Source organism: Oryzias latipes, chromosome 2, assembly GCF_002234675.1.
Source record: "Oryzias latipes chromosome 2, ASM223467v1".
NCBI classification, from domain to species: Eukaryota; Metazoa; Chordata; class Actinopteri; order Beloniformes; family Adrianichthyidae; genus Oryzias; species Oryzias latipes.
In genome coordinates, this window is record NC_019860.2 from 24,312,684 (window position 1) to 24,432,172 (window position 119,489).

Here is a 119,489-nt window from a genome sequence, read left to right on the forward strand (position 1 = left end):
ACAGATGCTCATTGGGTGGCGCTGTTGTCCGAACCGAGGTGTAGAAGCAGGAAGAAGAAAAGCCTCCTGTAGAAGTGCAACCAGGACTAAAGTCCTACTTCTCTACTTCCTGGTGCAGATCTGTTTCCTCCATCACCCATAAATGTTTAACCGGACTTCCTGAATCCCGACTTTGACCCAAAGCCAGCAGAAGAAAAGAAGAAGTAATGATGAACAACAGAACACGGAAGGCGTCTTTAGTGCGGCATGAACATAGATGGACGGGGTTTTGACCTTACACCAAAAGAGGATAACTAGATGTAAACCAGTACAACCAGAGGGAGACGCCAAACACATCATTTGATGACAGAACCTTTGCAGAAACCTCTTAGATTTAGGGTTCTGTTGAGTTCTGATGCCCTCATAGATCACATCTGAGTCCAAAACCAATCCTCAACAAACATAAAGTATAATTACGTTTTCCTTTTCCACTAAAGTAACTTGTACGCAACCGCCGTACCAGATGCTACTGGACCATTATGAGCTTCTTGCTCAAGGACACTTCTTCAAGTAGACATGCATCTGAGACCGCTCTACCTCAGCGCCACAGCTGCCCCATTGGTCCCTCACAGTCATGGTGTTCAGCTATTGGAAACCATTGTGGACTTCTGCTGTCGGAGGAGCTCAGACATCCAGGAGGAACACAGTTGATGTCCTGGAACGAAGCAGCACAGCAGAAGGACACCTGGACACTGTACTGGTGAGGAGGTTGTGGGCGTGTCCAACCAAGAGGAGGCGGGGCATGAGCCCCAGGACAAGATGAGGAAGTCATCTCCTGCAGAGCCCCAAGATCTCCAAACAGTCAATGGAGCAACAGATGTATGGATGAATGGATGGTTGGATGGATGATGGATGGATGGATGATGGATGGATGGATGGATGATGGATGGATGATGGATGGATGAATGGATGATGGATGGATGGATGGATGATGGATGGATGAATGGCTGATGGATGGATGGATGATGGATGGATGGATGATGGATGGATGATGGATGGATGATGGATGGATGGATGATGGATGGATGATGGATGGATGGATGGATGGATGGATGATGGATGGATGGATGGATGATGGATGGATGATGGATGATGGATGGATGATGGATGATGGATGGATGATGGATGATGGATGGATGATGGATGGATGGATGGATGATGGATGATGGATGGATGATGGATGGATGAATGGATGATGGATGGATGGATGGATGATGGATGGATGGATGATGGATGATGGATGATGGATGGATGAATGGATGATGGATGATGGATGGATGGATGATGGATGAATGGATGATGGATGGATGGATGGATGGATGAATGGATGATGGATGGATGGATGGATGGATGGATGATGGATGGATGAATGGATGATGGATGGATGGATGGATGGATGGATGGATGATGGATGGATGGATGGATGATGGATGGATGGATGATGGATGGATGAATGATGGATGATGGATGATGGATGGATGGATGGATGGATGATGGATGGATGATGGATGGATGGATGGATGGATGAATGGATGATGGATGGATGGATGGATGATGGATGGATGAATGGATGATGGATGGATGGATGGATGGATGGATGAATGGATGATGGATGGATGGATGGATGATGGATGGATGAATGGATGATGGATGGATGGATGGATGATGGATGGATGGATGATGGATGGATGAATGATGGATGATGGATGATGGATGGATGATGGATGATGGATGGATGATGGATGGATGGATGGATGATGGATGGATGATGGATGGATGAATGGATGATGGATGGATGGATGGATGATGGATGGATGGATGGATGATGGATGGATGGATGATGGATGGATGGATGGATGATGGATGGATGGATGATGGATGGATGAATGATGGATGATGGATGATGGATGGATGATGGATGGATGAATGGATGATGGATGGATGGATGGATGGATGGATGGATGGATGGATGGATGGATGGATTAAAGTTCCTGAAATGACCGCAGTATAAATAAGTGACATAAAAAAGACTAAAAGCAGAACCAAACAGTGGAACAGTAGAACCCAGCAGCAGAGCAGAACCTCAAAGACATGAAAATGGTTTGAAGTCGTTTTTTTAAACGTGTACAGAGACGATGCTGCTGCTAACTGGCAGCTTTCCTGAATATCTGGTCAGTCTGTGGAATGTTCCACACGTCGTGTCTCTGGATTAAGTTGCATTCTTTCATCTTCAGAACTTCTGAAGAAACCGAGCCGCCTCCTCTCAGAACCCTCTCTGCTGGTGAGCAGAACCTCCTTCTGAAACCACAGAGCTGCAGCTCTGATTTGTGGATGAAAGACTGACGACAAACTCTGAGGAATTCCTGGAATGACGGAGGAAGAGCGGGTCACGAGGCCCGTCACTTCTTCAGAACCTGCATTCAGTGGCTTGCCCATCAAAAGCTGCTCATGAAACCAGCCCCTCTCTGCCCCGCTCTGGGGCATCTGAACCCTGGGGGGGCAGGTCAGGATCCCTTCATTCCCCCTCGGGCTTTGAACTATCATCTTTGCCCCTCAGAGGAAGACGCTCCCTCTCACCTCCTCGCCTTCAGCTCTCATTTCACAAGGAGGAACATAAAAGGAAGAAAAACACACAATGTGTTTCAGGAAGTGGCAGCCAACAGGAAGTTGGCGAGCGGAACTGCAGTCCGGCGCTGAGCTTTGCTGTTCTGAGAACAATCCTGAAAGCGTCTGTGCATGACTGAAACCAACGCTCCGTCTCTGCTTCCATCTGGAACCGCTGATGCAAATGAGGAGAAGTGGATTCCCGCGCTCAGGAACCACTTCAGAACCGTGCTTACAGGAAACGAGGCCTCTGGGAGCACGGCGGCCTCCTTCCACCTGCATCCAACGCCCCCCACCCACACGGGCGGTGCAGGCGGGGTCGTCTCAGGTCCCTGAATGCAGCACTCACACTATCCCCAAGCAGTCTGGACTGAGAACTGCAGCAGCTGCTGCCAGGGGTTGAAAAGGGGGGGGACTTCACGTCCACGTGGTGCGAAGGGTCCCAGTCTGGCTGCCATGACGGTTACGTAACGGCAAAAACATGAGAGAGGAGGAGGAGGAGGAGGAGGAGGAGGAGGAGGAGGAAATGGGGAGAAGAAAACAAATGATGTCAGGCGTTTGACAGTCAGAGGCGAGGATGGAGTCAGAAAACAAAACGCCGGACAAAAGCCGGGGACGCTGCACCAACAGCTGCAGCAGCACCAGCAGCTGCAGCAGCAGCAGCAGCTGATGCAGCGTCCCCCTGCAGCAGCAGCAGCCTCTCATTCGGCTCAAACGGGTGGGGATCCCATGGGGAGGACGGGCCGGAGCTGCAGCCCCACAAACGTTCAGACAGAACAGCCAACAGGAAGCCCCGCAGACCCCCCCCCCCCGCTGCATCGAGTCCGGGTCACACTTCCTGCCTTTCTGTGTCAGCATCGGGGGTTCTGGGTAAAGACCAAAGACACGCCCCCTGCCGCTCGCTGCCTTCCTGCCGTCTCCGCCCACTCGCCTTAAGCAGCAGGAAGTGAACCGAGCCACTTCCTCCTCGCTGAAAGCAAATGCAGAAGTGAGGAAGACTCAAGGAGAGGAGGTCCACTCTCAGTTCTCCATCTGAGCCTCTTCATCGTCCTCTTCCTCTCAGCACAGAACAAGCCACTGTTCCGCATTCAGTGAAGCTCCTGAGATTTGGAGTTTGGGCTCAAGTTATAGGAAAAAAATGTCTCCTGAAAGAAACCTGAACGTAGATCTGACAGATTTAACTGCAGATGTGATAAAACATCCTAAAAAAACAGGAAGTGTTCTGTTCTACCCCCAGAGTAGAGGATCCTCAGAGAACTGTGAGGGAACTCTTTCAGGTTAAAGGTTCTAGACTGCTGGAGATCCCCGACATCCTGCAGTTCCAGCTGCTGCTCAATTGGAGGCGCTGTTGTCTGAAATGAGCGCTGATGCGATGAGAAGGAGGCCGGAAGAAGAACCGCGGCTCTGAGCGCCGTGAGTAGAGAAGCAGGAGGAACTCAGGAGAACAACGAGGAACCTCCTCCTGATGAGAACAGGACTCTCTGCTACGGTTCTCCTCTGACGTTCTGCCTCAGTGATGTCATGAGTTTCACCTTTGACCTTTTCTTCTGCTCCACGTGACGCTCTGATGCTTTTCTACCCAACTACAGCATTTTGGGGAGAACCATCCCGACCGCAGAACCGCACTGAAGGCGTTTTTCAGAAAACACGCCGTAGCTCCTCCCACATGCCTTTGAACAATGGCTGCCCTCTGCACCAACGGCAGAGAAAGCAGCAGAAAAGTCCCACCAGGGGGGCCACATTGTCCTTGAGCGGGCTGTCGGGGGAGTTTGGGCGGGGGAGACGGCCCACATTCTTCAGCGATGACCTCGGGTTTGGGAAAAAAGAAAGAAGGAACCCAGAAACCTGCTTCAAACGCCGCCTGCTGCCCCAACCAGAGTTTCTTACAGCCAGCAAAAGAGGCAGAACGGAGAAAATGGGGTCTTTGTTGCCCCCCTGCCCCTCCCCTGGGATGGGGGCATATCTTATCTCACCCTCCATTACCACTGATAAGAGGCCAGATGAAGAAATTCCTGCATGTTTGTCCAAATATGGCGGCCGGCAGGCGTTCAGCACAAATGATCGATTGACGGAAGGTTTCCTGGAGCGCCTCCTGCAGGAGAACCTGAGGACTGTTAATGAGCAGCAGTCAGTGCAACAGCAGCGGGGGGGGGGCGTGTAACTGTAACAGGTGTTCCAAACAGGAAGTACCTGCTGGTTCCGAGACGCCAAATTCCTAACCGACCAATCAGATGCTTAAAAAAAAGTAGGAGGAGTCTGCTGGCCCCCACGTCCAACGGTGAACATGTTTAACAGATTTTGTGTCGCCAACTTTCTAATGGTAGGGGGTGTGGCCTTCAACGAGCTCGCTCCTGATTGGCCATGAGTGGTTGCCATGGAAACTCATCAATGACAGCATCTGACTCCAACGCGGCGGCATCCCGTGTTAGGAGGGAATGGCGACAGAATGAACTTGATGACATCACGCTCACTCAATCCAAATCTGTGGCACAGTCACATGCCAATCAATAGACCACGCCCCCAATACTAGTCTAAATCGCTAAACATTGAGGATAAAAACTGTCCCTTTGTACATAAAAAACATCTTCTGTAAATTTCCTCTGTCCACCGACTGTCACTCATTGTAAGCTCCGCCTTTCCAGCATCACCTTTAAGCTACGTTCACACCAGGCGTGTGACGTGCGATCCATATGGCGCTAAACCGGGGTTCTAGAGCATTCCCAGCAGGGAGGGGCTTCTTCTTCTTCTACAGTTTACTAGCGTCTGAGAGGTCAGAGTTCACCTGGTCCGAGGACTTAAAACACGTGAACACTGGCGTGTTGAAGCCCAAAGCGTGAGCATATGCGCCATGACGCAGACTCTCTGGAGGACGTGGTCGCTTGAACGCGCGTCTCTGCACCCGGCGTGAACGCAGCTTGACGGGCCGCTTGTCTGTCCCGCATGGACCGGAGCAGTCCAGACCAAACGGCTCACTGTGAAAGTCTGAAGCTGATTTCTGCGGGTCGGTTTGACCCTGAGAGCGCGGCGTGAGGACGCGCTCCTCGTGCACGGTGACGGCTCAGAAGGCAGGACGACAAATGTCTGTGAGACGCACACGGTTCCTGGTGTGAACGCACACAGCATCACACAGCCGGAAGCTTTGAGTTCTGTGCTCCACAGGAATCCTTTAAGCCGTTTCGGCGCCATAATAGGCGCCGTTTGACAGAGGCAGAGTGCAGGACAAACAAAGAGCCGGTCATCATGAAGGAGTCCACAGACGGGTGCGTCATGTTTCAGACACACGGGGGGGGGGGCAATCAGTGGAGCAGCAGTGGTTTGCTGCAGCGGCTCGGTCTAACGCCTGGAATGCAGCGGCGCAGCAGCAACGTCTGCTCTGCACGTGTGCAGCAGGAGGCGTTCAGGTGCGTTTGAGTCCACACTCCAGATGGAAACAGGATTACATAAGGTCAGCTCTGATTGGCTTCTTCCAAGCATTGTCACTGGACAGCGCAGCATGCAAGCACTGCAGGGGATTATGGGTAATATGGGACGGTTGAGGGCAGACTGTCTGTCTGGTGGATTGTATTGATATTATCATTGCTCATTGCAGTGAAAGGCAGATGCAGGAAATAAAAGATAAGATTTTCACGGCCTTTTCACAATAAAAGCTCAGCTGTGGTTCACGGCAAAAGCCTGCAGAGGCGATGAGATCACATGACGTGGTTACATAAGAGCAGGATCTGTCTGTTTTCTGCCATTTCAGCAAAACATTAGCTGACTTTTAGGTTCAGACTGTGATCTAAAGAAACTAGGTATGGTTTAACATTTAATTTCCTTTTAAATTTAATTTTTTAACTTAATTTTATGGTTAATTGTTTACATTGAATTCCTTTTTGTTATACCATCATACTACCACCACCATGTTTGGAAACTGTTTTGACCTCTGACTACCAGAGAGAAGTTAAAAAAACTACATTTCCCAGAGCCCCGCCCCTTCACGTTTGCTATCATTGGAGAGCTCCAAATGTCCTCTGCAGAAGAACAGCAGGGGTCCTCTCTCCCCCTGGGGGAGTCCTCTCTCCCCCTGGGGGAGTCATCTCTCCTCCTGTCAAGCTTCTCCTCATTCTCTTTCTTGGAGTTTGCAGATGCTCCACTTTGTTTACAGGATTTTTGGCTTGAAATTGTCGTCTTGTCCTCAGAAAACCGAATCTGTTGGTTTGTTTCTCCCTGAAGTTCTCCTCTTGGCGTCCCGGCGACACTGAAAACGTCTCGGCTCGTTTTCTGGCCTCCAGGCGATCCATGGATTCACGCCTCTGTGCGGAATGTCTGACATGTCGGTGCAGAGGACGCCGAGCCTCCGTGGCCCGTGGCAGCAGCAGGATGGTGCACGCTCGACCTGGTGTCACCCCGCAGACGCACGCCCCCGCCCTGCCGCTGGAGCCCCTCGCTCTTCTCCTGGGGTCTGCGGCAAAGCAGCGGCGGATCGGCCCGCTCGAGTCCAGGCCATCGATCTGCTCGAGCCATCTGTTCGCTTATGGCCCGGCGCACGTTTCCATGACAACACAGCGTTGATGAATGCGGTCTCATTGGGTTCTGCAGGCTGTTGGTGTGCGGGATGCTTTTCTGTCTCGGGTTAAACATTTGCTTTAGCGGCTTGAGCCGGGACATTTCTGGATCTGCCTTTCTGATTTCTGACCCAAACTCGGCCGGGCCGTAGAGACTGGAAGCAGCTTCATCAGTTTGTAGCATCTCCCATCGAGAAACATTGATGCAGAAAATACAGACGTGAAAACAGTCCATGACGGTGAAACACGTGAGGTTAAAGGAGAACAAAAACCTCCGTTCAGAACACGCTACGGTTCCAGAACACCAGAACCTGCAGAACATGGTGCAGGACAGTGAAGAAGACAGACAATGGTCGTGAGGACGTCTGCGATGGTCAGACGTCCAACACGCCATCATGTCTGCAGATGATCACGCATCAGGAAGGAGCTGCACTTTCAAAACATCGTCTTATCAAAGTGTCTCCTCATCAGGATGAAGCTCGTTTTGGCCCAGATAAGGGACATAGGTTCTGCAGAACGGCATCAGAAAGTCACCGGGACTGTTGGTGAAGAGCAACCCCGCCCCCCTTCCCCTCCCCGTAGGAGCAGGGAGCTTGTGACCCACACGGCGTATCTTCTACGTGGAGAATACGATCTTTCTCAAATGTTATATATTTTGACACCATCATTGTCGCTGTGAGTCCCACCAATAAGGTTATAAAAAGCACACAAAGAGACCCCCCCCCCCCCCCCCCCCCCCGTCCTGCTCTGACATCTCTGGTTCTAAAGAGGTTTCAGTTCCTTAGAGGTTTGTCCAGTTACGCTTCAACACACACACACACACACACTCTGGTATGTGAACACTTGCTAGATCTGGAAAAAAAGCCTGAATCTTCACATCAGCTGGGACTCATGTCCGTGACCTCCTGACCTCAGCTTGTTGGACCGGTTCTCTGGTTCAGAACAGCTGATGCTAACCCGTTCATCAGCTTCTTCTCTGCAGGCTGAGCGACTGTCAGACAGGATTTTGTGCAGCTGGGTTGCTGGTTCCATGCCTGCTGCTGTCTGCAGCTTCATTTAAATGAGCAGACTTAAGGTCAATTCTGGAATTCTGTTTTCTACATTCAGTTGGGATGAAAGGTCAGCATCCTGCAGCAGGAGCAGCAGGAGGAGCAGCAGCAGGAGGAGGAGCAGCAGCAGGAGCAGGAGCAGGAGGAGGAGGAGGAGGAGGAGGAGTTCAGGCTGACAGTGCTTTCCCTCTCTGTGTCCGGCAGCACCAGTCGTTCTGTTTTCATCTCTGGACTCTCGGTCCATCTGAGGCGTTTCTGCCTCCTGAAAAGCGCCACAGATGTGTTCACGTTGGAGCTGCTGCAGACTCGGTCTGTGACCCGAGTCGTCCTCGTCAGACCTGTGCAGGACGGCGAGGGTCCGGAATGCAGAGGAACCGCCCCGCCCTGGGCTGCTCTGCTACCCATGATGCTCTGGGGGTGTATGCTCTCCTGGTCTCGACCTTAGAAGTGACCTTTCACACACGGTTTACACAAAAACAATGAAGGGGAGGGGCTATGCAAGGAGTCTGGCCTGCAGGCCGAAGCGGTTCTGGGGAACAGACTCCAGAACCGTAACGGCAGCACACGGATGTGGAGAGAATGTTGAGGGATGAAGTTCTGCATCATGAGGGATGACGGCGGGATGACGGCGGGATGACTGAAGGCCTCCATCGTTGGAGGTTTGGTCAAAGGGAAACTTTTGTTCTGGTGGACAACAGGAAGCTGCTGTGCAGAATCCCAGCAGTTCACTCTGTCAGCATGCAGAGGAGCGGACAACAGAAGAGGAGTGGCCATCCCAACAGAAGAGGAGCGGCCATCCCAACAGAAGAGGAGCGGCCATCCCAACAGAAGAGGAGTGGCCATCCCAACAGAACCCGCCCAAACTTGCTGCCGGCTTCATGTTTGGTCTACAGGACAAGAACACATTCCTGGTATTGTCACATCCTCATGGCGGGTCGGCCCGGTTTGTCAGAAGAACTGGAGGAATTGGGATCGTCCTGGATCCTCCTGGATCCTCCTGGATCCTTCTGGATCCTCCTGGATCCTCCTGTTTGGGGGGGCATTGTCTGAGTTTCCCGCCTCCTGCTGCAGCGTCCGGCTCATTTACGGTGTGAGTGATGATCTGAGCGCTGCAGCAGAGTAAATGTTTACATTCTGCAGAGATGAGGCTCCCTTCTCTGAAGGAGGGGTTGGACCACATTCACAGAAGCAGCTGCTTATCTTCGTAGACGCCGCCGTGGCGTCCTGCCACGACCACGAGCGGCTTTGAGAGCCGCGCTCGATGGCGAAACTGCTGCTTTTCCCAGAATCTGCTGGTCTCTGCAGCTCTGAACAGGCCTCTGAGCTGCTCACACAGTGAACGCCGCGGCCTTCAGAATGTCTGCTGGGGGGGCCAAATGCCCCAGCGCCACATCCCATCACGGCGTGTTGTTGTTCTGGTTTTGGCGCCGGGCCAGAAGAAGGCACGAGGGAACAATGGCGGCGTGGGCGGCGTTTGGCCGTCACGTGGCAGATCGGCAGACAGAGGCCAGTTGCTGCGGGTCTGGGAGGGAGTCCAGATAGACTCTGGATGGTAGCGCACTAGGGGGGTAACGTCTGACCACAGCTCCCTGTTAGAGGACAAAGACAGACTCAGGAGGGGTTCGCCTTCATCCGACGGCTCCCAGGTCATTTTAGAAACGTGAAACCTTTCTGCTCAAACCGTCAAAGTTCATCGATCCAGAAGGAGGAACTCCTCCCAGGAGGAGAAACCGCCTCCTTCACCTCCTTCTGTTCCCTAAACTCTGCAGCCTTGTCTTCACTGATGATCACAATCTCTGCAGAGAGCCACAGTCTCAGCTCAAAGTCCAGCGCCGCCGCCGTTTCAGCCCCTCCCTTGGTTGAGGGGGCGGTCCGCGGCGTTTCTTTCATCTGACAGTAAACGGCGTCTGCAGAAGCTCCTCCCACCCGGTGAATGAGTCACAGAGCTGACCTGACACTGAAGCGTGTCGTCACCTTCCTGCAGAACGCCGCGCTCTCCTAAAAACACAGACGCCAAAGTTTCTACATCTGACAGAAACGTTTTAGGTTTCATGTCAAACCAACAGCTGGACTTTAAAAACCTCTGGAATCAGTTTGTCTCCAGCTTCCACACATCCATCAGCTGAACACGGGGCTCTCTGCAGGAGAAACGCTCCTCAGAGCTCCTCCCAGGCGTCCTGCAGACGTTCTGTTCAGATCTCTGAGGGACGCCTCCATGTGGTTCTGGTGTTTGGATCCTATAGGATGAACTCTGAGCAGAAGGAACCTTAGCTGCAAAGCTGAATGAGAATGCAGCAATGCATTGTGGGAAACACGTGACATCAGGTGGGGTCTTTGGGGTCTTGTTTCCAGGGTGAGGCTGCTGGTCCGTTGCCATGGAGACAGCACATGGACCGGTCTGACTGATGAACATTTAGGAGTTCAAGTTGTTTTCTGACGGTTCTGCAGAGAACATTGTTGTGTTTGGAACTTCCTGCTCCTCACAAAGGTCACATTTCAGGCCAAGTTTGGCTTTGGAAGAGTCGGTCCGGCCGATTCGGAGAGTTTCTGCCAAAAACAGCAGATTTTGGAGAGGAAGTTCCTGACTTCTCCTTTTGAAATGACAGAGTGGAACAAAAGGTCTTTTCACAAACACACACACCCGGGGGAGGGGGGCTTTCAGCAAAATCAGCCCAAATCCATCAATGATGTGTTTGATGGAAGTCTGAAAAGGTCAAAGGTGAGCCAAAGAACGTCCTGTTTTCTGTGTTCAGGCTGCAGCGTTCTCGCTCTAATCTGCTTTAGCGTTTCTATTCATTTGTAGAAAAGCAGAAAACAGATTCTGTTCATGCAGCAGAAATGCCACAGCAGCAGCGTTTCCCCTCGCAGCGTCCCGTGTTTGTCTCAGACTGGCCTCCTTCACACCAAACATGTGGTGCAGAATTCCTGCCATGCCGGAGCGGGACGGCTAAATGCAGCTTTTGTCCTCCGTCCTCGCAGGTCCGTTCCTCTGCGCCGGAGCCAGAAGAAACTCACAATGAGGAACAGGTGTGGAGCTCGTAAAAGCCGCGCTCTTCCTCCTGGATGCTGATGCGGCGAACAGAGAACGAGCGCCGGGGTCCTGGTATGCGCAGAGCACGGCCTCCCGCTGGAGCTGGGATGGAAACGCTTCCATGAAACCCAAGGCGGGGCCAAACTTTCCGCTAACGAGGGCAAACGCAGCATTTCTGCCCGCTAACATCACCTCAGCGGGGCGATGCTGTCAGCGGCGCGATGATGTCAGCGGCGTGATGCTGTCAGCGGCGTGATGCTGTCAGCGGCGCGATGATGTCAGCGGCGCAATGCTGTCAGCAGCGTGATGCTGTCAGCGGCGCAATGCTGTCAGCAGCGTGATGATGTCAGCGGCGTGATGATGTCAGCGGCGCAATGCTGTCAGCAGCGTGATGCTGTCAGCGGCGCGATGCTGTCAGCAGCGTGATGATGTCAGCGGCGCGATGCTGTCAACGGCGTGATGATGTCAGCGGCGTGATGATGTCAGCGGCGCGATGCTGTCAGCGGCGCGATGCTGTCAACGGCGTGATGATGTCAGCGGCGTGATGATGTCAGCGGCGCGATGCTGTCAGCGGCGCGATGATGTCAGCGGCGCGATGATGTCAGCGGCGCGATGATGTCAGCGGTGCGATGCTGTCAGCGGCGCGATGCTGTCAGCGGCGTGATGCTGTCAGCGGCGCGATGATGTCAGCGGCGCGATGCTGTCAGCGGCGTGATGCTGTCAGCGGCGTGATGATGTCAGCGGCGCGATGATGTCAGCGGCGCGATGCTGTCAGCAGCGTGATGCTGTCAGCAGCGTGATGCTGTCAGCGGCGCAATGCTGTCAGCAGCGTGATGCTGTCAGCGGCGTGATGATGTCAGCGGCGCAATGCTGTCAGCAGCGTGATGCTGTCAGCGGCGCAATGATGTCAGCAGCGTGATGATGTCAGCGGCGCAATGATGTCAGCAGCGCGATGCTGTCAGCGGCGCGATGCTGTCAGCGGCGCGATGATGTCAGCGGCGCGATGATGTCAGCGGCGCGATGATGTCAGCGGCGCGATGATGTCAGCGGCGCGATGATGTCAGCGGTGCGATGCTGTCAGCGGCGCGATGCTGTCAGCGGCGCGATGCTGTCAGCGGCGCGATGATGTCAGCGGCGCAATGCTGTCAGCAGCGTGATGCTGTCAGCGGCGTGATGATGTCAGCAGCGCGATGCTGTCAGCGGCGTGATGATGTCAGCGGCGCAATGCTGTCAGCAGCGTGATGCTGTCAGCGGCGTGATGATGTCAGCAGCGCGATGCTGTCAGCGGCGCGATGATGTCAGCGGCGCAATGCTGTCAGCAGCGTGATGCTGTCAGCGGCGTGATGATGTCAGCAGCGCGATGCTGTCAGCAGCGTGATGCTGTCAGCGGCGCGATGATGTCAGCGGCGCAATGCTGTCAGCAGCGTGATGCTGTCAGCGGCGTGATGCTGTCAGCGGCGTGATGCTGTCAGCGGCGCAATGCTGTCAGCAGCGTGATGATGTGAGGGGCGCGCAGATGTCAGCGGCGCAATGATGTCAGCGGCGCAATGATGTCAGCAGCGCGATGCTGTCAGCGGCGCGATGCTGTCAGCGGCGTGATGATGTCAGCGGCGTGATGATGTCAGCGGCGCGATGATGTCAGCGGCGCGATGATGTCAGCGGCGCGATGCTGTCAGCGGCGCGATGCTGTCAGCGGCGCGATGCTGTCAGTGGCGTGATGCTGTCAGCGGCGCGATGCGTGATGCTGTCAGCGGGGCAATGATGTCAGCGGCGCGGCATGCTCTGACTCCCAGACCTTCTGTTTGTCTGCGTACACCTCATCCTGGCAACCGCCTCTAGACAACAGCCACTTTAGTTTGTTGGAACGCTTTTAGGGGAATATACTTTTTGTTTAAATGTGTAATGACAAATATAGACAACTAGCTAACCAGCAGGTAACCAGCAGGTAACCAGCAGGTAACCAGCAGGTAACCAGTGGATAGTAGAAGACCGCAATAGTTGTGTCCAAATTCCCCTCCCTCCCCCGTAACCCCTCACGCCTCCCAGTGCCGGACCGCCGTTCTCTGGATTTGAAGGCCGTTCAGAGACTCGTTTATCTTAAACATCTCTTCTCCACAAACCAGTCAAACACTATGCATTGTGGTCTATATTCGTCCGTCTAGGGACATCGATGCAGACTGGGTTTTTGCAGAGACTTCTGGGAAATTTGTAAGAAGTGTTTCTCCATGTCAGCGCTTTAGCATCAGCTCTGTGATGCTGCTGGTTTACTGTTCAACGTGTTCAGCACCATGTTGGTGATGGAAGGTGCTTCATCAGTAAATGATGATGATGAGGATGAGGATGATGATGATGAGGATGAGGATGATGATGATGATGATGATGATGATCCATTAGAGCGAACTCACTGGCAGATGGATCAGTTACTGTGATCAAACAGGTCATTTCACTAACAAACCCGTTTCTCTGTCGCAGAAACCAGCAGCAGTGACACGTCAGGACGGACTCCAGGAAGCTTTTGGGTCAGGTGACCGGGTCAGGTGCCTGGGTCAGGTGACTGGGGCAGGTGACTGAGGCAGGTGACCGGGTCAGGTGACCGGGTCAGGTGACTGGGTCAGGTGACCGGGTCAGGTGTGACCTTCAGCCATCAGGATGGATGGCAGTGGAGGTTTCCTCCGCCGCCGTGACTCGGCCGCTCCTCCAGAAGGCGTGAAAATGAGCGTCTGACTTCATTCTCTGCATTTCCTGTTTGGACTTCAGATAAGAGAAGCAGGTTTGACCTCCAATGCCGGCAGACGCCACGAGAGCGTGACCTCACGGGTCAGACATGCAGAGCCTCTGGATACGAGGCAGAACCAGAACCAGCCGAGGCAAAGAAAACTGGGGTCAAAGCAGCATTGTTGGGTCAGGGTTTCTCTCCTCTGGGGAGTTTCTCTACGTTTACACAAACGTGTGTTTGTCTGTTTTTGCTCTCAGAGCTTCGGCTCAAACACAAAAATGCGCCGTCAACCATTTCCATCTGCGAGCCGACACACAACATCATTATCACGGCGTGGAACCGACAACAATGAGAACAATCACTGGAGGAATCTGGACTACAGTCCCAGCAGAACCACTGAGGGGGGGGGGGGTATCTGAGAAACTGCCACGCTGACCAAGCGTCACGCCGACACCATCAGGTGGAGGGTCTGCAGCCTTCCTGTGGTTCCTGACCTCGGCCTGACTCACCGCTCAGGAAGGGGGCGTGGCCTCCTGAAGCACAGAGCCTCCATTCTTCAGGCTCCATTGAGCAGGAGGCATCACAACGTGTGCAGATGTTGTGCATCTCATTGTGTAACGATGCCTTTGGGCAACAGCGTTGAGCAAGTCTGGAGTCATCCTCTCCTCACGCTGCAACAGCGTGGAGAGGAAGGAGGGGAAGGAACCTGCCTCAACCTCAGGACCTCCCAGCAGGAGAACCGCCGTCAGCCTGTCTGAGGTTCAGACGGGGAGACGCATCGTTCTGCTGAAGAGGGGCGCTCAGGCCCCCCCAGGAACCTCAGCTGAACGTAGACGGGCAGATCTGTAGGGAGGTGGCACTCTGAGGAGGTGCAGTTGCAGGAGAACCCAGAGAGGAGGTGCAGCTGCAGGAGAACCCAGAGAGGAGATGCAGCTGCAGGAGAACCCAGAGAGGAGGTGCAGCTGCAGGAGAACCCAGAGAGGAGGTGCAGCTGCAGGAGAACCCAGAGAGGAGGTGCAGCTGCAGGAGAACCCTGTGAGGAGGTGCAGCTGCAGGAGAACCCACAGAGGAGGTGCAGCTGCAGGAGAACCCACAGAGGAGGTGCAGCTGCAGGAGAACCCACAGAGGAGGTGCAGGTGCAGGAGAACCCTGTGAGGAGGTGCAGCTGCAGGAGAACCCAGAGAGGAGGTGCAGCTGCAGGAGAACCCTTTGAGGAGTTGGAGGGTCTCCAGTCTGAGCTGCAGACGTCCACATGAAGAAACAGAACCTTCAGACTCTTTACTACGTTGAATTGGATCAGAACCGACTCAAATGTCAAATTATTAAAGTTTGTTCTTTGATCATTTTTAGTGGAATTGCAGTTTTTGTTTTGTATTTTCATCTCAAAGTCTTATAGCACACATTATGTAATTTTTTAAATCTGCGTTGTAATACCCGCCGTTGCTGCCCCTGTTTACCCCCTTTTGCCCCGCCACTGCAGGGCCTTCACTGTCCCCCTCTGCCCCTGGTGAGAGCTGGAAGAAATGCTTTTTTTTTTTTTAAATGGCAGCTTTTTTTTTGTTTTGTCAATAGAAAAGGAGGCAGGCCCGGTTCTGTTCTGAGTGGTGTGTTTGGTGGTGGGAGGATGATGGTATGGGGCTGATTGTAGCTTAGTCAGAAGGGTCCGGGTTCTTCAGCAGACCCGTCCAACGGTTCTTCTCGAGGTTTGGTTCCGTTTCCAGCATCAGGTCCACAGAGACTCGGATGACCCGGTTTGGTCTGGGAGAACCGGACCGTCCTGACCAGACAGCAGACCTTTGATGGAGGAGGCCCGCATCACAGATCTGTCTTTGAGGGCGGGGCATGGGAGCGCCTGTTGCCCCCGAGGGGCAGTAATTAGGCAGGTCTCTGTGGGGATTAGTGGGGTAATTAACCTTCCTTCTCCAGCAGGAGTCTGGAGGCCGCCTGCTCACACCTCCAAACGCCGCTGTGAAGCCTGGCGTGAGCCGCCATCTTGGACTGTGTCATCGTCACGTGACAAAGATGCGTCAGCCAGGAAAAAGGCTGAAACGCTTTGACCTCCACTGTGTTTTGGTCTGAAGACACGGATCCTTCCTGCTGCAGATCCACCAACACAACCGCCGGCCGCCTTTAGGCAGCCCACAGGAAGTGACGTCAGCAGCTGTCTCCACTTCCTGTTCTCATGCGTCTCTGGTTCTCCACTTCCTGCAGACTCTGGATGGGAAACGTGCGGCAGCTTTTACCAGAGAGACGATGTTTGTGTTTGTAGACCCCGTTACCATGGAGACAAACCAGCATCTAGAACCCAGAACTGTCAGAATCAACCAGACCCGGCTCTCTGAGGGTCACCGTGGTTCTGCCCATAAAATCTCCTCATTCTCCTCGTCCGCCTGAGGTTATGCAGCGCTTTAGAACCTCCTTCAGCATCGAAGTCCCCAGAGAGACACGAGCAGAGAACCAGGAGGAGGTGGCGGTTGGACGCTCCACAGGATGCAAAACAAACGACCAGAACCGCTCTCTGCAGCCGGGCCCATGCCGGCAGCGTCTGCACCTTCTGTTGCCATGGCGATCAGAGTTTGTCCACCTGTAGATGGAAACCAGGCCGTGGATCCGTCTGAACCCGGGAATGCGGGTGAGGGAGCCAGAACCACGACCCGCCATCTTCTCCGGTTCCAGAGGGCCGCCCCCCTCCTCCATGTGCGTACCTGTCAGGTGTTTGGAAAGGCTGCAGGGCCGTGGAGAGGGAGAACCAACCAGCATGCTAGCATCAAGCTAGCAGCAGGAGCAGAGCCGGGTTCCTCTGCTCCTGCATCAGAACCCTTTTGGCCGGACTGTCAGTGAAGTAAACACGCTCTCAGCATGGGGGGGCCCCCACACACAGCTCACCTTCTGGGGTCGGGCCTCACTGGCGCCGGGTCCTTTAGGCATGTGGAGTCCATGTGGTGCCACCAAACCTCCACCTGCTGCTCCTGCAGAAACTCTGCTGCTCCTCCAGAGAGCAGGAGGAGCAGCAGGAGCAGCAGGAGCAGCAGGAGCAGAAGGAGCAGCAGGAGGAGCAGCAGGAGGAGCAGGAGCAGAAGGAGCAGCAGGAGCAGAAGGAGCAGCAGGAGCAGAAGGAGCAGCAGGAGGAGCAGCAGAAGGAGCAGCAGGAGCAGAAGGAGCAGCAGGAGCAGAAGGAGCAGCAGGAGGAGCAGCAGGAGCAGCAGGAGCAGAAGGAGCAGCAGGAGCAGAAGGAGCAGCAGGAGCAGAAGGAGCAGCAGGAGGAGCAGCAGAAGGAGCAGCAGGAGCAGAAGGAGCAGCAGGAGCAGGAGGAGCAGCAGGAGCAGGAGGAGCAGCAGGAGGAGCAGGAGGAGCAGCAGGAGCAGCAGGAGCAGCAGGAGCAGAAGGAGCAGCAGGAGGAGCAGCAGGAGGAGCAGGAGGAGCAGCTTTACACCCAAAAATCAACTTTGGTTTTTCAGATGTTTGTCATAATTTAGTGGTGATGACCATCCTCCTTTTTCCTAGTTTGTGGATTTTAGGGGCGGGGTTTATGATTGACAGCTGGGTTCACAGAGCTTCAGACACCTTGCTGAGGTTGGCCCCTCCCACTCCAGGCCTTGTTTCCCCCAGAATCCCACATCTAGATTATTAATAAACACAGTAGATGAAACGAGACTAAAAGGGTTGAAGAGAAATCTTGCCTTTTTTCAGCCCCTGATGATCTGCATGTTTCTGTTGTCACACATTCACATTATATTCTGCTCCTTTGCATAATGGGACATTTTTGTATTTATTGATCCATCAGTGACTTTTTGTAGTTTGTTTAAACCTTCATCCAGTCCGTTTCATGAATCCACACCACAAATAGAAAATGGTCTTTTTTGTTTTAAAGCTCTGCTTTTTGATGATCAGCTGATTTCTAAACTGGTAAACCCGTCTCTGTCTTTGAACAGTTTACTGGAAGGAAGTTATTTCTGTCTCCATACATGAGGACAGCTGTTTTCAGTCACTAGTTCCCATCATTTCAATGAACCCGACTTTAGAAACATTTGTCTGTAATCTGTAACATAATCCACATGAACTATTCCAACAGCTGTTTTAATAAGATATACAAACACTGTAGTATTTCCCCAAACGTCAACGATGTACTGTAAATGTGGTAGTACTAACGATGAATACACGAGTATTCTGGATGAATACATGAGTATTCTGGATGAAAACATGAGTATTCTGGATGAAAACATGAGTATTCTGGATAAATAAATGAGTATTCTGGATGAACATGTTAGTATTCTGGATAAATAAATGAGTATTCTGGATGAATACATGAGTACTCTGGATGAATACATGAGTATTCTGGATGAATATGTTAGTATTCTGGATGAATACACAAGTATTCTAGATAAATATATGAGTATTCTGGATGAACATGTTAGTATTCTGGATAAATAAATGAGTATTCTGGATGAATACATGAGTACTCTGGATGAATACATGAGTATTCTGGATGAATACACGAGTATTCTGGATAAATAAATGAGTATTCTGGATGAATACATGAGTATTCTGGATGAATACACGAGTATTCTGGATAAATAAATGAGTATTCTGGATGAATACACAAGTATTCTAGATAAATATATGAGTATTCTGGATGAACATGTTAGTATTCTGGATAAATAAATGAGTATTCTGGATGAATACATGAGTACTCTGGATGAATACATGAGTATTCTGGATGAATACACGAGTATTCTGGATAAATAAATGAGTATTCTGGATGAATACATGAGTATTCTGGATGAATACACGAGTATTCTGGATAAATAAATTAGTATTCTGGATGAACATGTTAGTATTCTGGATGAAAACATGAGTATTCTGGATGAATATGTTAGTATTCTGGATGAATACACAAGTATTCTAGATAAATATATGAGTATTCTGGATGAACACATGAGTATTCTGGATGAACATGTTAGTATTCTGGATGAATACACAAGTATTCTAGATAAATATATGAGTATTCTGGATGAAAACATGAGTATTCTGGATGAATATGTTAGTATTCTGGATGAATACACAAGTATTCTAGATAAATATATGAGTATTCTGGATGAACACATGAGTATTCTGGATGAACATGTTAGTATTCTGGATGAATACACAAGTATTCTAGATAAATATATGAGTATTCTGGATGAACACATGAGTATTCTGGATGAACATGTTAGTATTCTGGATGAATACATGAGTATTCTGGATGAATATGTTAGTATTCTGGATGAATACACAAGTATTCTAGATAAATATATGAGTATTCTGGATGAATATATGAGTGTTCTTGATGAATACATGTTAGTATTCTGGATGAATACACGAGTATTCTGGTTAAATTTATGAGTATTCTGGATGAATACATTAGCAGACGTGCTTTTAGTTCATGTATGGCGTTTTTCTCACACTGCAGGTTCAGCTCTGATGTTCTTGTAGCTTCCAGGTCGTCTTTTCTCAGGATCTGGATCTCAGTCCGTCTTTCCAGATCATTTCATGTCCAAACCTGCAGGAATGTGTGATGTCTATTCTAGGGGGATGTTAGCGTGAACGTCTGCAGCGTTGGACTCAAAGATTTCCTGATGTTCCACACATCCATAGAACCAAAAAGATGCCTTTGAGAACCCGCCTTCAGAGACGCCCCATGTGGAACCACAAGGTTCTCCTGCGGCTGGGTTCTACAGAACATCAGGCTCTGATGACTCCTGAATGTACTCTGTCCTCTTCCTGGTTCATTTCTCTTTGCCCTGTAAGCCACCTCGGAAGCACAAAGCCCCCCAGGGGGAACCATCAGAACCTCTCCCCCCAGAGCAGCAGACCAATGAGGATCCTAGATGATCGATGTGGTTTGGGCTGAACTGAAGCTGCAGTGACTCAGCAGCAGCTGTTGTCATGGTTACCAGGCAGGACACCCTGGAGGGAGGGGGGGGCTTATAAGTGACACACCAACCCCTCCCCAGCACTTTCTGCTAACAGAGCCACCACCCCCCCATAAGCCTCATTAGCAGCAGCTGTTAACAGAAATCCACTTAGATCAGGATTAGCAGGTTTCCCTGCAGTGGAACCAGGAACTCCAGAACCCGGACCAGGTCTTTAGAGTCCACATCAGACCCCCCCCTTAAAGGTGACCCAGACAGAACCACAGGTTCTGAAGTCACACTAGTGCCCCTCAATGCCCCCCTTACAGACAGAGCTGCAGGTCAGCCGGTTCTGCCCCATCAGAACATCCTGGGCGGGTCAGAACATGCAGGGCGGAGAACCCTCACGCTCCATCTGAAGAACCACACGGCAGAACTCTGCTTAGTAACAAATTCTTTTATTACAACATCTGACGGTTTTTCAGCGTCTGGTGACGGTTTGTGGCAGCTGCTGGGGGAGGAGGGTGAATTTACAGAACATGATTTACAGTTTGAATCAGAACACAGAACCCATCAGGATGTTCCTCATTTCAGAACCAACCCCCCCACCACCAGATCAGTGACGGCAGGGGGCGGGGCCACAGGAAGTGACAAGCCCAGCAGAGGTCCGGTGGGATCTCCTAGATCCAGATGGAATCCAGACTCAGATTCTAGATTTACATTTGGGCCACCAACGGATCCACAGATCAGAAAAACAGACAAAGCTCGGCGCCGCGGCGCCACAGAAGCAGCCACAGGAAGCTGGAGTGAAGGTTTTTGGTGAGACGGGCTTCCTGGGTCGTAGGTCAGGCCCCGCCCCTCAGACGGTGCTGACAGTCCGGTTGGAGACGTCCAGGTGGGAGGGGGCGGGGCCGACCGCCCCTGGCGAAGGCATCAGGCTGTGCATTGGTTTGAGGGGTTATACGCTGAGGGGAAGTGACTGAAGACGAGGCGGTGCGGGGGAGGGGGGGGTACAGTGCATGGCGGCAGGGGAGGGGCTTCATGATGAGGCCTTCTCCTGTTCGATGGCTGTGGAGGAGCAGAGGAAGGGTCAGCCGTGTGTGGGGTGCATGTGGTGGGTCTGTGTATGTGGGGGGGCATGTGTGGGGGGGGGGGTGACTCACTCTCTTTCGTGGGCAGCGGGTTCTTCTCCTGCGTCTCCGTCTTCTTCAGCTTGGACTTGTCGAATGACTCCACCTCAGAGATGTCGGGCTTGTCGCTCATGGTTGCAGGTTTTCCTGCAGGACAGGGATTCAAACCTTCAGCGGGGTGGGCGTGGCCTAAACATATGTCATTAGGCAACCCCCCCCCCCCCTCCTCCAAAAAAAGAAAAGAAACTTCCGACAAAAAGAAAGGAGAAAAACTCCTCCCTTTGTCCCCCCCTCCAGTCTGCTTCCAGCCCCCCCCCCCGTCGGGAACGGCCGCGGCCCAAACCCGCATTTCCATAACAAAGAGCGGCGGCAGGTGCTGCCTTCAGAAATGCTCGGAAATCAGAACTAACCGTCTAGATGCTCATTTTCTTAACTGTCCCACAACATCCGCATATTTGCTTATCACCCACAGCCCCCCCTCCCCTCCCGCCCCAAGGGCGGAACCCCCGCCCAGACCGACATTCAGCTTTTCCGCCATGGCAAACCTAAAATCTCGATCTTCTGAAGAAAAGAGCGAAGGAGAGAAAACCCGCCATTTTCAGAGGCGTTTTCAAACACGGACGGCAGTGCAGCGCGTGCTGCTCACGCGGGAACAACAAAGGAAGCTAGCATTAATGTGAGCGCGTGAGACAAAGAGCACGCTAATGTGCCCACAACATTAACACATTTTTACCGCCCCCCCCCCCTTCCCTTTTCAAATGCAAATATAAAAGATTTTAAATGAAAGCAAAAATCCTAACTTAATCACGTGACCCTGAATCTCCCTAAACACCGAGAAAGCCTCAGAGGAAAGTGAAGCGTCAGAATCAAAGACTCACAGGTGATCTCGGAGATGCGTGAGAAGTTCTGCTCGGTGGGGCTCGACTGTGGCTGCTTCGGCGCACACCGCTTTATAGGCTGAAATGCTAATGAGCGTGACGTCACAGCGCTGCCAACACGGGCTTCGAGCTCCCCCTGCTGGACAGGCGGGAACCCTGCAGCTGAACACGGAACAACGCGACTCACTGAAGCCTAAAACACAATGACATGTTTTCATTTTTACTAATACTTTTATGTTTTATTGCTTGGTTAAAGTTTAACGACGCTTTTGTATAAATCTATACATTTGGTGATTAAAAGAAAAACTCTTTAGTAATGGTCAGGACGGACTCCTGTACACTGGCGACCCCTTGTGGACAGATGTATTCACTGCTCTTCCCTGATTTTCATACGTAAAAAAAGTTCAGATTGAAAAAGGTTCATTTGAGAAAAAAAGATTATTTTGATATTTTAGGAAGTGTTTGAATGAATGAACTTTATTAATCCCAACAAGGGGAAACTCTGTGTTTTCATTAGATGTCTAAACTCACCTGAACCCTACAGGTGTTTGGAATTAAGTCACAAGGTGGAATCAATTAAGATCCAACAAAGTGGAAGTTCATCACATCAAAATCCTACTTTGTTCAAGTTTACGGATAACTTTATAAAAAATATATGTTATATTATGGGTGACGATAAATTGGTTCCTGGATTTATGAGCATGTTGCAAATAAGTGACGTGTGGCGTGAAAAGCTTAAAGCTAAAGCGTTTTTACACAACTGCAGCTGTAAGCAGGACTTAAAGGAACAAATTTACTTCCGTTTCTACATACTGAAGCTTTATTTAGTTTCCTCTGAATTCTGCAGCAACACAACAGCTTCAAGGTTTTATTCTTCTGTCAGAAACAGGCAAAGACGCTGATGATGTTCAGACCTTTATTATTAAAGAAGCAGCTCGTCTTCAATTACCTGTAAAAAAAAAATCTTTTCCATCCATTTTCAGGCAATCGGTGACGATTTTCTTCTTTTTAACAAATCAACGCTGGAATCTCTAACAAAAGCTTTTTGGCTTTTTCAGGATTATCTAAATCTGTTAGTAAGGAGTCAGAAGGTAAAATAGGAGAAAAAAATCCTCTGAGAAAATGACAGAGGCTGAAATGTTCTGGGTTTGTGGCATCAGACTGTTAGTGAGTTAGACGCTGATGTTCAGTCTTCATTTAGAAACAGGAAAGAGTCTGGAAGGTTCTTAAGACATGCCAGAGCGGGTTAAAAGAAGGAAAAACAAGACACGATAAAAATGGACCCTTTGGTAAAAGTCAGAAAAAACTCATAAATAAAACTTCAAGGAGAAAAAAAATTGAAATGGTGTTTGGCTCCATCTGCTGGCGGAAAAATGTCACTGCACCGCGTGGGCGTGACCCTTCAGAAGGTCACAGGTACTTGGCTGAAGCCCATCAGGTCCTTTTTGGAGGCTTGTTAAAGGAGGTGTGGGGGTGAAGGGGTCAGTCCAGGTGCCTGATGGGAAAACTATGAAGGCAGGGAGGGAGGTAGGTTTGGGGGGGGCGGCGTCTCCCCCTCACAGCGGCACGTGGCTGAAAAGATACGACACGGACTCGCCGTTGTGGGTTCTCCTGATCGCCTCCGCCAGGATCATGGAGATGTCGATGACCTGTAAAGGAGGGGGGGAGGGGGGGAGGAAATATTCACGTTGGTTTGAACTTTGGTGTCTGAAAATAACCCGAGTCTTTGTTTTTCCCTCTGAAAGTGACCCCCGCCCCCCCACGGCAGTCACAGTGAGCCCTCACACCAGACCAGGAGGATGTTCCATCCTTCCTTTGAGAAGCAGAAGTCAGTACTTGATCTGATTTTCATCCTAAATGACGTTTTCCTGCTTTTTAAATGCGGAAAAAAAAAGTTAAATAGATGTAATGACACCCTGCAGCCACTAGATGGCAGCAAACTCCTCAGGTCCAGCGATTGGGTCACTGAGCTGACATGACCACTCTGACTTGTGGAGGTTCAGTCTCCAGGAATCCAAACCCTTTCTCAGAGGTTCTGGAGAACCTGGCCCCCCATACCTGTATTTTGGGGCACGCCTTCATCTTCTCCTCCTGTGGGATGGTGTTGGTCACCACCACGGCCTCAAAGGGGGCGTTGTTGATGCGGGAGATGGCGGGACCCGAGAAGATGCCGTGTGTGAGGATGGCGTAGACCTTCAGGGCGCCGGCCTCAATCAACCTGGTCGACACACAGAGCAGAGTTTGGGTTGAAACCTGGCGGCCCAACGGACCTGGGCGGTTCCGAAGTGCTCTGAGGTGCCGACTTGTCTGCGGCGAAGCAGATGGTGCCGCAGGTGTCGGCCATGTCGTCCACCAGGATGGCCACGCGGTCCTTGACGTCCCCGACCAGCACCATGCGGTCCACCTCGTTGGCCTTCTTCCTCTCTTTGTGGATGAGAGCGAAGTCCACGTTCAGGCGGTCTGCGATGGAGGTCACGCTGAGGGGTAGGAGCAGAGAACCAGCCTTCAACCACCTTTAAAAACGCTCTGGATGCCAGGAGGTTCTGGTTCCGGTGCAGCTTCAGGCCCAGCTGGGAAACTCTGAATCTTGGCTCACCGCTTGGCTCCGCCGGCGTCTGGAGACACGATGATGCAGTTCTTCCACTCGGGGATGTTCTCCTTGATCCACTGCAGCACGGCGGGTTCTGCGTACAGGTTGTCCACGGCGATGTCGAAGAACCCCTATAAGAGACACAGGCTTGCTCAGGAGGGGGAGGGGCTTGCAGGAGGACCTACCGCGCTCCTCCCGGCGCTGACCTGGATCTGCGAGGCGTGCAGGTCCATGGTGATGATGTGGTCGGCGCCGGCCACCGACAGCATGTTGGCCACCAGCTTGGCCGAGATGGGGGCCCGGCTCTGAAAGGAGGAGAACCGGCTTCAGGGCGGACACCGTCATCAGAACAGAACCCTCCGCTTTTGGGTGGAGTCGCACGTCGCCATGACTACCAGGCATCTTTAAAAGCCTTTTCTGACCTTGAAACTGAAACCTGCGACCACAAACGCCAAACGGACCAGCGTCAAGCACCCCCCCCCCCCAGTCACATGACCCCTTATCAGCTGAATGTAAACGTCCCTGAGAAGCGGATCAATAAAGATGGAAGCAGCAGGAGAGAAACGCTAAAGCAGAACCTCAGCTGGACTCTAAAAACTCCAATGTTGTTTCAAAAACTCGTTTCACTGTAAAAAACAGAAATTTAAAGACGGAAAAAGCAACAATTTTAGGGATTTTTTTACTAAAAGTCCCATTGAAGACCTGGTCTGTCCTCAAACCCAAACGGTTTTCTCAGCAATAATCTGACTGGATTCTTTAGAACTCTGCTCCTGCAGCCGCCGCCCCCCAGGCAGCGACATCACGACGCCGCAGCCTCTGGCCCCGCCCCTTACCTTGTCCTTCTTGTCCTGCCGGGCGTACGGGAAGCAGGGGATGACGGCGGTGACCCGGGACGACGAGGCGATCTTGCAGGCGTTGATCATGATCAGCAGCTCCATCAGGTTGTCGTTGATCTCACCGCAGCCGCTCTGCACGATGTACACGTCCTCGCCGCGCACGCTCTCGCCGATCTCCACGCTGCCGACACAGAGGGGAACACGGCCTTCCCGTCAGGGAACCAGCAGAACCAGCAGAACCTTCAGATCCAGACTGAGAAACCCGGGTTCTCTGTTCAGTTCTAAACTGTTGGTCACTGGAAAGACGTTTGTTCCAGAGCGCCGGCAGACTGTCCAGATGTGTTCACGCGTGCAGCGTTCCCACCATTAGGAGGGCGGTGGTTTGAATCCCACTAAACCCTGGCTGGCATCCCTGACCTCTGAGAACCGTCTGGTCCAAACAACATTTCACCGTCTCTGTAATCGCCGGATGATAATCCTTGTTTTGTGTTTCTGTGGCGTAAACATTTCCTGGAAGGGAAAACCTGCAGCGGTGGAGTCTGTGAGAGAGAATCCACAAACCCATCCACAAAAGAACACGTTCAAAAAAGACAATTATGGATCAGAACATCCAGAAGGACTGAATAACCTTCATGCTCATCAGAATTCAGAGTAAATCCTGCAGAGAGATGGACTTTTCCTGATTTAAATGGTTCTCAAAGCTCCAGCAGAAGAACCCTGAAGCTCCAAGTCTCTGCTCAAAGGTTGTGTCACTAACCAGGTTAGCTGTGCATTAGTTACCTGCCTTAACCTTCATGGCAACAGAGCAGGCAGCTGTGTTTACACGTGTCGTCTGTAGCCAGCCATTTCCATGCAATGGAGTGGCAACACGGGGAGCATCCATTATCGGACAACACCGTGGTTCGGTTTGGTTAAAGTGGAAGATTTAATTTAAAGCAAAACAACAAACTTACACTTAATAAATGTTTACACAACCAGAATTTAAACTTCAACGCGGATATTTACATTTTATTTTTTTCCAAAAATGAGCATTTTAAGAAAATGCTAACAGCGCAACACGGGATCAAACCGTGACCTCACCGCGGGTTTACCCCGCAGCAGCGCCACGCAACGCTGCGGGGGTCTGCCCCGCTTCAGGCGGACCCAGTGCAGACAATCATCCGCTGCGCAGAGCGCCGCAGGCCGCGTCCAGCAGCACAAACCGCCGTTAGCCTCCTAGCTTCGTGTGTTTACATGTGGCGGAAGGATCACGTGCACAAGTCTACGAGCTAGCTTAAAGCTAACTCGTCCACGTGACGCCGATGACACCCGCGAGCCGCGCAGACGAGCGCTTTTCTGAACAAAGTGTGTAGCGCGAGCGGCCGCCGCGCGCTCACCACGTCTCCTGGTTGCTGAACTTCTTCGTGGTCACCTTCCCCAGGTCCAAGCCCAGCCGGTCGGCCACCTTCTGGGACAGGTCGTGGTGGGAGCTCCCGCTGAAGAGCACGATGTTCGGCATGTCGAAGCCCGAAGCCCCGCCGCTCCGCTGCGGCCGCTGAGAACGAGAGGAGGAGGAGGAGGAGCGACGAAGAGGACGCGGCTACAGCAGCAGCAGCTCTGGCATGGCGCTGCCGAAGGTCCGACTCTGCACGGAGGAGGAAGGACTGCGCGCTGATTGGACGGAGGGCCTGTGACGTAGGCTTTTTGTTTACAAAGCGCGCGCGCGCACTCCGACTTTTTCTTAAGTAAACAGCTTCAAATGTCTTAATTACTCATGTTTGTAATCATTAAAGTTCACATTATTATTACTTTATTCATTTTTACACATTAGGTATAATATAGTTTACAAAAAAGTTTAAAAATTATTGCAGTTTATTCAAAAATGGTGTAATTATCAAATATGTTTTAAAGAAACGTGTATAAGTCATTTACGGACATCTTTAAAGGCCATAAAAGACGTCAGAAACCTTCTGCTGGGAGTTAACAACTGTTCCCTCAACCCCCCAGTTTTTGTTAACTCTGCCCCCCCCCCTAATCTGTTCTGTATTTGTTCAGTTAGTTTTAAAAACAGCAGTTGGTTCTGATCCAAACAGCTTTTTACATCAATGTCAAAGATCCTCAGAACTTTACTCTCCACCCAATTTCACGTCCACGTTACCCAGAATTCTCTACTCACCATTTAAGTCTGGTTTCCGTCACAGGTCACTCAGCTTTCCTCTGTTCCAATTACCTCAGGGGTCCCCCAGGGCTCTTTCTTGGGGCCCTTCCTTTATTATTGGGTATCTATTTGGACACTCATCCACTTCTACGCTGATGACACCCAACTCTATCAGTCAACCCAACCAGTCGTCTGTCAGAAGTTAGATTCAGATAAGTTCATCAAACAGAACTTCTCCATGTTGGTTCTGACTCCATCATCTGCAAAGGAAACTACGTTTCTCTATTTTATTAATGACTATTGTTGCCCGCACCCCCACCCCCCCATGTAAAATGTGACATTATATGATCATTCAGTACTGATGTGTACATTTAAATTCGTGTATCATCAATTGTCCCAAACATTAGAAATCACTAACCCCCCCACCCTTCAAAAAGACTGTTTTTTTTGGGGGGGGGGGGGGTCTTTCAACAAAAACATTTCAGAGTAAAGTTGAGATTCATGAAACGTCTGCACACTAGACCCCTCCCTCAGTTTTTCTGAAAAAACTTGGATAACTTTTGATAAAAATCCTGTCAAATTAAAATGAACTGATAAAACCGTGTGACGTGTGGGTTAGACTCCGCCTCCAAACGACCACATAAAAAGTGCTCAAAGACCTGCAGACTGAAGGCCAGCAGTGGTTCTTTCCCTTCGGGGACACAGACGCCGTGGATCAGCTGAGCGCGTGGATGTTGATGCGTGTCACGCTGCTGCATCACTTTAGTGCAGAAGACGCAGGTTTTTATCTGCAGCAGCTCTGTGCACACGCGTGACCCCCGCTTGTGTAATCCAGTTTTCTACTTAGGAGTCACCTGAGTCTTCATGGGTCACATCCTGCAGCAGCAAAAGCAGCAGCAGCAGCAGCAGCAGCAGAAACAGCAGCAGCAAAAGCAGCAGCAGCAGCAGCAGCAGCAGCTACAGAACAGCAGCAGCGTCACACGCCGCTCTTCCACTGAATACTAAACACGATGTGGTTGTGACTCCTAAAGAGTTTGTCGTCGTGTTTGATGCCGTTTCCAATGAAAAATGTTTAAAACAGCTGTTTTAAATATAAACAATGTGTTTCAGCCACAACAAGAAAACAAGTCTAGTTTCAAGGGGGGGGGGGTCATTTCTGCACCAAAACCCACTGGAGAACAGGATGATGGGGGACCCAAACATTTATGATAAACAATTAAACCAAAGACATTTCCTTTAAAGTAATTTATCCACTGATCCATTCATGCATTAAAACAATCGACCCAAACAAAGAAAAACCAGAAACAATGAACCGTCTTTGTAGGAAAGTGTTTAGAATTCATCAGAGAACATTTTCCCTCCAACTTCACTCTGAGATGTGAACTTAGCATTTTTGGCTTTCATAGTAAACATGTGAATCGAAAAATCAAAGTCATAATTCATCTTGTTATAATATTCAACCATTTGAATGTTTATAAATGTAAATTCTCATCATTGTTTCCTCCTGTCAATCAAATTGAAAAGCATCAGTTCTGTCTGTAAAAGCCTGAATCAGAAAGCTGTGAATGTTTTTGTGTGAAATGAATGTTATGTCTTCTCCAAAACTCATTTGTTCTGCTTTACTTCAACTTAGTAGCTAAAAAATAAAAAGAAAGTCCTGCACTGCTCTTTACATCCCAAAAAGGTCAAAGAAAAAACTTTTTTTCCATCATTTTAAACCTAAATCCTGTTTTTTTCCTGACTCTGAGTCCGGATTTTTCCAGGATAAAACTCTCAAATAGCCAGAAAGAGCCGATAAACGGACAGTGAAGCGGCGAATCCAGAGACACTTCCTGCTTTATTGACGGCTGGGACGGTTTTTCCGCTGGACTTTGGGTCGTTGCTCGGCAACCGGAGCCCAAACCTCCACAGCATCAGAGAATTGATGGATTCCTGAAGGGAGCAAAAGACGACAGGAGGCCTTTGTCTGTTTGAGAAATATATTCTATAGATGATGAAATGTTCAAAGCGTAGGTCCCAAAGAAAGAACAGTTTCATCAACACGGACAAACGACAACCAAAAATAGTTTTAGCATTTACATGTAAACCAGGTTTGCTCTGGAGCCACAGTGGTTATATCTATAGAGAACTGGCCCGGGTGGGCGTGGCCACCCATGCCCTCCCCCCCTGCCGTCTGTGGACGCAGAAAGGATCCGTGAACAGGAACATTCTTTGGAGTCTCTGTCCTCAGGGCGCCGGCTCGTCTCTCTCAAAGCGTCCCGGCGCGTCCCAAGTGCAGCAAAACCCAGAAATGCTTCCCGTCGTTTGGACCCGAGTGTCTCTCAGAGGATGGAGACCTGATCGCTGGGCTGCAGAGTCCTCCAGTGTTCTTCTTCTGTTGTGCAAATACATTTCAGTTACGTAGACAAGCAGGCATGCGGACTCACAAACCATGCAGAGTAAAAGTCGGCGCCAGCAGACGGCGAACGCAGGAAAGAACGTCCACAAAGCAAGCCGGGCTCCACCGGGAAAAATGGAAACTCAAACGAAGGGAAGGAGTGGAATGTTTCTGATGATGTGGAGACGCTCTGCTGAACGCTGGAGAGACGCTCACCTGCAGGTTACAAACTAAGCTCCAGAGCAGGAGGTCCATCTACGGAAGGCCAAAAGGGACAAAAACACTTTATCTACAAACCAGATCAAAAGAACCAAAATCCTGTTAAATGACTTTGATTTAAACTGAACACACATTCATGCTAAACCTTTTTAACGTGTTTAGTTCTGATTTATGTTCATTTGTTTAAATACTGAATTTGTTTTCATTTCATAAACTATTTCAAGTATGAATGTTTTATTTTGACATGTTTTGGTCAATTTAAAGGACACTTTTTAATTTTTAAAATGTCCCTTTTTGCCTTCCGTACTCGCTGGCTGCAGAGTGACGCTACTGGACTTGTGGGTGGATGAAGCAGACGGCTCCTCCTCTTCCTCACGCCAAAGTGACGCCGGCCGGCCGCATTGAACGGCCTCCTCTCAGGACTTACAAAAGTGAGCGCGCCCCCAAAAGCGATGGCGGTGACGCTCTGCCCTCGCAGGGCGACTGGAAAACAACAGAGTCTGAGGAGGAGGAGCCTCCAGCAGGCCGCCTCCCACAAGATCACAGCTGTCATCAGTTAGGAAATGTCCAAGTACAAAGTATAATAAATACGACGCTGATAAACGCGGCTGACGCAGCCGCAGAAAGAAAGAAAGAAAGAAAGAAAGAAAGAAAGGGCGTCGCTCCTGCTTTTGGATCAATGCAGTGAAGGAGGCGTCGGCGTGTGGACGGCGCCCCTGCAGCGCCGCAGAAACCGGATCAAAACACGACAGACGCATGACAGAAGTTAGAAAAATAATCTCACGCAGTAAAAAACAAAGAGCGGACAAACGGGCCGTCTGACGTCGACGCGTGGGAATCGAACGTGCTGCCCGTCATACTAGAAGCGCGCCGACCGCTGTCAGCTCACGGCGGCCGGATCCGCCTGGAAACGGGTCGTAAACATCCAGACGCCAGAGTCCTGGCCAGGTGGGCGGCGCCAGGGTGCAGACGCATGCTTTGGCCTTGAACATTCAGGAGCGTGGCGTGCTCGGAGCGTGGCGTGCCCGGACGCATGCTCTTCCGTGGAGAAGGAGGCCACGCCTTAAAGGGAAGCTACATGAGAGGCTGGACCTTCAGCCAGAGCCGGCCGTCGTCTTTTCTTCACGCCGCCGTCTCCGTTATAGTTTTGTACAGAAAAATAGATCCATCCAAAAGTAAAGGAACTCTTCGCCGCCGTCTTCGTCACCAGTAAACATGCTGAAGGACTGCTGGCTTCCCGCCCCGCCGCCGGTTTCCACGGCGACAAAAATCTTTAAGGCAATCTCATCCTGAATGATCCAGACACGGAGCGGATCCTCACCAAGGCACTCCTCCCGCCCGCCAAGCCGCCCGCAGGCGGCGGCGCTTCGCCAAAGCCTTCTCAAGCCAAGAATCCACAGTGAGCGCGGCTCAAGTCGCCGTGGCGCCCGCCCCCCCCTCTGTTCTGCAGGGAAAGAAGTTAAGAAAAGAGGACCCCGCCCCCCCGACTGCAGAGGGGCGGCTGTCTCTGAATGTCAGACGGCGTGAAGCACCGCAGTGTTGCCACGCCTTTCCACGGCGCTCCCGCTCCAGACGCGCTCCACGCCGCCGCCGCGGGCTCACGTGGGGGGGCGCGCGGAGACTGGGAGCAAAAAAACGGAAGTCTCTGAGCGAGTGCCGCCAAGCAACGCCGTCGTGTTGAAGGCTTCAGTCTTCTGGCTTCTGATTGGCTCCCTACTCTGAGGCCGAGCCCACCCCCCTCTCCCTGGTTTTAGGCCGAGGGGCCGCCAATCAAGGTGACTGACGGGGTGAGTGGGGGTTTAAGGGGGGAGTAAATGAAAGGATCGGTCGCCACTTTTCTCTGGAGAGGTCGAAGGTTACGCTGCGACACCTTCGCCGCCGTTACAGCGGCGCCTCCTCCTCCATAGGCTCCTCCTCCTCCGGCCTGCAGGGGGGAGAGCAGAGCGGGACACTTTAAAACGGGAAACGCCCCCCTCCCTTCAATATTTCTGATTCCTAAGAGGAGAAACATCAAAGTAAGCAAAAGAACGGCAGCAGAACCGTTCTGGTTCTGACCGGCGTCAGAACCATAAGTGAGAGTATTGATCGTTTCCAGCGGCCGCTCTTCTGAGTTTGGTCCAGAAAAAACAGAGAACGTTCTGACTAGAAACACTGAAGTGAAGTAACGGGTCACGTTCTGTTCTTTCTTGGTGTCATTTGGGCTTTCTTTGTGGTGAAAACTGTTTCTCTCCTTTCAACAAAAGCAAGTTCCTAAACGGACCACCAGAGGGCAGAAATATGCCTCCAAATGAAGAAGCTGGTTCTCTGGATAGAAACACCTTTAGCAGGCTTTTATTGTGAAAGGGTTGCTGAACAGGAAGTCTGGAGCTGCATCCCTGCAGGATGACGTCAGGTTACAACGATAAAAGCTGATCAAACTGATTATTTTCCTGCAGGCAAAATGTCTTCTGCTGTGGTCTGCTTTGGCCCCGCCCCTTCTTTACTCTATTGGTTGAATGCTATAAAGTATTGAACCACTGTTTTCCTGCAGCTCCTTCCAGTTACATCTACGTTCTAATGATCTCATTAAAATGCATAAAGAGTCTCAGTAAAAACCTATAGAAAGGTGTAGTGAAGCCCCGCCCCCTCACCTCTGGTCCATGGTGCTGGTGTTGGCCACAGACAGGGACGCCATGGCGCTGACGGCCTCGGCCTCCTCCGAATCCGCTCGCTTGGCCTCCAGGAGTGACAGTCCCAGCCGTGGCGAGAAGCGATGCACGGAGCGCCAGTATTTACCTGTGGGGACAGCGGGGAGCAGAGCTTTAGACGCACACCTGCTGCAGCCGCCGCAGACTTTACCGGCGTGGAGGACTCACAGTGGGTCTCTATGACCTTCTCCAGAGAGCGGACGGCGTTGGCGTTGGGCCTCTGCTCCAGGACGGACTTCGGCAGCGGGTCCAGCTGGGCGGAGCAAAAACACGAGTTCATAAGTCAGCAGGCTGACTTCAGGAATGAAGCCAGTTGATAAAACACAGCTGCTTCTATGAGCTCCTCCTCCGCGCTGCAGGAGCAGCCCTCACCTCCTGGCCAAGCAGGGCCGCCACGCAGGCCTCAGAGGCGTCGCAGATGGCTGTGAGGTCGTGACCCCCCTCCAGCGCCAGCACCAGCCTGCCCCCGGCGAGCGTCATCAGCTGCTTGGTCAGATACCCGAAGCCTGGGGAGAACCAGAGAGGAGGCTCAGAGGGGGAAGGAGGCCGGAGAAGGAGGCGCCGGGCTGCAGCTCACATTTGGAGGTCAGGGTGTAGCCGCCCAGCGGTGGGGGGTGTCCCTCAACGGCGTCGAAGCCGGACGAAACCAGCACGATGTCGGGGGCGAACTCGTTGGCTATCGGCATCACCACCGACCTGAAAGGGGGCGGGGCAGATAGTGACCGCAGGAACCACACACATTCATCAGAGGGGGCGGGGTCTCCTCTACCTGAAGGCAGCCAGGTACTCCGCATCTCCCATGGGGGGGTCCAGGCCTCCTGTGAAGGCCACGTTGACGTTGAACCCGACTCCAGGACCGCTGCCCACCTGAGCGACAGAACGCCACGTCACTTTCCACCCACAACAGCCGCAAACACGCTCTTCCTCACAACAGTCACCTCGTCAGGAGCGCCGCTCCCGGGGAAGAAGTTGCCGTCGTCGTAGCGATGCACAGAGACGTACAGGACGTTGGGGTCGTCGTAGAAGGCCTGCTGGGTGCCGTTGCCATGGTGCACGTCCTGAGGGGCAAACACAAACGTAAGCGGACGTGGCGGGGCAAAAGGGGGAGCGGGGGGGGGGGGGGGGGGGGGGCACTGACCCAGTCCACGATGAGGACCTTGCTGACGCTCAGCCTCTGCTGCAGCAGCCGGGCTGCAATGGCCACCGAGTTGAAGTAGCAGAAACCCCTGAAACCGCAGCAGAAGTCCTCGTCAGGAACTCACACACACACACACACACACACACACACGCACGCACACACACACAGCCTGCAGCCTTACATGGGCGTGCTCTCCTCCGCGTGGTGTCCAGGGGGCCGCACCACGGCGAAACCGTTCTGGAAAGACGGGCAGGTTTCAAACACGGAGAGCTTTGCGGCAAACAGGACAGTCTGAACATTTCAGGATTCCTTTGATCACCGTTACTTCAGCTCCCGGCTCTCACATGAACCAAAACTTCACTGCTCTGCTGCAATAGAAGCCTCTAGCGGCTGCAGTGCCGTCATTTGGCCACTAGATGTCAGTTTCTGAGGCCTTCTCTGCTTCATTGAACCCGTTCACAAAATAACCGCAGCTCTTTGTCCGGTTACGAACTCCAAAGTCCGTTGGGTTTTGACCCAGAGGAAGGCGGCTTGGTGCTGATGTGCAACACTTTGAAGTAACGCCGTTTTCACGCCATCAACGTACATCATGCTGCACTTTACGCCAGAATATTTCCCGTTTACGGCAGACAGACTCGTTAGGTTTCACATCAGAGTTTGTTGGAATAAACGGCTGACGGTAGTTCAAAGAGCGACGGTTGTTTTGGCGTCGCCGGCGACAGCTCCGGCGTGGAAGGGTTATCCCAGCTCATCTTTATCTAAAATACTGAAACTTTATCGGGTTAACTTCCTGAAACAGTTATGCTAGCTAACAAAACACGCAACATATTCAAAGTTTGTGTCATTAAAGTCAACAAAGACAACAACAACATGTCCTGATCACTGCCGCGCTAAACGCCTGAAAGAAGACGGACGGACTGCAGCAAACTGAAGGGGCTCCGGGACGGCGCCCTGAGGACTACCTTCAGCTCTCCTGTCGCCACTTTAAAAACCAGCTCCACCACAGAACCCACGGCGAGGCGAGCGGCGCTGGATGAGTGGACCTCGTTCCAGATGGTGTCGCTGTCCACCTGAAGCAGAAAAAGACTTTTATTGACCCCGCCCACAAAAAAAACGTGAATATTGTTCATCTGTTACAGCTGCTGTTTTTCCCTTTTCACTTTCCAATCCTTAATTTACAGTTTTGAGTTGATGCTGATTTTATGTGGGGGCGGAGCTTTGAGCCCATTGGCTAGCGGGACACGACGGACATCGAGTGACGGGTTATGCTGGTACGATTTCACATATGTCAACCCGAAAAGATTCAAAACAAATAAGACCAAAACAAAAATACAAAAAAACAAACAGATGGTGCTCCAAATAAATTTTTCATTTAGTCAGTTTTATCTCTTTATTCACGTTTTAAGTCTAAATAATACTTTAACCGGTTTCTAAATTTCATTCTTTTGTTTCAAATTTATTTTAATGTCTGTTTTTCATTGACTTGAGATGATTTGACTTCATAATCTAGTCGTCAGAACATCAACATGTCATATGCACTTTTTTTAATCGATTGTACAACAGAACGGGACTGAGTGGCCCCTCCCCCTGGCATTCCAAACAAGAAGTGGCTCCAAGTCGCCAAAATCCCGTAGACATCTATAGAGAAATAAACAGCTGTTACTCAGTCGACTTATTTTGACATCTTTTTTATAATCCTGTTTTAGCTATTTAAACGGACCAATCAGAAGCCTCAGTAAAAGTAGGCAGAGTCTGCTGGCCCCCACGTCCAACGGTCAAATCGTTTGACAGATTTCAAGTGGTAGGGGCGTGGCCTTCCAACAAGCTCACTCCAGACTGGGGAGAGTGGTTGCTATGGAAACACTGACTGGGACCGATGACGGCCAGTCCCTCGTTCAGAATCAGGAGTGAAAGCAGAGAGAGAGAGACTCACCCCCACCCCTCCACACGGAAGCCGCACAAACATGGGGGTGATGGAACCTGGAGATGAGGAGTCAGAAGAACAGTTCAGAGACCCGGCAACACACGGCGTCCCCCCCGACCCGAGTCAGCGCTTACAGTCCAATTTCTGCCTCAGCGGGTTGGTTCCGTACAGCAGAACGTGGGCCTCAGAGTGGACCGTCTGTAGTTCTTCCAGCGTGGCCTTCCTCCCTCGGATGCACTGCACGCACACACAGGATGGGTCAGGGCTGTGACCCGGCCCGGTCTGACCCGGTCCGGTCCCCCACTCACCTCGCACTGCGCCCGAAGCCCCGTCTCCTGCAGCCGCGACCAGATGCTCTGGATGCGTCCGGCGTGCTCCGGGTGGCTGTTGGTGTTCCCGCACATGCACTGGTGCTTCTGCATCAGGGAGTCGTACACCAGCCCTGAAAGACGCACACGCTCAGAGGACACGCCCCAACTCAGTGGACCCGCCCCCGTCTCACTCGCACGCTCAGTGGACGCACCTAACTCACCCACATGGCGGATGCGCCCCCACTCAGTGGACGCGCCCCCGCCTCACTCACACACATGGCAGATGCGCCCCCACTCAGTGGACCCGCCCCCGCCTCACTCACACGCTCAGAGGACGCGCCCCCGCCTCACTGACACTTGCAAGGAAGAGGCCCCACCTGTGGTGAAACGAGGCTTGATGGGAGGATCTGGCAAAGGGACACTAATGGGGAAGGAGGAGGCGGACGCCGGCGAGGACTGCGCCCTGGAGAGGGGGCGGTGACCCGGGAAAGAGACGGACACGCCGGCAGCCTCCAGGGAGGCCTGATAGTTCCTCAGCTGGTGGATCCTCTGCTGCTCCAGCAGGAGAGCCTGCTGCTCACAGAGACACAGGAGCCCCCGTCAGCAAGGAGGATCACAGGAGGCGCCGCCTCCAGCCAGCAGGTGGCAGCAGACACCACAGAACCAAGTCAGAACCAACCCATCGGATCCTCTACCTGTCGGAAAAGCAGCTCCTGCTCCGTCTGGCTGTCCCGCTCCCTTTGCTGCTGCAGCGCCTCCTCCTGCACCTCCTGGGGGTCGAGAGGCTCCTGCTTGATGATGACCCCTGGTGAGGCTCCTCCCTCTTGGTGCTCCCTCAGCTCCTCCTCCGTCTCCTCGGGGTGGCTTTGATGCTGCCGTCCCACGGGGGACTCACCGGGCTTGGCCATGATCTGCAGGGGGGGGCAGAGGAGAACATTTAGAAAGGGGGGCCAAAGGAGGAAAAGATGGAGAACAGTGACGGTGGGGGTGTAAAGAGGCTGCTCCTGTTCTGAGGGAACATGCCGCCTCCCCAATCAGACATTCCTCACCCCCCCCTTTCATCGACCCATTTGGGTCTGAGTCACAATAATGTCTGAAGAGTCGCCTTTGTGTGTTTGTGGGGGGGGTGTTAATGATGTAAATTAGCGTGGGGGGGGCAGATATTCAGGTGTGATCCTGGCGTCCCTCGACTCAGACCCAGAGGACGCCATTGACGTCAGAGACCTCACTCCCCCCTCCCTCTGGGCCAATGTTCATGTCTTCTGTGCATTCATAGCTCAACCCCCCCCCCCGCCCTCACACAAATTCTCACCATAATCACCCCCCCCCCCGCTCCACTTTCCCAGGAAACTCCTCATTAACAGACTCCTGATTCTCCTCATTTCAGGACAAAAACATGAAATTATTCTGAATGTTTTACGTTAAACGATGCTGATAATTTAGAGCTGCAGCAGATTCTGCCCCCCGCCTGAAGGAGAATGACAAACGGTTTTGTTCTCCCCAGATGAAACAGCTGAGCCGTCCTCGCTGTGCTGCCGGCCGCCACGGAGACGCTCTGGTAAGAAGCGGCGCCGCAAACGGCAGGCAGCAGAGGAAACCCCTCCCCTCATCCGCCTCCTTCTCCTCCGGCGTGAATAGGTAAGAGCCGTCAGACAGTGACGGGCTGCCTGCTTCCTCCATGCCCATATAAGGAAGGGGCTTCCGCTCCGTTGCCATGGCAGCGCAGAGTTACCGCCGCGCAGGCCGTAGCAACCGCCTCAGCACCAGAGGCAAACATTTACACGTAGGGGAACCTCGTGCTCGCCATCGACCCAATGCTGCCCACACGCCCCCCCCCCCCCCCCCCCACCTCCTCTCTGACCAATCAGACCTCAGATCTGAACCAGGAAGTTTTTTTTTCTAAAACATTAGAATAAATTTGAATTATTTCATTAAGAAAAAAAACTAACAGATTAATCTGAATGTATTCTGGATCTAATCTGGATCTAATCTGGATTTAATCTGGATCTAATCTGGATCTAATCTGGATCTAATCCCATCATTTTGATCTAAACTTTTCCTGTCGTCTTCTTTCTTTCAGCTTAAGAACATCAGACATCTCCAGAAATCTTTTCTCGTCTATGCTGGGGTTCCCTAAACTCCGCCCAGCCCCGTAGCCCCTCCCCTCCCCCAGGCTCCGCCTTCACCTTATTGAGGTGCAGCTGCTGCTGGAACTGCTGCTTGTGCTTCTCCAGGAACTGCTGGTGCTGCTGCTGGACCACCAGCTGCTGCAGCGCCAGCGCCTGGGCGTGGGCCTGGGCGGCGCTCCCCTGGGGCAGCGGGGCCGACTGGGTCCTCCCCAGGGGCCGGTGCGGCCGCTGCAGCTTGGCCATGGACGCCGACGACATGGACAGACCGCCAACGCCTGCAACATCAGAGGAGTCCGTCAAGACCTTTGGGGGTTTGGAGGCTCAGGAAAGGAAGGAAGCGCTGAGCGACGAGACGACGAGAAACGAAAACCTTTAAGTTTCTGAATCAGTGAGCGGATGCATCTGTGCTCTGGGGGGCTGTAATGGGCTGTAATTGTGACTTTTTTCTGAATATGCCCCCCAGGATGGGTGAGCTCAGCCCTCCTGGTTGCTCCTGGTTGAGGATCAAAGGTAGTGATTGTGAGGGTGGGCGGGGCCTGCTCTGTCTGGGTCGTTCTTGCTGCTAAACGGCAGATGTGAGGCACTAAGGCCCGATAGCTTAGACCCCTGAACCTGTCACCACATGGGGGGGGGGGTGCACCCCTCCACCCCACAGCGTCAGCTCGCGCTGACCCGCACCGGTCGGACCCTCTTACCCGTCACCAGGGGGCTCTGAGCCGGACTCTGCTCCATCAGAACCATGTGCTGGAGCAGCGGGCTGTGGGCGCCGTGCCCGCCGGCCGGTTCTGCCAGGTAGGGGGTCAGGTGGAACGGCGGGCTGAGGGAGAGCGCCGGCTGCAGACCTCCATCCTGCTGGGCGGAGGTGACCTGCAGGAGAGGGGAGGGGTTTGGCGTGAGGCAGAACCACGGATGAGTCATGGGGGAAGTTGTCTCCTGGCATACGTTGGAGGCGGCGGTGGCGGTGGCCGTGGCGGGCAGCCCCAGGGTGATGTTGGGTAGGGACGGCGAGGTGTAGAGGGAGAGGGGGTTCACGGAGCCCGCCTCGGCGCCGCCGCACAGCCGCTGGGCTAGAGACACCTGAAACACACCGGAGAGTCACGGGCTTTGCACTGCAGAGCGGTGAAATCGTAGAAAGGCGGCGCCCAGCCGTTACCTCCATGCTGTTGGAAACCGCCACGGCGACGCCGTTCTCGTTGGGGATGCTGTTGGAGCTGTTGTTGGGGGAGCTGGGGCCCGAGCCCGGAGCGCTGCTGCACGCCGAATCTGCACACACAGGAGCATGGTCACGCCGCCGCCGGTCGGGGGAGACGGCAGCCGGGCAGCGGCCCCCACCTGCCATGTCCAGTGAGCGCTTCTTGGCGGTGGCGATGGGGCTGTCGCGGCGGCGGAGCAGAGGACTGCTGCGGCGCTCGCTGACCTTCTGCTTCAGGCGGGAGCGCAGCTTCAGGTTCGGCTCGGAGGCTGGGGGGGGAAGAACGAGTCAGAACGCCGCTTCACCTCCTCAGGAGACCGCCAGGCGGGGGGACACCCCCCCAAGGATGCATCAGTGAGGGGGGCAGGCCTCTCAGCTCCAAACCTGGAAAGGTGCCCCCCCCTTTTGTGACACAAACCGTCTCACTCAGCGTGACCCCCCTCCCCCGCTCAGATGCTTCCCAAACAGCAACCGGCTGTAATCTGGGAGGGGCGTCGGCCCGCTGAGGCGCATTCTGGTCTTTTGTGCGGATGGGAACGGCATGTGACACTAATGACGTGTTTATGCTGTCCGGCCAATCAGCAGCCGCCTTTTCTGTCCCTTCCACCACGACAGACGCCGTCTTCCCGCTCCTCGCCTCTCTAACTCCGGTAAAAATAGGTAACAATAAACAGCAGTGTGAAGTCACGCCAACACAACGTGGGCCGCCGGGCGCCGCCGTCCAGACTGAGTCAGACCCATCAACACCGATGGACGTCCAACCTACCCCCCCCCCGTTTAAAACAGTTCCCTTCCCGCCCCGGCCCAGTTCCACGGGTTCCTCCTTTCATTGGCTTCATCTACGCTGTTTTCATGAGGATAAAGGGAGACTTTGGTCCAAAAAAAGTTCATCTTTAAATCAAAAACTAACAGAAAAATGTAGTTTGACCAAAAACAAGAACTTCCTGAGAAGAGATCAGTTCAGGTGGATGTTTTAAGAAAGTAAAAATCAATTGTATAAATAGAGGATTTCTGTATGAAAGCAGGAATAATCAATAAAAAGACACGTTTGACGTTTTACGGCTGCTGTTCTGGTGGAAATAAGCAGCGAATCTGTCATTTCTTCTTCTTTTTATTCAACCGTAAATAACTGAATGTGATTAGAGTCTGTCTGATTCATCTGTGGTCGCTCTACCTCACAATGTACAGTAACCCCCCCCCTCTCTGAGGCTGGGGGTTTGATGACCAGCTGTCAATCAAAGACCACGCCCACATCGGCATCAGTGCTGCGGCGGGACGAGCGCCATGTTAGAGTCATCGTTTCCATGGCAACCACTCCCACCAGGGGTGAGCTTGTTGGAAGTCCACACCCGTTTCGTGGAAAGCGGGCTCGTGGAATCTGTCAATCAAACATTTCCAACAGTCGGGGTGGGGGCCAGAGGGCTACTTCTACTGAGGCATCTGATTGGTCAGTTTATAACTTGAAGAACTTCTTTAAAAAAAGAGGATTATCAAGAAGATGAAGCTAGCAGATCCAGAACGGTTCTGCTGACCAATAGGATGACAGCTGTTTATTTCTATAGACGTCTGTAGGATCTGGCACCTGGCTCCAGCTGCTTTGGTTTCTGGTTGCAGTTCAATCTGGAAGTCACAGCGTTTCCTACAGGGTCAGGCTGATGGACTTTCAGAAGGCAGACAGCTCAGCCTGCATATGCGGATCCTGTTTTGTGTCTCTGTGGTGCGTTTATGGTTCCAGGTAAGAGCTATCAGGATCATTCAGAGAAAAAAACACTCACCTAAAAAAAGCTCCTGATAGAGTTTACAGCCACCAGAACCAGATCGAGCGGCGTCCAAGACAGATAACTTTCTCAGAATCAATCGCTGAGACAAAAATGCTCTGTTCTTCTGGGGTCATAAACTTTGGTTCCTGGTTGTGAGACGCAGGAACGTGGCGTCCATGTCACGAGGGTTGAGTGTAAAAATGGTCAAACGTGTTTCTGTTGCTGTGAAACTGTGTAACTGAGGATCTGGGCGTCAGCAGACATGAGTGGTTCCACTTTAATGGAGGCTTTGAGGGAGCATGAAACCACAAACGCTGCATTGAGGGAACCACAGAGTGCTCTGCATCCCCGCTGACCTGCAGTCGGCTGCAGACCTGCAGTCGGCTGCTGACCTGCAGTCGGCTGCTGCTCTGCAGTCGGCTGCTGCTCTGCGTCCACTGTGGGTTTGAAGCGCCGCCCCCGTGCCCATCCGCCTGTGTGCAGTTGAATCTGCGCCAAGGACGCCCCGCTTTTACGAGACGGCGAGCCCCACGCTTTCCCACCGTTTCTGTGAGACTCTGACCTGCGTGACGAAGGTCAATGACCTCCAGCTGACGGAGGCCTCCTATGTCACGCAACCCCCCCCTGCATTCCTGCCAAAACAAACACCTGTCGTGGTGTAATTCCTATTTGGGTCGCCGTGGTAACCGCATCAGAGATGCACTTGTCAGTCAATCAATCGATGGGAATCGGGAAAACTTCCTGTCCCTTAGCGAACTTTATTTTGAAAAGCTGTTCACCTGAAAAGCAGGAGCTGCTCTGTGGAATAAAACAAAATAAAAGCAGGTTTTTCTTTGTGTTGTTTGTAGTTCTTAGGAAAGAGAGGCGGGGCTGGGTCGGATGCGCCGCCGCAGGAACTGCAGGAGGTTTCTGGGGGGGGGGGTGCAGGAGCGCTGCATAAAGGAGGCTCTACACTCCACGGAGCTGCCATTACCATAAGTAAACCCGCAAAGCACGTCAGCGCCGGGGGCAAACACCCGGGTGGCACAACAGCCCCACAGAAACCAGCCGCCAGCGGACACCATCCCCACTAAGAGTCTGGTTTTCTTGGAGGGGGGGTGTAAATTGTGTGACATTGCTTGATTAGGTTTAATCCCATTAACCAGCTCTGATTTCCTGAACTCTAATCCTCAATCTCTACAACACTTGGAAAAAAGGAGAAGTTTTTATCCTCTTTTTTTACGTTCCTCTCCCTTCTTTCCCCCTAAGGTGTCGTGTGTTTGTGTGGGCCGCCGTTAAACCGAACACCAGCCGCTGTGGCCGGCAGCCCAAAGGCTCAGAGTCAACAGGGCCCGGCCGAGCCGCCGGCACGCTAAGTGAATAATTGCACTGTAAGACGACCGCCGCACACACACGCGGCGGGCGCGCACACACACGCGGCGGGCGCGCACACACACGCGGCGGGCGCGCACACACACGCGGCGAGCGCGCACACGGCCGCACACACGGCTGACAAAAACACCCAGAGGAAAGAGGAAACCTCCAGGAAACCTGCAGCTGAGGCTCCGACACTCTGTGAACCCTAAAGAAGCCAAAGAACCTGGAGATAAATCATCTCCGCTCTTCTAATCTGCACCAAGAACGTTCATCAGTGGATAAAAACCACAAGGGGGCGGGGCATTAAATGCTCCTTTCCCACTGTTTGAGAGGACTGGAAAGAAAAAATAAGCAGGGGGCCGACAACAAAGCCCTGAGGAACTCCAGATGTTTAAAAATGAAAATGTCCCCTTGCTGTAGGACCCCCCCAATGTGCATGTGACTCAATGAAACCAGAACGGAGTCTGCAGAGTTCAATTTCCTCTGACTGTCAGTCTGCTAGCAAAACAAGAGCAGGACGTCAAAATAAGAGCGCGTGGAAGTACCCGTTTTCCGAAGTGGGAAGTCGTCCCGGGGGTTGTAGACGCCCAGCACGGGGTGGTTGTAGGTGGACACGCCGGTCTGTGGCGGGGAGCTCTGGTCCAGAGAGCTGTGCTGGGTTTTTCTGTGGGTCAGAAGCATCAGTGAGAGGAGGCGCAGCATCTCCAGAAACCAAAACCACACGCAGGACCGAGTCCAGCCGAGCTGCTCCTGCTGCCAGAAACCATAGGAGGAGTTTCTATTTACAAGAGTCTAGAAGAACTCTCTGGAACTGGGAGACGCAGCAGAGTAGATGATCTGGATCACATTATTTAATAAAACATTTTCTGAGATTCTGGATAATTTTAGTGATCAGGAATGAGATTCTGGATCATTTCTTCAAACCAGAACCCATAAAGACTTTGAAAGAAACGATCTGCTGAACCAAAATGATCTAAGCGATGACCTGATCCCCCAGCAGCCATCTGAATGTATGAAGGTATGTGCCCCCCCCCCACGACATTTTATTTCATTAAAAAGCCTTCCAGCTTCTTCTGGACTGAGGATTATTATACGCTGTGGAATCAAACCAACTTCCATTAAATCAATAAGGTTTTTCAGATGGCGGGGCTCAGGGTGCCCCCCCCTCGCTCCTTTAAGTCTATGTAGTCACTTTTAGTCAGTTCCTGGAGGCCAATCAGATGCTGATAACGTTATCTGAGCACGGAGACACACAGAAACTCAACCGTGAGGCTGAATGGAGCAGATAAGAGGCCCCGCCCCTCGTGGCGTTTATTGGACTCCTGGATAGCTGGAAGAAGCTTCAGGTCGTGTGATCGGAAAATTTTTCCGATCAAATGAAAAGAAAAGAACAAAGTAATCCTGCAAAGCATTATGGGAAGTCTGAACTCATTGGAGGAAACTGTCAAAGACTTTAGAGGTTTTGCTTCTTTTACTCTTTTAAAATGTAACTTGTGGACAGAAATATCAGGAAAACACTAGAAGTTGGTGAAATACTGTCACTGCCTTCATCTGCAGCATCTGCCCGCAGTCATCATCACCTCACAGGTGTGCACACCTGCAGACGGAGGCTGCCTCAAGGCCTCAGAGTCTGTCATCGCGCTGCAATATCCTCCATCTTTGTTTTTCCGTGTGCACGCGTGAACCCGCTGACAGAGGCGGCGTCCACCACAAAGGCCAGGTGATGTCGTTCGACCATCAGAGACGCCACGCGTCCCATGAACAACACGCTATAAAAACGTCGGTTTACCTTTGAAAACAAAGACTTTTAAGGCTTTTTAAATATATTGGTTTGCATTTAAAAATATATATTTTCAATGTTGTTTTCAATGTTTTAAGGTTCTTTTATCTTTACATTTCGTTTTATAAATATTTTTCAGTTTTGCTTTTTTAAAAAGGTTTTAGGCTGTTTTCTCTAAAAGCTTCCAAAAAGTCATTTTTAAAGCTTTTCAAAATGATCTTAAGCTTTTTTTAAAGTATTATTTCTACTTTTTAAAAATTGAAGTTTAACTAAAAAAATGGTTTTAGGCCTCCAAAAGACATTAATTTTAAGATTGTCCAAAAATGTTCATTTACTGGCAATTTTTTTAAAACTTTGCTTAAATTTTCTTTTCCCGCTCAACTGCAGCTCTTTAAAAACACGTCTAAAGCTTTTTAGGCTTTTGAAAGGACTTTTAAAGACTTTATAGAATTGAATTGTCTCTTTTAAAGTGATTTAAAAAAGATTTTAAAACCTTTGAAACCAGGTTTTTTAGGCGTTTTGAATGATTTTAAAAAGAGTTCAACCTTTTTGATGCATTTTTAAAATGTTTCAGATATTTTCAGGGTTTTCTAAAGTGCAGTTCCTCACCGGTACCAGTAGGGGGCGTCGTTGGGGACACCGGCCTGGTTCAGGCTCCTTTGGGCCAGGGCCTTCTTCTTGTTTAGGACAAACTCTTGGAGACGCATCTTCACCTCCGTGCTCGCCACGGCGCCTGATGGCGGAACGGGAGATTGGTTTGAAAAACAGGAAAATGTTATTTTTCTTTTTTCTAAATTCTACTTTTCATATTTTAAATAAAGTCTGTTAGAAATCTGCTCTGGAAACACAGAAAGGCTTTATAATGAGGGTCCCTTTGTTACTGTTAGTAACTGCATAGTTAAGCATCATTTAACTTATAGTTTTATTCTTTACTTTCCATAAGAATTCAGTGTTTGAACTTAACAATAAATGATCAATTCATTCTATATTAACTACAGTAAAATAATTATTATCTATTCTATTAAGGGTAAACAAACCTTATTTGCTCCAAATAACATAGAAGTATTGATTACTGTAGACATTATTAAGGCTTTATGAACATGTTAACTAACATGTAGTTAATGCATAGAAAATAGTAATTATTAAGACAGCTTTTACATACACAAACTGACAGCACACACACACAAACACACACAGAGACACACACACACACAGACAGACACACACACACAAAAACACACCCACCCACACACACAGACAGACTAACACGTCTTTCATCTTCTCGTGTTCTTCTTCTTCTGTCAGATGTGAGGGAGTTTCATGAACTTCCTGAGGAAACCCCGACCGCCGCTCGCCGGCTCCAAACTAGAGGGGCGGGGTTACTGGGGAAAGGGGGGGGGGGGGTTGCTCTGACTCACTCTCTTGGCCCCTCTCCTTGTTCTTCAGCAGCTGCAGCTTCTGCTCCCGCTGCTGCTTCTCCAGCTCCTGCTCCAGACGGTGGTTCTCCATCTTCCTCTGGTGCTCCAGCAGCTCCTGCTGGTGCTTCAGAGCCAGGAGCTCCTGCTGCTGCTGCAAGAGGAGGCCAGGGAGGATCAGAGGAGGTGCAGAGGAGGATCATAGGAGGTGCAGAGGAGGATCAGAGGAGGTGCAGAGGAGGATCAGAGGAGGTGCAGAGGAGGTGCAGAGGAGGATCAGAGGAGGTGCAGAGGAGGTGCAGAGGAGGATCATAGGAGGTGCAGAGGAAGATCAGAGGAGGATCAGAGGAGGTGCAGAGGAAGATCAGAGGAGGATCAGAGGAGGTGCAGAGGAGGATCATAAGAGGTGCAGAGGAGGATCAGAGGAGGTGCAGAGGAGGTGCAGAGGAGGATCAGAGGAGGTGCAGAGGAGGATCAGAGGAGGTGCAGAGGAGGATCAGAGGAGGTGCAGAGGAGGTGGAGGCTTAAACCTCTTCCGGAGTCTCTCAGGTAAAAAAAAGATCTAAAGCGGAGCTCAAATAACAACCTACAGACAAACCAACAACCTACAGACAAACCAACAACCTTCAGAAAAACCAACAACCTACAGACAAACCAACAACCTACAGAAAAACCAACAACCTACAGACAAACCAACAACCTACAGACAAACAAACAACCTACAGACAAACCAACAACCTACAGACAAACCAACAACCTACAGACAAACCAACAACCTACAGACAAACCAACAACCTTCAGAAAAACCAACAACCTACAGACAAACCAACAACCTACAGAAAAACCAACAACCTACAGACAAACCAACAACCTTCAGAAAAAACAAACAACCTACAGACAAACCAACAACCTACAGACAAACCAACAACCTACAGACAAACCAACAACCTACAGAAAAACCAACAACCTACAGACAAACCAACAACCTACAGACAAACCAACAACCTACAGACAAACCAACAACCTACAGACAAACCAACAACCTACAGAAAAACCAACAACCTACAGACAAACCAACAACCTACAGACAAACCAACAACCTACAGACAAACCAACAACCTACAGACAAACCAACAACCTACAGAAAAACCAACAACCTACAGACAAACCAACAACTTACAGACAAACCAACAACCTACAGACAAACCAACAACCTACAGACAAACCAACAACCTTCAGAAAAACCAACAACCTACAGACAAACCAACAACCTTCAGAAAAACCAACAACCTACAGACAAACCAACAACCTACAGACAAACCAACAACCTACAGACAAACCAACAACCTACAGACAAACCAACAACCTACAGACAAACCAACAACCTACAGACAAACCAACAACCTACAGAAAAACCAACAACCTACAGACAAACCAACAACCTACAGACAAACCAACAACCTAAAGACAAACCAACAACCTACAGACAAACCAACAACCTACAGACAAACCAACAACCTACAGACAAACCAACAACTTACAGACAAACCAACAACCTACAGACAAACAAACAACCTACAGACAAACCAACAACCTACAGACAAACCAACAACCTACAGACAAACCAACAACCTACAGACAAACCAACAACCTACAGACAAACCAACAACCTACAGACAAACCAACAACCTACAGAAAAACCAACAACCTAAAGACAAACCAACAACCTACAGACAAACCAACAACCTACAGACAAACCAACAACCTACAGACAAACCAACAACCTACAGACAAACCAACAACCTACAGACAAACTTACAACCTACAGACAAACCAACAACCTACAGACAAACCAACAACCTACAGACAAACCAACAACCTACAGAAAAACCAACAACCTACAGACAAACCAACAACCTACAGACAAAACCAAACAACCTACAGACAAACCAACAACCTACAGACAAACCAACAACCTACAGACAAACCAACAACCTACAGACAAACCAACAACCTACAGACAAACCAACAACCTACAGACAAACCAACAACCTACAGACAAACCTTTTCTCTGGAGTTTTGTCCGTTTTAAAGTAAAACGTTAACATTTTATTTAAAAAAAAAGACTGACAACTGAGGGTAAGGTGGGCGGGGCCACGAGAATGGGAGGAGCCAGACCCGACCCAGGTACCAGGAGAAGTGCTGCAGCCCGCTGACTTCCCCCCGTTTCTACGTGCTCGCCAGGCGGCGGCAGTTCTAACAGAGTGTTTTTATCCTATCTGCTCCCAGAGGCGTGGACGAGATCATCTCCGTCACTATCATACGGGATTCCAACCGGAGCTGCGGCTCCTGTTCAATTCCTGCACAAAACATCCTTGGAAGACTGGCCTCCCAGACATTATGGGATGCCTGTGCCGTGGGATGGCTAATGTCAGGCTTCAGAACGACCCAATCGGGTCGATGTTCTGCTCTGAGGAACGTGAAGCTAAAGCGCTTCTTCCTCTGCAGCTGCTCTCTGAGTGGCGTTGATGCCGCCGCTCTCAGTCGCCGAGCTTCATGGCGTTCTGGTTGGGCCCACCGCCTGCAGCTGCGGTTCTGTCCCGGGGAGGACGGTCTCACCTTGATGTGCTCCTGAAGCTGCGCCTCGTGCTGGCGGGACAGCTGCTCGTGCTGCCGCTGGAACTCGGCGATGAGGATCTGCCGCTGGATCTGCTGCTTCTGCTTCAGCGTCAGCAGCTCCTGCTGCAGCTGCTGCTCGCGCATGGAGGCCGCCACCGCGCCCTGCTGGCCCCCCGTCCCCCCCAGCGGCCCGGGCGACTGCTGGCCAGGGGGGGACGCCTGGTGGTCCACGCGCAGGTCCATGGGGATGGCGGCCGGAGGCAGACGCAGCGGCAGCGCCGAGCTGATGTCCACTGCAGGGAGGAAGAGCAGAGGATGAGGAGCACTCAGCGTTCATGCAGCCTCTGCTGCTTCATTCATGTGAAATAAAACTCACCAAAGATGGAAAAAAATCATGATTATGTGGAAAAAAGATGCAGAAACAGAGATGAAGAGACGGCAAATGCCTGGATTTATGAAAAGAATCAAGAACGGATCAACATCTACAACAAAAAGAGTAAAAAGAGAGAAGTAGACGTTCAGCAAAAGAATAAACCTAAACGTTTCCTCAAGATTCTAATGGACAACAAACCAAAACACTGTTTATTCTTTACAAATATTCAAATGTCCATCAGCATTAACCTGAACAATGGAACAGAGATGTAATCTGATCCTTCACTCCCTCCAGAACACATGTGGGTCTCTCTCCTGCTGGTGTTTGTCTAATAATCGGTGTTTTTACTGCATGAACTCCGTCGTCACAGACATCATGGTCCCTCTGCCATCCGCCTTCTCATGAAGCTTGTAGCCAAAATCCAAAGGTTCTGAAACGGTAAAGAAACGTGTCCCTCTGTCTTCCAAAGTAAAGGCGTCTGCAGCATCGCCACTGAACAGCCGTTGTTGTTTCTGACCTCCATGTTTACAACAGGAAGCAGGACTCGAACCCTCTGAGGCTCTAGAGCCTCCTCCTGGTTGCCCCTCCCTCTGCAGGCATCAGCCCCCCCACACATAAGTGGTTGCGACTTTGCACTTTTTTTTTTTTGCCGTGAAGATGCTTTGCAGGAAAACGGCGATGGAGCCATAAAGCGTCTGCAGAGGAGCGTCCTAATGGACGGGGGAGGGGCTCCTGGGCCGCACGCCGCCGTCAGCAGCAGCTAACGGTAATTGTGCGTCCAGATAGCTTCACTTACTGTCAAGACCGTATGGCGCCTAAACACTCACAAACCCAACTTCCTCTGCGGATCAGCGGGCAGCCCCCCCCCCCACGTGGCTGTCGGTGCCATGGGAGACCAGCAGCAACACATGTGGGAGGGGGGGGTCCCACCTCCCTACGACTGGAGGACGGCGGGTTTTGACGTTTCTATGAGCTCATCTGGATCGAAGGGAACCTAAACTTTACATGTTTCCCAACAGGAAGCGGATTTCCTGCTTTTCTGGTCGTCATAGAAACGTTTAAATTCCTCACTTTGACTCTAATGTTGCTTCTGTTCCTGTCGTCTTCTCACAGTCACATCCTGATGTCTGAGGTCTGAGTCCAAAGAGTCGATCAGCGCTAAGATGCTGTGATGTGGCCGTTTTTCATGCTGAACACCAAATGTGGGCCGTTTCTGCAGGGTCTTTGAAGCCTGGGGGGGTTGACCCGTAAGGGGGGATGTGGGTTTTCAGGTTGTCCGGGTCTGCGGTGGAGCGGCTGCCTCTAAACTCTGGGGAAGCCCAAAACCATTTTCTTCAGGGCTTTTCAAAAGTTAAAGCCACAAATCTGGTTTTTAGTTTGTTCGTTTTGGGACGCAGACAGAAAATACATTTTAAAAAATTATAAATGAATCAAAAAGCAAAGAGGGCAGCCTTGGACCTGGTGGCGTCTCCATGGTTACGGGAGCACCGCTGTGGCTCGTATGGCCTCCTCATGTGACGTCATGAAAATGGAACTGACCCCTGGTATGACCGTGTTCTACCTGCAGACGCCCCCCTCCCCCCCCAGGACAGTTGGGACTATGGCAGAAGGAGGAGCTCCTGAACACGCTTTCAGTACACGGCGTTCACGCTGGACGCTACACGAGCGTGCACGTACGGCTGGAAGAGTGGATCTCGCTCTCTCGCTGCTCTATTCAAACAGACGACTCGGCATCCAAGAACGCCACCAACTATTGATACGCCAGTCACTTAAAGGGACGCCATCCACACGTCACTACCACATCTGAGTCCACGATTGGTCAGAGTTTGAACGGTTGAACTTCTGACGCGCGTTCGATGGCTGCAGGATTTGTACGCTGAGCGTAAAACGTGACCCAGAGAGTCTAGAAGGCAGACGCCTGAAACGCAGATTCCCCGCCGTTCCACGGACTGTGAGGAGCTCGCCGTAACACTTCTGACGTCTCTGTCGACTCTGGTTGAGCTGAGTGGAACGTACCAACATGTCCTGATTTCTTTGTGTTGCTTTGCTTTGGTTTCTGTTTCTAACCTCATTTTCACATCAGCAGTCAGTTCAAAGGGTTCTGTGTTCTGTTATTGGAGGATTTGGTGGAATTATTTATGATTATTAGGTCAGTTCAGTCTCATGGTTTGTATTTAGTGAGGACACTCATGCAGAAACATCAAACTTTACTTTAACTCATGAAGATCATCACTTTTACGTGACTTTTATTCCACAATCTTCACTTTGTTCCACATGTGGCCTTAATGAGGCTTTTTAACCTTTTATTTACTTTGATCAGCAACTTGTTTAGATATTTGAACATTTTTGTTGTTTAATCTAATTCAGAATTTTACGTTTTTACACCACTTAAGCTAATAAGTTCCTGAACTAAATTAACGTTTGTCTTTTGGGTAATTTAGCTGATTTTCATCTGTTCTATTTTTTTTTTTTGCTCTTTTTTTTGCGACTTAGCATTTTTTTAGTTGAAGTTGCCCTCCGTCTGTTCATCAGACCTCCTCCTAATTTTAGAAAGACGACGACCGATTCAAGGAAACGTTCATTGCAGTAAACAGAAAAACCTCACACACCTCCCCCTGCACAAAGGGAGGAGGCGCACAAACCTCACATCTCTGTCACAGGCCTCCTTCCTTCATGCACCTCCTCTTTCTCCCTCAGACTCCAGCCAGCACACTCCTGCTCCTCCTCGTCTCCTCTCGCTCCCGGTCTCTGTCCCTCTGGCCCCTCTGCTCCCCGTTTTAACCAGATGGGAGTCACCCTATTGGCTCCTCCCCCTCTGCTGACATCACAGTCTGTTTGTTCTGCAGCTTCTTCCAGGAATCCGTCGCTCCCTCTCACTCCTCTCTGCGCTCCAACCTGTTTCCGAGGCCAAGGAAAACCCTGATGTGCGCCTCCTCCTCCCCCCCCCTTACTTGCACGCCCCCCTTTGCTTTTAATAACCATCTCTCCTCTTCCCGCCTCAGTCTGATCCCACACGCTTGAGTTCCTGCACCCTCAGAATTTGCCTGCATTTTCCAAACAAATGTGGCCGCAAACTAGCTTCAGGTGAAGCGGAGTCTCTGTCCCTGCAGACGGGCTCCTGCAGACGGGCTCCTGCAGACGGGCTCCTGCAGATGGGCCAATGCAGACAGACTCCTGCAGACGGGCCAATGCAGACGGGCCAATAGAGGAGGGCTCCTGCAGACGGGGTCCTGCAGACGGGCCAATAGAGGAGGGCTCCTGCAGACAGGCTCCTGCAGACAGACTCCTGCAGACGGGCCAATGCAGACAGACTCCTGCAGACGGGCCAATAGAGGCGGGCTCCTGCAGACTGGACCCTTCAGACAGACTCCTGCAGACGGGCCAATGCAGACAGACTCCTGCAGACGGGCCAATGCAGACAGACTCCTGCAGACGGGCCAATGCAGACAGACTCCTGCAGACGGGCCCCTGCAGACGGCCCAATAGAGGAGGGCTCCTGCAGACAGGCTCCTGCAGACAGACTCCTGCAGACGGGCCAATGCAGACAGACTCCTGCAGACAGGCCAATAGAGGCGGGCTCCTGCAGACGGGACCCTTCAGACAGACTCCTGCAGACGGGCCAATGCAGACAGACTCCTGCAGATGGGCCAATGCAGACGGGCCCCTGCAGACGGGCCCCTGCAGACGGGCCAATGCAGACGGCCCAATGCAGACAGACTCCTGCAGACGGGCCCCTGCAGACGGCCCAATGCAAACAGACTCCTGCAGACGGGCCCCTGCAGACAGGCCAATGCAGACGGACCCCGCAGACGGGCTCCTGCGCAACCTGACCCGAAGCAACCGCGGCGTGACGTTGTTTCAAGCGTTTCAGGTCACTCTCTGATCATCTGTGGATCTACGTTCCCGTGGTTTTTTCATAACGATAATTCTTGCCGTTTTCTGCGACATCATTTCTGCAGAGCAGAACTCATCATCCGTCTGTTTACTCTCTCTCCTGCTAGCTTACAGCCCCTCTCAACCCCAACCTGACGTTAGCGGTAGCTTGTGGCCCCGCCCAGCGTGTTTTCTACGTACCAAATACGATATTTTCCAAACAGCTTTTGTTTTCTGTCTTCCCCGGATTCACAACCATTAGAATAAACAATAGTCAGTAAATGTTCCTTCTGTCCTCCATCCTCAGAACATTTACGTTAAGACGCCTCTGGCGCCGACCCGTCTGCAACTTCCAAAGAGAAAACGGGGATTCAGACCTGCACCTGCTGTTCCCTGCAGGACAGGTGTGATGTCATCGCTGTGAGGCCACGCCCCCTACATCCAGACAGGAGGACCTGACCTCTGCAGATGAAACGCTGATCTCTGAGAGGATCCATGCGGAAGCCTCGTCACCTCCTCCTCCTCCTCCTCCTTTCACTCCTTCAGCTTGCCCTTTTCCTCAGGCTCTGCTCCCCCCACAATCTGTTTACAACTCCTCTGGCTCCAATTGCAGATCTATTTATACCAGACAATGCAGAGAGGAGGAGGAGGGGGGGTCTTATTGGAGGTGCAGGCCGTGGAGTGAGCCCCAGCTCCTGGTAACTCCTGATAGAAACGGCATAAACCAGGAGGAGAAGCTCTGGTTTGACATGAGGAGGTAACAACGTCTGTGGAGGAGCGGGCTCCTCCTTCAGCTGCTCCAGACCAGAGCGGCTTCTGCATCCACTCCCCCCGGTGCAGGATCTGGAGGAGGAGGATCCGGAGGAGGAGCTCCGTATCCGAGACAACAGATCTTCAGGAGATCAGATGGAGGCGCTCTGGGGAGGAACCTCCATCATCCGAGCCGGAGGCGCGAAGACGACACAAGCAGAACCCCAACTTCTCAGAGCTGCTCCTCCTGGACTCACATGTCACATGACCTCACTGTCCTTCCTCCTTCAGATTACCTCACCTCCATCCGAGCCCCTTTCTGCTCTCCTCCTCCTGCTGCTGCCTTTTCATTTTCCTCACTCCTCTGATTAATCATCACTTTCACTGGAGTCCATTAAAGCACAAACCAGCGATTCAGAGCCTTTTCCTCCCCCAGGAGTACCGGCAACCCCCCCACAGCCGGTCGGAGGCTGAACTTGCAGAAGTTGCGGCGCTCAGAGAGGAGCGCTGACCCTCATGACGGCCGGAGACGGAGCTCAGGAGGAGCCGCCGAGCTCCTTCTCCAGCCTGGAGGAGCTCCAGAGGAGGAGCTAAAGAGGAGGAGCTAAAGAGGAGGAGCGGCGTCTCCCGGCATGCAGTCAGCACGGACACCACGTCTGCACGCGTGCGGCACGGAGGAGCGACCTACCTGTTGGGATGTGGTTGAGCGCAGACGTCTTCAGCACCTCCAGCGGCGGCTCCTTTCCCAGAATTCCCTCTGTCGGAGGAAGAGAACATTCTGCTTCAAATATGGTCCGCAACATGGGGACGGGCTTCTGTGAGGGGGGGTGGGGGGGTCACAGCACGTGAGGACGGAGGAGGATGCTGGGGGGGGCTCAGCATAGCCAGTGTGGCTAGAACAGCGGAGCAGGAGATGGAGAGGAGGGAGGGGGGAGGAGGAGGAGGAGGAGGTAAAAATAGCTCAGCCGTTTGTGTGTCAGCACATGCAGTGAGCGCGCACGTACCAACACACACAACGATGTGTGTGTGTGTGTGTGTGTGTAGGCTGTAATTATAGTGGCAACATGAAAAGGCTTTTGTAGCTGCGAGCCGCGGGAAGACGTGGCTATAAAAAGAGGAGGAGGGGGGGGGGGGGGTGGAGGAGGAGGAGGAAGATGCATGAGGGGGGGCACGAAAACAGGAGCGCCGCTCCTCCAAGCATTTCTGTTTGGTGATCCCAGCCACCTGATTCATAAGTATTCAAGCAGCGGCGGCGCTGCTGAGCGGCGGGCCGCGCCCCCCCCCCGCCGTGAAATCCCTTTGAAGAAATAAAAGCGAGGAAAAAACAGCCTGATCTATTTCTGGAGCTCTGAACACACACACACACACACACCCACACACACACACATACACACACACACCCACACACACTCACGCACACACATGGAAACATCCACACACACACACACACACACACACACACACAGATGGTTGTGTCTTCGTCTCACACCTCCTCCTCCTCCTCAGTCGGATGGCGGCGTCCATGAATCCCTGCAAAATGTTTTTTGGGTGAGGATCCCCCCACCCCTCCCCCACCCCAGCAGAGTTCGTTAGAACCGCGGGAGGGTGACCCCCCCCCCCCATCTCCGGTCTATTCAAAACGACACGCGGTGAAAGTTTGCAATTGAAATGAGGCGCGCGTGTCTGCCATGACACCTGTGGCCTGCAGGTAATTCAACGCCACTTTTGGCGCAAATTGGCGGCGGCAGCTTCACGCCTTCAGCTTCAGCGGCGGGAATTAGAGCGGCGGGGGTCTTTGTCTGCGGCCACTTAGGCAAAGTGGATCAGCTTTCTGTCCCAAAACCACACGTGGACACCTGACACTCACGTGTGTGTGTGGGGGGGGCAAAGGTGTGTTCACACACACACACCCACACTGACACAAACACACACACACACACAGACAAACACAAACACACCCACACAGCAGCAGCCTCAGACTCCGTCCTGCACCAATAACGACGCATCAATCTTGGATGTAGCCTAGTTACCAAGCAGCCCCCCCCCCTCTGACTCCAGCTCCCCCCATCCTTTGGATCCTTGGGAGATGCCAGGCTATAAATAGATCCTCCCCCCCCCCCCCCCCCCCCCGAGTCATTTCTAGCTACTTCTGTTGAAAACATGCGAGTGAGGAGGAGAGGGTCTCCTTTCCACCATGCCCCCCCCCCCTCAGTGACAGTCCAGGCTTTGTCCTCCACAGAAGTGAGATGTGGGCGTGTCCTCTGAGGCGTTCCCGCCGCGTGCCAGACAGGAAGGAGCTCCGGCCTCATCCGGCCATCAAGGTGAACCCGACAGGAACCATTAATCAAACACGCCCCCCCCCAAGAGCCTTCTTCCTCTGGGGGCACAAATTGGCTTCCCGAGGGCAGCGGTTGACGTCACGGGGGCCGATGGCAGAGAAGGGGTGCCCCCTGACGCTGGATTCAAACATAGAGGACGAGTTTGGATTTTAAATGAGGGATACACCAACAGAGCGGCGTACGGCAAGCAGAAACCGCCATAAAACACCAGAACGCCGCTCTTTACGTGCAGCCTGGCAGAGAAAAACGTTTTTTTGTAGCTGCCTAGTGAGTCCAAAGACGTGTCACTTCAAAAACATCCGTTAAAACGGCTCTAGGAGGAAAAAACATGTTTTTTTTTCACATCACATGCGACTTTTTAAACATGCGGCGTTCAAAAACGTTCTTTTCCCACCAGAATGCTGCATTTTTATGTCTGTTCTAGTTGGGTAAAATCAATTTTTAAAGTTTGTAAGCCTTCAAACGAACGACGTTTGAAGCCTTACAAAGTTTCTTTTTGAACCCTAGAACCTGCTGGTCATGCGTGTTCTAGTAGGGAAACAGGAACAGCTCTCTACGCCCCCCCCTCATGTGTCCAAAGACCCACATAAACTGCGTTTTGGAGGCTTTATGGCGCTGCTGACGGGGTTTTCCCTGGAGTTTTCTGACCCAGCCGGCTTGCCGTACAGGAAGACAAACGCCAACCTCCAGCTGAAGGTGCAGCTGTGGTTGATGAATCCAACGCCACTCTGACGCTGAACGGAGGATTTCTGAACACGTTTGCAGAGTCTCACTCAGAGAGAAGACTTTCTAGTCCAGCTTTGTCAGACGCTGACAGGTCTGCCTCTGAAGGGGGGGGGGGGGGGGCTCCTCCTCCTCCCACAGGCTCCTCCTCCTTCCAGAGGAGGCGCTCTGCTCTGCGCTGCAGTCACGTGGTTGAACACTTTTGGATGAAACGCTTTTTAATGAGTGTCCACCGCGTAGCCGCATGGCTGCCTTGTAACAACAAACACCCCCCAGTTGATGCGGGCGCCGCACACACGGCCCCCGCCGCGCCGCCGCCGCACGCTCCTTCTCCTCCACGTTCCGGCAGGAGCGGTTCTCCGTGAACTGCTGGGGTAACCGCGGTCCTCCCCGCTGCAGCTCCAGGGCCCCCCCCGTGTCAAAAGGCGGCGGGTCCGGGCTGGGGGGGGCAGCAGTGTAAAGCATAATTGCTGCAGACAGCTTGTTGGCAGAACACGGCGCGTCCCGTTTCTGGACCGGGACCAGACAAAAGAGGCGGGAACAAAGGGCGCGCCCCGCCGCTTCCATCAGCTCATGTTCGCTCGCCGCCGTCTTTGTCCGGACACCAATTAGAAGCCGGGAGCGGGACACCCACCCCAAGGGGGCCCGGGGGAGGGGTCTGGAGGGGGAGGGGCTCCGGGCCGGCAGCGGCTGAGCGTCATTTGCACACAAAGTGGCGCTTGTGTGTGGCGGGAGGGCCAGTGGTTGAACAAGGCCCCCCCCCCCGCCCCCCGGATTTGTTCCCTGAAGAAAATGTTCAGCATGGGGGGGGGGCAATCATGCCCCCAATTCCAACCAGCGGGTTGCAGGAGAGCATCAAAGTGACACGGAATCACCGACACGCCGCTGTCACGCACGCCGCCGCCGTCCCCCCCCCCTGGATGTGAACAGCATCAAGCCGTGAGGAGAACAGACCATAATAATGACCGTTTGTGCCCCACATGTGCACGTGCACGTGCACATATCTGCCGTCTAAAAATAGCTCCGGATAATCCGGCTCTCTGTATTGTAGTGAAAGCTTTTAACCCTTTCACCCCCGGGGGGTTTAGGCAGAACCGACGGCAGACTGAAAAAAGATCACTGAGGGGGGGGCAGAAACACACATGAAGGAAGAGTTCCCTTTCCGTGTCTTAAAGCAAAACAAGAGCAGGAGGCTCCGCCCCCACTACCTGACAGGTGTAATAAAAGGCAAATCCACCTGCAGCTCACCTAAACAGTGCTGTGATACGCGCCCCCCAGGAGTAAAACCCAACAAAAGTAAACAAGGAAAAAGAAGCTAAAGAGTTAAATCAACAAAATAAAAGAGCAGAGTTAAACAAATATTCAATTAAATATCATTGAATATTACAAAAATAGGTCAGATTCAAAGTACCTGATCCACAGGTGAGGAAGGTGAAATAGGAAGTCGCCATGCTCCCCCCAGGACTTCACAATAATACCAGAGAAGCTTTTATGCTGAAAGGTCGCGTTCTGGTCTGGAAAAGTCTGGACTTTCCTTCCAGATCCGGCTCTGATCCCCAGATCCCTGCAGGTGATCCGGTCTTTCACAGACGCCTAAAACAATCTCACTCTAACTCACTCTAGCCCGCCGCTCTATAAAGGAGGGGCGGGACATCGTGGGACGGGTGGCGGCGGGGGCATCTCTTCCAGGGAAACCTCTCCAAAAAACACTTTGCTCCTGTCTGCTTCAGGCGTGCTGATTGGCCGGCAGCAGCAGGAAGTAACCTTGAAGCAAACAGGAAACGCTCGGCGCACACAAAACCAATCCCGGCTTTTTCCTCGCCGTTTGTAAATCTGACCACGAACAAAGCTGGAGATAAACCTGCAGAGCTCCGCCCCCTTCTCTGCAGGAGGATTTCTGCGATGCACGGCCCCCTGTTAATGATTACAGCCGTGTCGTCTCCACGCCGTATAAACCTGGAAACGGACGGCAGTAACCTAGAAACCGGCGAGCCTTCGAGGAAAGCAGCAGTGTGTCAACCTCTCTGGTTCAGAGCCATAAAAAGGCTTCACGCCCCCACAAATGCTGCAAAATAAGGCAGTAAATCCAATCTGAGCGCCGTTTATGCTGCGGCGCTGTGCGATAGCGTTCCTGGAATGCGTCAATGTTTGATTTTAGCTCATTGTGTTGTCATTTAAAGACCGTCTCATTCACAAATAAAGAGACGCTTTTAGCCTGATGGTGTCGCCCCCTCCTGCCCCCGTCCATCATCCACACGGCAGCAGTTCCTGGAAGGACAGTGGACTTCTAAGAAAACCGTCCACCTGAAAGAAGTTTGAGGACTTATTTTCTACCGACGTTAAAGTTTCTCTGACTTTTTCAACTCTTGGTTTAAAAAGGAAAGAGGACGGGAATCGAACCCTCAACCAGAGCTCTGACTGAAGCATCGTGGGGCATTCAACCCCCTCCTGTGCTGAAAGTGTAAATGAATCCCACTTTAAGCTCTGGCACAGGTCAGGATCCACTAAATGATCTGGATCTGTTCTGGATCAGATCAGTTCAGGATCCACTAAATGATCTGGATCTGTTCTGGATCAGATCAGTTCAGGATCCACTAAATGGTCTGGATCTGTTCTGGATCAGATCATTTAGTGGATCTACTAAATGGTCTGGATCTGTTCTGGATCAGATCAGTTCAGGATCCACTAAATGATCTGGATCTGTTCTGGATCAGATCAGGTCAGGATACACTAAATGATCTGGATCTGTTCTGGATCAGATCAGGTCAGGATCCACTAAATGATCTGGATCTGTTCTGGATCAGATCAGTTCAGGATCCACTAAATGATCTGGATCTGTTCTGGATCAGATCAGTTCAGGATCCACTAAATGATCTGGATCTGTTCTGGATCAGATCAGGATACACTAAATGATCTGGATCTGTTCTGGATCAGATCAGTTCAGGATCCACTAAATGATCTGGATCTGTTCTGGATCAGATCAGGTCAGGATCCACTAAATGATCTGGATCTGTTCTGGATCAGATCAGTTTAGGATCCACTAAATGATCTGGATCTGCTGGATCAGATCAGGTCAGGATCCACTAAATGATCTGGATCTGTTCTGGATCAGATCAGTTCAGGATCCACTAAATGGTCTGGATCTCTTCTGGATCAGATCATTTAGTGGATCCACTAAATCTTCTGGATCTGTTCTGGATCAGATCAGTATCCACTAAATGTTGTGGATCTGTTCTGGATCAGATCATTTAGTGGATCCACTAAATGGTCTGGATCTACTGGATCAGATCAGTTCATCCTGTTGTTGACGTTCACACGCTGCTGCACTAAGTTGCAGAAAATGTAAGTCTGGGGGCTCATGTGCAGATATTCCTGCACTGACAAATCCCTCCCATGCAAACCCTGCAGCCTTCCTGCTGGGGGGGGGTCTTATCATCCTGCCCCCACTTCTGGTTCTGGGAATATTAACCCGACAAAGGGTTTTACATTTCTCTGTTCTGGGAAGAGATTTGCATGAGACGACATTTAATCTGAAAATCCTGCAGCCGCTGCTGTAAAAGCAGAAAATGTTTTGGTGGAGCTCATTGACAGATTACAGGGGGGGGGGGACGTTTTCCCGTCAGGTGAGGGCCCACCAGTGGGAGCGATGCTTCAGGTCACGTGTCCGGCTCCTGAGCAGGTGTTTTTCTGCCTTCAGGCCTCCTTCAGGAACACGTGAGAACCCTGCAACGAGGCTGGGGAGGGACAAACGCCACTGCGGACTTTAACCGACGCCCCCCAGCTCCTCTGTGGGAAAGGAGCCTCCACCTGGGAATTTCTACTTCCCATCGCAGGAGATAAGAGGCGACAGAGGGCAGCGTGGGAAACAGAGCCAGAACGCTTGGCCCTGCGAGGGCCGGCAGGTTCAGGGCTCCACCCGCTGCTCCGACCACAGGAGGCGTCTGGTGGCGCCGACGGCGTCCCGACTGATCACACGTGTTCATCAGAAGATGGTTCAGGAACCGCTTCAGAGGACGGACGAGTCCACGTATTTACTGATGCGCTTGCTTCACCCGAGAACCAAACGCAGGTCAGTTTCTGACAAACGCTCATAAAAACGAGGAGGAACCCGCAGCACCTCCCTCTCATCCTCTCACCCCCCCTCCATGAAGCTAATAAACAGCCGTGGGAGGGGGGTTCTGCCCCTGAGGCCATGCTCATGGGTCCACGGCAGCAGCAGATCCCCGTGTGGTTCCAAGCTCCAGTCAGAGCTGGAGGACGAGGCTCCACGATCTCATTTCAGTCTCCATGGCAACGTTAGGATGGAATTTGAATAATCTTTACATCATAACCATTAAGTTGTTCCTACAAGCCAGAGGAACAATTTAAGAGGAAAAGATGTGTGTGAAAAGGGGCGTGGTCTTACCTTGCTGGCTGTGGGACGTCATGGCCGACAGGTGGGTGAACGGGTGTCCAGACGGAGCAGCGGGCGCCTCAGAGAGCGTGGCGGGTGTGCGGCGTGTTCGGGTGCAGGCGGTGGCGTGGCGGCGGGGCGAGTGTGGGCTCAGGTCCGTGTTCTGGCTCAGGCTGACGCCACAAATCCGGCCGGGTCGCGTGGAAACGGGAAGCGCACGTCCAGCCAATCCCCATCAGCCTGACGGGTCAACAACTGCAGCTTTCTAAGCATCAACCTGCCAGACGAGACCCGGGGCACGGTGTCAGCGCTGCCGTTTAAGAAAATAATCTGAGGCATCAGCTGATGAGCGGCGCAGATGATGGTTATGTAGATTATCCGCGTGGTTATTCCGGGAGTGTTCATCTGAAAGTGAACTGATGGACCTTTGGAGCCAAACCTGGAGCCTTCATAAAGTCACAACCAGAGGCTTTTATTTTGAAAATATCACACCAAAGGAGAATTCATGTTTTGAAAAGTTTTCCTCGTAGATCCATAAAATAATGTTGGAACACTTTTCCTGATCTTTAACAAACACATTTTTAAAAGCCTCCATAATTATTAACAGTTCCATCTGCATCTCACCAGTGAGGCCAAAAGGCTTCCTTCCTGCTGGTCCTGATCCGGATCTGTGATGTTCACACCGGGATCAGAACCGCGGGTTCCACTTCCAACATAATGGATGCCCGTTCTGGACCTCTGCATCCAAAACTCCCACGTTCATTCACAGCAACATTTACGGCCCGTTTCCGGGCTCTACATGAAAATAACACGACCCCCGAACGCGTGTCGAAGGTCAAACCGGTTTAGACCAATCAGGGACTCAGCGTTGGTCGAGACGTAAACACGGAAGTCCAGCCGTCTGAACACGGACCATGGAGGAGGAATGAAGAACAGCGGTTTGAGTGAGTCTGTCATCTATCGATTGGTGCGCTCTACACGCCGCCTAGTGGTCCCTTGGTGAGGCTCCACCCACTTCTGTTTCTGAATGAGCTTCAAACAGGAAGTCAAAGTGTCGGGCTTTGACCAAACCCCATAAACTTAACCTTTCTGCCCCAGGAGAGAAATAAGTGGTTTTAAAAAAAGAAAATGTTCCTAAATTAGCATTTTGCCCCCCCCCCCCCCCCCCCAATGTTATAAAGTTTGGTCTAAACATAAAATAAATGAGATTATTGTGTTTTTTTAAGCTTGAGATAGAAAAAACAGTCTAAGGAACCGTCTGACATGTCAGGTTCCTTCAGCTGAGATCACGGTACCGCCCCCGCCCCGGGAGGAGGGGGGCATCATGCCCGGGGCGGGGGTAAAGCAGGATGGGGGGGTGATGGTAGTGCTGTGTGTGTGTGTGTGTGTGTTGGCTCTTTGAAGTGGGATGGACCCACATGTGTGTGTTCATTAAAATAGGAGGGGGGGGGGGGTTGTCAAGACGACAGGGCCAGACAGTGCAGCCTCAGGATGAATCGCCCCCCCCCACCCAAAAAAAAGTCGGTCAGTGTCCAGCGAACGCACACTGTGATGGAAAGGCAAGGAAAGGATGGGGGGGGGGGGGGGGGGGGGGCAAGTGTGTCATGGGGGGGGGCTTAATACAACACTATTGTCCCAGGGCATCCCATCCGTCTGGAGGGGGGGGGGGGGTAATGTGAGCATCCGTAGCTTTTGTCTCTAAAACGGTTAGTTTGATGCAGCTTGACAGACAGACCCCCCCCCCCGAAAAAAAGTTTACCCCCCCCCCCCCATAAAGTGCGGACTCCTTCATAGGGAGGGGGGCGGACTCCAGCCCCAGCGCGGGCGCCCCCATTCACAAAAAAAGGGAGGGGGGGACTGACGCATGCGGAGAATCACGCAGCCCATCCCGCAGCTCTTTCCCGCAAACGCGCTCCCGCAGGCCCGCGGTTCCGTTCCCCCGGTCCCCCCCGGGGGGGCGAAGGAGGCCGGAAAGTGTCGAGGCGGCGCCGCCGCGCAGCAGCCCGAAGGCTCGGCCGCGGCGCGCGCGCTAAAAATAGCTCGGCAACAATCGGCATAACAAACAGCGCCGTCTCTTCCTCCCTGTTGCCCACGCGCTTCCCGCCCGCACGGAACCACAGCCCCGCGCCTTCCGTCTCCGTTCCGCCCCGCCGGTGCCGAAACAAACCCGAACCAGACCCCCGACGAACCCCGAACCCGCCGCGAAACTCCTGCCGGACGCGGCTGCGGCGAATCCCGGCGGGTCCGCGCGAGCGCCGCATCCCTGCGTGGACATCAGAGCGGCGCCGCCGGATCCACATCCACGGACGGCGCGTGCTCACCTGCCGCGGGCCGGCCGTCCTGTCCGCGTGCCGGGTCGATGTCTGCGCCATGTCGGGCCCCGCGAGCTTCGTCGGTGTGAGCGCGGGACGCGGAGGGGGGGCGGCAGAGAGAATCATCTCCTGACAGATTCCGCCATACTGGATTTTTGTTCCAGCCCCGCGTCACTCGGAGCGCCCCTGCGTGCAGAGGCGGGGTCAGGAGGCTCCTGCCAGGGCGGCCCAAAGCGGGGTACCGGAGGGGGGGTCGGCCCGGTACCCCGCTCTGACAAAACGGGAAAAAATCAATTACGTCACCGTAAATAAACAAACACACCGTTTTTAACCAATCAGAGTCTGTGTTTTCATCTGAAATCTGTAAAAGTCTCACCTGTGAGTTTGAGTGACACCTGTCAATCACCTCCAGACCTCCAACAATGGAGTCCTCTGAAAACAGAGTTTTGGGGGTTTTCTTCATGATGGAGGAAAACAAAAAGTTTTCCTTTAGTCAAAAGCTTGAGGAGCAGACGAAAAGACAAACTCAAGTATTCATGACGTAGAAAAGACACTGGGCGGGGCCACAAGCTCCGCCCCTTTCTGGTCATCCATGCAACAACGTCTTTGTTTTCCTAGAATCTGGATCAGAACCGGACTGATGTTGCTAAAGCAAATGTCGGGGGGGGGGGGCTGTAAGCTAGCCTGTAAACATATGGATGATGGGGAAGGGGGCGGGCTTACTCTGACCCCGCCCACAACGTGAACATGTGATGAACTCCTGCCGCTCTGCAGAAACTTTGTCCTAGAAAACCACACAGGGTTGGGTTTGGAACCCTTTGACAACAATTAAACCTTGAAATGATTTTTTCTGATCACTTTGGTTCAATAAATCAGTCAATGGATCATCAATAATATTTAGTGTTTTAAATGAATATAACTTCTCTTTTTCCTATAAATCTTATGTTAATATCACAGCAGCAACACTAGACAAAAGAAACAAAAACAAGCTTTGTGTTTATAGTGACCTAGTGGTAGAGTGTCTGCCCTGGGACTGGGAGGTGAAGGGTTTGAATCCGCAGCATAAAATATGATGAAAGAGCGTATGGAGACAGAGGATGTGTTGAATCTGCTCCACAGTGTTTGGTTTTCTTCATCCGTTCCTCTCATGGTCTTCCTCTGTGGTTCCTGCAGATCTGCTGTCTGAGGATGACTGAGGATGAAGATGCAGCGTCTGCAGAGACACAAACACGTTTCTGAGTTCAGACACTGACGGATGAAGCATTCCTCTACACAGACTGTTGGTTCATCTTCCTCCTCCTGCGGCTCGTCTTCAAGGCCTTCAGTCAAAGTTTCAGCGTTTACTCCGTCCTCTAAGTTACTGATTACATCAACAAAAGTATCGGCAGCATCTCATAGTAAAAGTAATCTATTACTTTACCAATGAGCCCAAAGTTTCTGTCACTGTTTTTAATGTTTATGAAATCCTGCGTCCTCAACACAGAAAGTACCTTCAAAGTAACAGAGTGGAAGTAATAGATTACTCTAAAAGTAACTTGTTCTGGGATCATCTGCAGACCAGAAGAAGTCACCTGGGCGGGTGTGAGCATCTCCTGCTGATGGTTTCGTTCGGTGCTCTGCTCAAAGGCACGTGGGCAGCAGAGGCGTTCGCTCTCTTCTTCTCTGCCTCCTTCAGTTATTTCTGCTGCTGCTCTGACATTTATTAATTGGGGTCAGTATTACTTCAGAGTCTGGGGGGGCCGTCGGGACAGCCGTCTCCATGGCAACGGAGGATTATGCTTTACTTTGTGGATGTGCTGTGGCGCTCCGGTTATGTAAGGAAGGGGGGTCTGGGGGGCTCCTCTGAGGATCTGGGGCTTTTTGGGCTAAAGAAACCTAACTTCACCTCCTCCTGCTTCACCTCCTCCTGCTTCACCTCCTCCTGTTTCACCTCCTCCTCCTCCTCCTCCACAGACTCAGCGGTCAGGAGTGGAGCACTCAGAGTCTCTCCTGCACATCTGCTGCTTTGTTTGCACTTCTGCTGATGCAGATGTGGATTGAACACAGCGGTGTGTGTGTGTGTGCGGGCGCACGCTCCACCACAGCCGTGAAGTCAGAGCGGGGAGCAGCTCGTTCAGGTTTCCCCATGCCGTCTCCTCTGTGGGCTTTCTGCTGTGGGAGCTCTGGTCAGGGGGGCAGGTCTTGAGTGATGGCGTTTCCCAAAATACACCTGGTTTCTGGGCTGCAGAGTCAACAGGCCAGAGCGGCGGGGGCCACGGCGGGCGGGGGCCTCCCCGACCTCAGCAGACACATCACACGGGCTGCGGCCCAGACCACTTGCACGGCGCACACAAGTGGCTGTTAGTGGTTTTGGGGAGGAAGCTGTCGCCCCAGCGAGCGCCGGGCCACACGAGTGGATGTGGACAACGCTCGCCGCCTCACAAAGCGCCGACCCCCCCAGTTCTGGCAAACAGACGCACCTCTGAGCGGCAGGCGGCGCTGCGGACCGGAGGAGGGTCTGACCGTCTGGAACCGGAGAAGATCATGACCCGGAAAACTGAGCTTCGTTGGTTCTGCTGTCGCTGCAGGTCAAAGGTCACACTCTCTACACATATGTGTCCTGGTTTCAGCTGCCTTTAAGAAGATCTGTCACAGTTCAGACCCCCCCCCCCTCTGACATCATCTTGTGGGTGGAGTCAGAATCGATGTTCACCATGAATAAAACCTGAGGCTTTCTATTCATGTTCAGGGGTTGGAGGAGGAAGTGTCGTGGTTTTTTGCCTGGAGACCTGCTGGCTGAGTTTTGGTCTGAAGGGGGCGTGTCCTCATGAAGACGCCACCCCGAACGCCGAAACACGGGAACCAAATGTTTAAAATGTTGAAACGATTTCAGCTCCTCTGAACTGCAGAGCAGAAACTGCAGAAAAACCCTTTTCTGTGTTTAGAAATAATCCAGTAAAGACAGAAAGTGTCTCAAAACCGGAGTGAGACTGAAAAACAACACAAAGGATGAGGAAGATGAGGAAGATGATGACAGAAAATGGGTTTTATAAAACCAAAATACACTCAAACTAAAATGATTTACAAACTACAAACAAAAGAAAATCCTGACTTTGTTATGATTTCTAACAGAAATCAGATGAATTTGAGTGTTTTCATCAGAGGATGATTTTAAATCAATTCAAACTAAAACGGTTTTTGACTCAACAGAATTTGGTTTTTCCCGTCAGACGCTGCAGGTCTGAGGAGCTGCAGGTCAGAGTCTGCATGCAGAGACCCTGCAGCCTCTGCATGCAGCCTCTGAGCTGCGGTCCAGACGTTCCAGGTCTGAGCTCAGCCTTCATGAATCTGCAGGTCTGGAGGGTCTGAGTGGATGTTTCCACGCCTCACCGCCTCAGGAGGGGCCTGTGTTTTTCCACAGAGTGGAGCGTCCCACACTGACGCACGCCGTCAGCCTGAAGTGCTGCGTTCAGAGTCCAGAACAGACGTCTGGATCAGGAGAGCGCCGCTCCTCTGAGGAGGAGGAGGAGGAGGAGGAGGAGGAGGCTTCACCTGCGGGTCCAGATCCGAGGAGATCCGCTGATCTCCTCACAGCAGACGTTCCCTCCTCTTCATCTACTTTTAACGAGACTTTGTTTTTTTTTTTGTTTTACTATGGAGACATTTTCTGTGTAAAAAATTAAAAGTAACCCCCCCACACACACACATATTCATGTCCTAAATAAAGGTGAGAGACTTTTGTCAGCAGAGCTCTGCTCAGTGAAAACATCTGCAGCAAAGCAGCAAAACAACGACGGTGTTCTTCATCAGGGGACTAATAAACAGCATCTGCTGATGCCTGATGACGTCATGCTTTAGGAAAAATCTGTTGATCTTTGCAGCCAAAAACCCGTTTAGAGCATCTGGAACAGCTGGGGGCCGCGGTGCTGCCCCCTGTGGTCTGAACGGGTATTACAGGCAAAAAAGTAAATATCAGGGGCGGGGCTACAACTCAATGTTTCTCATTAATTCAAATTTTCCTCTGACATGTGACAAAAACAAAGATTTGAAACTTTTTTAAAAGAAAGAAGTTTTTTGTCTAAGAAATAATATTATTAGATTCTGAAAAAAGGAGGAAAAAACCCTTAAAAATCATCTCTAATACAAAGAAAACTGTATTTGAACTCATAATGTCTGGTTGTTGTGTTTTTTTCCCAATAATTTTAATATACCAAAACATTTGTTTCAAAGAACATAAAATGCGATTTAACAAAAAGAAAACAGTAAAATCCCAGTAAATCCCTGTGGGAACCTAAAATAAAAGCATTTTCAGCTGTTTCTCTTTTTCTGGGGTGATGGCGCCCTCTTGTGGACTACATTCTAAATGTCGCAGATTGCTCCTTTTTTTAAATAAACTTTATTAGCACTTCCTTATTTACACTACTCTCTACACTCTGTTCTTGAATAACAAATGTTATACCTGCTCTACTTTAACATAAAGTAAACAGTACATTTAGCTTGTTACCGCCCACATTACGTGTAACACGCGGACGTTATTTTAATCTTTATGTTAATATTTACAAAAATCTCCATATAAATAATTTTACAGACGCCTTTAAAAATATATTTAAAAATATACTTGTGTTGTTTCCCACGAGCCCGCTTACTTCAGTAAAATGACCAATTATCTCTGAGAATGTGATTCTCTCAGCCAATCAGAACGATGGACTCCTCCCACTTTGACGGGGACATTTTTAAAACATTTATTCTGTCAAAAAATAAATTTATCTTTGTTAGAAAAAAATAAATTTATAACTACACAAATCAGACAACATAAATAAACGAAAATAAAATAAATCAAAAAGACCAGAAATCTCCGTCTACGTCATCACTGTGCGACTGCGGGTCAACGTGACAAGCAACATGTGAAGAAAACATGCCGCTTTTCGGACATTTAAGTTGTAGATTTACTTGATTTAGTCTCTAGAGACTCGTGTTTGGGTCACACCGTGTTCTGGTTCCGATTCGGGAAGGTTCGGAGCCCAGAGGACCGTCACGTTAGCTAAGCTAGCGTTGCTTCTGTAGGGTTTGTTGGGGAGTTTTCCTAAAAACATGGATGATCATGCAGAGGAAAACACCGTGGAGATCCACGGAGATGAAGAAATCATTGAAGTCATCGATCTCAACGACACCGAACCAGAACCAGGTCTGTGGTCGCGACTTCCTCTTGCGCAGCGATTGTTTTGTTTTTGTCTGTGATGACGTCATAGTAACCATTCCTCACAGAGGATTTGGCTGACGACCTGGACAATGTGGACTTTGAGGAGGCGGAACTGGAGGACGACGAAGGCTGGGAGACGGAGGACGAGATGGAAGCTGAAGCTGAACAAGATGACAGCGAGCTCACCTTCTCCAAACACACAGGTGACCCCATGGAGGCTCCTCCTGCTGGTGGAGGCTCCTCCTGCTGGTGGAGGCTCCTCCTGCTGGTGGAGGCTCCTCCTGCTGGTGGAGGCTCCTCCTGCTGGTGGAGGCTCCTCCTGCTGGTGGAGGCTCCTCCTGCTGGTGGAGGCCCCTGTAGCTGTAGATGGAGGCTCCTCCTCCTGATGGAGGCTCCTCTAGCTGTAGATGGAGGCTCCTCCTCCTGGTGGAGGCTCCTCCTCCTGGTGGAGGCTCCTCCTCCTGATGGAGGCTCCTCCTCCTGGTGGAGGCCCCTGTAGCTGTAGATGGAGGCTCCTCCTCCTGATGGAGGCTCCTTTAGCTGTAGATGGAGGCTCCTCCAGCTATAGATGGAGGCTCCTCCTCCTGATGGAGGCTCCTCTAGCTGTAGATGGAGGCTCCTCCTCCTGGTGGAGGCTCCTCCAGCTGATGGAGGCTCCTCCAGCTGATGGAGGCTCCTCCTCCTGGTGGAGGCTCCTCCTCCTGATGGAGGCTCCTCCTCCTGGTGGAGGCCCCTGTAGCTGTAGATGGAGGCTCCTCCTCCTGATGGAGGCTCCTTTAGCTGTAGATGGAGGCTCCTCCAGCTATAGATGGAGGCTCCTCCAGCTGATGGAGGCTCCTCCAGCTGTAGATGGAGGCTCATCCAGCTGTAGATGGAGGCTCCTCTAGCTGTAGATGCAGGCTCCTCCTCTTGGTGGAGGCTCCTCCTCCTGATGGAGGCTCCTCCTACTGGTGGAGGCCCCTGTAGCTGTAGATGGAGGCTCCTCCTCCTGATGAAGGTTCCTCCTCCTGATGGAGGCCCCTGTAGCTGTAGATGGAGGCTCCTCCTCCTGATGGAGGCTCCTCCTCCTGGTGGAGGCCCCTGTAGCTGTAGATGGAGGCTCCTCCTCCTGATGGAGGCTCCTCTAGCTGTAGATGGAGGCTCCTCCTCCTGGTGGAGGCTCCTCCAGCTGATGGAGGCTCCTCCAGCTGTAGATGGAGGCTCCTCTAGCTGTACATGGAGGCTCCTCCTCCTGGTGGAGGCTCCTCCAGCTGATGGAGGCTCCTCCAGCTAAAGATGGAGGCTCCTCCTCCTGGTGGAGGCTCCTCCTCCTGATGGAGGCTCCTCCTCCTGGTGGAGGCCCCTGTAGCTGTAGATGGAGGCTCCTCCTCCTGATGGAGGCTCCTTTAGCTGTAGATGGAGGCTCCTCCAGCTATAGATGGAGGCTCCTCCTCCTGGTGGAGGCTCCTCCTCCTGATGGAGGCTCCTCCAGCTGTAGATGGAGGCTCCTCCTCCTGGTGGAGGCTCCTCCTCCTGATGGAGGCTCCTCCAGCTGTAGATGGAGGCTCCTCCTCCTGGTGGAGACTCCTCCTCCTGATGGAGGCTCCTCTTGCTGTAGATGGAGGCTCCTCCTCCTGATGGAGGCTCCTCCTCCTGATGGAGGCTGCTATAGCTGTAGATGGAGGCTCCTCCAGCTATAGATGGAGGCTCCTCCTCCTGGTGGAGGCTCCTCCTCCTGATGGAGGCTCCTCTAGCTGTAGATGGAGGCTCCTCCTCCTGGTGGAGGCTCCTCCTCCTGATGGAGGCTCCTCCTCCTGGTGGAGGCCCCTGTAGCTGTAGATGGAGGCTCCTCCTCCTGATGGAGGCTCCTTTAGCTGTAGATGGAGGCTCCTCTAGCTGTACATGGAGGCTCCTACTCCTGGTGGAGGCTCCTCCAGCTGATGGAGGCTCCTCCAGCTATAGATGGAGGCTCCTCCTCCTGGTGGAGGCTCCTCCTCCTGATGGAGGCTCCTCCTCCTGGTGGAGGCCCCTGTAGCTGTAGATGGAGGCTCCTCCTCCTGATGGAGGCTCCTTTAGCTGTAGATGGAGGCTCCTCCAGCTATAGATGGAGGCTCCTCCTCCTGGTGGAGGCTCCTCCTCCTGATGGAGGCTCCTCCAGCTGTAGATGGAGGCTCCTCCTCCTGGTGGAGACTCCTCCTCCTGATGGAGGCTCCTCTTGCTGTAGATGGAGGCTCCTCCTCCTGATGGAGGCTCCTCCTCCTGATGGAGGCTGCTATAGCTGTAGATGGAGGCTCCTCCAGCTATAGATGGAGGCTCCTCCTCCTGGTGGAGGCTCCTCCTCCTGATGGAGGCTCCTCTAGCTGTAGATGGAGGCTCCTCCTCCTGGTGGAGGCTCCTCCTCCTGATGGAGGCTCCTCCTCCTGGTGGAGGCCCCTGTAGCTGTAGATGGAGGCTCCTCCTCCTGATGGAGGCTCCTTTAGCTGTAGATGGAGGCTCCTCCAGCTATAGATGGAGGCTCCTCCTCCTGATGGAGGCTCCTCTAGCTGTAGATGGAGGCTCCTCCTCCTGGTGGAGGCCCCTGTAGCTGTAGATGGAGGCTCCTCCTCCTGATGGAGGCTGCTTTAGCTGTAGATGGAGGCTCCTCCAGCTATAGATGGAGGCTCCTCCTCCTGGTGGAGGCTCCTCCTCCTGATGGAGGCTCCTCCTCCTGGTGGAGGCCCCTGTAGCTGTAGATGGAGGCTCCTCCTCCTGATGGAGGCTCCTTTAGCTGTAGATGGAGGCTCCTCCAGCTATAGATGGAGGCTCCTCCTCCTGATGGAGGCTCCTCCAGCTGTAGATGGAGGCTCCTCCTCCTGGTGGAGGCTCCTCCTCCTGATAGAGGCTCCTCCAGCTGTAGATGGAGGCTCCTCCTCCTGGTGGAGACTCCTCCTCCTGATGGAGGCTCCTCTTGCTGTAGATGGAGGTTCCTCCTCCTGATGGAGGCTCCTCCTCCTGATGGAGGCTGCTATAGCTGTAGATGGAGGCTCCTCCAGCTATAGATCGAGGCTCCTCCTCCTGGTGGAGGCTCCTCCTCCTGATGGAGGCTCCTCTAGCTGTAGATGGAGGCTCCTCCTCCTGGTGGAGGCTCCTCCTCCTGGTGGAGGCTCCTCCTCCTGGTGGAGGCCCCTGTAGCTGTAGATGGAGGCTCCTCCTCCTGATGGAGGCTGCTTTAGCTGTAGATGGAGGCTCCTCCAGCTATAGATGGAGGGTCCTCCTCCTGGTGGAGTCTCCTCCTCCTGGTGGAGGCTCCTCCAGCTGATGGAGGCTCCTCCAGCTGTAGATGGAGGCTCCTCCTCCTGGTGGAGGCTCTTCCTCCTGATGGAGGCTCCTCCAGCTGTAGATGGAGGCTCCTCCAGCTATAGATGGAGGGTCCTCCTCCTGGTGGAGTCTCCTCCTCCTGGTGGAGGCTCCTCCAGCTGATGGAGGCTCCTCCAGCTGTAGATGGAGGCTCCTCCTCCTGGTGGAGGCTCTTCCTCCTGATGGAGGCTCCTCCAGCTGTAGATGGAGGCTCCTCCAGCTGTAGATGGAGGCTCCTCCTCCTGGTGGAGGCTCTTCCTCCTGGTGGAGGCTCCTCCAGCTGATGGAGGCTCCTCCAGCTATAGATGGAGGGTCCTCCTCCTGGTGGAGTCTCCTCCTCCTGGTGGAGGCTCCTCCAGCTGATGGAGGCTCCTCCAGCTGTAGATGGAGGCTCCTCCTCCTGGTGGAGGCTCCTCCTCCTGATGGAGGCTCCTCTAGCTGTAGATGGAGGCTCCTCCTCCTGGTGGAGGCTCCTCCTCCTGGTGGAGGCCCCTGTAGCTGTAGATGGAGGCTCGTCCTCCTGATGGAGGCTGCTTTAGCTGTAGATGGAGGCTCCTCCAGCTATAGATGGAGGGTCCTCCTCCTGGTGGAGGCTCCTCCTCCTGGTGGAGGCTCCTCCTCCTGGTGGAGGCTCCTCCTCCTGGTGGAGGCCCCTGTAGCTGTAGATGGAGGCTCCTCCTCCTGATGGAGGCTGCTTTAGCTGTAGATGGAGGCTCCTCCAGCTATAGATGGAGGGTCCTCCTCCTGGTGGAGTCTCCTCCTCCTGGTGGAGGCTCCTCCAGCTGATGGAGGCTCCTCCAGCTGTAGATGGAGTCTCCTCCTCCTGGTGGAGGCTCCTCGTCCTGATGGAGGCTCCTCTTGCTGTAGGAGGTTCTCCTCTCTTTCTGCTTAAACCACTCCCCGGTTCTCCCTGCAGGTTCCGTGTTCTGCGTGAGTTTGGACCCGGTCACCAACAGCCTGGCGGTGACAGGAGGAGAGGACGACAAGGCCTATGTGTGGAGGGTGAGCGACGGGGAGGTTCTGCTGGAGTGTAGCGGTGAGTTGAGGACCGGAACCACCACCGGATCCATCTGCAGCAGAACCTGAAGAACCACAGACAGCTTTTGTTTTTCCTCACCAGGTCATAAGGACTCGGTGACGTGCGCCATGTTCAGCCACGACTCCTCCCTGGTGGCGTCCGGCGACATGAGCGGCCTGATCAAAGTGTGGAGGGTGGAGACCAAGGAGGAGGTGTGGTCCTTTGAAGTGGGAGACCTGGAGGTGAGCGCCTGTTCTGGGTGTCGGGGTTAACGGCATGCTCGCCGCCTCACCGTCTGGATTCCCGCTTAGTGGCTGGACTGGCATCCCGCCGCTCCGGTGTTGATGGCGGGAACCAACGACGGCAGCGTGTGGATGTGGAAGGTCCCGGCGGGAGACTGCAAGACCTTCCAGAGCCCGGCGTGCCAGGCCACCTGCGGCAGGATCCTCCCCGACGGTGAGAGACCACCACGGGTTCTCAGAGTCAGACGGAGGAGAACCGCGGTTCAGTCCAACCGTCGTGTCTGCAGGGAAGCGGGCGGCGGTGGGATACGAGGACGGGACGGTGCGCGTGTGGGACCTGAAGCACGGGAACGCCATCCACGTGGTCAAAGGTACGGTTGACGGTTTTCCAGTTGACCCTCAGTCGTCTCCCGTTTATGATGTGGTAGGAGGGACAGAGACCCCCCCCCCCCCCCCCCCCACCGTTAAAATGGTTTATTCCAAACTTATAGCTTTGGTTAAACAAAAATAACCAGAGTTATGATGCAGAAACTCTGAGCTGTAGCTGTTTGTTTAGGCGTTTATAGTTTTATACATTTAATTTGGTCTCTACATGTTTGATCTCTGTTATAAATCCTAAAAAACTATTTTTGTTATTTTTACACTTTAAAAAATGTCCACATTCACTCTCAGCAGATGTTTTTGAACACTGTCACTTATTGTGTAGAGAAGATGAGAGAAAAGGAAGCGGTTGGTACAGTCGTAAAACGATGATTATCAGTTATTATCCACAAAAAGGAATTAAGGACAAAAATAAAAAGCATATTTTAAAACTTTTTAAATCTTTTATTTTTTTCCCGCTCAGTTTCTTGAAATATTTTCATAGAAAATGTTTCAATCTTGTTTTTTTGCCACTAAATACTCGTTAGTATCTTCAGTTTGAGAACATTTTTCCATGAACCTGCATCCGTTTGTTGCTCTGCGGCTGCGCAGACGCAGACGCAGCAGTTTGGACCCTCCAGAATGGTTGCTTAGAGCGGCGCTGCAGCTGCATCCATCAGGGATTTTAGCTTCTTTTGCTCCTGAAACGGTTTGAGGCGAGGAGGCGCTGAAGGGGGTTTCTGCCCCCCTCCCACAGGTCAGGACGGCCACCAGGGGGCGCTGACGTGCCTGGCGTGCAACAAGGACGGCTCCCTGCTGCTGACGGGGTCTGTGGACGGCTCCGCCAAACTCATCAGCAGCAGCACAGGAAAGGTGGGTGTCCCGGTGTCCCAGGGGCGTCGGGATGGGGGGCGGCGGCTTCTGACGTCTGCTTGTGTTAAAGGTGGTGGGAACGTTCTCGGTGGAGGGGGGCAAGGCCACAGGATCCCGGGACGAGGAGGAGTCCAACTCTGTGGAGGCGGTGGGCTTCTGCAGCATGTGAGTTCTGACACGCAGCCGTGCAGGTGGCGCCGGCGCGCTGAGGGTTTGATGCCGGTGTCTTTGCAGCCTCCCGCTCATCGCCGTGGCGTTTCTGGACGGGACTCTGGCGATCTTTGACCTCTCCACCCACGTCCTGAGGCACAAGTGTCTCCACCAGGTGAAGAAAACTCCGCCTCCGGTCACCTGTGGACGGAAACGTCCGTCTTTGTGTTTCAGTTTCTCCTAAAATGTTCTGAACGAATGAAATAAAAAAAGTTAAAAAAGCAAAACCAACATTTCAACACAAAGTGTCACATTTATGCAGGAAAATCCCTAAAATCCTTTGTTTCCTGCAAAGGTTCAGGCTTTTATTTTGGCGGTCGTTAGTTGTTTATATTTAACACTAAAGAAAATGTTTGTAGATTAATTGTTTGTGTTTGTTGTGGTTTCTAATGTTGGGGGGGGGGCTGAAGATGATGAAGATGATGATGAAGCTTGTGTGCTCCCCCAGGCCGGCATCGTCCACCTGCAGTGGGAGGAGTCTTCCTCGGTGGTCTCCACCTGCAGTTTGGACGGAGCGCTGCGTTTGTGGGACGCTCGCTCCGGCGGCCTTCTGTCGGAGTACCGCGGCCACGGCGCCGAGATCCTGGACTTCACCGTGAACAGGTGAGCCGGTCCTGCTGCTGGGGGGGGGGTTGTCTACATCACCCGTGAGCAGGACGAAGATGCTTCACAATAAAAGCCTCAGAACGGGCAAACGCAGCTGCGGGCCGCATTTCCATGAAGGTAGGTTGGAAGAAACTGAACTTTCATCACACCTGGAGCCTGAACGCAGCACCACAGCCTGCAGGTGAGCTCTGGAGGCTCCGCCCTCCTCAGGTGTGTAGCAGGCGCCTCCATGAACATCACTTCACCGCTTCACTGAGGAATTCTGCAGGCGGAAGGAAAAGTAGTTCCTCCCGTTTGGGTTTGGACCCGCTGACACCTGCAGAACCGTCACTGTTGTTCTGACTCCTGAAACTCTCCTCTGAACACCTGTCCTGTTTTGTGTCTGCTGCTCGTAGGGAGGCGTCGCTCGCCGTCACGGCGTCAGGGGACAACCGGGCCAAAGTGTTCTGCCTGCAGAGACCCGACCGATAGGACGAGAAAAAAGGACAAAAGTTTAGTTTGGAGAGAAGCGTTTCTCCTCCTCAGGGTTGGAATAAATGATAAAAAATTCATTTTCCTTTCCTTAAAGAGTCTTTAAAATGAAATAATCCAGTTTTTTTTTTTTTAGTTCACGTTTGCTTTTATTGTGAAGTGATCAGAAATCTCTTCTTCCTTCCTTTTCTCTGCATTGATTTGTGTTTTTTTTCATGTAAATACAGTAAATCTGGATTAAAAGTGCTGTTCAGTGGCATCTATTTCTGTCTTTGTTTACCTCCGCTGGGATGAAGCCTGAAGAAGACGAGGAGGACGGCCCGTTCTGTGGCGAGGAAGCAGGAAGAGCCCAGAGGAAATAAATGAGGGATTTATGGTTATGGAGGGAAAAAACAAACATTCCTGCTGAGTTTTCTGCTCCTCTGCCTCTGAAAGAGTTTCCTCTCCTAAAAACAGCGTTTTAGCGTCTCTGCCATCAGTTTGAGGCAGAAACAGACGTTTTCCTGCAGTCAAGTGCAGCTTTCCAAAGCAGAAAGTCTTCAGTCTGATTGAACAAAACGATAAAATAAACACATTTAGGGAATTACTAATACACAAATCACCAAAAACACATTTTACTGAGTTTTCATGTAAATAAAACACTCAGAGAAAAAAAAGACAGAACTAAACTTCATCACCATGGCGATGAAGAAAACGCCTCTGTTGGTCTAAAGATCAAAGCTAAACTGTTAAAGACGTTTTGGTCAGAAAATAAATGAATGAATTTAGACTGAAGCTCTCTAATTATGACTTTATGTTCTGTTTTCTAGATTCTACTCTTTATCTTTATTTACCCGTTTACTTTCACTGTTTTGAGGACATTTCCGTCCTTTTCCACGCCGCCGCCAAAGTCTCGCCGTTTGCCTCCATTTATGGAGTTTGAGGAGCACCGCAGTGCAGCGGTTCTCCTCTCAGTGGAGGATCTGTCCTCTCAGTCTGCTTCATCTTATCGCGTTACATTTTTGTCACAGAAACAGATGATATCAGTGACTCACGGCCTCCTGGAAACGTCTCCTTCTGGATGCTTCCACGTCCAGCCGCGCCTCTGCCTAGTGTCTGCTTCCAGACGTTATCTGCCTCCCCATCCTTCATGTGTCCCAGCGTTTACTCTGAGCCCCCGGAGGGGGGGGGGGGGGCTCTGTGTTTGGCTTTCCACCCAACGCTGTGTTTAAATGGGAGACGTCTGGTTTCACATGTTGGAGTCAAGCATTCGGCCTCCTTATCCTAGATCCCATCCTTCATCAAGAGTCACACGATGGAACACAACATTTGATTAAATAGGAGGTTTCTAAAGCAGAAAAACCCAAGAAAATGCAAGTTTAAAACACTTTAAGTCTTTAGGTCTTTTATGTAAATTGATCTCTTTCTGTTTTCCTGTCATTTAGTGATATTTGGCCTGAAAACAGAACTAAACTCTCCTGATTTCAGCATAAATGAGACCTTTAGAACAGCACAGCGTCATCAACAAACATCCAGACAGTTTCTGAACCTGCTTAGTCCTTTTTTAGGGTCACAAGGTTGCTGGAGCCTATCCAGGTCGCCAGTCTACCGCAGAGCCAAACGAAAAAAAAAAAAGTTGACTTCCAGGTTGAAGCCCTTCCAAAAGACGAAATAAAGAAAATCTGTCGTTCGTTAAGTCGTTAAGTAACCACTGGGAACAGTCCACACTTTCCTGAGGACGGGTTAACAAACAAGGTTAATCGTGTTTTTTTCCTCAACAACCACTAGGTGTCTCGTTCCAAACGTTAATCCGATCCTTTTGACTACAATGCAAAGGGGTACATTTAGGAAGCTGAGGGTGGTGTAGTGGTCAGCACTCTTGCCTCAAAAAGTTCAATTCCAGGTTGTGTCACATTCTTGTTTTCTCCATTAAAAAGCCACGCCCCTTGCATTAAAGACCACGCCCCTTCGGTTGATTGGATCCTTCCTTGGATGACGGCGCAGACGGGCGATGGTCCAGGTGAAGCCCACCTTTGGTCTCCGGCCTCCCCGAGACCCTGAACAGGAGTACGTGTTCATAAAAAGGTGGATTGATGGGTAAATTTGACATTTTCATTCGTACACATGGGGGTGTGGCCTACTGGCTGACATTTGAGTGTTAGGAGAAACTCACAGGAGAAAGATGCTTTTTCCCTCCTATTTTCAGAACTCCTGATTGGATGATGTGAGTGTGAGGAATGGGAGGGGTCATTTCCTGTGACGGGGGCTTTGTGTGGGGGGTTAATATCATCTCACCCTGGAATGGTTTCATGAAAGCCAAAGGATGTCCAGTCTCTGACGTGGTCCAGAAACGTCCAAGTGGACGCTGCCCTCTTTCCCACCAATCCCTCTGAGGAAAAGCCACTTGGAGCTTGACTGCCTCCTCCTCCTCCTCTTCCTCCTCCTCCTCCTCCTCCCTCAGAGCTCACTTCCCCCTCTCAGGACCTCAGAGAGGCTCCTGCTGGCGTTCCCGCTCCTGCTGTGAGGTGGTTCGGCGTCTCCTGGCTGTGGATGGACCCGCAGAGATGAGCGTCCTGCTCTTCTGACTCGGCTGGAGGACTCACCTCTCAGAGGTAGGCGCCTTATTTCCACGCCTGCTGCTGATTGTCCAATCACACCAAAGGGTTCTCAGCCGGTTCTAAAGCAGAACCCTCTTTGTTTCTCGTCATCACAGCATTTCCAGGCAGAAAGCGCTCAACTAAGCCGTAAAAAGATGTTTTTTCTGTGCTCATTCACCATTTTAAGACCCTCTAAAAATCCCATTACCCGGACCTGGACAGGACTTTGACACCATAAAGTTGGGTTGGCCTTATTTACATGCAAAAACGCTCAAACTGTTGTTTAAAAGCTGCTGAAAAGCAATGAATATGTTTATTATTAGGATGCTTGGTGTGAAGTGAAACGCCACAACTAACGGGGACTTGATAATCCAGGTGACCTGAGAAAGGACTTGATGAGCCTGAAATGTGAGGCGTTAGAGCAGAAGGCAGGACAGCGAGCGACCAGAAACCGGGGCTCCAACACTCAGCGGTCCAGTTCACTCCTACAGATCCATCAATCAGAGGCGAAAACACAAAACAGCACTGAAGAGGCTCCAGCCTCACAGACAGGAGGTTCTGCTTCTGTTTGGAGTATCCAGACGTGGAGGATTCATCACTCTGAGACAGAAAACACACCCCAGGACGCCATAACTCTGCATCCCTGATGATAAACGAGTCCACCTCTCCAGACCTTCATGTAATAACTGCTGCCGGCTGACGGGGAGAAACGATGTTTATGAGCGTCCTCACATCACAGAGAAACGACTGAACATGAGGAATTTCTCAAACGGTGACTCGAGTCTTCAGCTGCATTTTGAAGAGTGGATATTTGAAGGAGTTTAGCAACAGCTGAGGTCAGATGTAACCCTTGTTCTATCCTAGGCACTTTAATGTTGGGAGTGGGTCATCTAGACCCACCAGACAGTGCTCTGAACCTTTTTTCTTCAATGATTTGTGATCTTCACTGGTGTCCATGGATTACATGAAATCTTTCCACCTTTATCCACCTTTGTCATGGTAGGGAGAACACCTCAATGTAAGGGGGGGGGGGGGGTTATAGGATAGCACAAGGGTTACAGCCTATCAGTCCTCCAGAGACCTTCTATTCCAGCCTACACGTCTGTACTTTCAGCATCACCCGTCCATAGATCTAAAGCACTAGAGTCCCAAGCGGTGGCTAAGAGCAAAAGATGGTCAAACCTGGTGACCCCATGGAGAGAAAACACTCATGCTCAGTTTGTTGTGGTCATAGAGAACACTTCAGCAACACGTGAGCCGGATTTCCACAGGTCCGTCTGCAGAGCTCCTCCCTTGCGTTGCCTGGGGAGTCCGTCTCATGGCCGTCACTTAGTGAACGTTGTTGCGTCTCTGGTCTGTCCCTCTGCTTCTGGAGGAGTGGTTTGTCCGGCCACCCCCATGTTGAGTAGTTTGCCCCACCCTCTTGGCCCAAAGCTTTGGTAACCACGCCCTTTCCTTGCATGTTTTGTGTCATACATGATGTTGTTGTCCTTCCCAAATGAAACTTTGACATCCATGACAGAAATGGACGACGGTGTGATTCAGAGTATCCGTAACATGGACGTCTCCTTGACAAATTTTACTAATGTTTTATTTTGAACCAGTTTCTCTGCATTTTTGTTGCAAATTTTCTGTGTTGCATGGCATTGCGTTGCGTTGCGTTGCAAAGGGGCGTATGTCAGACGCAGACAGATAAACTTTCTGACTGATGAACGTTCCATCTTCTTGTGTCAACGCAGACGCAGACGCAGACGGACCAGACTAAATCCGGTGCCAGACCTTAAGAATTACCCGACCGTGTTGGTGAAACTGTTCCACTCCAATGTTTCTGTCTTCTATCTAGGATCTCTGTGACCGTTTGGACTGGCTTCTGGCCTGAGGACCGCTGCGATGGACCCCAACGGTTCCCGCTCTCTGCTCTCGAAGGAGCACCTCATCTACACCATCACTGTGCCGCTGTCCACCTCCATCATCCTGGCCAACCTGCTCATCATCGTGGGCATCGCCTGGAACCGCCAGCTGCACAACACCACCAACTACTTCTTCCTCAGCCTGCTGGTGGCCGACATGTTCACGGGCGTGGCGCTGCCGTTCATCCCTCTGATGGGTCTGAACCGGGACCTGAGCTTCAGCTCCTGCCTGCTGGCCCACGTCTTCCCCAACTTCCTCTTCTTGGCGTTCCTCTTCAACCTGGTGATGGTCCACTACGAGCGCTTTGTGTGCATCGTGGACCCTTTGCACTACAGCAACCTGTGGATGCACCGCCACTTTCCTCTGGCGCTGCTGGTGGTGTGGACGCCCCCGCTTTTGTTTGCGTCTCTGCCTGCTTTCGGGTGGAACGACTGGGCGGGGCCAGATTGGACCCACTGCTGTGAGAGCAGCCAGAACCTGACGCTCCTCTCCAACTGCTCAGTGAACAGAACCATCTGCTGCTCTTACCGCCGCGTGTTCACCGACGCCTTCATCTACCTGGAAGTGTACGGGATTGTTTTGCCCGCCATTCTCATCATCGCCGCCATGACTGGCCACGTTCTGCGGATCACCCGCGGCCAGATGAAGGACATCTGTCGCCTCCACCGGGCCGTGGATCGAGGCGGCCAGGCCTCGGACCAGGAGCACCGGCTGAACTTGCGGTACACCCGTTGTGTCGTGGCGGTGTCCCTGACCTTTCTGGCGTGCTGGGTCCCGTACCTCATCTACATGCACGTGTGCGTCGCTTTCCTGATCAGCGACAGCAGCTGGAGCTCCACCGCTCACATTGTGATGTCCTGCATCGGCATCGGCAGCATGGCTGTGGTGCCGCTGGTGCTCGGCCTGGCCAACAAGCAGTACACGGAGCCGGCGTTCAAACTCCTGCAGAAATTCAGGGACAGATGGAGGCGATCCGCCAAGAGGGCGGAGGAGGTTTCACTCTAGAAGAATGCAGGAGCATCTAAATATTTATTTAGTTCATTCTGCAAAAGAAACACAACCTGTGGTGGTTTACATTTGTGGTTCTCTTCGTGTGTCGTCATTTTCACTCCAGAAGTCTGTTTCAGCCTCACTTGTCTTAATAAATTCAAGACTTTGCAGTTTTTCTGGTTCTGAATTATTGACCTTAAACAGTGGATTCCTCTGTTTTATGGCATTCCAGTTCTTAACGGAGACCTCTGTCCTCATGCCGAGCTGGTCACAGACGTTTTCTACTCTGTTTCCATGAAGCGGGCTTTAGTGGGTCATGAGAGCGGGAACACCATAACCGGAAGACGAGGAGGAATGACGGGAGGACAGAAAAGAGCAAAGACAAACAAAAGCAGCTGCTGAGGAGAGTTTTAAGACCATCCTCTTCATGTCAGGAACTTGCCTTGAAAAGCGTGACGATTAAAACGTTTTCTGTTAATATAACTATATTTTACCAAAAAACGTCCCCAACAGGAAGGCAGTCAAAGAAAAAGACAGGAAGTTTTATTTTGAAGTTTTTACATTTCCTGTTTTGATTTAGAAGTTTAAATTGTTAGATAAATCCAGGTTTTTATGAGTAACATTCTGTTTTTTGATAAAGTACCAAAGCCCCCTATAAGATGAATACATTTGAAGGTAGCACTGGTGTTCATGTGTGTACTGACGCTCATCAGAGGCAAAGCAGAGGAATCATTGTTGAAATAAAAGAGAATCAACAGCAGAATAATCATTAGTTTGATGCAGATCACCAGCTGTTGAACTGGTGTCCAGGTGTAGCAGGTAGATTTCACTTGATGTCTTTTTAAGGGGCTGGTTCAGGTTTTCGGGTAGAATGTCTGACGTTTTCTGCCTCTTTATTTACATTTCTGAAGTTAAAGACAACGGGTCAAAAATCCATCCAAATGTTTTACCTACTTATTCCCTTTTGGGGTCACAGGATCACTAGAGTTCACTCAGTCACCATTGGGTGAACAGTTCGCCATGGCATCAACTGAATTATTGGTACAAAGATACCAAAGAGGCACCCTTTGGCGGCATTACGCATCTGTGAAGATGAGTTAAGGTCCTGAGGCAGAGCGGCTGACCTCTGGTCGGAATATTGTAGGTTCAGTTCCTGAGTGTCCTTGGGCGAGTCACTGAACCCCACATTAGTCCTGGTGGTTATAGGCTGGTGCTGGTGTTCAGCAGCAGTGTGTGAGTGTGTGTGTGTGTGTGTGTGTTGGTTGAAGGAAACTGTGACTGTAAAGGTAGTACAGCGCTACACCAGTACACGCCATTTACCATTTCTACTGTCTAGACTTTATTCAACCTTACAGAACTGTTATGAAACCATGGATATGTAAGCTTGTTGTAGCTTTGAAAACTACATTTTTAAACTTAAACTTGGTCCTTTCAAAATAAGAGTCTGACTACTGAGTTTAGTAAAAATCAAATGTGGATGCCTAAAACAACTACGTCAGCCGCAGTGGAACAAGCAGGCAGACGGAATTGGGCTTTAATTGAGATAGAAAAACAAATAGAATCCCACAGACCCCCTCAGAAGACAAATAGTCAGGGGCGCCCCCCAGACCTGCAGATACCTACATACTTCATGAATAGTCTAAGTCTCTGGATCTGTAAAAGTGTGGTAGAAAGAGCTACATCTTTCTTAAAGTGATCCAGGTTTCCACCACAGCAAATTCTTGAACCACTTTGTGTTTTACTAGCTAGAAATTCTGGAAAAGCCTCCAACATCAAGGTGGTACTTTCAATGGCCAAAATGATGACATTGAAGGTAAAATCCACTACATCACCTGGACTGATGTCACCAGGCCCAGCCTGTGGTTGGGACTGACAGGTGAACGCCTGGTCGCCGGCCTTCCTCCCAATGTCACGTTGGGGGGTTAAGGAAGTACCCAGTCGCAGAGAGGAGGAGGCAGGAGGTTCCAGGTCTAATAGGGTCTCAAATTACTCAACAAACTAAAACAACCACTGCTGAGCAGGCAAGGCAAACTCAACACTCGAAAACCACTTGAAACAGGGAAACAGCGTACTATGGAGCAGCACAGGAGGAAGGGAAAGACAGGACTAAAATAGACAGAACAGACGAGACACAGGTGGAAACAATCAGGGCAGATTGGAACAAAAAGGAAAACTCTAAACCATGATACAAAACAGGAAACCTTTCAAAACAAAACTGAACTAAAGTAGAACCAAAAACAGAAGCAAAGAACTCAAAACGTAACACCCAAGGTATCCCGCCAGGCGCAGCCCAAAAAGACTATCTGGGATTCTCTTCCGTAGGCCCACCACCCGCAGGAAGGAATCATTTGGGGGACGTTCACAGCCCAATCCACTGAAATATTTTCTGACCATCAGGACACAAAATGTCACCTGACTGAGTGGGAGGGGGCGTGAGACAGCCTGGCTTATCTTCACAGTTTGGGCTCTGACACCAAATTCTTTTGGAGGGGTTGAACTCTCATCCCCTTTGGAGATGCTCATGGTGACAGGCTGGAGTGGGTTGGCTCTAAAGCCCTCAGCTTGTGTTGACGTTCACTCCGTGAAACATGGGGACCCTATTGGTCAAACAGCAGCGGGTCGGGTCAGAGTCAAGATGTTCTGCAACCACAGGGGGATCGCACTACTCACAATCCCTGGAAAAGTCTCCACCATGGAATCGGAGAGGAGAATTTGACTGACGGTGCAACCTTTGCTTCAGGAGGAACAGTCTGGGTCTTGTCTGGGTCATGGGACAGTGGATCAGCTCTACATGGAGCTAGAGGATTTCATTGGCCTTTACCCATCCAGTACACATGTGCTTTGTAGATTTGGAGAAGTTGTCTGATCTTGTCCCTCATGGAGTCCTGTTCAAGGCACTCTGGGCCTTCTACTGAAGTCCAACCAGAGCAGAATCTTGGGTTTGTACCGTGTTTCTGATGCCTTTTGTCCTCAGATCTGTTTTTTATGGACAGATTTCTGAGAGCAGCCAATGAGGGTTTAGAGACTAGCAGACAAAGCTTTGCTCCATCCATCCAGAAGCTTCTTCTTGTAATGACACAAGATAACCACGTTTTTGCTAGTTTTTTATTAACAATAGAGGTTTTTCTCCTACAGAGTTCAAAGATGCAGACAGACATGAGAACATGGCGAACTGGAAGGACAATAAACAGAAAGCCTTTTTTTTCTTTTGCATCCCAGGACAAACAGCTGACATTTCCCCAAAAAGATCATTGAAAGCAGCTCTAGCTTTGCTCTCCATCAGACAGAGGAGAGACGAGCACAGATTTAAGGGGGACGTGATGATCTAGTCACTGATGTCTGAGGAGAACAACAGCAAGACCAGCACCCCCCCCCCAGAGGCCGAACGCCTGGAGAAAAGCTGGAAAACACTGATGTGAACTACTTCAAGCCCCTACTGCAGCACACTGTTGAATCTGTCGGAGCCACTGTTGGATCACCGAATAATATTAGTACAAGTTAATTTATCAGATGAATTATTAAATAATGAATTCACATTTGTGGATATGGAGCAGAGTTGGAGTTGATCAGTCGGTGTAGTGGGAACTTTCTGACACCACCCGGCCTGACGACACCTCCAACCGGATCAGCAGCCGCTTCTTGGGCACTGTGGGGATTTCGATGGGTTTGGGGGAACTGCAGGTTACCGGGGCAACGGGGCAGTCTGGGACAACAGTGGGTTCCCTCCAGAGGGAGGGGGGCTTCTGGGGCTCCGACGTCCGTTTAGCGTCTGCGTGCAAGTAAGGACTTGGTTTGTATTTAGACATCTGAGCAAAAGACAGGTTTGGTTTTAGTGGAGCACAAACACACAACAGCTTTGTTGGTGTATCTTTGTTAGTGTTCTGTTTTCTGCACATTCTGAATGTTTTCTTCCTTCTGTCCATCAACGGCTTTGAATCAAAGCTTATTCTTTATAAAAATAAAAATAAAAGTTTAAGCCTTTGCTGACCTGAGCTTAGCCCTCACCAGAAGGAAAAGAAATAAATTAATAATAATAAATAAATAAATACATAAAAAAATGAAATAAAATAAAATATAGATCTAGAAAATATAAAAAATTAGAAAAAAAATAAATTAAATACAATAGTTTTTATGAAAAATTGAGAATAAAAATAAAACATAAAATTTGACTTTTATGCTGCATTGAAACACAAACTTGAAAAGTTTAAATATAGAATTTGTTCTTAATGAATTTGCTGGTTCATTCTGGTTTAGTGAGTTAGTATGGAAGCATATTACATTCAAATAAAAAACTTCTGCCGTGATTCTCGTTCAGATTTTTTCAAGAACTAGAAAGCTGATAACTCCAACCATGGGGGGGGGGCGCTGACCTCATCTGCTCATGAAAACTAGATGATGATGATGAAGATGAGCTGCAACATCCCCATCATCATCATCATCTGTTCTGTTCTTCCTACCGACTTCATCCACAAACATCACAGAGAAAATCCTTGAAGAAGTCATAAATATTGAGGAGCAGTGTTTTCAGTTGTGAGTCCATCCTGACGACAACATCAGTCACACAGCAGTGAGCGGCTCACAGTCTGGAATTTTTTTCTAACTTCCAAATCAAATGTTTCCGTTTTTGCTATAATTTTTGTTGTTGCCAGTTTTCTTTTCATTTTTTGCTCCAATCGTTTTTTGTTTTTCACAAATTTTATGTTTTTCGCTAAAATGTTTTACATTTTGACAAATTTTTCAGTCTTTTTGATAAAAAGTTTTAATGTTTTTTTCATTTTTCACTCTCACTTTTTCGTTTCTGTTTTTAGCTCTAATTTCCTGTGGGACCACAGCCAATGCAGTCCTACAGCGACAACTTAAGGAAACGTCTACAAGTTGCATTATTTAAACGTGATGGTTCACTGTAAAATAAAATAAAAACGACATTTGGGATTTCTGTGTAGTTTGTTTTAAGGAGTTCTTGTGATGTTTGTGAGATTATTTAGGGCGAGTTACTGAGAAGCTGCTATTGTTTGTCTGCAGTGTTGTTGTGTACTTTATTGACGGTCCCTGCCTGCCTCTGCAGCTTCAGACCTGTGTCTCTCCACAAACATCACACACTAAACGTCTCTGGCACGGACACTCTGTGGGTCAGAGGTCATCTTTGTTTTACTGAATGGAATACGCTTCCATGAGAAAGAAATGTTTTGAGATGTTTTACATCCGCTGATTACAACAGGATTTCGCCACAAGGGGGCGCACCACTCCAAGGGATTTTTCTGTCTCATAAGTCTTGAAGTGTCAGAACTTTCTTCTAAAACGTATTTCTTTGTCATAATGAAGTCACTTTGCAGCTTTTTCAGCTCTCGGGTTTTAAAAAAGCCTCATCAAGAGAAGATGACAGAGAGGTTCTCACCTATGAGGTGCATGGTGTGCCTCATCCTGTGAAAGGAGGAGCAGAAACCGCCGTTAGGAGACTCCTCCCACATTTTCACGCCACGTTGACCTGCTGCCTCTCCTACCTCTGCTCCTCGTTCTCCAGGAGCTCCCGATAGGTGGCGATCTCGATGTCCAGGCCCAGCTTGATGTTCAGCAGCTCCTGATGCTCGCGGAAATGCCTGGCCAGCTCCTTCTTCCTGTCCTTCAGAGCGTTCTCCAGAGCGGCGATGTCCGCTCGAGCCTTCTCCATGTCGTGGTCGCTATTCTGTCTGGCGTCCTCCATGGCTTTTCTCAGCGACTCTTCCTGTCAGGAGCCACAGAGATCATCAGGTGGACAGACGGGGGAGTTTGAGGAGTTCTGTGTTTGGTCTGTACCTTCCTCCTGAGAGTCTCCACCTCCACCTTCAGCTTCTGGATGATGCGGATCTGATCTGCGATGTCCCGCTTTATGTCGCGCAGCTCCTGCTCGCGCTGTCCTGCAGTCTGGACCAAATCGTTCATCTGAGGAGCAGAGCAGCCACAGTGTCAGCATGGACGTGTGACAGACAGACCTCCTCTTCTTCTCTGCTCCTCACCTTCTTCTGGTTCAGCTGTTCTGCTTCCTCTTTGGCACGAACTGCCATCTCTGAGTACTTCATCTCAACGCTTTGGATGATGGGCTCCAGGTCCAGGGAGCGTTTGTTGGTGTCAGAGATGACCCTCTTCTCATTCTGGACCTGAGACTCCAGCTCCTTGATTTCCTGAAGGTCAGACGCACAGAAGGGTCATCTGGAGGAACGTCTTCTTTCTCCAGAAGCAGGAATGGAACCTCTCTGTACCTCATCAAATCCAGCCCTGAGGAGCTCCAGCTTTCCAAGCAGATCCTCCAGCTCCAGTTTGAGGTCAACAGTTGTTATGTGGCCTTCATCCACTTCCTGTTGCACAAACACAATAAAGACTTCCAGATGATGGATGAGAGCAAGAGAAGAAGACACACCTGTACCTACCTTCTTGGTTATGACAAAGTTGTTCTCCTTCTCAACTCTGTCACTCAACTCTTTCTCGTACCTGCAAGCATTTCCATGGTTACCGTGCTGACAAACACTCAGAGCTTCAGAACCAGAACCTGTGCTGACCTCTTCTTGGTGTCCTCCACCTCTTCCTGTTTCGTGGACAGCTCATCCTTCAGCTTCTCCTGGTCCCTGAGCAAAGTCTCCACCTGCTGTTCCAGCTCGATCTTCTCCTGCCTCACGATGTCGTCCACCCTCCCGGCGTAGTCCTCCTTCGACCGCAGGATCTTCAGTTTCTCGTCCAGCTTTCTTTTCTCGTTTTCCAGGTTTTTCACCTTTGATGCACAGAAACAGGAATCCGTCACAGGAAGAAACATGTTCCCACCAGATGATGGTGCTGCTCCTACTGTTCTGGATGTTTCCACCAGGGGGCGACAAACACCCCTTCAGTCATCGTTTGATCTGTTTCCTAAGAGGTCTTTTAATCGTTTTTAGACAAAATCTAAAATCCTGTGTTTGGGAAGCGTTTTCTAGGACTGCAGGGAAATTCACCTCAGGGTTGTGGGCGGGGCTGTTGGGGCGGAGCAACTCCAGTTGTTGCTGCGCCCATGCCCCGCCCACACTATTCTCTACATCACAAATACAATATTTTTCAAACAGCATTTTTTGTCTGCTCCAGTTTGGATAAAAATATACACAGAAACAGAATTGTTCCTAATTTTCCTCACACATGACCATCATGAGAAAATGCTACAAAAACATATTTACAAACACCGTTTTTCTCTTTCAGAACCCGCTGTTCTGGATTTCTCCACCAGGGGGCGACACACACACAGACTGTTTCTGTGCCTCCAGGGAACGGATTCATTAGAACAAAAGCCTTCAGTCTTAAAGCTCTAAATTCCTCCAGGACACTTGTTGGTGAAACTCTCTTTATTCCCCTCAGCAGCTTCACATTCTGCAGATATTTTATAATCCAGATATGAAATATTCTAAATGAAGGAAAAACGTTTTACGCAAAGTAAAAAAAAGAAATCATCAAAGAATGCATTTGCTGTTCAAATCAAAAATATTTACGCATTTTTTTCAATCTAAAAAGAGATTTTTGTTGCAGAAATAATTTCTATTAATGTAAGTTTGTTCTTCAAAAGCGGTTTCAGCAGAAAACAATGAAACTGTTGAACATTTTTAAAGGAAATTACGCACCGTGTCAATCAACTGGACGAACTTGTCGTTGAGTCCAATCATCTCATGCTTCTCTTTGGTTTTGCTGTTCGGTGATGACATGATGGAAGGAAGCAGGTGAGGTCCGCTGAGCAGGTGAGGTCTGTCTGAACAGGTGAGGTCTGTCTGAACAGGTGAGGTCTGTCTGAGCAGGTGAGGTCTGTCTGAACAGGTGAGGTCTGGTGAAGCCGCGTCGTTTCTCCCGCGGAGCAGCAGCTTTTAAACGCACAGGAGTCTCCATCTCCTCCCCATACCTGCGCTGAGGTCCAATCATCAGATGACACCTGAGGAGGAGAGGTATGTGGTCGAGGTGAAAAACTGGAATTTCTTCTCAGAACCAGTTTTCCTCGGACTCTGGAGCCAACCAGGCCGCTGGTGGGCGGATTTACGCGCAGACACCTGCTATAAAGAGGCTTCCCAGCATCCGTCCGGCGACTCCAAGTCAGCAGAAGTGATCCGTGTGGTTGTCGCTCCGTCTCATCCTCATCCTCATCCTCAATCATGCAAAGGAACAGCAGCAAGAGCCTGTTCGGGGTTCCCGGGTCCAGGGGCGCCAGGGCGTCCGTGTCCAGCCTGGAGGGGCTGCGCAAAGTGCTGCGCAACGAGCAGCAGAGCGACTCCATCCCGCAGGCGCGGGCCTCCCTGCAGAGCCAGCAGAGGGAGGATGCCCCGGACTCCCCAGCTCCCTCCACCACCGACGACATGGAGCACCGGCAGACCCTGAGGGGCCTGAACGACCGGCTGGCCGGGTACCTGGACAGGGTGAAGCTGCTGCGGGAAGAAAACCAGGACCTGCAGAAACAGATCGATGAGATCGAAGCCAAAAGGAAGGTACCTAGTGGACGAGACTGGGATCAAACCCTGGAATCCCTGGAGGATCTGAAAAAGAAGGTGTGCTGTTTTATTCTGAAGCAGATGTTTTGGTTTGAAGTTATTTCTTATGACATGTTTCTGTCTTCAGATCAAGGAGATCACCATGGAGAACGTGAAGATCCTGCTGCAGACCGATAGCTCTGTGCTGGCCAACGAGGACTTCAAGAAGAAGTGAGAACGTGGCAGAACTCTTCTCCACACCTGGACACAGAACTGAGCTTTCTTCTGTTTGCAGGCTGGAGGCAGAAACGAAGGCAAACAAAGAGCTGGACAAAGACCTGGAGGATCTGAAGAGGACTCTAGAAGACACCAAACTGACCCAAGAAAATCTGCAGCAGGAGATGGAACTGGTGAAGTCAGAGCTGGATGGACTGACCAGAGATCACCAGAATGTGAGGCTCCTGTTTGCAGAGTCGCTCTCTGCTCATCTGAGGCTGAACTTCAGCTCTTTTGTCCTGCAGGAAGTCAAGGATCTGTGTGAGAAGATCAAGAACTCAAAGGTGACGGTGGAGATCGAGTCCCAGACCTCCAACCTGGCTGACCTTGTCAAGAACATCCGAGTCCACTACGAGAAAGTAGCAGACAACAACATGAAGGAGATGGACAACTGGTACAAAAGCAAGGTATGACGCTGCTGTCGGGGACCTCTCCACCCCCCCACCCTCCTGACTCTGTCATGTTCTCCTCTGTAGTTTGATAACATCAAAGTGGAGGACGCCCAGAACCTGGAGGCGCTGGAGTCTGGCAAATCTGAGCTCAAGGACCTGATGAAGCAGAAGAAAATCCTGGAGATTCAGATCAAGACTCTCCTCGGCACGGTGAGCAGACAAACACATGAAACACGAGCCGAGCCGCTCGGCTGCTTCTCATTCCTCACAGGTCTGTCATTAACGCTCAACCGCTTCTGCTTCCAGCCATAAAAAAATCTGTAGCCTTCAGGAACACCTGGATGTGGCTGTGAAAACCCAAATAAACACCACGGAATGTCCTCTCCTGCTTTCCGTACAGATCAACAGCCTGGAGGAGAACATCAGGAGGACCAAAGACGAGTGCGCCCTGCGTCTGCAGCCCACCTGGGCCGTCATCCGGGACCTCCAGAGGCAGCTGACGGAGGTGACGCAGCAGATCGAGCAGCAGGCCGCGCAGAACCGGGACCTGCTGGGCATCAAGACCAAGCTGGAGCAGGAGATCCAAAAGTATGACGACCTGATGCGCGGCATCACTGCCGACCCTGAAAGGTGAGCAGAGTTCCAGGCTCCTCCCCCTTTTGGAAGTCGTTCTGTTTAGCCGTTTAAGCGGGTTTTAGCAGAGGAGCAGCCAGAACCTCCAGCGTGTGCTTCAACATGCTCGACCTGTTTGTCACTGGTTGCTCTTCTTCCCTGACAGCCTGGAGTTTTCTTTAGATGAAGCCCTGAACTGTGGTAAGTCCGATCCGTCCAGAACCACAACCACAAACAAACCAAATGTAACTTTTCAACCCGTCAAACCGGAAGGTTTACCTCCGTCAACAGACTGAGATGCTTCAGCCTGATTCCAACCATTTGATTGGCTGCTTCCCAACAGGAAACAAACAAGATTGATTAAATAAAAGTGCCAGAAACCTGGGCCTGGAGGGCGTGAACGGCGTGATTACGCCCTGCAGGCGCTGCACGGAGACGCTTCTCCTCGTTTCTGATGGGTTTGGGAAGAGAGGAGGAACAGGTCACATGATCACTAAACCTGTCAATCACAGCCATCCTGTAACCTTTACTCACCATCTAACATCCGCAGAAATCAAAGAGCACTAACTCTGGAGAGATCGATCAAACAAGGGTTTCCAGTCCTGCTTCTGAACGCCACACCAGAACCTCTCCTTTGTCTCCACAGAGCGGTCCGCGCTCAATGAGGAGCCGCTGCGCATGGAGGAGCAGGAGGTGCAGCAGCAAGCCTTCTCTCAGCCGCCCGCTGCCCTCCAAGCTCCTCCAGAGGTCAAAGGTGAAGGAGCCCTGGAGGCAGAGGAGGGCGCCGTCAACGTCAAAGAAGCTGCTGTCAGCAAGAGTGCCAAGAAATAAAAAACCAAAAAGTCCAAGAAATCCTCTAAGAAATCCTCATCTTCCTCCTCCTCCTCGTCATCCTCTTCCTCATCTTCCTCCTCCTCTTCGTCCTCATCCTCCTCCGACTCAGAGAAAGAGGATGAAAAGACGGAGGACGTGACGGCTGATTGACGTGTTCAAGCTTTTTCTTGTTGTCTCAAATGATTCAAACCTGTGGGGTCAAAGTTTTTCCTTCTCTCATGCTACAAAAATAAAAGCATCTGGTTTCAAAATAAACTGTTTCCTGTTGATTTAAAGCTGCTGCAGGTTTATGGTTCCTGCAGCTGCTGGACATTAAATGTATCATCAAAGAGAAAAACGTAAGAAAGTTCATGAGAAACGACTTTATGACAAACCACCAAGACATTTCAGACACTTATGGTGTAAAACATGGAAGAACAACACATCCCTAAAATAATGAGAAACATTTCTGTTTGGACAGAAACATCCTGGAAATGTCCCTCAGCTCCACCAGCTCCAAGTTTGGGGCGGGGCTTCCTGTGGCGAGCTCTGACCATGAAAGAGAGAAACTTGACTTTATAGACCAAAGTTCTGCTTTTGACACTGTTGATCATAGGATCCTTTTAGACAGACTGGGTTGGAATTTCAGGCTCTGCTCTAAGTTAGTTCAAGTCTTATCTAGAAGACAGGAAATATTTTGTTGACATTCGGGGTTTGTGTCTCAGACTACATGGCCTTGAACTGTGGTGTGCCCCAGGGATCGATCCTGGGACCCCTTATGTTCAACCTCTATGCTGCTACTAGGTCAGTTAATTCGCAGTGATTACATTATTATCAGAACTATGCAGATGATACTCTGATCTATGTGTCACTGACAGCAGGTGAGTGCGGGCCTGTGGATTCACTCAGTGGCTGCATCCAACAGATCAGTGGTTGGATGCAGAACAACTTTCTGGAGCTAAACTCAAACAAGACTGAAGTCATCGTCTTTGGTCCACAGAAACAGAGAGAAAGTGTCAGCAGTTCCCTTCATTCTCTGTCTCTAAAAGCTTCACATCAGGTCAGAAGTCTGGAGGTCATCATGGACTCTGACCTGAACTTTAACAGGAACATCAGCAGCTTTTTACAATCTAAAAAACATTGCCAGAATCAGAACCATAGAGTCAAGGTCTCTGCACTGACTTCCTGTAGCTCAAAGAAACCACTTGAAAGCAGCTCTGCTTGTTTCCAAGTCTCTCCATGGCCTTAAGAGGCAGGGGCCCAGAGTCAGGACTAAACAAGGGGCATCAGCGTTTCAGTCTGATGCACCTAAAAGCTGGAACAGTCTCTCTGAGGCTGTGAGACCGACCTCTACTGTGTTAAGGTTCAAATCCAGACTCAGAACATTCCTGTTTAGCCGTGTTTATACCTAAAGGTTCCTCATCCTCACCTCTGTCCATGAATTTTCTCTTTACTTCATTTAAAGTCAATTTTATAATGATTATGTATGTTTTTAATCTTTGCACTGTTAGGTTTTGTGATATTAATGCATTTTCCTGTTTTGTGAAGCATATTAATTACCGGTACTTCCTGTACAAATTGTGCTAAAGAAATAAACTTGCCTGCCTTGATCAGTTTGTCCTGCTGTCACATTAAATGAAAAATACTGACTGATGGCTTTGAATCTCAAACCATTCATCCATCAAACACTTCCAGGATTCTGGCCTTATTTGGTTCCCGTCCCTCACCTGAGACGTCTTTGGCTGCTTTCACGCTGCTGCTGTTGAACCACAGCAGGTCCAGCGGCTGAAACCAAACCCCAAAGTTCTGCTGACCCGCTTCAGGTCGGCTCTCACACTGGCCAAACCAAAGTGACGCTCGGAGGAAACCAAGTCTGGTTTGGACCAAAACGCCCAGTGTGAATGTGTTCCTGTTCATCTGTCCTTCTTCAGTCAGACCCAGAATCACCAATCAACCTGTGAAAGATGTTTCTGGACTGTTGGAGGATCCAGACAAAACACATACATGAACCAGGAGAACATGACACGTTCTGGTACGGGTTCTGTGGGTTTTGGGTGGTCCGGGTCCGTGGTGGGTCGTAGAGAGGAGAGCGGCTGCATCTTAAAAGGGCGTGTCTTTCAGTTTCCTTGAGGCCTGACGGCCACCTCAATGGATGTCACCAAAATGGAGCGTACCAAAAAGGGGGTTTATTCAGTCATACCTTTGGTTTGTCTGTAGATTAATAACCCCTCTTGTTAAAATAAAACATGTCCAACACAAGAGGCCCTCAGCTCTCATCTGTTTGCCCAGCTGTTAGACAGGACAAGTTTAAAAAAAAAAAAAAAAAAAAAAATGGAGCGTCCCATTGTTGGATGATAGAAGTGACGCGCTCTTATGGCGGACGGCTGATGATGTTGTACGGCGTCCTTACGCCACGCTCTAGTGGTTAGTGAGGTGTGAGTTCTGGCTCCGAACTGACCGCTCACAAATGCTGCACACGTGTACGTGTGTTCAGGACCTGTCTACAAACATATGCATGAACATTTTCTCTCGTTTGGGTTTGGTCTACAACCTCCATATTACCCATGCAGCTTTGACCATATTTCACCCGTGAGGACCGCTGGAACTATGACTTAACCCCAGCGGCGCCGCCGTGGAGCCGCAAGGACAGTTTTTTACAATTTTTTTAAGAATGCTTTAAACTACTGAGTTTGCATGAGTACGCCGACCAACCGTCCACGCCGACCAACCGTAGCTGAAACTGAATCACCTAAACTTCAGATTGTAGAGGTTTATCTGAAATAAAAATGGATTTCACGTATCCCAGCTGCACATAAATCTTAAACTTTGTTTTTAAACGTTTCACAAATCCATCCTCTCTTGGTAAATTGTTGAATGATCTGCAGACCGGTTCTGGTGGGTGGTTTCTATAATATAATCCATTTTCCAGAGAAACGGCATCAAAAACATTCCTCACACGTCAGAATGTCACTTCTTTTGTTCCCCTGAAGCCTTAAAGCTGGTTTGCATGAATTCTCCTCTAAATGGACCACAACAGAAAGTTCCTGATGGTAATCAGGGTGGAGCGGCCAACACCTGATCAGGACGTTTGAGCGCTAAACTTCTCTCAGTTTCAATTACGGCTGTATATTTGTTTTTCAGCTTCTCCTTCAAACAGGACGGTTCTGGAGGCTCCCAGTGCTGCAGTTACACATTAGCTGCAGAACAAAACCTCTGTGTTTGTTCACCGATGCAGATTTCTGCTGGAAAAGCTGTAAAAATCTGCATTCTGACTCGTTTTACAGACTGAAATCTGTACAAACACGGCTACAAAGAGGTTGGTGGACAGAGGTTTGGTTTCTGGATGAATCACTGCAGTCGTGACGGAACAATGGCCTTCATTCAGGAACATTTCTGCTGAATTACACTAAAACCAGCACTAATGTATGTAGATGGATGAATCAGAGCCTGAAGGCCGCGTCACACAGCTGCTATGTGCATTTAGTACATTTTCTGAGTGGGACATGTCGGTCTTTCGTGGTCCATGCCTGATAATTACACGTTTGTCATCGTTGATGTGCTCGGATGGTTTCAGCCGACGTCTCTTTACGTAAATTCAGTTTTGAGATGTTCAAAATTCTTTGGTTGGTTGAGAATTATGCAGTTTACATGTATTTTACATAGTTTACATGTAATTAGGACTTAAATCTGACACAATCGTGGTGGAATGCAGATGTGTGTCTTTCCACAATCGTTTCACGTTTGTCTGACAGACTTTTCACGCATGAATCACTGATGTAGAACATTTATATCACATATACGGCTCACAAATCATGTTAAACTGATGTCATTGACACACAAATCACTAATGAATTGCAGATAAACATCACAATAATCACACGGTTCATGTTCTACGTTGGTTTGCGTGTTCTTTGCGTGTTTATTCGTCTGTGAACATGTCACCCAAAGACTACAACGTTTCTCACTTTTTCCATGTAGATTCACGTACGAACAGTTTACATCTGTGAAATAAGCTGATGCTTCTTCATCCACAGACAACAACTTTCTCCAAACCAACCAACCAACCAAACAACCAACCAACCAACCAAACAACCAACCAACCAACCAACCAACCAACCAACCAACCAACCAACCAACCAACCAACCAACCAACCCCAGGACGGCTTCCTGTTCCAAAACTGTGAAATTAAATATTTGTTATTCGATTTCTTTTTAGTTTGCCGGTTTCTCCTGAAATGTTTCCAGACCTCGGTGTGGAAACATCGGCGGTCAGAGATGGGGTTGTCTGTGACAACGCCATGAACATCACTGATGAGCTGTTCTGGTAGGACGGCTGGTGCTGCTGGGCGTTGGTGGATTCTGCTGGATGAAGACCTCGGTAGAACGTCCAGGTGCAGCAGAGACACCGTTGAAGGATTCATCTCTCGCTGGGTTTGGACAGAAAGCAGACAGAGATGTGAAGACCACAAACTGGAGAAGCTCACAGGAAGGAGACGTGAACCGGGAGAGTTCCCATGCATGCTTTAACTTAGAGACCAAACCTTCACAGGAACAGAGGACAATGATCTACCGGGGAAAAGAGCTTTTCCATTTGACAGGAATTCAAAAACAGAGCTTTGAAAATGCAGAGGCTGCTGTGAAGTGAAGCTTTAGGAGACTTTTCTGTCTGAAATGAGTCTGAAGCTGCAACGTGAAAGAAAGGAAAGCAAAACTCTGTAGAAACAGGCGTGTGGAGCAACAAGAGCCTGCAGGAGGGAGAGAACCTGTGCCAGGTGTCTATTAAGGAGGGGGGGGCTTCCTCCTTAATAGACACCTGCTGCTGTGGAATGAGCTGAGCGGGACACGGCTATATGCAAATCTGGCTGCATGGCTGGAATGTAAATAATCCTTGTTTTAGATCCATCTTTACTTTCATATCAGGATGTTTGTTTGTTTTTTAGAAAAAGCTCCTTTATTTGTAATATTTTTATTGTCACAGATAAAAAAAAAGTTTTCATTTCAAGTTTATCGAGAGCAAAGACGCATTTAGTTTGTGTTTCTGTCACAGAACATTGACAGAAGTCAAAAGAAAACCTGAAGTTTGTATGGAATGAGTCACAGCTGAAAATAACTACCTCAGGTGACAGCCCCCCCCCCCCCCCCCCCCCCCCCCCCCCACAGGTGATAATTTCAGGTTCAGTGTCACCTGTCTTTTACTTTTGACAGGTTTTCATTCAAACAAGCCCATACCATCACCCCTCCACCGCCGTGCTCCACCGCTGCTGTGAGGAGATAAAGCTTCAAAGACCATCTTTCCTAACAGTTTTTACTGGTGGGGGCTGGTTGGGGGTCTCCTCGTGTGTCAATGTTTGTGTGTTTTTGTGTGAGAACAGGAATAATAGTCTTAAGCATCACCATTACATTCATTGTTGTCATTAGTGACATAAAACTATGAGGGAAATGTTGGCCAGCAGCCAAACCACCCGCAGAGCTCATGCTCTCCTTTACTGACATGACTCACTTCCTGTTTCAGCTCCAAGCCTGAGCGGCGGCGTTCTGCAGTGAGCGCTGAAGCCGTGGATACGCGCCGTCTGCAGGTCAAATGATCAGAAGTTACCAGGTCGCAGACCGCTCAGGGAAGCCATGGAGGGAAAATGTTCACGCATGGTTGTCTACGGTCGTGCTGCAGCGACGGCTGGTAGTGAATTCTTCTACGACCCGTAGGGGAAGTGAGGACTGTAGTCTGTACTCACACCTGACTAGAACCAGGCGTAAGGACAGCGGTCGACAGCATCACCTGTACCACAAAAGTGTGTGTGACTTCTGTTATCTGTACATATGCTTTCTGATACACTCACCACACGCACGACTATGGTGCGTTCTGTTTTCACGACGTCCCTTGAGGGGGTCGTATGGGCCTCAAGAGCACTGAAAGACACACCTGTGCTCCCGTGAGACAGCCTCTCCTCTCCACGACCCTCCACAGAACAGTCCAGGGTTTCATCCCGGGGCATCAGACTAGCCAGGACCGCCTCTGGCCCAGGTGTGCCTGAGGAACCCTGGAGGCCCGTACGGACACATCAAAGGTAAAAGGTACGGATGAAGTATTCATAAGGTTAATGGAAACAGGACGTACGGGAGATGCTGTCGTACGGCGTCCTGACGCACGAATGCTGCACGCACGGGGCGTGCACGTGGTCCACGAGTGCTCGTGAGACACACAGGTAGTTCCTGGCTGTTTCCAGTCAGCTCAAAGGTTGCGTCTTTTTCTGTAACGCTACGTCTACACCGTCCTCGGCTTACTGCTGGTTCTAGCCCTTTGACTGAAACTGTTTGGATGACCGATGGAAGTTCTTACATCCCTTTAAGAACTGGCTCTACGTCCAAAACGCGCCGCCGTTGATGTTGAACTAGTTTGACCAATCAGGGACTCGGTAGCGATGTATGGATAGTGTCCTTTTTAAAACACATACCAACCGTTACAGAATTCTCGAGTGAACACCGTGTACATTCTTAGCGTGTTCTTGAACACGCAGCACACGCACAGTGTGAATGCGCATAAGGCTCGATGAGAACAGTCTCTCCTGAAGGCCGTCTGGTTAGGGGGGGGCGTCGTCTCTGCGTCAGACGTTCCTCACCGTCCAAAGGAGAGACGGTTGACGGATCTGGAGCTGCTGGTGGAGGAGGTCAAACATCAGACGGAGCCGCTTCTGCCTGCAGATCAGGACGCCAGCAGGAAGTTCCTCCATGTTCAGGGCAGAACGGCCACGATGTTCATGCCTCTGTGTCTGAAGCAAACGTAAAGAAGCGGTCAGGATCTGCAGGTGAGGAAATATTAACCAGAATGATCCTCATGGAATGTGCAGACAAAACGTCTTCCAGACGGCTCTGGTCTCCATGGTTACCATCAGATAAGGTTATTTATTTTGCTGCCGTCTCTATTCTGTTTCAGTTTTGTGTGCTTCGCGGCGGCGAGTGGGCGTGGCTTTGAACAAAAACTCATCAGTCAGAACAAACAGAAATCTGACATAAAGATCTGAAGCTACAAACTTTCATAACCGACATTTTTGTTTTCTTCTGTAAAAATTGATGCTTCAGTGAAGATCAATGAGTTTCCGTGTAAAATGTAGAAAAACATACAAACATCACGGAAAAACATGCACTAAAAAAACACAAGCTGTAAAAAAACATTCAGAGAATTTGAGTATTTTCCCATCTTTCATGTATTTTATTACCATTTGCAATTTTATGATGTTGTTTGTTGAATTTCATGTTCTTGGTTTTAAATGAATTTGATCTCTTTATTGTAAAGCCCTTTGGCACCCTTACAGTAATATATGAATCTAAAAATATATTAAGTTCAATAAAAATAAAGATTGAAAAGTTCTATGTAATGTAAAGACGACATGAAACGGCTTTTGAGCTTTACTGAATCTGCATTTCTTTGCAGAACTTCAACTTTTTCCTCCTAATTCATGTTTAAGACATTCACACAAGTTTAGTTTGATGGTTCATAAGGACCATAAAAAACTGTGTTCACTTCAGAACATGGGGAGGAGTTTCAAAATAAAAGCTTTTTCATTGATGTTCCTTCAGAGCAGTTTCTTGTGTTTCCACACTCTATGGCTTTTTCATGTTCAGGATTGGGTTTTTGCTTTTTTAGAGAACCAAACTGCAGGAGATCAACTGTCAAACAGGAATTCAGCCGGCTACAATTCAGAAAACGACAAAACAAAAACCTGAGCCAAGAAACCCAAACTGTGAAACAGACTGATGACCTCACAGGGAGCAGCTGGAAGATTAAAACTGAAAGCAGCTGTGAAGTGGAGCAGGAAATACATCAGACCCCCCCAAAAACAACAGCAATAAACATTAACGTTAAATAAGATTAGTGTGTCGTCCCCCACCTTTGTGTTTAGATGACAGTGTAGAAATGGTGTTTTTGTTTATAAAGAAAATTAGGCTTAAAACTGCATTTCTGAGTGTTTCTTTATTCAAATCGTTATGAATCAGGAGCAGATGAAATAATGCAGACTGAAAATGTGACAGGAAACACACGAACTCCCCCCTCAGAGCTCTGGGTAATGGGTGATGGGAAGAGGGTACGGGGTTGCTCACAACTCAGAGGTCATTCTCTTTTAAACTCCTGTCGCTCTGAAGAAACTAAGTCCTAGAAAACAACACTGTTTTTTCTTTACTCTGTCTAAAAGCGACAGAATGATCATGAAAAGACACTTTGAATATGGATGAATGGATGTTTCATGCTTAGAAAGGGTCGAGCAGCAGACGATCTCTTTGGAAGACGTAAATAACAAAGTTTGTTTTTATTTTTCTGATCCTGTTTGTCAGCGATGCCATCAGGACAAACCAGATCCGCCTCAAAGAGAACTCTGAGAACTAATTAGGATTATTAAGAGATATTATCTTGGCTTAACCACAGCACAATGTTGTGTTGTTTCCAACAAACTCTTTTGTTTTCTGGTGTTTGGGTGCCAGGCTGCGTGCCACCCGAGGGGAAGCCGATAAACGCCTAGGACATATTTCTGAACCGCAAGCATCTCTGCCAGAATCCTCCTGACTTCTGTTTGGAGCAGAAGACGGCCGTCAGAAAAACTAAAATGTTCTCAGATCCAAGTCCCATCAGACGCGTTCGTGTCGTCTTTCTTCTTGGCTTCTGGTTGCATGTTTTTAATGCCTGAAACCTTTTCTTCAGCCGCTGCTCGGGTCCAGAACGCGTCCGTGGACAGACCCCCCCCCCACCACCACCACAGATGGTTTGCCAGCGTGCAAATAGAATGAAAGGAGCAACAAACAAGTTTTTCCAGATGAATAACTCAACACAAAACATGAGATCATCTGCATAGAATGGCAACAATTCAAATTGCATGTTAAATTTAAAAAAAGAGACGCATAAACAACGTGTTTAAAAACATAAACAGGTTAAATGTCAACACTTCTCACAAATCTGAACACTGAATGATAGTTCTACACTGACACTCCTCAGATTTGATACCAAATGATGTGAAACCGATCCAGAAACTGAGTTTGCAGTAGAGCTGACTGGAATCAAAGCCTTTCAGGACAGAAACTTGATCCTTTCTGCAGAAAGTCAGACTTGTGGGAACAAACAGCTTCATCAGAAATCTGCAGGCTAATCCTCTCATCTTGATGGACGTGACATTGACAGGAAACAATTAAAGACGACAATCCTGCAATTCCAGAGGCCGCTGTCAGCTTCCAAGGAAGACGCTCCTCTGTGCCAGATACCCCCCACACTTCCTCCCCCCTCCCTCTGGGGAGGTTAGTTTTGAAATGACAAACATAGAATTATGAGAGGAATGGGGAAATTTATGAAAGCAAACAGAAACAATGGAGTTTGTCGTAAACAGACAATCAGGTTGTGTTACTTTTTTGATGTTATCAAAATCACATGTTTGCAGATCTTATTAATTTTTTAAATGTTCCTTCTTAGTATTTAGTTAAAGCAGAGCTTTCAGTTGCTCTTCACTCTAACAAGAACTTATTCATGTCTATACGTATTAAATGTGTGTGTATTTAAATGGTTGATGATTTAACTCCTCATTGCATTATATTTACTATTTATTTGTTGTACGGTGACCTTGAGTGCTCAGAAAGGCGCCTTATAATTAGAAAATTATTATTATACTTATTATTAAAACGTTTGAAGTTTACAGCTCTCATGTCTCTGGGTTTTGTTTTTGGTCCTTCATTTATGAGCAGATAAAAGCTGTTCTAGTCCAAGTGAAGGTTTGTTTTAGAGCAAAGAAGTGAGTCTCATCATTGTGGGTCTCATATCCAACAATGATGAGACTCACTACAGAGAGGAAGTTCAGCACCTGACAGGATGGTGTGCTGACAACCTCATCCTGAACACCTCCAAGACCAAAGAGATCATTGTGGATTTTAGAAGGACTAGAAAGGTGGCACACACCCCCCTCCTCATTAACGGGGAGGAGGTGGAGCAGGTGGACCACATCAAGTTCCTGGGAATCCACATCACATCTGACCTCACCTGGTCGCTGCACACATCCCACCAGGTGAAGAAGGCTCAGCAGAGACTCTTCTTTCTCAGGAAGCTTAAAAGGACAGGACTTTCATCTCAACTTCTGGGGAACTTCTACAGGGCAACCATAGAGAGCATCCTCTGTCTGAGTGCTACGGTGTGGTACGGGAGCTGCACCGCTCAAGACAGGAAGGACTTGGCCCGGGTGGTGAGAACCGCACAGGAGATTGTGGGAGGACCTCTCCCACAACTCAACTCAGTGTACGACAGCCGGGTCCAACGGAAGGCTGGTCGTATAGCTTCAGACCCCACCCACCCAGGACATAACCTGTTTGTATCTCTTCCCTCTGGGAACAGATACAGGAGCATCAGAACCCACAGGAACAGACGGAAGAACAGCTTCTTCCCAAGAGCAGTGAGGTCCATCCACCCCCCCCCACACACACACACACACACTCCCCACCACACAACTGTGTCAACAACAGCCCCCCCCCCAGACTTAACATAACCCACTAACTCCTGTCAGCACACAGCTGACAATGCTCTGACTGTACTGAAAAACTATGTACGCAATATTCATTCCATATGTGGAATACCCACTCATGTGCAATATTCACCCCACTATACTGTACAGTATTTATGTCTTATATAGCTCCTTATCCTTATTTTATGTAATTCTTCCTTTTTATATTGTTGGTAGAGAGTTGCTGGAAAAAATGTCATTGTGCACTGCAGAATGATAATAAATGATTCTGATTCTGATTCTGAAAGAGTCGTGGAAAAGTGGGACTCTAACATTTTCTCTCATGTCTTTTTGCAGAAATGTGAGGAGAATGTTTGTGTCGGCCACCTCCTCCACTGTGGCCATCTTCAGACTGACTGTCTGCAGGTGGGAGGGCGTCACTGGAATCAGCATGAGGTGTTTGCTCATCCATTTCTGCAGAAAGGCCTCACTCTGCACCTCTTCTGTTTACCAGACTCAGCAGGTCAGACCGCCAGCGGCGCGTTGATTCCCCTTCTGGAGCTCCAGAAGAAAGAACCTTTAAATAATACAGATGTTGTATTCTGAAAAACAAACTTCTACTGAATGAGTCAGAAGCAGTTCAAGCTGAAAAACGGGCTCCTTCCAGGTTAAAGTTGACAAAAGTGGTGTTTTTCTGGAACCCTCATAAAAATTCTGAATGCAAACGGAACAAACTACAGTTCAGATCGGCGCCGTTCATCCACGCAGATGTTTTTACGAGCGGCAGCCGGTCTCCTGTCATCACAAACATGCAGTTTACATTTTTTCACGCGCTGAAACGTGTGGCGGCACGCAGCACGCCTCGTGGCACGGTGACAAAAGGATTGACGAGTCCTCCTGCTCGACAGCAAGAGCGCTCCTGCAGGGGGGGCCCGGGAGGCCGGGGGGGCCCAGGAGGCAGACAGCCAGAACCTTTTCCAGGAGGCCCGGGCTCCTTCTCCCCACAGTATTCATTACAGCAACATTTGGGCAGTTTTATCTCAGTTCACTTTTGAAGCTGATCCTGATCTCACAGTTTGGTAAAAGCAAAACAAACGAGTAAAAAACCATTTTGGTCAAAAGCTTTTACAGTAAAATATATTTATTTCCAAAAAACAAGGTAAATATCATCAAAATCTGGTGGAAAATGTTTCTCTAATCATAAAATAAAGGAGTCAGAACAATAAACTGATGTAATTTCTGACTTACCTGCTCTCCGGTCCTCCTTGACGATGAAGCTGATGAAGATGAGGAAGGCTGTCTTCTGGCCAAAGCTGAAGAAGTCCTCCTTTAAAGACGCCCTCTGTCCCGGCTGACGTAACGCTGACTTTGCTGACAGATGACCCGTTTCTTCTCCAGTATTCAGTATTTTCTTCCTGCATCCCTCAGATCATCTCACCTGATAACATCCGTCATCAACCGGGTTTCTGCTTTTTAGTCATATCCAGGTTACATAAGGATTTCCTGTAAACATTTTTTATTTTATTTAACTAAAACCTGATTAAAAACACACTTTTATTTGGAGGAAGCAAAGATCTTTGGGTAAATATTTGATCAACATAAACAAAGTTCTCCTGCCCCCCCCCCCCCCCCCCCCCCCCCCGGATGTTTTAAAAACAGACGTTCTGTTTGATTCTACAGCAGAAAAAGGATTTTGTGATAAATTGTTGGCATTTTTCGTTAGTAAGATACTTTAAGGATGTTCTGCTGTAGGAAGGTGAGTAATAATGAAGCCATGTGACGCGTGTCTATATACGGGCAGCCAGGCTGGCCTGCATTATATCCATAGTTAAAAAACACTTCTAGATGTTCATTTGCAAACAGAAAACACACAGTTGTTTGGTTTGATTGATTCATCGATTTCAAGTATTAATTGCAGTCATTACAATATAAAAATCACACAGATTTTTCAAATGAAATGATGAAATGCATTGAAAACAACAGAGAAACAAAAGCAAAGATGCAGTTAAGTCACATTTTCTTAATTAACTAATCGTCCTCTGTTTAGCGTCAGATTGTCCAGGCTTCAGTGTCGTCCATTAATTTCTGGAAATGGACGCGTCTTCAGACACGATCTCTGATATATATACAGTATTTCTAACATATATCTAACTTTGTGAATGAAGTCCATGTTCATCTCCTTCTGGACACAAACCTCTGTGAACTTAGTGTTAAAGTCGTCTTTTTTTAATCTTCTAGCTTTATCAGACGGTTTCTCAGTCCACCATAATGATGTGTTGGTCCAGCGTTGGTCTGCTGACATTTATTTCTTTCCTTTTTAATGGAAGACCACCTATGAGACATTTTGAATGAAATTACGTCCACCATTTCTGCACTAGAATTAATTTAAGAAAAAAGGCGCCCTGTTTGTTGAGGCAGAGCTACTGCGAGCCTCGTCTGCTGTTTTATTATTCATGTCAGATCCCAACACTAAATAAACAACAGACCATCGTTAAATGCATTACCAATTACACGGAAAAGGATGACATGTATGAATATGATCTCTTTAAATAAAGCGTTGCATCATCAGCATAGGACAGGACAGGTGCAGCAAAGGTAAGCAGACGGCCTTCTCTGTGCTCCACTTCAAACTGTTCTTCTTTCTTCGTCCTCCATCCTGTGCTGCCCTCTACTGGGGCTCAGTTTTCAAACCAACTGCAGGAAGAAAAGGCGTGGCCTCTGGTCCAAACAATGCAGGAAGATACAATAAGATGCTGCCATCTAGTGGTCACTTCACCACAGCACACGAGTTTCACCTTTAGAATCTAGAACCAGAACCTTCAGAGGTTCTGATGGTCATATTTCTCCATCTAATGCTGAACAGAAAGGATGTCAGCTGGAATGGAAATGTGTCTCATCACAGTTTAGGTCCAAAGACGTAGTTCAGCCTCACCAATCAACACGCCTCCACAACAGAACAGCTGATGCTGGACAGCTTGGTTGGAATATTAGGTTTAATGAAGAAATTAGAACATTGGTGGAGCGCTCTGATTGGCCAGAGAGGTGAGTCATGGCTCTCTGTCCAATCAGTGTTTGGAACATGTCCCACAAAGCTTCCTTCATGTTGAACGTCTTTCTCTGTCATCCATTCACTGGATTTCTGATTTCATGCTCAACATTTCAAGCTGATGTCTTTGTGTCTCAGCCTCCAGAAGGTTTCAGCACCACCATCCGGACAGCTCCCACTGCATGTTCTCCTTTAAACCCAGCCGGGCTCCAACCAAGAGTTTGGGAAGAAATCAGGAGAAACTGGAGAACGGAGGAGGAGATCTGAGGATCTCTGCAGAGAGAAGGTGTGGAGAAAAGACAGACGTGCAATGTAGCCAGTTCTCTGACCGAGTCCTCATGAGAGACACGCTACATGTGTCAAGCAGGACAGACGTGGGATTAAAGGGGAGGAGGAGATCTGAGGATCTCTGCAGAGAGATTACCAGGTTGAGTTTGTGTCTGTGGTCTTCTGATCTATGTCAATATTATTTTTATTCTCTGTCTTATTTTCATGCTTGGAGGGGGCGGGGGAGGGTGGGTGGTTTGTTCATTATCTGAATGTTTAGATTTTCTATTCAATGTTGAATCTTCTACAGACAAAATGGTTCAAAGAATCTCTCAGCTGGATCATTTATTAATATGTTCATAAAATAAAAGCAAGTACAAGGATCAGTAGATTCTGCACACATACCACAGATTAGCCCCCCTGTCCTCCCCCCTCCTTGGTTCTCCTCTCTGGGAAAACTTCTCATACTTCTACTTATATATTCTTATGAGTTTCTGATGGACGTCCTCCTCTGATAGACGTCCTCCTCTGACGGACGTCCTCCTCTGATGGACGTCCTCCTCTGATGGACGTCCTCCTCTGATGGACGTCCTCTGCTGTGGAGCTCCAGTCTTCTGCAGGAGGTGCAGCCATGAAGTCCCCCACCAGCCCGTCCCAGATGGCAGTGACCCCCTCAGGGATGAAGCTGCTGGCCGTGGTCCTGAAGGAGTCTCCCACCTGGAGAAATACAAGTTCTAAACATGAGTTGACATTAGTTAGTACAACTGGTACTTTGAAAGGAGGAAAATGGCAGGAAAGGTGTCTGAAGTTCTAGAAAAAGTAACTTTACTTTCACTAAATATGTCTTGTAAAGTAAGTGAAGTAAAAAGGATGGAGTATAAAATATAAAGTATAAAACCTCTTAAAGTAAATGTAATTAAGTAAAAATGAATCACTACTGATCTCTAAGTATTAATAAACTGGACTTTTAAGTAGTAACTGTACTCTCTGCAGCCGTTCATTAACTACAGTAAAACAGTTGATTATTCATGGACACATGCTGGAAAACAGCGACTGAAGTTCACGTCCTGTGGACTCATCTGGACCGGTGCTGGACCAAAGGTCATCAAACTGGACCACAGAGCGTCCCGCTGAGGGCGGCTGTCATTCAGACGCAGATGCTGCCGTCCATGGAGAAGCCCACCGTACTGTCAGCGTCTCTGATTGATGTCATGACATTGTGGAGTGCTCGCCGGTGCCGTTGGTAGGTCCTCCAGAGGAGCTACATTCCATAATGTAGCAATGATACAGTGCAGTAGCTCCGCCCACACATGGATTCATGTCAGGGGAATCAGACTTTTGGATGCAACAGAGGGAGCAGATTCACGGTGCAGCCGAACACAGGCGGCATCAAGAACATCGCAGGCCGCATACCTCGGCTAGTCACGTGATGTCAATCTGATCCCGTGATGTCAGCCTGGTCATTCTAACCATAATCCGTCCTGTGTCAACACCAACCCATAGAGTCTCTGGATCAGTTGGTATGGGTTACTTGGTTCTGACACATGGACTGTTCTGGTCATGTGATTTTCCTTAAAGCGATAAGATGACCAACACAGAATTCTGCTGTCTCTGCTCGGCACATGCCAAGGTTTCAACATCGTCAGATAACTGGAAACCCCAAAGTCTGAATGGGAAACACCTCTGAAGGTGGAAGAGAAGGAGAGAGCAAAGATCCAGATCCAGATTGATAGGATGGTAATGGAGAACCAACCAGACATTGTAGTGGTGGATAAAGAACAGAGGAAAGCCGTTGTGGTGGATGTGGCAGTGATGGGAACATCAGGAAGAAGGAACATGAGAAACTGGAGAAATACCAGGTGTAGTGGAACTCTCTCTGCGTGAGTTTCTCTTGTATCTCCGCTTGAAGTCTGTCCAGCAACTGTTATTTGAGACCTGAGTGAGACGTGTTCTTCATCAACGTTTTATTCCAAAAAATATAAATGACACGAACACACGTTCAAAAAGCTATATCACTTCCAACTTTCTCAGGCTTCAATCAACAATGAGTCTCGCTAACAGCATCTCTGTGACGTAGCCTTATTTCATTGGAAGTTCATGTTACGGCCCCCGACAGCACAAACCTGTTCCAGTCCAGGGGAAATCAAAAAGGGGCCAAAACATATGGACGATGGACACCAAATACATTTAGGAACACAGTTTATTAGATGGTAGAAATAACCTGTGTCCTGTAAAACAGAAAGAAACAATTACTGTGCTGGTCCCAACAAAAGACAAAACAAAGGGATTGGAGCCTTGGCCAAACAGAAAATAATTCAGGGAGACAACTGACCCAGCCACGTTGACCGTCGGAGTCCTCAGCTCCCTGCTAGGGCTGCCTAACAGAATCTAACTATTGAAAGTAAATAAACAAAGCCCACAAATGAGGACTACCAAGGTCCAACCCCAAACTAAAATAACAAAACCCAGCAGTATAAGACTGCTGAGGACCAAGAGGGGAAAAAGAGAAACAAACCAACCAGCACAGCTCCAACACAAAACAACGGCTTTGCTCGGCTCGGCTCGGCTCGGCTCGGCTCGGCTCGGCTCGGCATGCCTCTCTCCTGGTTGTGACCTCCTCTGACTTAAATACCTGGCAGGTGCTGATCAAGATCATTGGCTTCACCTGCCAGGTAAGCAGAATGAAAGGGGATGCAGCAAAGCAGAAGCAGCAAGACATAACAGTTCAACAATGATTATTTAAATGAACTATCAAATGAAAACAGTGCATTTGGCTCCAACATAATCCGGCCCCTAATTGGTTAGCAGGATGACTAAGCGATTACAAACTCAAACAGAGAGAGCCAAATCCTTCAAGTATCCATCTTACACATCGTCTTTCCTTTGTCTTCACTCTTCAGATGCTGCTTCTTCCAGCAGACACAGTTTATTCACAGGCCTTTCCAGCAGACTGGTCTTGGTCTTTATCTGTACTCTTCTCACCGTCCCACTGGAGTCTGGGATTGTTTCCACCACTTTCCCCATCAGCCAAGAGTTGTGAGGGGCAGAACTGTCCAAAAGGAGCCATGAAATGTCTTCTTGGTCTCAGCCATTTCTGACGTTCCTGTTGTTGTGAAAGATATTCACGGTTCCATCTGCTCCAGAATAAATCCACTAGATACTGGACTTGTCTCCATCTTCTTCCTGAAATCCCAGCCGATTTTAGCAACAGCAGGTGGTTTGGTGTCAGAGGCTCGACATCATTGACATCAGCTGACACAGTGGTGAGAGGTCTACCATTGGTGATGCTCTCAGCTTCACACATGATTGTGTGTAGGCAGTCATCATTACCTGTCTGCTCCTTCAGTAGACAGTGTAGTATTCTGGGTCCAGACCTAGTTTGTCTGTCCCACACTCCACCTTGGTGGGAAGCAGCTGGACTGTTGAATATCCACTTTATTCCTTTTGGTTGCATCGCTGGTTCAATGTTGTCGTTGTCCATCTGTTGGACAGCTTCCCTGAGCTCCTTTTCAGCAGACACTAAGTTTGTGTGATTATCTGACCTCATGATGGAAACCTGGCCTCTTCTGCTCACAAACCAACGAACTGCATTAATGCAAGAGTCCGTGTCAAGGCTGTCTGCTACGTCAATGTGCACCGCTCTAAGAGTGAGGCCAGTAAAGAGTCCACCATGTGCTTTGACTGTAGCCCACCCCCCTTAGCATTAAACGGACCAAAGAAATCAACACCAGTGTTCGTAAAAGGAGGTTTGTCTGGCAGAATACCATCTTCTGGTAGGTCTGCCATCTTCTGCTCCCCCACATTTGCTTATATGGATTGCAGGATTAGCCTGTGGAATCCATGATCACACCCACAATGCCCTGTTCTTTCATGAATGTCTCTTAAAATCAGTGGAGAGACTCTGCTGTGTTTTGTCAGATTTCTGGATGTTTTTCTTCTTCTGGCGTTGCTGATTTAGTGAGTCTCGCCCCCAACTCTGAATCTGCCATCTTGAAGAAATGGATCCAGCTTGAATAACTGACTGCTCCAACTGAGTTGTTGGTCCTTCTGCAAATCTTTGATTACTTCTCCAAAATGCTGTCTCTGACTGAACTGAATTATCTCTGACTCTGCAGCAGCCAAATCTTCCTTCCAGTTGTTTTCTGGCATTTTCTTAGGTGTTGCTCCACTTTTTTTTTTTTTGCATCTCAGGGTCTTTTTCTGTTTGACTGATTGCTCTCAGTAACCTTCTTCTTTCCTCTTTCAGGTGTGAAAGTGTTTCCTTTATCTTTAGGATCCATGCCTCTGACCTTCTCAGTTTAAGCCAATCTGAATGGTAGTTAATCAGTTCATTCATTGGTTCCTCATTTTGTTTGACTCTGATGGAGTTGACTGCTATTTTGTTCTTGACCTCTGGATCATTTAGGAGTTTTTCATCCTTTCTCTCCTTCTGTTCTGGAAAATCAGAGTTGTTCTGTTCAACCAGTAGCTTCTCTATTTCAACCATTCAGATCCTGTTTACTGCATGATGAGGTATTTCATTCTAGATGTCCTGTGGTTCTTGTCTTATGGGTCCATTTACCACCCAACCAATGGCTGTTTTTACAGCATAGGGTCCTCCATCTTGGCTGTTCATTATGCGCCATGGTTCCAATGCCTTTGCATAGTTAGCTCCTATAAGTAAGCCAACATCTATGTTTATCTCTGGTAAGCTGACTTCTGACTTCTCAATGTCTGATTGCTTAGGTATGTTTCCAGCGTGGACAGGTATGTTTCTGTGTGTGAACACCTTTGGCTAATCTAAGAATTCTGTGTCTTCACACCCACACACGTCCAGGTCTGAAAGCAGCAGACTGTTCATGAGCTTTGGTTCCTCCGGTTCATCCTGTCCCATGGTGCTGAGAAGTATTCTTGTTAGTTTTTGTTGCAGGTCTTCTGTGCAAATGTTGCTGTGCTTCCCGGGTCTAAAAAGGCATAAGTTTCAACATATTTGTCGCTCTTCTGTGATTTAACTTTCACCGGTACTACAGACAGCACACATTCTTCTTTTCCTGCTCCAGTGTGGCTCCATCACTGCTGCTGGATGGACACTTGTCCATAATAGATATCTTTGTTCCATGTCCATCATCTTTCTTTTCAGGTGTAACTGAGCCTTCCTCTCTTTTTACGTGCAACATTTCCGGATGTTTCAGAGCACATTCTTTACATTCAACTGGCTTTTTGCTAAATTTGCTGAGATGACCTGGAACTAAACATCCAAAACATCAGCCTTTTGATTTGAGGAAATCAACTGGATCTTTGTACACTTGACCTTTGATCTCACTGCACACAGCCAGAGTTTGTGACTGCTGGCAGTCCAAACATGGCTTCTAAAAGCCCTCACACTTCTGCTTAATGTTGCTGAGTTAGCATGTGTCTCTGGAGAATTTCTACTTTCTGAAGAAACGTTAGTTGTAAAAATGTGTTTCTTGGAAAACTGCTTTTCTTTCTGTTCCCCCTTTCCACTTGTGTTTGGACGGCTGTCTGGTATTTGTCCAAAGAGAGGAACTGGAGCTATTTTGGCTTGACGGTGGATGTAGTTCACCAGATCAGCAAACCTTGCTCTTCTTCCATCTCACTCTCTGATATTAAAAGCTTCAGCCTGCCAACGCTCTCTCATTTTCTATGGCAGTTCAGACAACACTATCTGCAGGTTGGTAGGATTGTCCATCTCATCCAAATATTCAGTGTCTTTCATGGTGTTCAGACGTCCAATCAGAAAGACTGCATAAGCAGTTAAAGCCTTTGCATCATCAGATCATTTATCAATAAATGCACTGGCTATCTTTAGTTCATCCCCATATTGGTTTGAAGCATTTGTTTTCTCTTCTGATAGCCTCTGCTAGGTGTCTCTTGGGGTTCCAGCCGTAAACTGGTCCAGAAAGTACAGTTTATCTTGTTCATTGTCATTCTCTGCTCAATTGCATGTTCAAAAGCTCTAATAAAACATTTGTACTGCAGAGCATCACCTCTGAACACTGGAATGTCTTTGGTTGGTGGCTGAAATGGTTGCTGTTGTTTTACTAGCAGCTCAGTGATTCCATTCTGTTTTTGCATGACTGCTAGGATGTCGTCACCTTTTCTGTCCTTCTGGGTGTCTGGCTGATAGCTCAGGATGAAACACCGGCATGGTTTGATGGTGCTGCACTGCTGACTGGACCTGCATGTTTGCAGTCAGGTTCATTTTCTCTTTCTTAACAGTTTCAGTTCAAGGTTTTTACCTTGATGTGTGGCTACTGCAGCCATCTTCCCAGCGTTTAAATTCCCTTAACACCTTTAACGTTGCTTGACTTTCAGCCAACGCCGTATTCAGCTCCAACTTTTCTTTTTCTGCTTGAATTCTCGCCGCTTCAAACTCAAGCTCTTTCTTTCTCTTTAGTGCAGCAGCACGTTCTAGCAGCGCTGCATGTTCTGCTTCCTGTCTTGCTCATGTAGAAGAAACGCGTGAAGATGTTATCTGACTCACACATGAACTGTGAGAACTAGTTTCTGCTTGTGAAATACTGTCACTCGAATTAACAGTTTCTTGCAACTTATCCAAAACACCAGAATCTCCTTGTACCACATCTTCTTCATTTAGTGGTGGCAACCACTGCTCAGCTGCTGCTAGCCATGCTTTAGTGGTTCTCATCGGATTCTTGCCATTTTGGGCTCAAACCAGCTCTCTTGGTCAACAGTGATCTCATCTTCCTCCAAAGGATTTGTGACTTCAGTATTACAACTGCAAAAATCCCTGACCAAAGATGGAAAAACGTTTTCCATTGCATCTTGAACATTTTTGACATCATTCATTAAAATTTCAAGCTCTTTAGTTTTGCTTGTCAGTGCACTTAACTTTCTTCTTCTTAATACAATACATCTCTGTATCTTCTCCTCTAAAGCCTTTTCTGTTAGTGTCCGTGATCTTCTCTGCTCCGCTGCATCCTCCCCCCTCGTCTGCCTCTCCTCATCAGCCATCACTCACGTTGCAAAGTTTAAGCACAAAGCTTCTTTTTTAAAGCGACTTCTTTCGATGAACACATGCAAACAGTTTCTCCAAAATTGCCGAACTCCACGTTGACTGAATTAAAGTTGCAGTCCGTTCACTTATATGAGGGAAATTCACGGTGATATGTGTATCGCAGCTCGGTTACGTCCTCACTTTCATCTTGTCACTTTTCTTTGAGCATCAGAAATCTTCGTGTCTTCTTATTACTCACAGAAAAATGGTAAAATACCTTCATCTGTGGAAAACGGAGAGCATGACAGTCTCATGAGGTGTGTGTGTGGGGGCCTTTCTGTCCGTCTTACGTCCAACAATGTCAAACCCAGCAGGAAGTTGACATTCCAGAGACTTACCTGGATCCTCCGCTGAAGGAGGTTCTGCTGTAGGTGAGCTGTCGGGTCTGACTCAGGAGATACATGGCTGCATGTCTGGTATGCAGCAGATCCATGATCGCCTCTCTAGATTGGAGCAGGTTCCTCCCTCTCCGCTCTGACAAACCCATCTGGGTCAACCTGATCCGTTTGGAGGGTCTGCTGAGGACTGCCAGGCGTTTCTTCCTTCCTGCCGCCTCCTTTTTGACTTTAATCCCCTCTGAACAGAGCAAAGTGGCCTTCTCTCTGAGCTTCTTGATGGGGTGAGCCAAGCGATGGGGGTTGGCAGAGTGGGGACGCGGGGCTGAACTATGTTGTTCTTTTGGGCCGTTCTCCAGCCAACTCCTCATGGTGTTTGATCCAACCTCACCCCACCAGCTGCTGCTTCAGAGCTCCTCCGTCTCCAGCAAGGAGTTTGCAGCATCTCAGATCAGGCTGTGGATTTCCAGATTCTGGTTATCTGGTGGATGAGAACAACAGAGCAACAGCAGTCCCTGTCCGCCGCTTCCTGTGGGCGTTCCACCGCTCTGTTCCAGCACCTGTGCTCCACAGGTTCCTGTCTGACCTCTGCCTCCTCTACTCATCCATGCCATAAACAGGTCCATTATTCATACAGCAATGCACGTACTGTGGACATTAAGGTGACTGTCTGGAAATCACACTGACCTTCTGAGGTTTTTACGTAGTAGACTCTCTAAAACATCGAGCACTTATCCTTTACCTCTCTTACAGACGACCTTTGATCTATTAAAGGGGGCCCAGATCTTCACCAAATGGGTCCTCAGAAGTTCTTATCATCTGGTCTGGATACGGGAAGCGGATGAGTGGAAGACCCTCTTTAACACCCCTAGTGGCCACTTTGAGTATTCAGTCCTGGCTTTTGGACTCACCAACACTCCTGCTGTTTTTCATGTTTGATAACCGACGAGCTCAAAGACATGATTTATAAGTTTGTGTTCATGTATGTGGATGACATTCTGATCTTCTCTCCAGATCTTAAACCCATGTGCAGCACGTCAGAGCCGTACTCCAGAGCCTCCTGCAGAGCTGTAATTCCACACCAAGCACAGATACGCCGGGGTCCGTACAGATGGACAGGGACAAGTTAAGGGCTGTTCTGGAGTGGCCTGTTCCTACCAAACAACTCCAGCACTTCCTGGGGTTTGCCCATTTTTACAGGCGGTCCATCAGAGGCTGTAGTGGCGTGGCGGCCCCCCTCCATAGACTAACTTCAGAGAAGAAAGAAGGAAAAACGACAATTCTGTCAACACACCTACTTCCTCTTTAAGTGTTAAACTGAACATCTGGTGATCAGATCATCTCTAAAGTTTGCTGAACTTCCTCTGACCTGAAGGAAACAGTTTTGCTGAGAAACTTTTCTCCTGAATGTGGAACTTCTTCCTCATCTTCATTTCCCTTTCTCTGATCTGCATCTGTCCCTGCAGACGTTTCCTGTCCGTCTGCTCTCTATAAAGAGCCTGTGAGATCTTCAGAGACTGAAGACCTTCAGCAGCTGACGCCTCAGAGGTCCTCCTGCCTGAACCAGCGTGGGTCCAGCATCCCGTTCTGAAGCTCCTGAAGAACCAGAGACTGTGGGTGAGACCATCAGCCATCAGTTCACTCTCCAGAAAGTCTGGAGTTCCTTTCAGACCTTTCAGTTTGAGGGACTTTGAAAGTGTCCTTAGAAAACTGCTTTATCTGCTGGTTCCTTCTTCTGAACGGAGACAGACAGACGTTTAGAACAGAAGGTCCTGGTCCTTCTTTGGGGATGAAACAGGGAATTCCAGGAATGTCATGCTTTCTGCAGAAACGCCATCCATCACTGTGATCCTGGTCCCATTAGGATCTCTAGACGTGTTGGTTTCTGCTAAACGCTTTCTGGAAGAAAGTGTTGAGGATCTGCAGCTGCTTTGGTAGAAAAGCTGAAAAACCAACAGATGTTGTTGTTTCTGCTTCCAGGTGACCATGAAGATCCTGCTGAGCTGTTTGCTGATCCTCATGCTCTTTGCTGACTCATCTCTGGCTACATATGAGGCTACATATGAAACGTTTTGCTGGCAGCACATCCGTGAAAGCATGGGAACCGGTGACTGTTACAATGTGATGAAAACAATAAATCAAGGCAGAGGGAGATGTAAAGGTATCAACACTTTCATCATTTCTACCAAGGATAGAGTCAAAGGAATCTGTGAAAACGGAAGCCTAAACGGAGAAATGAGGTGGAGCAGAGAAGCATTTCCACTCGTCAGGTGCAAATGGAACCAAACATCCAATTACACTGACTGCATCTATGCAGGCAGTCGCCTGAATAATATGAATGTGCAGGTTGCATGTGAGAACAACAAGCCTGTTCACTATGAAGATGACAGACCTGCCAGGACTCTGATGTCTGTATTGATGAGGCGACAGTGAAATGTCCTGCTGACCTTCTCTGAATCCCACTGAACATCTGGCTTTACTGCAGCAGAGCCGCTTATCTAGATCAGCTGATCCTGTTCTGTGCTGCTCACAGTTTGCATTCCTGTACTCTGCTTGCTCCAACTCCAAACAAAGAGGAGTTCTGCTTTCATCAATAAAAGTATCAAGTTGACTCACAAGGACTCAGTTATTGACCCACATTTGGAATCCTGATCAGTTCAGAACTAGGACTTCTGTAGAGCCAGTATCTCTGGTCCCAATGATGGATCAATAAACCTGCAGGAATGAGTCTAAACCTTTAAACTCTGCAGAAAGCTGTGGAGGCTTAGAATGACCTCACTTCCACTAACAGATTACAATCCTGTCATTTCTAGTGGAAACTTTCCTTTTCTGATGGAAACATGTTTGACTTCCACCAAAAGAAAGAAATGTCCTTCAAATGTTTCAGAAACTTATTCCTACTCTTTGTTCATTTATGTCCATAAATGTCCATTTTCTAACTAAATCCCACATTTTTCTTTATTTTGTGGATGTCAGACTTAATGTAGAAAAACAAAAAGCTCTAAAGTCCATGAATTTGTTCTCAACATCAAACTGTTTCAATGTTAAATCTGTGATGTTTGATGTGGTTTTAAATCCTCATTGTGTGTTTTTTTCATTCATACTCTGGTATTTTAGTTCATCATTCCGTGTTTTAACATCAATGTTCCATACCTGGTGCATTAGAGTTTCAGGAAGGGCGCCCTCTGCTGGCAGACTGCAGAGCTGCAGCTGCTGGATGTTCAGCTCCACGGAAATATCCGATCTTCTCCGAATGTGGCTGATCCGGTTTGTGACGTCACGGTACTTTCGTTTGACTTCTGGTCTTCAAGGAAACCTTGAACTGAGTCAATGTTCTCTTTGACAAGAATGTCTGATGGTTCCTCATTTATTGTCCTCACCTGAAGAAACAAGCGCGTGTCACCCGGAAATTCCAGCACACCTGCATTCCCACAATCCTTTGCGAACATTTATTTTTACAACTTTATTGTACAAAATGGAATTACATTACAAACACAATTTTACAAAGTAAACTTCAGATATTCCAGGGGAGCAGACATATAAATGCATTTACATAAAAACATTCAGGTTTCTACAACTTTCATATAAACATACAGCTTTCTGATTAAGACTCTTGGAGATATTACTGATATACATTTATATTTGTTTGATTAACACAGGAGAAATAAATAGAAGATGAAGAATATTTACATTTATGAATATAAAATTTACCAAAAGTATTAATAAAATTTATTATGAGTTTTTTATTGGAGTTCAAGTTATTTTTATTATGAAAGCCAAAGATGATATATTCAAACTTTAGAGTAAAGTTGGGGTGAATATGACGTCTAATAAATTCTAAACACTTTTTCTAAACATTCTAATTTCAGTAGAATTCCAAAAAAGATGGTTGATTGTTTCTGGATATTCTCTGCAAAAAGTACAGTTAGGATCAATTGTTTTAATGTATTTTAGCATGAATTGATGGGGGGGGGGGGGGGGTAAATGTAGTGAATGTAGTGAATTATTTTCAAAGAAACTTCTTTCATTTTATTATTTATCATAAATGTTTGGGTCACACTCCAGCCTTTCCTCCAGAAACTGTCAGGAACAAAACGTCTCCAGTAGGTTTTAGTACAGAAATGACATCCTTTGAAACAACACACATATTTATTTGTTGTTATTCTTGTGGGTGGGGGTAAAACACATTTTTCCTGTGGGGGTGTCAGTTGCATCCATGGGGGGCATTTCTTCATTCGTAGCAGTTGTTTTGAACATTTGCCATATTTCTGTGGAAACAGCATCAAACACAATGAATATTCTTTAGGAGTCACTAGATTGTCTGTTACATTCAGGAGATCTACATAAATGCCCATGACCCAGATTCATCTGTTTGCTCAGCTGTTGGACAAGTTCACAAACAGAAACTAGGAGTCCATCTGCTGCTGTGCTGCAGACACAACGGCTCAGTGGAGGCACGGCTGACCTTTCAATCAAAGAGAGAGGGTTCAAATCCCACAAAGTATGGTCCATATCTGCTGCTGCTTTCTCCCATTTCCTTGACCTTTGCCAACCAGACAAACTCCACTGACCTTGATTGACCTTCAGTCTGACAGAGGGAAGTTACTGCCTCTGTCCCAAGTTGGGAATTGAACCCTGCACTCCCACCCATAATAGCCTCTTCTCTACCACTGTGCTATACTTCCTAGACCAGAATTTAAGAAAGATTTAAAGAAGAAAATTCCTAATAAATATTGTATTTCTGCCATTTGAAATGTCATATTTATGTCTCAAAGTGAATCAAATGTTTGCTGATAGAAAGGAAATGGTTTGAAAACGTTGGTCTGCTTCCCAAAGTGGAACGACCTTCTTTACCTGAACTCACCTGGCAGAGCAATGATCACAGGTGTTTGAGATTGATGTCAGTGGTTCAGAGAGACACAATATCATCCATCAGTTTAACGGAAAAAGAACCAACTGGATCTGTTTGGAGACAATCTGCATCATCATTTGGAAGACTCTCTATTTCTGTGGAAGGAAAAGTATTGTTGAAACAGAAGGCAGAGGATTGTCACGCTGTGATTGGCTGAGAGGCAGAATCACCTTAACATGAACCAACCATTGACTGGAAAAAGAAGGAAAGATCAAATATACTGTTTATGGAATGAACAAGTACACCAGGTTAAAATAGAGAAGTAGGAAAGATCATGTCAATATTTCAGACAAAGATTTGTCCTTTTGTTCAGTATTACTACATCAAAACTTCAGATCTGAGAAATATTTAGTATTTCTAAAGTACCTTCTGACTTACTATTAAGTCCGTGGAACACTCACTTCCTGTTTAGGGCGGAGCTTCCTGTAGTTCTCAGCCAATCGCACCATGAGAAACTATTGTTCTTTTTTAATGTTGTATTGTTTGAATTGAAAGCGTGAGTGAGGGAGGGGCCATTCCCATTCCCTCCCCCTCCAGACGTTCTGGGGGTCAGGGTTCAACTCCCACTAAGGGTCAGGTTTTTTTCAGAGTGTGGAACATCTTGACCTGGTTGCTGCTTCAGAGCCAATGGCGGCACGACAAACCCTTTTCCCTTTTTTAGCTTCTATTGTTTTTCAATCCCCCCCCCCCCTAAATCCTAACCGATGTCATTTAGTTTGGGGGGAAACAGAATCTTTCATTGGTTTGTTTTTGATGAACTTCTTTGCATCGGCAGCAGAATAGACTAAACTCTGGACAAACATTTCACTTTAGTCCAATAAATAGACTGAAAAATCTCAAGTTGAGATGAATATGAACTAGTTTGGATTTGATCCTTTACAGAGATGGATTCCTAAATCAATTCTTTCTGATTTGAAAAGGATACGACTATTTCATTCAAAATGGATTGACTTAGTTTGAACTTTAAATCTAAGGTGTTAGAGATTCATTTGACTTTCTAAAAGCTGGAGTGCCACACTAAACCCCTCACGCCTGAGACTTTCCTTGAAGTGTCCAGTTCAATCCTTGAAGTGTCAAAGATTTGGGCTTTGACAGCAGTTTGAGCTATTCTTCTGTTATCTTGAATCGTCTTCTTGACACTTTTCTGTTTGTTCTCTGAGTTCCTAGAAGAAAAGCTGTTTGTCTCTAGAAGACGTGAGCAACAGATGGGATTTGAACCTTAGAGCCTCACACTAACCCACTACACCATCAGGGACACTCACACTGACATGTCTTCTCGTGGTGCTTTGAACTTGACATTTTTGTCTGTCAACTTTCAAATGTTGCTATGGGAGAATTGAACCAGCAACCTGTGAGTTAGATGACAGTTCACCAACAGTCTGAGTTATTGCACCACGTTATCTTCAGCACTTCAAAGAGTTTCTGTTTCTACTTTGACTGAGTTCCTTTGAAGCTGAAATGAATCCTGAGCAACAGACGGGAATTGAACCTTTCACAGTGCAACACAAAGCCACTGCACCACAGAGCCCTTCAGCAGCTCTGTTCTCATGGAGCTTTGGACTGAACATCTGGAGGAGATCCATCAGCTAATAACACTAATAATCCTCTGGCCCAGTCCTTTGGTTGTTCTTCCAAATGTACACTCATTTTAACAGAAGTCGTCCAAATCAAAGCCACTCCAGTCAGTCCAGAGGAGAGACTTCCCTGGATGTGGGTGATAGTGTTGGAATCCAGTCATCAGCACTTTCCCCCATCCTAACCATAACTCCCAGATCCTGCCACTGCTGATTCAACCCAGTCTCATCCTAAAATGTGTAGTAGGGGCGTTTTTGTAAAACTTTCACGCATTTCCATGTGGACAAATGTAGCTACTACACATTTTAGGATGAGACTGGGTTGGCTGAGTGAATCCTAGAAGTTTATCAACACCTCATCATCTCCATCTGACTCAGCATTCTGGTGGGTAACCATAAACTCCTCTCTGATGTCCTTCTGTCCTACAGATATTCTTCCAGATCATAAAGTTAGTAAATGGACTTAAA

General features: G+C 49.6%; 6 protein-coding genes and 2 long non-coding RNA genes across 10 annotated transcripts; 4 read left to right on the forward strand and 4 right to left on the reverse strand.

Annotated features, from left to right (window-relative positions):
• Positions 1–20,313: 20,313 nt before the first annotated feature.
• On the reverse strand, positions 20,314–21,934 carry LOC111946391. Its single transcript, XR_002872092.1, has 3 exons — positions 21,883–21,934; positions 21,038–21,151; positions 20,314–20,942 (listed from the first exon to the last, which is right to left on the reverse strand). It is a non-coding gene; the product is annotated as an uncharacterized LOC111946391 (long non-coding RNA).
• An 850-nt stretch (positions 21,935–22,784) lies between these two features.
• On the reverse strand, positions 22,785–26,952 carry LOC101173845 (ribose-phosphate pyrophosphokinase 2). The gene is made up of 7 exons (XM_004066745.4): positions 26,685–26,952; positions 25,306–25,489; positions 24,679–24,777; positions 24,479–24,603; positions 24,186–24,359; positions 23,941–24,100; positions 22,785–23,531 (listed from the first exon to the last, which is right to left on the reverse strand). Exons 1-7 carry the CDS (start codon positions 26,804–26,806, stop codon positions 23,439–23,441), a joined length of 957 nt encoding a protein of 318 aa, XP_004066793.1. The 5' UTR covers positions 26,807–26,952; the 3' UTR covers positions 22,785–23,438.
• A 2,455-nt stretch (positions 26,953–29,407) lies between these two features.
• hdac4 (histone deacetylase 4) lies at positions 29,408–57,979 on the reverse strand. Its single transcript, XM_023949147.1, has 26 exons — positions 57,822–57,979; positions 54,037–54,105; positions 48,353–48,645; positions 45,737–45,887; positions 44,928–45,051; positions 43,084–43,202; positions 39,563–39,691; positions 39,384–39,493; positions 39,173–39,307; positions 38,926–39,097; positions 38,288–38,505; positions 36,797–37,012; positions 36,479–36,674; positions 36,099–36,232; positions 35,925–36,027; positions 35,800–35,846; positions 34,829–34,936; positions 34,048–34,103; positions 33,867–33,954; positions 33,667–33,786; positions 33,498–33,595; positions 33,306–33,424; positions 33,101–33,234; positions 32,897–32,981; positions 32,672–32,816; positions 29,408–31,965 (listed from the first exon to the last, which is right to left on the reverse strand). The coding sequence occupies exons 1-26, from the start codon at positions 57,859–57,861 to the stop codon at positions 31,923–31,925; spliced, it is 3,252 nt and encodes a 1,083-aa protein (XP_023804915.1). The 5' UTR covers positions 57,862–57,979; the 3' UTR covers positions 29,408–31,922.
• On the forward strand, positions 43,263–45,154 carry LOC110016529. Its single transcript, XR_002291852.2, has 2 exons — positions 43,263–44,125; positions 44,893–45,154. It is a non-coding gene; the product is annotated as an uncharacterized LOC110016529 (long non-coding RNA).
• A 9,973-nt stretch (positions 57,980–67,952) lies between the features above and the next one.
• On the forward strand, positions 67,953–75,648 carry aamp (angio associated migratory cell protein). The gene is made up of 11 exons (XM_023949221.1): positions 67,953–68,279; positions 68,360–68,497; positions 72,526–72,645; positions 72,730–72,869; positions 72,939–73,083; positions 73,157–73,240; positions 73,987–74,102; positions 74,173–74,267; positions 74,337–74,427; positions 74,761–74,915; positions 75,314–75,648. Exons 1-11 carry the CDS (start codon positions 68,186–68,188, stop codon positions 75,387–75,389), a joined length of 1,254 nt encoding a protein of 417 aa, XP_023804989.1. The 5' UTR covers positions 67,953–68,185; the 3' UTR covers positions 75,390–75,648.
• Positions 75,649–76,428: 780 nt separating this feature from the next.
• On the forward strand, positions 76,429–81,041 carry gpbar1 (G protein-coupled bile acid receptor 1). The gene is made up of 2 exons (XM_011492791.3): positions 76,429–77,980; positions 79,809–81,041. Exon 2 carries the CDS (start codon positions 79,856–79,858, stop codon positions 80,879–80,881), a length of 1,026 nt encoding a protein of 341 aa, XP_011491093.1. The 5' UTR covers positions 76,429–77,980; positions 79,809–79,855; the 3' UTR covers positions 80,882–81,041.
• A 2,912-nt stretch (positions 81,042–83,953) lies between these two features.
• On the reverse strand, positions 83,954–88,687 carry LOC101158742 (keratin, type II cytoskeletal 8). Of its 2 annotated transcripts, none has more exons than XM_011492789.3 (9): positions 88,480–88,687; positions 87,400–87,608; positions 87,271–87,331; positions 87,103–87,198; positions 86,860–87,024; positions 86,660–86,785; positions 86,368–86,588; positions 86,262–86,287; positions 83,954–84,635 (listed from the first exon to the last, which is right to left on the reverse strand). In XM_011492789.3, the coding sequence occupies exons 1-9, from the start codon at positions 88,558–88,560 to the stop codon at positions 84,433–84,435; spliced, it is 1,188 nt and encodes a 395-aa protein (XP_011491091.1). In that variant the 5' UTR covers positions 88,561–88,687; the 3' UTR covers positions 83,954–84,432. The 2 variants fall into 2 exon arrangements, with proteins under 2 accessions (XP_011491091.1, XP_011491092.1); XM_011492790.3 differs by having other exon boundaries at positions 83,954–84,672.
• A 185-nt stretch (positions 88,688–88,872) lies between these two features.
• Positions 88,873–91,679, forward strand: LOC101158252 (keratin, type I cytoskeletal 18). 2 transcript variants are annotated; one of them, XM_004084524.4, is made up of 8 exons: positions 88,873–89,388; positions 89,459–89,541; positions 89,606–89,762; positions 89,832–89,993; positions 90,063–90,188; positions 90,379–90,608; positions 90,757–90,791; positions 91,237–91,679. In XM_004084524.4, exons 1-8 carry the CDS (start codon positions 88,999–89,001, stop codon positions 91,419–91,421), a joined length of 1,368 nt encoding a protein of 455 aa, XP_004084572.1. In that variant the 5' UTR covers positions 88,873–88,998; the 3' UTR covers positions 91,422–91,679. The 2 variants fall into 2 exon arrangements, with proteins under 2 accessions (XP_004084572.1, XP_011491090.1); XM_011492788.3 differs by lacking the exon at positions 90,757–90,791.
• Positions 91,680–119,489: the final 27,810 nt, after the last annotated feature.

Excerpts from the sequence above, each read along its gene's own strand:
- LOC101158252 (XM_004084524.4), top strand. The coding sequence starts at position 88,999 with ATGCAAAGGAACAGCAGCAAGAGCCTGTTCGGGGTTCCCGGGTCCAGG. Across the intron at positions 89,389-89,458 it reads TGGAGGATCTGAAAAAGAAG|ATCAAGGAGATCACCATGGA; the intron begins GTGTGCTGTTTT and ends TTCTGTCTTCAG. Across the intron at positions 89,542-89,605 it reads AACGAGGACTTCAAGAAGAA|GCTGGAGGCAGAAACGAAGG; the intron begins GTGAGAACGTGG and ends TTCTGTTTGCAG.
- hdac4 (XM_023949147.1), bottom strand. The coding sequence starts at position 57,861 with ATGGCGACTTCCTATTTCACCTTCCTCACCTGTGGATCAG. Across the intron at positions 34,937-35,799 it reads TTCCGTGTGGAGGGGTGGGG|GTGGACAGCGACACCATCTG; the intron begins GTGAGTCTCTCT and ends TTTCTGCTTCAG. Across the intron at positions 31,966-32,671 it reads ACCAGCACCATGGACCAGAG|GCCGGAGGAGGAGGAGCCTA; the intron begins GTGAGGGGGCGG and ends TCCCCCCTGCAG.
- gpbar1 (XM_011492791.3), top strand. The coding sequence starts at position 79,856 with ATGGACCCCAACGGTTCCCGCTCTCTGCTCTCGAAGGAGCACCTCATC.
- LOC101158742 (XM_011492789.3), bottom strand. The coding sequence starts at position 88,560 with ATGTCATCACCGAACAGCAAAACCAAAGAGAAGCATGAGATGATTGGA. Across the intron at positions 87,025-87,102 it reads TCAGGGCTGGATTTGATGAG|GAAATCAAGGAGCTGGAGTC; the intron begins GTACAGAGAGGT and ends TCTGACCTTCAG. Across the intron at positions 84,636-86,261 it reads GCACACCATGCACCTCATAG|ACGCTAAACGGACGTCGGAG; the intron begins GTGAGAACCTCT and ends ACTTGCACGCAG.
- LOC101173845 (XM_004066745.4), bottom strand. The coding sequence starts at position 26,806 with ATGCCGAACATCGTGCTCTTCAGCGGGAGCTCCCACCACGACCTGTCC. Across the intron at positions 24,101-24,185 it reads ATCTGCTTCGCCGCAGACAA|GTTGATTGAGGCCGGCGCCC; the intron begins GTCGGCACCTCA and ends TGTGTCGACCAG. Across the intron at positions 23,532-23,940 it reads AGGCGTGCCCCAAAATACAG|GTCATCGACATCTCCATGAT; the intron begins GTATGGGGGGCC and ends CCTCCTTTACAG.
- aamp (XM_023949221.1), top strand. The coding sequence starts at position 68,186 with ATGGATGATCATGCAGAGGAAAACACCGTGGAGATCCACGGAGATGAA. Across the intron at positions 68,280-68,359 it reads CGACACCGAACCAGAACCAG|AGGATTTGGCTGACGACCTG; the intron begins GTCTGTGGTCGC and ends CATTCCTCACAG. Across the intron at positions 72,870-72,938 it reads TTGAAGTGGGAGACCTGGAG|TGGCTGGACTGGCATCCCGC; the intron begins GTGAGCGCCTGT and ends ATTCCCGCTTAG.